Here is a 133,846-nt window from a genome sequence, read left to right on the forward strand (position 1 = left end):
GTGAGGAGTAGTCTTTTTTTCACTATAGATAGTTGAAATGACTTATTGAATTGAATCAAATACAGAAAAGTTCTTAATGATAGGCCAGATTCCACAAGTGAAAATTCCCTAGGGTCAAATAGTGAGAGAATACGCCCAGTTGTTACAAGTTTTCAGAGACATCTTCCATTCTATATTCCATCCCACCCTAAATCACTCACCAAAGAAGTACTTTGATGAACCATGAAGTAGTCACAGCTGTGGTTCTAAGAAAACATCAAGATATATATATGTATATGTATATGTATATGTATATGTATATGTATATGTATATGTATATGTATATGTATATGTATATGTATATGTATATGTATATGTATATGTATATGTATATATAATCACTCTGCTTTTGTTAACGTGTGTGTGTGAGTGTGTTTGTGTGTGTGTGAGTGTGTGTGTCTGTGAGTGTGTGTGAGTGAGTGTGTGTGTGTGTGTGTGTGTGTGTGTGAGTGTGTGAGTATGCGGTAAGAGTGAAAAAAAAAACAGGTGCTATTAAGATAATAAACATCATTAAAGTACTTGGAAGTTCTGCCAGTTTCCATGAACAAAAAATTTCCAAAGAGCCATGGTTATTTGCAAGGTCAATGAACTAAAATTTTCCCTGTATCAGTCTTAAGCAAAAAGGTCACTAATTCATTAGGGGACCGTAATGAGTCTGGAAGAGTCTGAGTTGCTCTTCCCTGGCCTTCTTCAGTTGTCCATCTGATCACCCTGTCATCTTCCTCAACTGGCAAGACTCCTGGATGGCTGAAGCAGAGCCAGTGTCTGACTCCCTGACCAGCCACGCAGAACCTGGAATTATCCTCCACCCAAATTGGCAATTTCCCATGGCTTTTGTAGACTTATCTTCATCAGAATCAGCTTCCAAGCTCCTCAAGAAACACAAAGCCCAAGGTCAGTCCTCTATACTAGCTGTGGTAGGAGGAGGCAAGACAATCTTTTAAGTCAATTGGTGTTGGAAAAACCCTAGCAGGTAGAGACAAGAAGAGCCTTCAGTTACAACAGAGTCTCAGTTCTGTCTCTAGAGAAAAGAGAAAGAATAGGTTTGCATCATCATAGGTTGTTGAACTCACATATTTCCCCAAAGTTGGGCTTTTCTTATAAGCCTAAAGGGGGAAACTTTGTTTACGCTTGTCAAAAATACCACCTCTCATGAATTTGCTAATAATATATAATATTTGAAACTTGTAATGTATTCCTTGTAAGCATGTGAATTTTTTCTTTTATTTTTACTTTCTTTTATTTATTTTTTTGCCACCACGGTTATCTTTGGGGCTTGGTGCCTGCACTACGAATCCACTGCTCCCAGTGGCCAATTTTTTCTTTTGCTTCCCTTAATGATTTTTATTAGATAGGACAGAGAGAAAAAGAAAAGTACTGGGAGATAGAGTGGGGGAGAGAAAGACAGACACCTGCATATTCGCTTCACCGCTTGTCAAGCGGACCCCTTGCAGGTGGGGAGCTGAGGCTCGAACCCTAGTCTTTGAGCTTGGTAATATGTGCTCTTAACTGGATGTGCCACCACCCAGGCCCCAAATTTTCTTATTTAACTGCTGCCCCCTGTAAGTATTGTTTTTATTGCACAGATACGATGAGATTTACTGTTTTCTTTTTTCCCCCTCAAGAAACATTATGTCTGCCTAGCATTATGTTTGACAAACAAGAGGTACAGACAGTGAAGATTCGGGTTCTTTAAGGAAAGCTCACTATCTTTAGGTCATCATCTTCCCAAACATCTTTATTAACTGTTCATCCAGTTACTGATAATTCTATTTTTGAGACTTTTCTCATGAAATTCTAAAAATCTGCTCTTAAACACATCCTGAACTTTTCATTTGCAATAACTGTGACTTTGACTTTCCTAATTCAGCTCATCTAATGTAAACTATAGACATTCCTTCAGGAAAATGTAGACCTCGCTGGCTGTACAGAATTTCAGTCATTTCGTTGGACATGTTGACGGCTTCATTTATATCATTCAGATTTCAGGGCTACACTTTTTCAAACTAGACCCAGTGATCGTACACTGAATATTCTTCTTCAATTTTATCTTTGTTTTCAGTAGTAATGTCTATCTATCCAGTAATAAATATTAAATGAACTGTTGTTAATTTTAGAACCTATATTGGCTAAATATAAATAATGGATATATATATATATTATTATCTTTGTTTATTGGATAGAAACAGCCAGAAATTGAGAGGGAAGGAGGAGACAGAGAGACACCTACAGCCCTGCTTCACCATTCACAGAGCTTTCCCCCTGCAGGTGGGGGTCAGTGGCTCGAACCCGGGTCCTTTTGCACTGTAACATGTCGCTTAACCAGGTGCACCACCACCCAGCCCCAATAATGGATATAATTATCAAAAATATTTATTATGCAGCACATTCATTGTAAAAGGTTTTAATGATGAAGTTCACCAGTGAGTCTGTGAGTGTCATGAAGGAAAAAGGACATAATTCAAATATATGTAACTGTTAAATATTTCCACTGCAAAAGAAATATCCAACCCCTCATTCCTACAAATGTCAAATTCTGGACTTGGCCTCCATAGTTGCCCTTGGCTTCTGAAACTTTCAATTCACCACCCTTAGAGTTCTAAACACACACTCCACCTCTTACCCCATGCAGTGATGGCCTCTGCGCCCACACAGCTGAGCTCCATGGGGTGCATTTTAAGTCATTGGATCTGATTTCCACATATTGTTCTGAGATCAAAGATTTATGATTCTAATAAAGATTTCAGTAGAAAAATGAGGGCAAATTACTCAGAGTAATTTAATTTAAAATATTTTCCTGAAATTCCCCACTCACCACCCCATCTATCATGGGTCAAAAGCACATATGACCTAATATTACAGAGACTAACAGGGTGAAAAATATTCTTAATTGCTAACAACCCCTTCATAACACTCTGTTATCACTATACTCTTTGGAGAGCAAAGATCTTGATTTGAAATTTTTCAAAACAAGCACAAATTATTAGTGAGATAAAGTGACTAAGGATACTGTGGAAGTGTTTACTTGCAAAAAACACAGGACCAGAACTATTTTGGGGAAAGAAACATTTACTTATTTACTTTTGACCATTTTTAACAACAATAACAAATCAAAATTAAACTGCAAATGACTATGTGTGAGAACCCCAGGTTCAAAGTCCTGATCCCCACTTGTAGGAGAGAAGCTACACAAGCAGTAGAACAGAGCTTCAGGTGTCTCTGCTTCTCTCTGTCTCTGTCTCCTTGTCACATCTCTATCAATACAACAACAAGCAAAAAAATAAAGGAGAGGAAAAAACCATTACCAGGAACAGTAGACTAATGCAGGTACTGAGCCTCAGTGATCTCCCTGTTGGTAAGACAAGCAAGCAAAAAAAAGAAATGCATTTCTGGTATACCAGCTGTCTGGCTAGTCACTGAGAGAGCGTCACCTCAGTTCCTCACTACAACTTGTGAAGACACAGGCATGCGCACATCAGCTCTGGGAAACCAAACAGGCAACTTGGTGCTTGATCATGGAAAGGCTTCCAACGTTAGGCATATCAAGCTCGTTAAAAGAGATAGTTTCCCCGCTGAACATGGGCGTTGACTGGTCGGTCCATACCCCCAGTCTGCCTCTCTCTTTCCCTAGTATGGTGTGTCTCTGGGGAAGCTGAGCTCCAGGACACATTGGTGGGGTCTTCAATCCAGGGAAGCCTAGCCAGCATCCTGGTGGCATCTGGAACCTGCAACCCTCAACGACCCTGGGTCCATGCTCCCAGAGGGCTAGAGAATGGGAAAGCTACCATGGGAGGGGGTGGGTTATGGGGATTGGGTGGTGGGAATTGTGTGGAGTTGTACCCCTCCTACCTTATGCTTTTGTTCACTAATCCTTTCTTAAATAAAAAATTTAAAAAAATTCAGACAGGCAAAAAAAAAAAAGAGAGAGATAGTTTGTGAAGCTGGTGAGATTCCATAGCACCGATGCACCAGATTTGTGAGTCTGAGTTCTTCCTCTTCTTTTTTAAAATATTTATTTAATTATTCCCTTTTGTTGTCCTTGTAGTTATCATTGTTGTTATTGATGTCATCCTTGTTGGATAGGACAGAGAGAAATGGAGAGAGGAGGGGAAGACAGAGAGGGGGAAAGAAAGATAGACACCTGCTGACCTGCTTCACCGCCTGTGAAGCGACTCCCCGACAGGTGAGGAGCCGGGGGCTTGAACCAGGATCCTTAGGCCAGTCCTTGTGCTTTGTGCCACCTGTGCTTAACCTGCTGCGCTACCACCCGACTCCCGTGAGTCAGAGTTCTTAGGTTCAATACCTGGACCACCATATGCCAGAACTGAACAGTTTGCTGTTTCATTTTTTTATTAGTCTTTTTTTAAATCTCACTTTCTTTTGCATGACAGTAAATAAATAAATCTATTTTAAAAAAGAAAAGTGAAAGAAATACAAGAAACAAGAGTAAATCTAATGATCTGAAATATAGTGAAAGATACTTTGTCTTGTTCCTCATTTCTGTAGAAAATTAAATTGCTTTTCACCTACTGTGTTGTCACTGATTTTAGAGAAGCCATAATATCTCTGCTCTTGCTGATTATTAGTTATGACCACCTCTAGGTCATAACTTCTGTTCTTATACAATGTATGTTCTGGTTTTCACCCTCCTTATACAGAATTTTAATAATTAAATATAAGGTAATTTTGGCCTGTTGGGGAATATTTAGAAAAATCATGACATTAAAAATAAACAATGGTCAAATCTGACTACATATTGATGTGTCTTTATATCAATATTTCAGCGTACTTTCCCATTTGTATGTATTCTCGTGTATCATTGGTAATCATCATCACACACACACACACACAAAAAAAAAAAGAAAGAGAGAAACAAAGAAAGAAAGAAAGAAAGAAAGAGGGAAAGAAAGGAAAGACGGAAGGGAGGAAGGAAAGGAAGGGAAAGAGAGGAAAGGATTACTGGCATCCTTCTCTGCATGAAATTATCTAGTAGGCACCGAGTGCAGTGAAGGATGAGACAGTTAATAACACCCAAGGAGTTTCCATTCTGGTGGTTGTGAGTGAACAGACAGCAGATGATTTAAAACCCAGGAAGTGATGGGAACTATACAGAGAATGCAAAGAGACTGTTCAGATATATTCAGATGAAAAGCAAAGCTGGAGTATATTGAATTACTAGTTTATACAGAAATTATCATGAAAGGCTTTTCTGAATAGGTGTCCTTTGACCACACATCCCAACATCAAGAAGAACTGGTTTGGATAAGTTTACATTGAGGTTCAGCAGAATGAGTGAGAGGATACACCTGGAAGGTGGAGAGGAAGGAGTCAAGAAATCTGGGTCAAGTTAGTCATGATTAAATTAGCTTCCTAGTCAGAGAAGTCAGTGATGGCACCAGGAGAAAATTCTCTGCTCATTTCAGTCCCTAGAAGAGGTGCATGCATGATTTTTGTGTTTGTATACTATCAGAACAATGGAAAATATTTTGTTATTTATGGATAGTATTTATATATAAATGGTCTTATCTGTTTGGGATGCTGACATCAAAATTTTACAATCCTGTACTGTTTAAAGATGCTTTTGTTACAATGGACCTTATATGTGACAGTGGTCCCAATAGAACATAACCAAATAGTCTAGATGTGTAGTTATCCCCTAGATATGCCACCTAGATTTGTATAACTATTTGCTCACATCATCACATCAAACTTTATCATAGGCATGAAAGTCTGGGAAAATACATAGAGCTGAGGACTAAATGCATTTTTCATGGCATCTATCAGTGTTCTTCTGACATATTCTCAGAGAATGAGGGGGTTGTTTTATTTATTAAGGTTACTGTTGGTTTTGCCCTTCAGACTCAAGGCTAGAGTTTATTCAGAGAAAACATAACCCACCACCAACTGGGTAATAAAAATTATTTGTATCAATGAGACGTTGACTTTCCTTTGAGTTACTGTTTCATCTACACTCCCATCCCACTCCTAAAAATTCTGTGATAATTATCATCAGTTTAACTTAATCCTCTGTTGCCTCTACTCTGGTCAAATAAAAGCAATATATATGTTGGGCTATTGTACAGATGTGGTTGAGTTAGGCAGGACCCACAAACCACCATATTTCCATGTGAGTATTATTATTTACATATTAATCTTCTGCCTTGTTTTAAAAATGACTCCTCCACCACCACATTACCCCCTTCGGGTATCGCCAGTTCCCACCAGCTAAAACCCTAGCAACTGTTGCTACCGAAACTTTCTACCTTCCCAGAGTGCCTTATTTTCTCCATCCCCTTTCCTAGCCAATTCCATCCCGACTTGCCACTTCTGGAATTCTCCTAGAAAAGTCACTTCTTTTTTTTTTCCTCCAGGGTTATTGCTGGGTGCCTGCACCATGAATCCACCGTTCCTGGAGGTCATTTTTTCTCCCTTTTGTTGCTCTTGTTGTTGTAGCCTTGTTGTGGTTATTATTATTGCCATTGTTGATGTTGTTCGTTGTTGGATAGGACAGAGAGAAATGGAGAGAGGAGTAAGACAGAGAGGGGGAGAGAAAGATAGACACCTGCAGACCAGCTTCACCACCTGTGAAGCGACTCCCCTGTAGGTGGGGAGCCGGGGGCTCGAACCGGGAACCTTACGCTGGTCCCTGCACTTTACACCACATGCACTTAACTCACTGCACCACCGCCCGACCCCCTAAAAGTCACTTCTGTTTCCACTCTCTCTTTCTTTTCCACATTCCGACCTGGAGAAGGGCTGGCGTGCATAGTGGGAGGTGGTTGTTTTGCTAGCTCCATGTAGCCTAAACCTGCTGTGCTCACACCCAACTCTGGGTCATCCGCATGAATAAAGATTTGTGTTCCTGCTCCACCACGAGTTCCTGGTCTCTTCTCTCTCCGGCGATGCTAGCCCTGCATATATATACCCAAAATTCTGAGCTCTGAAGTAGTTATAAAAATGTCAAACAATGAAATAAAAACAGAATAAGTTTTCTTTTTTATTTCCTTTAATGTTTTTGAAAGCTAGTCTCTTGTTTCCTTTGAAGCCACTGACACAAGCATAACCCTGGTCTCTCCATAACCTCACAGCCCCAGAAACCACACATCATGTGCTCTGGATTTCACATATTACTCATGCTCAGAGTCAGGGTGAGATGGGAAATCACTGGTTTCAGAGTAAAACAAACTTAGACCATATTCCCAGCACAGCCATTGTCAGAATGTGTGAATTTGTGTATGATGTAAGATCTCAAAGGATCTTCCTTTCATTCTCTCTGAAATGGAGGTGTTAACATTTATGTCATGTAGCCCTTAGGAGAATTCCACAATGTTCACAATTCAAATATGTGCTTGAGCAAGGGCCAAACATGTAGCAAACAGTCACTGCTCCAAATTTTTGTCTCTACCTCTTCTCTCTTTGTCTTTATCTCAAGAAATTCCCTGCCATTGGCCCTTGGAGCCTTTGTACTGGAGTGAATAAACAGAACTTGAGTGGCTTTTGTGTGAATATCCCACAATTACAAGCAAAGTTCTGTATGTTCAAAAGAAATTAAAAAATTAAATTATTTATTTATTGGATAGAGAAAGCTAGAAATCAAGAGAGAATGGGGTGACAGAGAGAGAGAGAGAGAGACCTGCAACACTCCTTCACCACTTGCAAAGCTTTCTGCCTGCAAGTGGAGACCAGGGGCTTGAACCTGAGCCCTTGTGCACTGTAATGTGTGTGCTCAATCAGGTGCACCACCACCTGGCCCTTTCCAAATGAGATTTTATTTTGAGAGAGAAGGCCTATATTACTTTTCTAGACTGCTTGAGCCAAAAACAGAATATATAAATATATTGATTTACCATTATATGGACCAGAAGACTGAAATAAAGGATTTGTCAGAGGTGGTCCTTCCTGAAATCTCACAAATAGGTTCTGTTACAAGTATCTTAGTTTGTGGTATCCTCAGGAAGTTTCTGGCTTATAGACAATGCCATCTTATATCTTCATATAGGTTCCTACTTTTCTTCTCTGTGTAGCTGATTCTTCATCCAGACCTCACTTTTCTATATGGATGTCAGTTACACTGGATTAGGGCCTATCCAGTAATTTCCACTAAGCTTGATTATCTGTGATTATTTATTTCTAAATAAGATCACATTCATAGGTGCTAGGGGTGAAGATGCCAGTATTGCCTCCTTTGTTGCGGAGGGGATATAATTCAACCTACATAGTAATCTTGGCATTCACTGAATTCTTAAAGGAGTCTGATTCTTCCCAATATTGAGAACTTGTGGTTACAAAATTGGTGTGATCTCTGGTTTTATTTCAGTGTCCTTGCATGGTAACGTGTGCTCACTGGATATAACGCTACCCAGCCCCTCAATGGAACTAGTAACTCCGAGCCCTCGTATGTGCCAGGGTTTATCTTGAGTGTCACATGAGAATCCCTGGGGTTAATTAATTCTGATGGGATTGTTTAGACATGTACAGAAAGTGTAGAACTTCTCTTTTCACTCCAGTCTTGATTCTGTGTGTCCACCACTGATGTTTGACTGAAATTCTGATGACTGTGTTATGCACTTCTTGAACTCCAGCCTCACAAAGTGTACAATCCAGTGGATAGGGCTGGGGACAGATAGCATAGTAGTTATGTAAAAAGCTTTTCATGCCTGAGGTTCTAAAGGTCTCAGATTCAATTCCCAGTACCATCATAAGTCATAGAGTTGCTGTGCAGCACTCTAGTATAAAGATGACAACAAAAGCCAAAGAAATCTAATGAATAAAACATTAACTTTAAAATAACACAGCTAAGAGGCCCAGTGGTGGTGTACCTAGTTGATTATACATATTACAGTGCATAAAGACCCAGGTTCAAGCCCTCAGCCCCCACCTGCAGGTTTCACAAAAGGTGAACCAGTGCGGCAGGTGTCTCTCTCTTTCCCACTTCCCTTTCAACTTCTCTGTCTCTATATAAAATGAATAAAACAACACAGATGAATGTGTAGTTATCAATTAGGATCAGTGCTATGATTCTCTAAAAACATATCATTAATTAAAATTTGATTTGTTCTAGATTAGCTTGGGAAAGGTCTACTTAAGAAGTGATGCTTCATTTGAGGTTGGAATGTCCAATTAGAGTGCACTTAGTAGGAATAATAATCCTAGAAGAAGAATAGTATGTGCAAAAATCCTGTGGTAGGAGAGAATATATCCATCTTCTTCTTCTTCTAGCGTTTGCCCGGCTAGGAAGGATCGTCAGTTTCCCCAATGAATGGGTACTCACGGGCTGCACCACGGGAAGGTCGATCCAATGCTTCCTAATATAGTCTATTAGAAAAGATAACACAAAAGGTGAAGGTAGATAGCATAATAGTTATACAAAGAGACTTTTGGCCTGAGGTTTCAAAGTTCCAGGTTCAATCCCATGCATTACCATAAGCCAGGGCCGAGCAGTACTCTGGTAAAAAAAAAAAAAAAAAAAAAAAAAAGACAGAGGACCTAATGGGGATTATATTGTTATGTGGAAATTTGAGAAATGTTATGCATGTACAAACTATTGTATTTACTGGTGACTGTGAAACATTAATCCCTTAATAAAGGGGAAAAAAGTTAAAACAAACAAACAACTAGAAAGCCAGTGAGTCTAGAGCAGATATTTGAAGGTGAAAGAAAGAGAATGACATGGAAAAAGGTTAAAGGATATTTGGATATCATGAAAAATTGGCAAGTTATCTTAAGAGGAATAGGACACCATCACATCCTTCTCCATCCTCTTCAGCAATATGTCCACCTCTACTCTTGAACTCTTGTCTTAGTAAAACCCTTAGTGCTGATTCTTCAGAGATAACTACAGCCCCGTCCATTCCTGCTACTCCAGTTCTGCCTTTTCAGTATGTATTGTTTCCTCTGTCTGCTCTCTGAATGCTGCTTCTCCTCTTTCCTTGAATGAGCTCATCCTATGGCATAATGTCAGTCATCACCTTTCTGCAAATATTTCCCCCCCTGGACTGCTATTGCCTTTTCCCATCTGTTTACGGAATAGATACTACACAATTTATTTTGCACGGGTATAAATATGGTTGACTTGAACCTTGTCCTGAAATTCTATGGGCAACTTCCCTTTCGTGGATGTCACCAAATCCGTATTGCTTAGACTATTAGTATGGGCGTGCTCCAGTGAGAAAGGGGATAAGCTGCTTTGAGGGAGGCTTGAACAGTGTGGGCTGGGCCTCGGGAGTCAGTAGTGGCAACAGTTGCCAGATGTTTTTCTCTTTAGCTCTCTCCTGATACAAAACACATGATTTAGATTTGCTGACGTCTCTGCTCATCTTCCCTGAGGGACCCTGACTCAGGTTCACTATTTTCCTCTTCTTACGTCCATGTGGGCATAGAGCATCGTCCTAGCTGAGATGATTGTGAGAGTAAGCTGTGCATAGGAAGGGTCACTGTGGCGAGGTTTCTGTGAGTTCTGAACATCAGACTTAACTAAGGTAGCTCTTGTGGAAGATAAACAAGGAGCTGGGAAAGAGATGAAAATGTGGAGAGGAAAGACATTATTCAAGTCTGCATTTACTTAACATAGAGCCCAGCACCATTTCATTTCAGAAGTGCACTTAAACTGAACTTAAATAGAAAACATTTCTTGTTACCAAGGCATAAGCATATATCTACCATGCAGAAACGCTCTTATTAACTAGTTTGCAAGTGTTTTTGCCTTTACTCCTAAAGGGATAAGCTAGCCTAGCCCAATGATGGTATCTTCAGAAAAAGCACTTTTTTTTTTTGTCTCCAGGGTTATTGCTGCGGATAGGTTCCAGGACTGGGAATCTGCTGCTTCTGGAGACCATTCCCTCCATTTTGTTAGATAGGACAGAGAGAAACTGAGAGAGAATGGGAGAAAGAGAGAAAAAGAGAGACACCTGCAGACGTGCTTCACCACTCTTGAAGCTTATTTTCTGCTGGTGGGGAGGGGGCTGGTGGCTCAAATCCAGATCCTTTTCGTGGGTTCTAGTGCAGTACTAGGTGTGCTTAACTGGGTGCACCACCACCTGACCCATATGGACAACATACTCTATGCTCCACCTGAGGAAGATGGGTCTTGATATTGGGGCAGCTTGGAACGTTCCTACTCAGGATCACACAATGTGAGCTCAGATCTACAGGGTTGTAGAGGTCACACAGGCTCCTAAGCTAATTATGGGCCCCAGATCACATCAAACTGATGGGGTTTACAGTCAACAATATTTATACCCCTTTCCCATATTTAGGGAGCTACTTTCTTCCCTGGTCTAGCTTTATGGTCCTTTTTACAGCCATGACATCGTCTCCCCAGATAATAACTTGGACCCACCTGCATATCAGATTTCAGGAGCAGAGGAAAGAAAAAAAAAAAAAAAACTAGTGTAACCACAGGTCCTTTGGAATATAACTAAAATATGCCTACTGGCTATCTACAAACGGAGACCCCCAACTCTTCATCTGCACTATTCCAGCCTTTAGGTTCATGATTGGGCAACAATTTGTTTGGCTTTGTATGCTAACTCTCTTTTCAGCCACCAAGCTCCAGATGCTAGCATGATGCCAACCAGACTTCCCTGGACAGACAACCCCACCATTGTATCCTGGAGCTCCGATTCCCCAGAACACTGCCTCACTAGGGAAATAGAGAGGCAGGCTGGGAGTATGGATTGACCTGTCAATGCCCATGTTCAGCGGGGAAGCAATTACAGAAGCCAGACCTTCCACCTTCTTCATCCCACAAAGACGTTGGGTCCATACTCCCAGAGGGATAAAGAATAGGAAGGCTATCGGGGGAGGGGATGGGAGTTCTGGTGATGGGAATTGTGGGAAGTTGTACTCCTTTTATCCTCTGGTTTTGTTATCCTCAGTGTTTCCTTTTTATAAATCAAAATAAAAATATAAAACTGAGAATACACAGGTTCAATTCCTTATTCTAAAAAAAAAAAAAAAAAAAAGAAGCATCTTTAAAGTCACTCTGTATCTGCTTCCAAGAAGAAGGACCATGGAGCAAATGTGTAGACAGAAGAACCTACCATTGACAAACTCTAAGGTTCATTCTGCAGGCACATCTTGTGTCTTTTGGAATCAGTAATGAATGTTGTTAATGCCAGCTGTAAAAACTTCAATGTCAACTTCGACCCTAATTCTCAGACAGGGAAATACATAAATTCCCTTGCCTGACAGGCAAAAAAAAGTCAACCAAAAACTAATATTCTATTTAATGCATCTTGCATATTTCCTTATATTCTTATAAATTATGTATTCATGTACATACTAACATTAAAATCTCTGGGAACTCAGAAAGATCCAGTCAGGAACTTGGAGAGTAGAAGCAGAAATGGATATGTTATTATGTTTGTTGTAAGTAATGAGGATACATGAGCTTTCCAGTACTTGTATGTCACTTTATCTATCCACTTGGTTTAAGTCTTTATTGCTAAAGTTTCTCAAATTTAAATTGTACTCCCTTGAGCATCTTGAGAAAATTGACCTTTAGGATTATTGAGGCTTGCTGGGTTGATTCTTTGCAACTCTGTACTTATTCTGTACTCTGAATTCCTTTAAGTGCCAATAAAGATTGAATAGCTGACTGGAACGAATTAAAATGAGTAAAGGAACATAAGAAAGGAGAAAAGAAAGAAAGAGGAGGAAAGAGAGACACATGAGGACACAGAAAAGACAGTTGATTATTTTATTTGAACTGCTGTCTAGAATAATTTGTATCACACAATATACTGTGTGATGTATTTTGCTATTTAAGGGGAACACTCCATTCTCCAACAAAACAGCTATTTATTCATATCCTAAATTAGATCAGTATATGATAATAATTTCATTAATAGCAGAATCAGTTTTTTTTTTCTCAACTAAGTCACTGAAAAATATAAGACTCAGAAGTAAATGTCAGTCATTTCTGTCCATTTAAAGAGCTGTGACCTTGTGCTCTATTTTGTTTGGGGAAGGAAAAAGGGACATCAGACCATACCATTTCCCATTTCTATAAGAGCACCCCTCAAAATTCTCACAGTATATTGACTTCATTTAATGATCCACTGATCAAATCCTATTTTATCTGAAACTATATTAGAAAATATTTAAGAAGAAAAATGCCAAATTGTGGTTTGGTCCCTATCATTTTCTTTTCCTGATTTTCTCCTCCTTTCTTCAAAACTACCAATCAACCTAAGTACAAAAGAACCACTACCTAACCACAGGGTTTAATTCAAGGGAGATAGAACTTTCACCTCATAAACCCAAGATAATGAAATTGGAGATTTTGAAGAGAAAGAAAGAAAGAAAGAAAGGGAGAAAGAAAGAAAGGGAGAAAGAAAGAAAGAAAGAAAGGCAGAAAGGAAAGAAAGAAAGAAAGAAAGAAAGGGAGAAAGAAAGAAAGAAAGAAAGAAAGAAAGAAAGAAAAAAGAAAGAAAGAAAGAGGAATAACATTATTCTGGAGAAAAAGTTCTCTTCTAATATGAAATCAATTTCAGCATCCTCAAGACTTAAGACTTGTGGCCAACAGGCATGACTACTAGGTAATGTCTAGACGAGAGTTGCTGGGTACTCTCTCCTTCCTTGCTATGAAATTGTTGCTAGTATTATCACACCCGATATGAGGCTTCAGGTTGGTTGCTGATTTTAAATGGTAGAAGGCATGACATGCCAGGGGGCCCCTTGCCTAAACCACACCAAGCACACCAGTTGTCTGTTGCCATGTGCAGGTTTTCCCCAGCCCCTTTTTGGCTCTGTTCTGTACAATTTAGGACAGGTATACAACATTTACAACCACAGAGGGCATTTAAGAGGTAAAGATGATCAAATATAAGGTCACTTTACTAAACACTGATTTCTTTTATTTATTTGCTTTTAATTTTAATATTTATTTATTTTTAATTTCTTTATTGGGGAATTAATGTTTTACATTCCACAGTAAATACAATAGTTTCTACATGCATAACATTTGCTAGGTTTCCATATAACAATAGAACCTTTATCATCCTTTTTGGACCTGTATTCTCCCCTCACCCCACCCCAGAGTGTTTTACTTGGGTGCAATACACCAATTCCAGTTCAGGTTCTACTTGTGTTTTCTCTTCTGATCTTGTTTTTTCTGCCTGAGAGTGAGATCAGCCCACATTCATCCTTCTGTTTCTGACTTATTTCACGTAACATGAATTTTTCAAGGTCCATCCAAGATCGGCTGAAAATGGTGAAGTCATCATTTTTTACAGCTGAGTGGTATTCCATTGTGTATATATACCACAACTTGCTCAGCCACTCATCTGTTGTTGGATACCTGGGTTGCTTCCAGGTTTTGGCTATTACGAATTGTGCTGCCAAGAACATTATGTGTACACAGATCTTTTTGGATGGGTGTGTTGAGTTTCTTAGGATATATCCCCAGGAGAGGAATTGCAGGATCATAGGGTAGGTCCATTTCTAACCTTCTGAGAGTTCTCCAGACTGTTCTCCACAGAGGCTGGACCAATTGACATTCCCACCAGCAGTGCAGGAGGGTTCCTTTGACCCCACACCCTCTCCAGCATTTGTTGCTGTTACCTTTTCTGATGTGTGACATTCTCACAGGAGTGAAGTGGTATCTCATTGTTGTCTTTATTTGCATTTCTCTGACAATCAGAGACTTGGAGTATTTTTTCATGTGTTTCTCGGCCTTTTGGATCTCTTCTGTGGTGAATATTCTGTCTAAGTCCTCTCCCCATTTTTGGATGGGGTTGTTTTCTTGTGGTTGAGTTTGGCAAGCTCTATTTATTTTGCTTATTAGCCTCTTGTCTGATGTATGGCATATAAAGATCTTCTCCCATTCTGTGAGGGGTCTCTTGGTTTGGGTAGTGGTTAAACACTGATTTCTAAATAGTGGAGTTCATAATTATTTTGGTAGAATGTATCATTTCTCGTGTTTTTATTTTGACTTACACAGTTTGCCAAGTGCCACAAATGCATCAATATACTGAATGATCATTATTGTATCATTCTTGTGGTCATCACCACCACCTGTTAGACAGGGGAGAACAATGAAGTCCCTCAAGTAACTTAATGTGCACAAGTTCAGTTGAACATGACCGTGTCAGGGCTGTCAAGACGTCAACTTGAAAAGCCTGGATTCTTCTGATGACTTATATCGTGCTATTGTTCTTCAGAGGTTTAACTTTTTATTATAAGCTATAAGCACAGAGTACACACAAGAATACCTCTGATAGTGTGGTTTTGGTGTTTGTAATGTCAGAGAATTTTAATTCCTAATACTGTGCCTCTCTGTGTATTGTTATGCACTATGAAGTTACTAGCAACGATAAGGAAGGTCAGGGAAAAGGAAAAGAATACTTAATCGGCTCTCTGTTCACTATTCTTGCATTGTATAAGAGTCAAAGAAAAAAAGTTCAAAGCAAGCTGAGAATTGTAAAGAATTTGCATTTATGGGGCCGGATGGTGGTGGTACACCTGATTGAGCGCACATGTTACAAGGACCCAGGTTTGAGCCCCCGTCCCCACCTGTAGGAGGAAAGCTTTGCAAGTGGCGAAGTAGGGATGCAGGTGTCTCTCTTTCCCTCTCCCTCTCTATCACCCCCTTCCCTCTCGATCTATAGTTGTTTCTATCCAATAAATAATGATAAATTTAAAAAATAAAAAAGCCTGCTTCCAGAACTACAGGGATGTAGAGGTCACATAGGCTCCTAAGTTGAATATGGGCCCCAGATCAGATCAAATCAGTGGGGTTTACAGTCAATAATATTTATACACTTTTCCAATATTTGGGAGCTACTCTCATCCCTGATCCAGCTTTCTGGTCCTTTTTCCAGCCATGACATCATCTTCCCAGACAATAACTTGGATCTACCTGCATATCAGATGTCAGGGTCAGGAAAAAAAAAACCAAACCAAAAACAACCACTAGTATAGTCATGGACCCTTTGGAATATAACTAAAATATGCCTACTAGCTATCTACAAAACGGAGACCCCAAATCTTCATCTGCACGATTCCAGCCTTTAGGTTTCTGATTAGTCAACAATTTGTTTGGTTCTATATGTTAACTCTTCTTTCAGTCACCGGGTTCTAGATGCTAGCATGACGCCAGCTGGTTTCCCTGGGCAGATGACCCCACCAATATGTCCTGGAATCCCGCTTCCCCAGGGAAAGAGAGAGACAGGCTGGGAGTATGGATCAAACTGTGAATGCCCATATTCAGTAGGGAAGCAATTACAGAAGCCAGACCTTCCACCTTCTGCATCCCACAATGACCTTGGGTCCATACTCCCAGAGGGATAAAGAATAGGAAAGCTATCAGGGGAGGGGATGGGATACGGAGTTCTGGTGGTGGGAATTGTGTGGAGTTGTACCCCTCTTATCCTATGATTTTGTTAGTGTTTCCTTTTTATAAAAATACAACCTACCTGTACTGCTTATAGATCCAGAACACAGTCTGTACCTTTGTTTAAACCACAACTTTGGGCTTTAAATGTTCTACTGGAAGCCCAAACCATGCTTATTTCTTAGAATCATACTCAGTAGTCACCTTCCCTCAGTAACTATGATACGGCAGGAAGTTTAAGTATGATTACTGAAGTGGACTCTTAACCTACCATGTATTTTGGTGAAATCTGATACTCATTTGAGTGGAGTTATATTGGTTTAGTGCTGGTGTTTGCCAAGTGAGGGCAGACAATTCTAATTTTCTTATTTTTTTCCAGAGCAATTCTAATTTTCTTCTTTTTTAATACTTTATTTATTTTATTTTTGAGAGAGAGGAGAAAGAGAGAAATACCAGAGCCCTGATCAGCTCTGGATTTATGGTGGTGTAAGGGATTGAGCCTGGGGATTTGGAGCCTCAGGCATGACAGTCTGTTTACATAATCATTAGGCTAGCCCCCCCCAACAATTCTAATTTTTTAATTAAGTTTCTTTTATTATCTTTATTTATTTATTGGATAGAGACAACCAGAAATTGAGAGGGAAGGGGATGATAGGGAGAGAGACAGAGACAGAGACACCTGCAGTACTGCGCCACTATTTGTGAAGCTTTCCTTCTGCAGGTGGGAACCAGGGGCTTGAACCTGGGTCCTTTCACACTGTAGTGTGTGTGCTCAACCAGGTGCACCACCACCCAGCCCCAATGCTTCTATTTTTTTTTAAATTTATATAATTTTATTTATAAAATGGAAATATTGATAAGACTATAGGATAAGAGGGATACATTTCCACACAATGCCCACCACCAGAACTCCACATCCCATCCCCTCCCCTGATAGCTTTCCTATTCTTTATCCCTCTAGGAGTATGGACCCAGGGTCATTGTGGGATACAGAAGGTGGAAGGTCTGGCTTCTGTAATTGCTTCCCCTATGAACGTGGACGTTGACAGGTGGATTCATACTGCCTCTCTCTTTCCCTAGTGGGGCAGGAATCTGGGTAGGCGGAGCTCCAGGACACATTGGTGGGGTCATCTGACCAGGGAAGGCCAGTTGGCATCATGGTAACATCTGGAACCTGGTGGCTGAAAAGAGAGTTAACATATAAAGCCAAACAAATTGTTGACTAATCATGAACCTAAAGATGAGAATACTGCAGATGAACTTTCGGCGTCTCTGACTTGGAAAAAGCTAATAGGTCTATTTTAGGTATATTCCAAGAGGTCCATGACTTTTCTAGTTTTTGCCTGAGCCTGACATTTGATATGCAGGTGGATTCAATTTTCTATCTCCATGGTGATTCTCCAAGAACAGAAGATGATTTCTCTCTTGAGCAGGGAGAGGCAGAATTACAAAAGCTGTAGCAATGCAATTCCTTTATATTTGTGGGAGACATTTTAATCATAAAAGCATATGGGAAACACTACTTGTCAAACAGGTCTTTAGAATTTCATTAATTACTTATACTCTTTCAATTTTTGCAATTTAAGTTTATTGGAATCACCTTATTAATGATACATTGAGTTTCTCTTTTTTCTTTTCTTTTTTTAATTGGGAAGTTACTGGTTTACAGTAGAATTGTTGGCACATGGATACAATTTCTCATCTCACCAAGATAGGCATATGATTTTTTTTTTGGTCAGGAAAGGGTATTTTATTGGTATTGACTATCATTGGTTCTTTCTGGACATTAATAAACAATCTATGAGATCTCAGTGACATGAGCACAAAGCATTTACTTGTCATTTGCATTTACACATGAGCAACTGCTAATGAAATGAGCAATTTTGTTCGTGTTTTGCACCAAAGTAAAAGACTCTGGGGTGGGGACGAGGATTCAGGTCCTGGAACATGATGGCAGAGGAGGACCTAGTGGGGGGTTGAATTGTTCTGTGGGAGGCTAAGAAATGTCACACATGTACAAACTATTGTATTTTACTGTCGACTGTAAACCATTAACCCCCAATAAAGAAATAAAAAAACCAGAAATTTTACTAGAGCCAATCAGCTCTGTTCTATTAGCCCACAAATTCTGGAATGTAAGTTGAAAGAGCTGTCCATATCTAATACACACTGTCCTTGTGGCAGAAACAGTGAAACAAGTAGATAGTCTCAACAATAATGACACTTATTAAAACTTCTGCTTGACAGCTGCATGCACCGTCTGTATGAACTGACTGCTGACTGTCACAAAGCCAAGTCCTATGCTAGTGGACTATGAATTCTGTCTGTACCACTGAAGGCCATGCCACTCAACTTGCAGAGGATGAGACTATTTAATCATCTTAAAAGAAGGACAACTGGGGGGCTGGGTGATGTTGCACCCAGTTAAGCACACATAGTACTATGCAGAAGGATCAGGGTTCTAGCCCCCGTTCCTCACCTGCAGTGGGGATGCTTCAAAAAAAAAAAAACACACAAACAAAAAAACCTACTATCGCTGCAGGCCCTTTGGAATATAACTAAAATATGCCTACTAGCTATCTACAAAATGGAGCCCCCCCCAACTCTTCATCTGCACTATTCCAGCCTTTAGGTTCATGATTAGTCAACAATTTGGCTTTATATGTTAACTCTCTTTTCAGCCACCAGGTTCCAGATGCTAGCATGATGCCGACCAGACTTCCCTGGACAGACAACCCCACCAATGTGTCCTGGAGCTCCACCTCCCCAGAGGCCTGCCCCACCAGGGAAAGAGAGAGAGAGGTAGGCTGGGAGTATGGATCGACCAGTCAACGTCCATGTTCATAGGGGAAGCAATTACAGAAGCCAGACCTTCTACCTTCTGTATCCCACAATGACCCTGGGTCCATGCTCCCAGAGGGATAAAGAATAGGAAAGCTCTCAGGGGAGAGGATGGGATACAGTGTTCTAGTAGTGGGAACTGTGTGGAGTTGTCCCCCTCTTATCCTATGGTTTTGTCAGTGTTTCCTTTTTATAAACAAAATAAAATAAATATTTAAAATAAACTAGTGAAGCAAGTCTGCAGGTGTCTATCTTTCTGTCTCCCTCTTGAACTCCACCTCCCCTCTCAATTTCTTACTCTTCTATTGAATAAAATAGAAAAAAGAAAAAGAAAGAAAGGAGAAAATGGCCACCGAGAGTGCTAGATTAATAATGCAGTACTGAGCCCTAGTGATAACCCTAGAGGGGGGGAAAAAAAAAAGGACATCACCCAGTCTTTCTCTTGGTTTCATGAGTTCTTCTGCAAGCAGGTTGTGTATACATGGCTGTCACTAACCTAGGTCTAGGGGAGGCAGCGTAAAAGTCCCAAGACAACTGTTTGTTCATGTGTCCTTTTCATCTGGTGCTCTGTGTTCCCTTTAGCTGAACTGGGAGTGATACTGGAGTAGAAATTTGTAGTCCAATGGGCAGATCTAGTAATTTAGCCCCCTCTGGCCTGTGGTTGTTTTAGCCTGTGCTTCCTCTACTTGCTTGCAGTCTAGTTACCTGGTTCTAAAGAGCTCTTGATGATCATATAGTAAGGATGATTGGCTTGGATTTGTATTTTGAGTTTATTCTTCTACAGCTCTTTGATAGGGAAAGGAAAATCAAATCTGGGTATTCCTGGACTTTGGCCCAAATCACAACACTTGGACTACATAACTGCCCCCCAGTATCCTTTATTTATCTTGCCAGATCCCATATTTTTTCTCTTTTGGATACAGTCAGATAAATACTGCCAAACCCTTGGTCTTATATTCTCTAAACTTCATGTTAAAAACAAAGCAAAAAACATCTGATGAAACAATTCATCATCAGACAGAATGATTCTATTTCATTGTGACTGCATCTTGATGAGGTTCCAAGGACACTTTTGCTTTTTTTAAAAAATCTTTATTTTTTGGATATAGGCAGCCAAAAATTGAAAGGGAAGGAGGAGATAGAGATGGAGGGAGACAGAGAGACACCTCCAGGTCTTCTTCACCACTCACAAAGCTTTTCCCTTGCAGGTGGGGACCAGAGGCTCAAACCCGGTTCCTTATGCATTGTAACATGTACACTCTACCAGGTGTACCACCACCCAGCCCTGAAAGCTCTTGCTTTTATAGAACTTCACAATTTATTTAATTTTTCAAATCTGAACATACAGACCCTCTCTTTCTATGGCTTAAATCACTAAACAACTTAATTCATTCATCTGCATTGTATTGCTTTTATTTTTCAGTCACACAGTTTAATCATTTCTCAGTTGGAAGGCATCTAAATTTAGTCCATTTGTGACTAACTTCACTCATTCAATGAATCTATTACTAACAAACTTATAGAAGCATATGGACTCATCTAAATGGAAGATTTATTAAATTAAGTAATTTTTCAAAGTCAAAATTTTACATTAAGTCTTTTGAGTGTAGTGCTATGTCCTTATACATGAATCATCCCATTGCTTCTGGGCAACTTCTTCCAAAAGTTTTGAGATAGAAAAGTAAGGAAAAATACACACTGATAAGAGAGGAGATACACCTCAGCAGTGCTCTACCATACGTGGGGTTCCCCTCGTGCTATTCAAGTACTCTCATGCTGTGCCATAGCTTGAACCCAGGGCCTTGTGTATGCTAACATAGACACTCTACCAAGTAAGCTATCTTCTCATCCTTACCTATAAGACTTGAAAATCCCGTAAGTGACCAAGTCTTTGAAGAAGCTCATTCTCTAAGTCATTTTAATCTACACACTTGGAGAAAAATTTAAATCTTCACATGACACAAGCCAATATATAGGCAAAGTAACTTTAAAGAATGGGGAAGTGCTGAGATAGTGAAAGCTAGCAAGGGAAATCTCGCAAAAGGTACACACTGTATTTTCAAAGACTGGATGGTGCCAATGTGAGGAGGAAGATAGAACATCTCATGTTTATTGCTCCAGTGTTAAAGACATGTGAGAGAGGATACCACAAGAGTGTCTACGACTGCACTTCATGGGTGTTATTTCTACAGTTAATTACATGAGTGCTTCCCAAAACTAGTTCAGGTACTTTGTCAAAACTATTTTGTCTATAGATAAGAGAGACTCTGGATATTTGTTCCTATTTCTTTCTTTAAATCTTTTTTTTAGTTTTTTTTTTTATCCTTATTTATTGGAATAGACACAGCCAGAAATCCAGCGGGAAGGGAAAGAGAAAGAGAAAGAGAGACAGAGAGACACCTGTAGCTCTGCTTCACCACTTGCAAAGCTTTTCCCCTGCAGGTGGGACTGGGGGTTCAAACCTCCTCCTTGCACACTGCAACATGTGCACTCAACCAGGTGTACCGCCACCCGGCCCCACACTGACCTTAGTTTACAGACCTCTTCAATATGAGATTCAATATGAGATCACTGGAGACTTTGTATACAAGTTAGGTGACTAAGGAAACCCCTCTGACACCAAGAAGTAAATCAGAGCCCATCTCTCAGGGGAAATGAAGTCAAGAGAATTAGACCTGGCTTTGAGATCAGTGTCCTCTCCTTTACTTTTAGGCAGTGAAAAACCACAGGAGCAAGGTACTGCCAGATGTGCTAAAGTAACACCAGATGCAAAATCCCTTGGGATCTTTGTAAAATGGCTTCAGTTCCTGAAATGGACCAACTGGAGGAAAAAAATGTATATAAAAGGGCACTTCTACATATACATGTATAAAATGAATTTCCTCCCTTTTCATTTGAGTGAAGATGTGTATTTGCATGGGTGGGAGGAAGCTACAGTAAGAGAGTAAAGGGAAAATATACAGTTCAGAGACGAATAGGATAGTCATGTGAAGAGAAAAGATAAGGAATGGTGCAAACACTGTCACAAAAACTTCCCTGGCTGTGAATGCCACTGACATCTGTGCCTTCCAGGCAGTGCAGTTAAGCTTCTGACCCGCTGACTGGCTCGCTGAGCTGAGGACGACTTCAGGAGAAAACGCAGGGCAAGGAGGGAATGAATGAGGATGCTGCAAAAGCAGTGACATATGTTAAGAATCTGCACCTGATTGGTGACTGAGGAAGACTCTGCTGATGGAGCTTGGGAACTGTTGGCCTAGGAAGACTGAAGGAAAAAAACTGTGTTAAGACTTACTGGGTTGACTGATCAAGGCAAGTAGATTTCAAGGAAGGTCAGTGGAAGTCCAGGCATTTGAGAGAAGTTAATTAATTTTTTAATACATATTTTAAGTTTTTTATTATCTTTATCTGTTTTGGGTAGAGGCAGCCAGGAATCAAGAGGAAGAAGGACAGAGGGGGAGAAAGACAGACACCTGCAACACTGCTTTATCACTTGTGAAGCTTTCCCTCTGCAGGTGGGGACCAGGGGCTGGAACCTGAGTCCTTGTGCATTGTAGCATTTACACTCAACCAAGCTTGCCACCAACTGGCCCTCTTAATTTTTTTTTTATCCCATGAAGAACTACTTTATTACTTTATTTATTTATTTCCAGAGTTGTCAGTGGGGCTCAGTGCCAGCACTATGCACCCACTGTTCCTGGCAGCCATCTTTTCTATTTTATTGGACAGGACAGAGAGAAATTGAAAGTGGAGGGGGTGATAGAGAGGGAGAGGCAGAGAGAAGGGTAGGTAGACACTTGTAGATCTGCTTCACTGAATGTGAAGCTTCCTCCTTGCAGGTGGGGAGTGGGGGCTAGAACTCGGATCCTTGCATAGGTTCTTTTGCTTAGTACTATGTTAAGGAACCGGATGTGCTGCTGCCTGGCCCCAAGAATTTCGTTTATTTACAACTGAGCAGATAACACCCTTAAACCAAGCTAATCTGTATTTGTTCTAGAAGAAAACATAACAAAGAACAATTTGACTTTCAATTAAATGTATTTATTGAGATAACAGTGATAAGCTGTGAGTAGTACAGACTGTTTTCAGCATAGCATAGGTGTTACAGATTTTTTTTTCTTGGTAGTAGATGATAGATAGTTGATCCGATGAAATGCGATAGCATATGAATTTACAACATTTTACTACTCAGTATCTCCCTAGAGATCACACACCCAATCTCATTTAATAAGCGAGGACTCAAAGGTTCATAGAGGCTGACATTCTCTACAAATGTTTAGGGCACTATGTGCCAGGCACTTACTTGGTGCTGGGCATATAAAAATAAACATGACACGGTACCCGCAGCTAAGGAGCTCAGAGCCAGGACTGTGTTGGCATTTAGTACACAGGAAATTAGTACACAGCCTAGGAAGTATTGTGAGAACAGCTCAAGCTGCAGGTTGGGCCCACTCCAGGCCTGGGAAGAGAAGGTCATGTGTGAGCAGATCTGGAGAGAAGAATGAACAGAAGTTAGTTGAAGAAGTTGTGAAATACTGCTCCCAAAGTTAGAGGTGAAGGCAAGCATGGTGCATTGAGTTTATCCAAGGGCTTCATGTTCAAGGGAAATCTTACCCTGGGTGTCAGAGACAGTAGTCTCCTGACTCCCAGCTCAGTGCTATTTCTAGAACACTACCTGTCATATCACAAGTAAGTATCACAAGTAAGGGAAGTGTCAGCACAGACAGCCATACTCTTACACAGAAAAAGGGAAGCATATACGGCTCAGGCTTACCCAGGTAGAGGCAGGATTTTTATTTTACTTTTTGTATTATCTTTATTTATTTACTTATTGGATAGAGAGACAGCCAGAAATCAAGAGAGGGCGGAGCGGGGGTGATAGAGAGACACCTGCAACAATGCTTCACCACTCTCAAAGCTTTCCCCTGCAGGTAGAGGAGACAGGATTTCTCTAGCCCTGTTGTAAGAGTCACTACTTTGTGCTATAGCTTTTATTTTCTTTCAATCATGTTTACACCCCCAGAAATCATGCCATAAAGTTCTGCAGCCCAGAAGGGGCCATATGTCTATTTTTAGTGGCGGGAGGTGGAGAGGAGAGTCACTAAAGAGATGTTTCAGGGAGCAAGTGGAGGCAGGGGGGTGGGAAGCAGTCAACACTGGCGCAGGCAAGAAAGTGATCACTGTCTGCCAAGAACCTAAACAATGATTATTGCAACCAAGTTTCCCTTTTTTTCCCCTGCCATGACGTGCCAGCAGTCTAGCTATTCTCAGCAATGTCAGAAACAACAGTCCGCTCAGTGGTGGACATTGCACACAAAGGCTACCCTAGAAACATCTGAGTTTCTGAGTGAGCCATCTCTTCAGCTCAGATGACCATTTCTACTTCTTTTTCTACTTCTTCAAGCCTGAGCAGCCAAAATGATGCGTACAAGAAAACTCACACCGCTGCTTATCTTCCTAAAACTGTGCTATTTATCTCCAGAGAAGCGTCTCCTCTCCTCAAGTCCCTGTGGAGCACGGACCTGACCCCCAAGGCATTGGAGCTCATGCTGGCATCTTACCAAGAGCAGTCATCACTCATCCTCTCTGACTGTGCTGTCTGGCACGTGCTCGGAGGGGTGAACACCGACGGATCCTTGATGCCCAGCTCTATGTCAAAAAACCGCGTGGAGAACAGCACACTGAAATTTTTCATGAAGATCTCCTGGACCGGATAACAATCCTGGATTGTATAAATGCCAATCCAGGTTTCATCTGGAATAGGAAAGGAAGCTGGCTTTTTTTAATTTGAAAGACAATCGATTATCTGTGTTTTTTATTTTGTCACCCAACATACGATTTTAACCTTTTTTTTTTTAAAGTATTGTTTGGTGGCATGTTGACTCATATTGTTAGGAACCCATCAACCCACTGTCAGAACTTTTTCAACTTCTTCAACTGAAACTAGGCCTATTAAACACTAACTTCCCCTTTTGCCCAACATTTCCTTGATAAATATCATTCTACATTTAGTGTCTATGTATCTGAAGACTCTGGCACTTAACTTTGTGGATTTGTTTTTTGCCTTCAGGGTTATTGCTGGGGCTTGGTGCCAGTACTATGAATCCACTGCTTCTGAAGGCCATTTTTTCCCTCCATTTTACTGGATAGGACAGAGAAACTGAGAGAGGAGGGGGAGATAGAGAGGGAGAGAGAAAGATAAACACCTGCAGACCTGCTTCATAGCTTGTGAAGTTTTCCCCTGCAGGTGGGTGGCAGGGGCTCAAACGGGATCCTCACGATTGGCATTAGGTGCATTTAACTGGGTGTGCTAACGCCTGGTCTGCTATTTTGTGTAATATCACAGCATTTGTCCCTTAGTGACAAAGAAAAATTCCCTTATGGTTCGTCCATGTTGTAACATGTACCAGAATTCCCTTTGTTTTTTAAGAAATAAGATTCTATTGTACTGTCTTTGGGGTATCTAATTACTTACTGATGGGCACTTGGATTGTTTCCACCTTCTGATGTTGTGAAGAAGTGCTGCTACCTATGTGGATGTATAAATATCCCTTTTAGCCTCTGTTCTCATCTCTTTGGGGTGTATGTCCAAAAAGTGAAATTGTCATATTCTCTGGCAATCCTACAACTTAATTATGGTGGGAATTTTCCCTTTATTTTCCACAGCATAAAATCTCCAACTTTTAGAAGTTGGGGCTGGAGAGACAGCATAATGGTTATGTAAAAAGAATCTCATGCCTGAGGTACCAAAGGTCCCAGGTTCAATTCAATCCCGTTCACCCCCCTCACCTTTTTTTTTTTTTTTTTTTTTTTTTTACCAGACCGCTGCTCAGCTCTGGCTTAAGGTGGTGAAGGGGATTGAACCTGCCTGGGACTTTGGAGCCTCTGGCATGAGAGTCTTTCATTATGCTATCTCCCCCCAACCCCCGTGTATGTATCTTCTTCTCTTTCACTAAAAACAAATACATTAAAAAAAAAAAACCTCTACTTCTGGAATTGACAGTATAATAGAAAAGAAGATCTATGTATAAAAGAAGATATAATGATGGGAGTAGATTTGGTCACTGTCACGTTCAGAAGTGACATGGGGGAAGGAAATGGAGACGCCCAGTATAATTGGTGTGCATTTAATAAACTAGAGCCAAGGCTAAGAAAAACTAGTTTGGTTCCCACATGCAGGAGGAAAGCTTCATGAGGGGTGGAGCAATGCTGCAGGTGCCTCTCCTCTCTCCCTTAGCCTCTATAAAAAAGGGGAGAAAAAGCCTGTTAGGAGAGGTGGAGTTTTTTTTTTAATAGGACAGAGAGAAATAGAGAGAAGACTGGAAGACAGAGAGGGGGAATGAAAGATAGATACCTTCAGACCTGCTGTGAAGCGACCACCCTGCAGGTGGGGAGCTGGGGGCTCAAACTGGAATCCTTAAGCCAGTCCTTGTGCTTTGCGACTACCACCTGACTCCCAAGAGAGTTGGAGTTGTGCAGGCATTGAACCCTAGTGGTAACCCCAGTGGCAAAAGAAGGCGAAGTAGGAGGAGTTGGAAGAAGAGGAGGAGGAAGAAGAGGAGGAAGAGGAGGAGGAGGAGGAGGAGGAGGAGGAGTTGGAGGAGGAGGAGTTGGAGGAGGAGGAGGAAAAAAAGACAGAACTAAGCACTACAGAATTTTTGGTAAAAATCTGAGTAGTTTCAGATCCAATACTTAGATCCTGGCACTGCACTAAGAGAACATACATGGAAACTTCAACTGGAGAAGGGGCTAAATAAGTCAGTTAAGCTTATTATACACATTCCCAGCAGATATGTTCCTTTACAATGTTTTAGATTTAGACTGATTTAGAATGTTTTCTTTTTTCTTTTGTCTTCATGCTTCCTGAGAAGTAGTATTTCATCTAGTTCTTCCTTTTAGTTTATTGAGATTAATTTTTACAAGAGACAGAGATCATCACTCTGGCATATGGTGGATTAATGGTGATTTTGGGACTTCTGGGGCCTCAGGCATGCAAGTCCTCTGCACTCCTGCTGAGTTAACCCCCAGTCTTTAAGTGGTGTTTACCACTTACATGATCTAGCTGACTTTCTGTTGGACCACTCCTGGACAGTGATCTGTTCCTGGGGACCCCCTATGGAGTACTGGTCCTCAAATGTGGAATTCTGTGGGATATCTAGCGGGTCCCAGGGTTCTGCCAGAGTGAACTTGGAGCACAGCTTGGTTGCTTGTTCAATCTGAAACATCACTCCATCTCTAAAGAGCAAAATATATTCAAATAATCTGAAAAATAAAAAGGAAATGGGGGTTTCATGTTACAATCATCATGACTTTTATTAGCATCAAGGCCAAAGCGCTTTTATAAAAGTTCTTTTTAATAGTATTTTGAATCATATTTAAATAGAAAAAATGTTTTGCATTCAAGGACATCATTTACATGTTTTAAAAGACGAAATACATGAATAACCTGACTATGAAATAAATAATAGGGGCTGGGTGGTGGCACACCTGGTTGAACACACACGTTACAGTGCCCAAGGACCCAAGTTCAAGTCCCCAGTCTCCACCAGCAGTGGGAAAGCTTTGCAAGTGGTGAAGCAGGGCTATAAGTGTCTGTCTATCTATCCCTCTCTATCTCCTTCTACCCTCTCAATTTCTGGCTGCCTGTATCCAGTAAATAAAGGTAAAAAAAAAAGTTCCCTTTCATCTTGAAAAAATAACATGAAATAAACATTTAACAGTGACTATGGAGTACTTATTATATCTGGCATTATGCTATTCCACTGCAGAATACTGTGCCCCAGTATGGTTCCGTAGCCCCCATGTCCACTTGGTCGATTCCAAATTATATTCCTCCATGAGGATCATTTCTGGAACCATCCGTTCCACCCCGGTTCCATGGCTGCCAGTTCTTAGCAACATCGCCCCGCCAGATATTCGTCGGGATGCGGCATCGTCTAAGTTCATTTCCCACGTCTACGCTCGACCGGACCTGCCAATCTACGCGGATATCTTCGCCCACCCTGTCCAACGCTTGACGTCTCGTCACCCAATCTGGTCCCCTAAGCCTACACTGAACTTCTCTGTTCCAGTCTCTTGGAAACAGAGTTGGCAGTCAGCTGAGGTCAAGAACAAACACCTCATCACAGACCCCTGCAAGCGTCAACCCGGCTTTGACCCAGCACGTTATGATTGGGCCCTCCTCAATCGCTATGGAACAGGCCATGGCCGGTGCGCTGCTATGTTCCATCGCTGGGGAGCCAGAGACGACCCGAACTGCCCCTGCGGCTCCAGACAGACTATGACCCACATAGTCAACGACTGCCACCTCTCCAGATTCAAAGGAGGTCTCAAAACTTTACATCAGGCTCAACCTGACGCTGTTGACTGGCTACGGAAGAAGGGCAAACGCTAGAAGAAGAAGACTTATTATATGACACACACTTCTTCTTCTAGCATTTGCCATGACACACTCTAAGCTTGGGATACAGATATAAGGAAGACAGGAGCCTGGGTTGACAGCTGACTTGTGGGCTATAAATATATATGGAGAGAGGGGAAGAGTCATGGAAGTTATGATCCATTTTTGCACAGAAAAACAGAGCTAATACATGCACAAACATACATATTAGTAACAAGAATCCTCTGAGAATTTAGCAGATATTTGTGCCCTGTTCAGTGTCAATCATGGGGAAAGAATTTTAGTCAAATTTTTTTTTTATGATTTTTAAAATTTACTTATTTTCCCTTTTGTTGCCCTTGTTTTTTATTGTTGTTGTAGTTATTGTTGTTGTTATTGATGTCGTTGTTAGGACAGACAGAAATGGAGAGAGGAGGGGAAAACAGAGAGGGGCAGAGAAAGAGAGAAACCTATAGACCTGCTTCAACACTTGTGAAGTGACTCCCCTGCAGGTGGGGAGCCAGGGGCTTGAACTGGGATCCTTATGTGGGTCCTTGCGCTTTGTGCCACATGTGTTTAACCCATTACCACCCGACACCCAGAATTTTAGTCAATTATCACTGCAGTGAGAATGGCTGGTTCCCACATACTGGGAAGAAGTTAAGATAAATAACAGCAAAAGTTGAGGTGCTTATGTGACTAACAGTGTCTGTGTACTCATATACACAACATGTGTGTGGAATGAGCTAGAAGTTTACCCAGACCAGACCAAATGTCAACTGACCATCTTATATACCATGTTGTTGTAATACCACATTGTTGGCAATCATGTGCCATTCTTTTTTTTTAATTAGCATTTTATGAGAGGGAGGGAAAGAGGAGAAGAGAGAAAGACTAGATTGAACCCAGAACCCAGTATATGCAAATCTTGCATTCCAATACTTTTTTCCTGGCCAACCCCATGTCTTTCTTAAAGCTAACTAACTTTGGTGTTAGACAGTCTGCTGAGTTCCCATGTATTTGTCAATCCAAAACTCAATTAACTTCCCGTCAAGTGTGGTGATGATGACAGTCAACAGGCTATCAACATGCTATTCCACAGGCCCATGGAGGATGCTTATTTTCCATCCTCCAATTTGAGTGTAAACTTTATTTTCTTCTGGAAAGTATTATGTCATAACTCTGTAGGTTAAGTCTAGTACCACGATTAGTATTATGCTTCAGTTTTACAAAAGCTCGTCTGGAAATATAAACACAATCTCATTTTATACCTATGTATGTACACATTTTATACATTTAAATAATGCCAAGTGTAGTGTGCTGTTTCGGGAAGTGTTTGAAAGGACTTGCAAGTGTAAGAGCCAAGCACAGACCTTCACAAATACAAGTGAATAAAGTCAAAAGAAGGAAGAGGTACTGCTAAGAAGAAAAATGGAGGTCTTATAGTATATATGCAAGGATCACATCAAATTACAAAGACTCTGAAGGAGTTCGGGGTTTGACTGTCACTGTTTTTTGCATGTTCAGGAGAGTATAACAGAGTCTCCATAGTTATGGGGGGGGAAGAAACATTAACATCATTTTCAGACTGTAGTTCATTCATAAATATGGTTTCCATTTACAAATCCTATTGAACCAGCCTTGTACTGAGACACCTGTTCTGATGTCCTCTTGGGTAGCTGTCTTCATTATTCTCCTCAGCATCACTATCGTCCTCTCATGATTTTCCAGTTAGTAGGTGTTTACTCTAGAGTCAGTCATAGTTTTTTTTTTTTTTTTTTTTTTTTTTTTTTGCTTCCAAGGTTGTCACTGGGGCTCAGTGCTGGCAATATGAACCCACTGCTCCTGGTGGCCATTTTCCCACTTTATTAGATAGGACAGAGAGAAATTGAGAGGGGAGGGGAGATAGGGAGAGAGAAAGATAGATACCTGCAGAGCTGCTCTGCCGCTTGTGATCCTCGAACCTGGATCCTTGCACTGAGTACTATGAGCGCTTAACCAGGTGCACCACCACCCAGCCCCCTTGTTCCCAGTTTCTGTGAAACTACAGTTGTGTGTCTCTCAAACTACGATCATTGTCCTCTGGAGACACATTTCCATGTGGAGGGAAGGGGCATCTTCTTCCTAAGAACAGCCCTCAGCCTTCAAATTTATAGAATTACAGAAGAGGGAATCAGAGGCCAAGCTTGCTTGCATGCCCAGGCTTCCTTCTATTGAACCTAAAGCAAGCACCCTGACCCAGAATAAGATCATCAGAGTCCCTCCCTTGGATTTATGGAATTGAGTTGAAATATCTGCTAGTCACTTTTTTTTCCACATGGCTGGATGGATATGTCATATGTTCAGAAATCTTGGGAGGTCATTTCCCTACATGTGAACCTAAGAAGACTAAACAATGAGGCAGAGAGAAGGACCAGTGATCGGAGAATCCAACAGCTGTTTGTTTCCTGGACAGATTTCTTTCCTGAGGTCGTGCCTGGAGAGCTCCCTGTAGGGATATGATATTTCCTTTGTTCTAATAAATATTCTTTTCCCTGCTTGGAACTTTCTGTGTGACTCATCACCAGAACTCTTTTCCAATAGAGTCAAGGCCTCCATTGTTCCACCTCACAGCCCAGGGAGCAGCTGTCAGCATAGCTGTTCTCTGAGAGGCAGAGAGGGCATGGCCCATTTGGGAATCAGAAGCACTGAAGTCTGGTGAGTTACCTGTGCAGCCAGGGAAGGAGTCATGCCCACTTTACCACTGGCCCAATATTAACTCTGCCTATATACAGAACTTAAGTGATACTTTAGAGCCTGGGTAGTGGCACATCTGGTAACGTGCACATGCTACCATATGCAAGGACCAAGGTTCAAGCCCCAGGTTCCCCCCTGCAAGGAGGAAGCTTCACGAACACTGAAGCAGTGCTGTGTGTATCTCTTTCTCTTTCTTTTTTATTCTCTTCATCTCCTTTCCCTATCAATTTCTGTCTCTAAATATAAAAAATATATAAGGAATAGAAAAAGGAAGAAGAGAAGAGAAAAGAAAAAAGTGGCCAGTGGGGTCAGTGGACTGCTGTTCAGCCACTGAGCTTCAGTGATGAACCCGGTGGCAATAAAAAAAATGCACTCAAAACAGAGTCTAGATTTGAAACAATCATCACAAAAGACTTACATTTTTAAAAATCTGGGTGGTCAGGACACAAGTGTTTATTTATTTATATTTATTTATTTATTTGCTTCCAGGGTTATCGCTGGGGCTCCGTGACTTCACCGTGAATCCACTACTCCTAGAAGCCATTTTTTTCCTTTTTGTTGCCCTTGTTGTTTATCGTTGCTGTCATCATTATTGTTGTTATTGTTGTTGGATAGGACAGAGAAAAATCGAGAGAGGAAGGGAAGACAGAGAGGGGGAGACAAAGACAGACAACTGCAGACCTGCTTCACCGCCTGTGAATAGACCCCCCCTGCAGGTGGGGAGCCCGGGGGTTTGAACCAGGATCCTTAGGGCGGTCCTTGCGCTTAATGCACTTTGCCACCTCCTGGTGCCTCAAGTGTTTATTTTTTATAGTAGGTGCACTCTATTTTTCTAAGCTTTGAAATTTTAAAAATCAATCCTCATACAGCATAGAGATTAGATTTACGGTGCTATAAGCACAATAGAAATTATTAGTTAAAGGGCGGAGGGTAGACAGTATAATGGTTCTGCAAAGGGACTCTCATGCTCAAGGCTCCAAAGCTCCCAGATTTAACCCCCCACACCACCATAACTCAGAGCTGAATGATGCTCTGGTAAAAAAAAAAAAAAAAAAAGAAAAAGAAAGAGAAAAAGGAAAAAGAAAAAAGAAAGAAAAGAAAATATTAGTCTAATAAAAAAGCATATATAGTCATATTCATTTCCCCCCAAATCTCATGTGGATATAGATGCCAGTACTATTTCACATGAAGTTTTAGAAAAGAATAATTTCATAAAACTGTAGCAGTGCTCACATTCAAGTTATTCATAGTTAAGATGTGGGTTTTCAGTCACAAGGAGGATTTATGGCTGAGAGTCCATTTTTTCTGAATTATTGTTATTTTTATTGCTGCAAGTTATGCAGAGCCAAGGCCTCACACCTGTGCAATTTCACTGCTCTAAGCAGCTTTTTCATTTGCTTAGAGACAGGACAGACTCCCCAGCGCTGGAACTTCCCCTGGTGCTAATGTACCTGCCGCTTGGTGCCAGGGTTTAGAACTGGTTTGCTAGAATGTCAGGGTATTCACCTTACCTGGTGAACTATCTCTCTGGCCTTTGCTGATTTTTTTATTTAATTTTTTATTTATAAAAAGGAAACACTGACTAAACCATAGGATAAAAGGGGTACAACTCCACTCACTTCCCACCACCAGAACTCCATATCCCATCCCCTCCCCTGATAGCTTTCCCATTCTCTATCCCTCTGGGAGCATGGACCCAAGGTCATTGTGGGTTGCAGAAGGTGGAAGGTCTGGCTTCTGTAATTGCTTCCCCGCTGAACATGGGCGTTCACAGGTCAATCCATACTCCCAGCCTGCCTCTGCTGAGAGTCCATTCTATATAATCAGAAGTTTAAAATGCAGACGTCAGAAGTTGGATGGTGGCACACCTGTACAGCACCCACAGTGTAATGCCCAGACACCTGGGTTCAAGCCCCCAGTCCCTGCCTGCATGCAGATGGAGCTTCATGAGTGGTAGAGCAGAGCTGCAAATCTTGCTCTCTCTTCCTCTTAATTTCTGTCTGATGCCTTCAGAAAAAGAGAGAGAGAGAGAGAGAAAGGAAAAAACAAAACACAACACTGAGAAAGTCCATGTAGGGACTAAGCCCAGCGATAACTGGTGAAAAATAAAATCGCAGACGTCAGCCAGGGTTGAAATGAATCATTCGCCTGGGATGCAGTTCTGCTAAGAACCTGCAGACCCAAGGGACTAAGAGACGTCAACAGAAACAGGATCCAGCAGAAAAGATCAAAGCCTGGCTCTGAAGTGAAGGCAAGAAGTTGTGAAGACAGGAGTCACACCAGGCACTTCTCTGGTGTAGTTCAGCAAGGTGAGGTGCTGAAGTGGATGTGACATACAAAGCAAGTCAGCCTTGGGTCAGCAAGAGGCTACAAGCCACTGTCTTACTTGCCAGACACCAAGCAAAGCAAAGCAAAGCAAAGCAAATCAAAGCAAAGCAAAGCAAAGCACAGCAAAGCACACTTCCTAGGAGGGTTCTATTGCTGGGCCTCAGCTGTACACCAGGCCAGGTTCCACAGGTTGTTGGTCAAGGGACAGAAACAGATGGAGATGATGCCCATGGTGCCTTTTTGCCTCTTCCATACTAGGACAAAGAATATTCGTTGCTTTTAGCAACATTTTATGTTGTATTGAATATTTTTGTAGTCTAAAAATTAATTCTCCTATAAACCAGCTCTACGATCCCTGTTCTGTTTTTTGTGTCTTTGCTTCCAGGATTATCGCTGGCTGCATTATGAATCCACTGCTCCTGGAGACCACTTTTCCCATTTTGTTGCCCTTGTTGTTATTGCTGTTGCTGTTGGATAGGACAGAGAGAAATGGAGAGAGGAGGGGAAGACAGAGACAGGGGAGAGAAAGACAGACCTGCTTTACTGCTTGTGACGTGATCCCCCTGCAGGTGGGGAGCTAGGGGCTCGAACCCGGATCCTTGCGCCAGTCCTTGCCCTTCCAACTGTGTGTGCTACTGCCCCGCCCCCAAGTGGGTTCCTTTGTAGAAGACCCAGTAGGCACCTTCTTCCTTGTTTGCCTCTCAGTTTAGAAAATAAAAATGTCACTTACTCATTTTTGAACTAGTCTTTGGTGCTCAGAGAAGAACTGCTTCTGGCTTTGGCAATCTAAATACAAGTCTTTCAGGGAGGCAGATTCAGTAGAGATTTCTCAACTTCTTAAATAACAATAAATCGGATGAGATTTCCTGTCTATTTACTGGCTAGAATATAGTTAGATAAGGGCATAATGCTTAGAGTGAGGGCAAACCAACACACTATCTTGCAACTGTAAGCTAACCTTATAATAGCAGAGAAGAAACTAGGACCTTGGTGGTATGGATGTGTCAGACCTCCAAACATGCCTAGCCAGAATTCTAAAATAAACAACAATCATTATTATAGCTTATGCTTATGTTAGTCAGATTTCCTGACATCTAATGTTGAAAGCAGCCTTCATGAAATAAGTCAAAACTTTCACTAGAATCTTTATGAAAACTAAAGTCTTCCCTTCTAGAAGATGCAGAGTTCAATGATTTGGATAACCCCCAAAGTATCAGAGTTTGGCATGGGCACTAATGAGTCTGAGTAGTCTTTATGGCCAAGAGGCAATTGTTCATCTGTCCTCAGTTGTGATAGTCGGGGAGAAAACAAAATTATCTAAGGCAGGAGGTACAGACCGGCAGATTCTGCTGGCTCATATTATTAACTGTTGTTCTGTTTTAATATGAGAAAGTATGAGACTCAGAGGATAACTTGGTAGTAAAGATTCCAATACTGAATTCAAGATCTTATTTCCTACCAGATTCATTCAAATGTACTAATAGCATATACTTCCCCTCCATCCACAGTGGGGGTACAGTGGGGGAGGAGTGATTCTTCTTATCCATGTAGAATTGCTTGGTCACCCAAAATATATTGAATTACAGAGAAGGGAGTGGACAAATATTGTATTGTGATTACAAAAGGGCCTTGGCTTTTATGGAAGAAACTGGATAATCTTTGGATTTGTTTGATATGCAATATAATAGATTAGTAATGCATGTTGGCTCCCCACTCTCTTTGCAGGGAGAACTGAGTTGAGGCCACTTGCCATTTTGGAATATGGCAAGATTGAGTTACACCCTACAGTAATTATGAGACACAAAAGTAAAAGAAAACCACTATTTCAAAATCGTGTTAGACACAAACTCATCGCGCAGGCCTATGCCAATCATAAATAATGAAAGGAAAATGAAATTACTTGAGAATGTAGCCCTAGGAAAAGTAAAATTAAAGAGTTATTATGTGTGCAATTTAAGAAACTGTAAGGTGATGGGTTTCTACTGCTTGGATTCTAGTTCAAAAGAGGGAAAGGGTGCTCAAGAAATTCAAGAGATTCCCTGACCAATGTATCTAGTTTAATATTGGCAATGTGTGTGCAAATATTCTTTCATCTGATGGAAGATAATTACAAATAAACTTCTTATGAAACTAGAGCATCCAATTTTTTTTACTACTACTAGAAAGAAAAGTCACATTAGTACTGAGATACATGTGTTGCCACAGTATATAATGATTTTTAGAACTATAGATCAAACTATCAATGGTATTGGGATGGTATAAGCATAGCCAGGTTTATACAGTTATCACCATTATTTTCAGTAAAAATATGTCAATTCTCACCATGATAAGCTGTAAATACCCTTCAACTAGCAATTAATAACTAAACAAAATAAAGCATAACCCATATATATATGAGTTTATATATACATTTACTAAGACTTAGGACAGTGCTTTTAAGGAAAAAAAGAATCATATATGACCACACAGGTAGCTTTTTTAATAAAAAATCATTATGAAAACATAAAATACAATGGAAGCAAGTATAAAACTGATTAATTTTGGGAGTTGGGCAGTAGCACAGTGGGTTAAGCGCAGGTGGCACAGAGCTCAAGGACCGGCATAAGGCTACTGGTTCGAGCCCCGGCTCCCCACCTGCAGGGGAGTCGCTTCACAGGCGGTGAAGCAGGTCTGCAGGTGTCTGTCTTTCTCTCCTCCTCTCTGTCTTCCCCTCCGCTCTCGATTTCTCTCTCTCTTATCCAACAATAACGACATCAATAACAACAATAATAACTACAACAATAGAACAACAAGGGCAACAAAAGGGAATAAATAAATAAATATTTTTTAAAAAACATGAAAAAAACTGATTAGTTTTAGAAACAAATTAATTAATAAAAACCCAGAAACAATGAATTAAAAGGTATTTTTCCAGATTTCATAGGGGTAACATGAAAACAGTCATGAAAAAACTAAAAAGGAAGAGAGGAAGCAAGCAAGTAAGCAAGAAAGAAAGAAAGAAAAAGAGAGAAAGAGTGGGGGGCCGGGCGGTGGCACACCTGGTTGAGCGCACATGTTACAGGGCGCAAGGACCCAGGTTCAAGCCCCTGGTCCCCACCTGCAGGGGGAAAGCTTCACGAGTGGTGAAGCAGGGCTGCAGGTGTCTCTCTGCTTCCCACCCTCTCTGTCACCCCCTTCCCTCTCAATTTCCGACTGTCTCTATCCAACAAATAAAGATAAAAAAACTAAAAAAAAAAAAAGGAAGGAAGGAAGGGAGGAAGAAGCACTAAAGAACCTCTGTGTTGCTTTCAGCTCTCTCCCTCCCACACCCCTATAAAATAGGAAATAAAAATCAGGCTAAGTAAGCTATCCTATGTGTATGAGTCTCTAGGTTGTTTAGCTTGATGTCAGACTTCTTCCAGAACCCTAAATATCAAATAAAATGTCAATAAAAATACTATAAGTCCCCAATGAGCTCCATCTACCTCAAACCCCAATTGTTATGTAAAACCACACTATGTAAATTAGCCCAGTAATCCAGAGTTTCTAAAAATACACTACGTGATCTAACTGCTGAAGAAGATTTAATTGAGGGGCCGGGTGGTGGCGCATCTGGTTGAGCGCACATGTTACAATATGCAAGGACCCAGGTTTGAGCCCCCGGTCCCCACCTGTAGGGGGAAAGCTTCACAAGTGGTGAAGCAGGGCTGCAGGTGTCTGTCTGTCTCTCACCCTCTCTATCCCTCTCTTCCCTCTCGATGTCTGGCGGTCTCTATCCAATAAATGAAGATAATAAAAAAGTAAAAAAAAAAAAAAAAAAGAAAATTAATTGAATATGTTTTCTAGTTGACTGAATTCAAATGTGAATTAATGTAAAGAATTAGGAGCCGAGTGGTGGTTGACCTGGTTAAGTGCACACATGACAGTGTGCAAGTACCCAGGTTCAAGCCCCTGGTCCCCAACTTCAGGGGAAAAGTTTCACAAGTGGTGAACAGGACTGCAGGTGTCTCTCTGTCTCTTTCTATAGCTCCCCCTCAATTTCTCTCTGTCTCTCTCTCTCTCTCTTTTTAAGATCTTATCTATTTATTAATGAGGAAGATAGGAGGACAGAGAGAAAGAACCAGATACCACTCTGGTATATTTGCTGCCAGGGATTGAACTCAGGACCTCATGCTTGAGAATTCAATGCTTTATCCACTGCACCACCTCCCAGACCACTTCTCTCTGTCTCTATGCAATAATAAATAAGTAAAAATATATATTAAAAAAGTATTTAGACAGTGAGAGTTGAGCGGTAGCACAGTGGGTTAAGTGCACATGGCGCGAAGCCAAAGACTGGTATAAGGACCCGGGTTTGAGCCCCTAGCTCCCCACCTGCAGAGGAGTCTCTTCACAGGTCTGCAAGTATCTATCTTTCTCTCCCCCCCCCTTTGTCTTCCCCTCCTCTCTCCATTTCTCTCTGTCCCTCTGTCCTATCTAACAACGATGACATTAACAACAACAACAATAATAACTCCAACAACAATAAAAATATATTTAAAAAATGTATCTAGACAGATAAGAATGTTAACATGAAAGCAATCACAGTAGATAGTAAAAGGGATAAAACAGTTAAATGCTTCCTTTGAATAGAAGACTTTCAGGCAGATGAGCTTGCAAGCTGGCACAAACACAAACACTATAAAAATCTCTGTGTGGTTTAACAAGTGAAGTATTTGACCTTTCAGAGACTTGAGTCAGATTGGTGAAATAAGGAAAGAGGAAAAACCATGCAAACACTTTGAATTCTTTTTAGTTCATCAAGTGGGACCTAAATAAGTATTTGTCCTTTACACAAGAAACTGATCTGGCATCAGAAAAGTGGATTTCAGGTTTCCTTCGCTACCTCTTAAGAGAACTGAACCTTCAAAAAGGTGACCCAAAGTTTAATCAAGACCTGGGTTGGGAGGACAATGACTGCCCAAGATCCAAAGTATGTGACAAGTGTTCCACTGGAGAGGGAGGAGGAAATATTTAAACCACATCCAGAAAAAAATACTTCAACCGCGTCAGAACATAGCACTCACACGGCATTTGGATGGAAGTTAAACGTGGGGTTGATGCTCTCCCCCTGGACATCTGCTCTCAAGCATTTGGGCTGGTGGTTTTGGCCTGTTTAACTGAACTAGGAGCTTTGGACTTCTTGTGCTTTCTCTGCATTTATAATCCCCACCTTCCCGCTTCTAAGAGGAGCCTTCTGCCAAGACTTGCCCTGGATATTCTAAAGCAGGTACAGCTCCCATATGAATGGAGCCAACTCAGACAGCCCCAGAGAGGCTCCCACATTTGTTCAGAAGGATGCCTACCTTTCTCAGCCTGAATGTTCTAAAACACCAGTTTTCTGAAAAAGACATTCTGGTCAGTAGACTATATAACTTCATGTATATTTATATAGTAGACTATATACCTTTTTTAAAACAAGGAACTAGGGCAGGAGAGGCCCAAGCGAGATGATTTAGACATTTTGGAGTTGATGAAAATGATCTAGTTTCTAGTTGAAGTTAATGATAAATACTTGTCTTCTGTCTCTCTCTCTTTCTCTTCATTCTTTATTTTTCACCTATTTCTTCCCCCCCCCCCTTTTTTTCCGGAGTTCTGTTCAGTTCTGGTTTATGGTGGTGTGGCGGTAGGGATGGGTATCAAACCTAGAACTCCAGAGCCTCAGGCATGAGGGTCTCTGCATAACCATTATTCTGTCTCCCCCACCCAATACTTATCTTCTTTCCAAGTATTTTCCTGTAACTTCAGAAGGTACTGTACTCATGATATCAACTCCTGGCATCCACACCTAGTCAGCTGGAGATTCATTATTTGCATATATCTCTCATCTCCTGTCTCTGACCTGGAGGGGACAATGGACCCAGGGGTTCACTTGACCTTTTGCCACCATCTTCCACCTGCTACTCGCTTCCTTGACAATGTCTGAGATGTTGCCAAACAGCGACTTTTGGGGTTCTGTGCTTTGAGTGGTGATGCCTCCATCTCCAATCAACATGTTGAAGAACTTCTGCTCAAGATGACTGTATTAAGAATAAGGTTTTTAGGGAGTCAGGCCATAGTGCAGCGGGTTAAGTGCACGTGGCGCAAAACGCAAGGACTGGCTTAAGGATCCCGGTTCGAGCCCTGGCTCCCCACCTGTAGGGGAGTCGTTTCACAGGCGGTGAAGCAGGTCTGCAGGTGTCTCTGTCTCCCTCTCTCTCTCCCTTCTCCTCTCAATTTCCTTCTGTCCTAATAAAATAGAAAGAAAAAAATAAATATAAAGAAAAAATGGCCACAGGGAGCAGTGGATTTGTAGTGCCAGCACTGAGCTCCAGCAGTAACCTTGTGGCAACAAATAACTAAATAGTCCCAGAGAGCTAGCTGTTGTCTATGCCATGTGAAAAGATAAAGAAAATTCTAAAACCTGGAAGTGGGACTTCCCTCAACTGTGCTGGGAATAGTCTCTAGTTTCTAGCTTCCAAATTTATAAGAAATGCACTGTTCTTTATAAGCCTCCCAGTCTTCGATACTTGTTGCAGAAGCCAAAATGGACTAAGGCAACTAGAAAGCTGTGGGGTTTACTTTGGTGCCTTTTCTAGGTCAGTCATTGCTCTCATTCAGGGGCAGAGCCTACACACTGAAATGTTTTCAACCTATGTAACTATAGGCACAACGAAAGCAGCTTTCTGTGTGAAGAAACAAGGGTCATCTGCCAACACTCATGTCCAGCAGAGAAGCAATTACAGAAGCCAGAACTCCTACCTTCTGTACCCCCAAAACGATTTTGATCCATACGCTCAATGGGAGAGAAGTGATAGGAGGAAGAAGATAAGAGGGCTCTGAACTCCAGCTCCATCAGGACCCAGAGAGAGAGGAGCAAAATGAGAGCGATATTTGGATATAGAAATAGCATCATGAGCGGCTTGGAGGGGAAGAGAGGACTGGTCCTGGAAGAAAAAGGTGGCAATTATGTACAGATGTAGACCGAAAGTCATAGAGATAATAGTTAACCCTTGTCTGCAACCTCAGGAGAACTGCTGTAGCTTACAACGGAAGAATTGGGGATTCCGAACTGGTGGTAGGAATGGTGCAGAATTATACCCCTGTTGACATGTAATTTTGTAAATCAGTATTAAATCACTAATAAAATTAGAAAAAGAAGCAAGAGTCATCTACAATATATTAGTTATACTAGTTTTACTGTTGTTGCTGTGTGTGTATTTGTGTGTGTGTGTGTGTGTGTGTGTGTGTGAAAGAGAGAGAGAGAGAAAGAGAGAGAGAGAAAGAGAAAGAGAGAGGAGATTGTCTAAGGACTTTTATTTGGAGACTGTTTGTACCTTTCCTCTAGACACTATGAGGGTGATATAAGCATTCTGATAGTGGTCTCATTCCTTTTTTTTTCTCTTTATTAAAGATTTATTTATTATTGTATAGAGATGGAGTGAATCTGAGAGAGGAGGGGTAGGCAGAGAGGGAAAGAGACAGGGTGAGGACCAGAGGCTTGAACCTGAGTTCTTACACACTGTGATGTGTGCACGTAACCAGGAGCGCCACCATCGGGTCCCCAGTATTCTCACTCTCTATACACCTTTTAGTTTAAAGAGGTACTATTTCTTGGGAAATCATTCATGCCTACTAAACTTCTAATGCCCATGTTGAGGAAATTTTCCAAAACTGAAACTAAGAAGCAAGAAAAACATTGAGGACAATATCTGATGAACAGAACATCTGGGTAGTGGTTCGTGAGTGAAAGGAAGTTGGGAGACCATTTATTGAGGCCTTGGTCTATCTTTCTAGGGAAAGCTACGTGTATTGGGGTGGTGTTCTCTTTCTCTTTATTTTTCTGTCATGTAACATACCCTCTTTTTTTTTTTTTTTTGCCTCCAGGGTTATTGCTGGGCTCGGTGCCTGCAGTAGGAATCCACTGCTCCTGGAGGCTATTTTCTCCTTTTTTGTTGCCTTTGTTGTTTATCGTTGTTGTTGTTACTATCATTGTTATTATTGCTGTCATTGTTGTTGGCTAGGACAGAGAGAAATAGAGAGAGGAGGGGAAGGCAGAGAGGAAGAGAGAAAGATAGACACCTGCAGACCTGCTTCATCGCTGGAATCGGGATCCTTACGCCAGTCCCTGTGCTTTGCACCACCTGTGTTTAACCCGTTGTGTTATCGCCTGGTTCCCATGTAACATACTCTCTATTGGTAAAAGGCCGTGGAAATAGTGCAATAAAAGTGTCCCAGACTGATATATATAGGGCCCCAGGGGTTCCAGGTTCAATCCCTGATACTACAATATGTCAGAGATGAGAAGTCTCTCTCATAAAAATAAATGAACACATTTTAAAATATATAAAATACATATTTTTGAAATGAGAAATAGGAAAAATATCCAGGAATATGTATACAAGATCATTAAATAGGGGCCAGGCCATGGCTCACCTGGCAGAGTACGCATGTTCCCATGTGAGAGGACCTAGGTTCAAGTCCTCTGTCTCTACCCACAGGTGAAAAGTTCACAAGTGGTGGAGATGTATGTGTCTCTCCTCTGTCTCCCTCTTTATCTCTCGACTCCAACCGTCTGTCAAAAAAAAAAAAATGACTCCCCTGGAATGGTGAAGTTGTGCAAGCACTGAGCCCCAGGGATAACCCTGCTGGAAACAGAAAAAGACTACTAACTGTGGGTAGCAGGATTATGAGTGACCTCTGCTTTGTTGTCTTTTTCTGTGTTGCCAAGATTTTTCCACCATGAATATGTATAATGATAACAATCCCTAGAAATAATATCTGTTCTTTCAACACACATTTATTGAGACTTACTATGTGCCAGGCACGTCTAGGTGCTAAGGATTTGGTGTTAAACCAGATCAAAATGGTCTCCTCTCACCTCAGGAAAGAAAGACAGTAAACAGTATACAGATCAGTCCCTGTGACACTATCACGGTGTCCTGAAGAACACATAGTGCGAAGAGCAAGGACCAGCGGAAGGATCCCAGTTCGAACCCCTGGCTCCCCACCTGCAGGTGGGTCACTTCACAAGTGGTGAAGCAAGTTTACAGGTGTCTATCTTTCTCTCTCCCTCTCTCTCTCTCCTCCTTTCTCAGTTTTTCTCTGTCCTATCTAACAACAACAACAACAGAAAAAAGATGGCTGCTATAAGCAGTGCAGGCACAGAGCCCCAGTGATAAACCTGGAGGCAAAATAAATAAATAAATAAATAAATAAATAAATAAATAAATAAATAAAGGAATGGGTATTTGAATGTATAAGAGAGACTTTCTGAAGAGGTGATAAGACCTGAATGAGGTGAACCCAGAAGTTCAAACTTGATAGAACTAAACTAGTCTTTATGGATGAAATTACTATGTACCTATATATCTGTATGCATAGATAGTCATTTGGTGGGATTAGCATCTTATGCATGTGCAATTGTATCACTCTTGATCTGTGGGCTGTGGCTTGATCAGAGGGTCCAGGGTTCATGTCCCTGTTCAGGTGCCAATCTACGGGCTGTCACTCTGGGTCCTCCACCTCCCTGGCCAGTGGAAGCCAGGGTCAGAGCTGCCCCCTGGGAGTCCTGGGGTGGCTGTGCGTGACAACTCGTTTATTGAGGGAGAAAGCAGGCAGATATACCCATTGCACAGGGAGAAGGTTAAGGTCATCATTAACCCAAACACAAAGCAACACAATGCATAGTCACATTTTGACCTACAAACTATATGACCACAAGTGAAGTGTTACCATACAAGGTTTGATCACAAGATCACAATGCAATTTTCCCCGGGGGTAAATTACAGGCATTTCAGGAGAGGGGGAGGAGTAACAGCATGTTTGTGGTGGTTTTCATGTTTGGCCAAACACTACATACACTATAAACACTATATATATTCATGACCTTTGTTTTAAGGGGAGGGGAAGGGCATATGCAGAAAGGTAGCCCCTAACCGGAGAAGTTCACAGGTCAGGAAAACCTGCCATTGTCTAGACCCAGAGGGGGAAGAGCCTGGGGTCAACCCACTTGGACCTCATAGAAACAGCGGCCTGGACTTCCTGGGCAGTGGGCCCACTTTCCAATAATGATCATTGTTTTTCATCCAGAGAGACTGCACAGCACTGCAACTTCCTCCATGGCTATAGAAACTCCCATGCTCAAGCCTTGGTTACCCACATGGCAGTGAGGCACCTTACCCAGTGAGATAGCTTTCCAGTTCCTGCAAAAATATATTACTAACTGCAAAAACACTGCTATGAAGCAGTGTGTGCTACCATCTTTTTTTAAATATAAGATTTAAAAAAATATATTTTTATTATATTTATCTTTAGTTATTGGATAGAGACAGCCAGAAATTGAGAGGAAGAAGGAGATATATAGACAGAGAGACAGAGAGAAACCTGCAGCTCTGCTTAACCACTCGTGAAACTTTCCCCCCCTGCAGGTGGAGACCAGGGGCTTGAACCTGGGTCCTTGCACACTATAGTGTGTGCACTTAATCATGTGCGCAGCTGCCTGGCCCCTGTGATATAATCTTTTAAAAACTATATTTTATTTATTTATTTATTTAGAGACCTCAAGACCAGAGCACTGCTCAGCTTTAGCTGACAGTTGTGCTGAGGACTGAACTTGGGATCAGAGCCTTGGGCAGGAAAATATTTTCCATAGCCATTATGCTCTATTCCCAGCCCTGATATAATCTTTATACTGGCATCTAAAGGTCTCCAAGGTATTCAGGAGATTTTAAGAAGTTGTTATGCTGGTTGGGCAGAGGTAGGTAATTTTGACTTTTTTTTCCTCTCATTTTTTTTTGTCTCTAGGGTTATTGCTCGGTGCCTGCACTACTAATCCACTACTCCTGGAGGCCACCTTTTCCCTTTTGTTGCCCTCGTTGTTCATCGGTGTTGTTGTTACTATTATTGTTGTTGGACAGGACAGAGAGAAACAGAGAGAGGAGGGAAGACATAGAGGGGGAGAGAGAGATACCGCCTATGAAGAGATTCCCTTGCAGGTGGGGAGCCGGGGGCTCAAACTGGGATCCTTCTGCAGGTCCTCTGCTTTGTGCCACGAGCGCCCAACCCGCTGTACTACCTCCTGGCGCCCGGTAATTTTGACTTTTTTACTTGCACACTGATTGAATGATATTTGGCATCAGGGTTATCATGGAGGCTCAGTTTGTACAGAACTTCATTAACTCTCAGTGGTCTTTTTTTTTTTTTCTTTTCTTTCTTTTTCTTTACTCTGGATAGAGGATGAGAAACAGAAAGACAGGGCCAGGCAGTGGCATACCTGGTTAAGTGCATAATGTACAAAGCACAAGGACCCGCACAAGGATCTAGGTTCGAGCCCTCAGCTCCCCACCCGCATCAGGGTCACTTAACGAGAAATGAAGCAGGTCTGTCTGCCTGCCTATCTATCTGTCTGTCTATCTATCTATCTATCTATCTATCTATCTATCTCCCCCTCCTCTCTCAATTTCTCTCTGTCCTATCCAATAACATGGAGAAAATGACTGGCAAGAGAAGTGGATTCATAGTGCCAGCACCCAGCCCCAGCAATAACTCTAAAGAAAAAGATATAGATAGATAGATAGATAGATAGATAGATAGATAGATAGATAGCCACATAGAAAGAAAAAGAGAGAAGGAGTAGGAGGCCAGGCAGTGGTGCACCCTGTTAAACACACATAATGCTAAGTGCAAGGACCCTCACAAGGATCCGGGTTTGAGCCCCAGCTCCCCCACCTGCGATAGGGACACTTCATGACATATACTCTGAGCTGCTGAAAGATGTTAAAGGGCTTGGGGGTTGGAAGGTAGTGCACTGGTTGTGTGGAGACCAGGGGTTTGAACCTGGGTCTTACTACAGGCCAATGTGTACATTTTAGCAGAGGCATCACTGTCTGATTTCCCACAGACAGAAAATTATAAACAAGGGAATTCCAAGTCCTGTGATGTTCTACTATGAGTATTCTGAGAGAAGAAGAGGAAAATTAAAAAAAAAAAAAAGCTAAGGAGAGAAAATGGGATATGAGAAGGGAAACGAGCATAACATGTCCTGAAAACCATGCGAACAAAATATGCAGAGATAGAGGAAATGGCCAGTGGTAGGACGGATGTTGATAGAGAGATGGCTTGATTAGTGCTGTGGTGCATGTTACACTTGCTAAGGGAGTTTTAGTACAATTATGCTGGTGAAAGTTTGACTGGAGAGGGTTCAGGAGAGCACAGGAGGACAGAAATTAGAGTTAGCACAAAGTTGGCTTTAAATCGGAGGGTAGACAGATTTTAGCTAGTAGGATCAAAAGAGGGATTTTTAAGATGGGTTTAATAAAAGGAATTATAAAGGGGAAGAACATCTTTTACTGGAATTGGGGAAATATAAGACTATCACGTTAATTCCAGTAAAAACAAACCACTAGTTGGTGGAATATTTTCAGGTCTTTGGGCACTTTGCCCCTGACCACCATCTTTGAGGTCGGAATTGGGAAGAAACTGCTCGAGGTCAATGGGGAGAAGTATAGATGGACTCAGAACGAGAGTGTCTCTGGATCTTATTAATCAGTTAGTCTTATATTCTTTCATTACATTTCCTTTCCTCTTCTTTTCTTTTCTTTTTTTTTTATTATCTTTATTCATTGGATAGAGACAGCCAAAAATCAAGAGGGAAGGGGAAGATAGTTATTGAGAGAGAGACCTGCAGCCCTGCTTCGTCACTTGCAAAGCTTTCCCCCTGCAGGTAGGGACCAGGGGCTAGGCCCTGGATCCTTGTACACTGTAACATGTACGCTCAACCAGGGGGGTCACCGGCCGGCCCCCTTCTTTCCTTCTCGTTACGGCCTGCTCTCTCTCCCTTCACATTGCAGGCCTCAGAAGTCCAGAATCAACAGAGCCACCACATTAAGACTTGTTAAATGAACATTATGTCCTTCCAAGAAAATCTCAATCTTGAAGAACAAAGTAGAATTGCAAAGCAGCATGGTTTATTTTTTCAGAGTCAAAAAGCTAGAAGCAGTTAGATTTTTTTCTGAACTGATAAAAAAGAAAATGCTGGCCCTAGTCATGAGAGATGAAGAGAAGTCCAGGCAAAATAAGTCATTCTCCTGAACGCTTAAAGCAAACCTTTCTTAAAATGAAAGCTCAGTGCATGATCTGAGTTCATGACTAAATAATTTGCTTGAACACTTCATACCAATTTACTTTACCCAACTGCACACATACGTTCTAAGGATTTACACTGATATTATCTGAGAAATCCAAAAGAACACACAGAGACATAGAAATAGATAGATAGACAGATAGACAGGCAGATAGATAGAAATATGATGCCACCTTTATCTTTCTCTCATCAAACAATTTAGTCTGAAATTATTCAGTAGGGCCAACCAAGAAAGACTTTGTCATTACCTCCTTTGGATTACTGTGTCCCTGTGGGGTAAGGAGCCACCCGCATAATATCTGAGTATAATACGTATATGCACCCAAGGTGTGGAGGCAGACTCAGCAAATGGAGCCACCAGGGCTCACAACACCACCAAGTATCTGCTATGGCAGACTGAGATTCACTGGACATCTTCTGGGAGCCTCTTATGAGTTATACACACATATATATGCCATACGAATATCATAGTATCATACGGAGTGGCTGTCTATCACAGCTGAATAGTGGGAGCCAGTTTTTCTTACTGTCTAAAAAAGAAGTGACTAAAATGAATGGAAGGATATTTCAACTAGCCTTGCGGATTACAAATGGAGGTGTAGGCTTGCATGCAGGTGTACATGTGTGTATTGAGTTCATTCATATATGTGTTCCGATCTTGCTCTGATCACTGAGACGGCCTAAAAGCAGTGCCACCCAGTAGCCATGAGCACAGCTAGAGCAAAGATCTTAGCTTCCCAAAATTGACAAACAACAATAATTAGGGTTTCTTCAGAAATGCTTTATCTTTAGACTATGGAAAGGAGAAATTATATTGGAAAATAGGGAAGACCCCTAGGAATAAATACAACATTTGTATATTAAATGAATATACAAATTAATTTTAATATACAATAATATAGTAAAATTTGTATATTAAATTCATTTGTATATTAAATGAATATACAAACCAACTTGAAGAGCTTCACTCTGGCCATATGTGAGACAATTTGAACAAGAACAAACACAGTAAAATAAAAATTCTCGGGTTCATGCTGTGCTGCTACATGCAAGTGAGTAAGTGGAAAGTCTAATTATGAATGAGATACATCCATTATGTTAATTGTATCCCCACACATATTTACTACTTGCATTGTTTAAATGTCACTTTAGGAGTGAGAGAAATGCTGAAGAGAGATGGTATGTGTTCCGCCACGTGTGTCGTCCAGATCTGAATGCTGGTACAGCATGGGAGTGCTGGGACAGCAGGGGGTGCTTTGGTAGTGTGGTGTTTCTCCCTCTCTGTGTGTCTCTCTGTGACTCTATGTGAGTGAAAGACCCAGCCTAACATGGAATGGTGAGACTGCACATCTGTAAGGTGCTGCTTCCCTCTCCTCCCCGAAGAAAACAAATGAATAAAAGTGGCTCTTTAGTGGCATAAGTATGCTGTCCCAAGTTTGATAACCTTCTTACCTTCATTTCATGTAATACAGTGATTCTTTGGTGTCCTCTCTCTCTCTCTCTCTCTCTCTTTTTCTCTCTCTCTCCCCTCTCCTTTTCATTCAATAGGGCAGACAGAAATTGAGAAGGGAGGGGAAGATAGAGAAAGGAGAAGAAAGACAGACACCTGCAGACCTGCTTCACCGCTTGTGAAGCTTCCCCCCTACAAGTAGGGAGCAGGGCCTCAACCCTGGGTCCTTGAGCAAATCTTAGCGCTTAGTACTATGCGCACTTAAGTGCCACCTGACCAGCAATCCCCTCTCTTTCTTCCTCTCTCTTTTCCTTTCTAATACTTAAAAATAAAATAAATCCTAAAAAGGTATCATTTTTGTTGGGAATACCTCGTGAGAGAGGCTCAGTCTAGTGGGTGTGGTTTTCTGACCTCATGAGCATAGCATAGGATGCAAAAACAGGGATTGTGTGTATGGGAGATTACTTAAACAAGAGTTCAGGGCAAGTATGCCCTTTCAACATTTTCTACACCCCTTTCTACTGTGGCTGTTCCTGTCTCCTCTTCTCCTGGGGCCATTTCTTTGGGGACCTGCATATGTTGTAACTAAAAGCTGGTGAACTAAGTTTAAGGACTCATAGCTCCTGCCACATGTCTAGTTAGACTTTCTTTCTTGAATATTTTCCGTAGTGGTTACGATGTACCTAATAAGCCTGCCACTTTCCTAAAGCCCACAAGAGCCTCCCCCCCAGTAGTTTCTATTTTTTTATTGTATCACTTTGTGAGGTTTCTAGTCTGATTTGCTGTGATCACAGGTGCTAGAGTATTGCTCTAGTTCTCTTTCTCTCTCTTTCATAAGTAACTCTAGAAAAAATAAAAATAAATGTGAACTTTAGTAGCAAGGATCAGTTCATCTTGATTTTCCCAAGAATACTACAAGCTCAGATCCCTCACCTTTAAGGTAACACTCTAAAAACTTTTTAAGATTTATTTTGTTTTTTTTTAGAAATAAAGAGGAAGTGAGAGAGAGAGAGCAAGCGAGAGAGAGAGAACCACCACCACCACAGGACTTCAATAGAGAAAAAGAAATTCTGTAGAACAGCTATTTTAAAAAATCATAAAAATTGGAAAACAATTATCCTGGTTAAGAAAAAGGAAAAGACATTTAAAAAAAACTAATATCAGAGGGAAAAGATAGGCATCACTATATATCTTATGAATATTAAAAGGAAAATATAGGAATACTATATAATTTTATGCCTACAGATCTGATAACCTAGATGAAAACGGATTGATTTCTTAAATAATTCATGGGAAGATCTTCCAAAATTCACACAAGAAGGAGTCAATTTTCTTTTTTTTTTTTTTTCTTCCTCCAGGGTTATTGCTGGGCTCGGTGCCTGCACCATGAATCCACCGCTCCTGGAGGCCATTTTTCCCCCTTTTTGTTGCCCTAGTTGTTGCAGCCTCTTTGCGGTTATTATTGCCATTGCTTTGTTGTTGGATAGGACAGAGAGAAATGGAGAGAGGAGGGGAAGACAGAGAGGGGGAGAGAAAGATAGACACCTGCAGACCTGCTTCACCACCCGTGAAGCGACTCCCCTGCAGGTGGGGAGCCGGGGGCTCGAACCGGGATCCTTACGCCGGTCCCTGCGCTTTGCGCCACGTGCGCTTAACCCACTGCGCCACCGCCCGACCCCCCAGGAGTCAATATTCTAAACTGACAGATTACTGTTTTAAAAATTGAAGAAAAGGGGAGTCAGGCGGTAGCAGAGTGGTTAAGCGCAAGTGGCTTGAAGCACAAGGACCGGCTTAAGGATCCTGATTTATGCTCCCGGCTCCCCACCTGCAGGGGAGTCCCTTCACAGGCTGTGAAGCAGGTCTACTCTCTGTCTTCCCCTCCTCTCTCCATTTCTCTCTGTCTTAGCTAACAACGATGACATCAATAACAACAATAATAATAACTACAATAAAAAACAAGGGCAACAAAAGGGAAAATAAATAAATAGATAAATAAATAAGTAAATAAATAAATAGGAGGGAGAAAAAATCTTCCCAGTCAGAAAGTCCTAGATGGGTTTACTAGAGCATTCATTCTACCAAACTTTAAGGAAGGAATTATAGAATCCTTTATAGTTCCTGTAAGGAAAAAGAAATAAAAGAACTACTTAATAAGTTATACTGTAAATTTATTGATTTCATATTGTTGTTGCAAAATTGACCAAGATGTGTGTGTGTTAGATATTCAATACAAACCTGATATCTTAGAGAGATTTTAGAAAATTTTCATACCAGAAAAAGAATGGTATTGCTTCCTACTGAAGATTCCTCATAGACTTCAGTTACACCAGTGAGGAAAGTTAACATCAGAATGCAATAATGGAGTACTGCTTCTATGATGTTCCTATCTCTGGATAATGCCTTGAATCTAATTATGAGGAAATACCAGAAAAATCTGAACTGACCAACACTCTACCAACTACCTCTACTGTGACCTCCTCCCAAAAATAAATGCCAGAAAGACTAAGGAACTGTTCTAGACAGAGACCAATGTGTAAATACAAAATATGGTATTTTCTCTAAGGGACATAAAGGATAAAGTAGGGAGCCAGGCAGCGGTATACCCAGTTAAGCTCATGTAGTATGAAGTGTAAGGACCTGCACAAAGATCCAGGTTCAAGACCCTGGTTCCCTACCTGCAGGGAGCAAGCTTCACAAGTGAAGCAGGTCTGCAGGTGTTTATCTTTCTCTCTCCCTCTCTCTATCTCCTTCCTCTCTCAATTCCTCTCTGTCCTATTCAATAAAATGGAAAAAATGTTCACCAGGAGCTATAGATTTTTAGTGCTGGCACCAACCCCCAGTGATAACCCTAGAGGCAAGATAAAATGACATAAAATAAAGGATATAAAGGAGAGCTGGGGGGAAAAGCATAATGGTTATACAAAAAGACTTTTGTGCCTGAGTTACAAAAGGTTCAAGGTTCAACCCCCAGCACCACCATATACCAAAGCTAAATAGTGCTCTGGTGAAACACATGCACAGACACACAAGCACACACACCTGGCAAAACTTGACTAAAACTGGAATTTCAGATGACAGAAAGGAATCAATGTCAATTTATCCTTATTTCTACGGGGTGATGCTGCAGAAATGCAGGAGAATGTCTTTGTTGTAAAAATACAATGAAGTATTTGGAAGTTATGGGGATATCAGTTTGGCAACTCATTTCCAAATAGTTTGGGGAGACATTCTATGTTAACTTAATTGCAAAGCATGCGGTTTTTTTAAAAAATAAAATACAACTATATATTTGGAGGGACACAAACCTCTTATCTTGACTCTTAAACACATATGGTCATTGACATTACTAACTGTGATAACATTCTTTGGAATTAATCCTTCATGCAGATACTTGAAGGACATGCCTAAATAAGCAGTTCCATTCAGCACTTCAGTATAAAAGGAGGTTATACAACATAGAAGGAGGTAGGATCTCCTCATGATAAAAGTATGTAATGCTAGCCTCTTCTTTTTTATTATCTTTATTTTTAACTTTCTTTTTAAAAATTTGTTTATTCCCTTTTGTTGCCCTTGTTTTATTGTTGTAGTTATTGATGTTGTTGTATAGGGCAGAGAGAAATGGAGAGAGAAGGGGAAGACAAAGAGGGGGAGAGAAAGACAGAGAGGGGGGAGAGAAAGACACCTGCAGACCTGCTTCACCGCTTGTGAAGTGACTCCCCTGCAGGTAGGCAGCCGGGGGCTCGAACCGGGATCCTTCCTCCAGTCCTTGCACTTTGCGCCAAGTGCACTTAACCGCTGTGTTACCTCTCAACTCCCTGCTAGCCTCTACTAACCACTGCCCTTCAATACAGGGAAAATGAGAAGGAAGAAAAGTTCTTTACCTTTGAATTTCACTACACAAAAACACAATTTGAAATATATTTTTAACTCTATTTCATTGCATCATGGTGCAAGAGTAATCTTCCTGATACAGTAAGCAGCACAATGAATGTCTTCTTACTCCAATTCTAAGGAAGGATACATATATATTACTTAGTATCAGCATTACATTGGGTTGTTAGAAAGGTCATGACATATTTTTCTAAGCAAAAAAATATCTCCTGACTTCCCACAACCCAATAGATATCATTAAAATTAAAATGGAAGTTGGAAAACACTGACATTCTTATAAATTAAGACCCTCGTGCCGAAGTCAGGATCATAAGTTATATTTGCCCTCTGAATTTAGCAGTGCTTTCTCCCCTATGCTAAGTACTTTTCTGTAACAAAAAGAGAAGACTGGAGCAGTAGAGTAGCTATCAGCTCCCCAATAAGAAGGGCAGGAAGCCCATACCTTTTTGGTGAATTGTCACTATTTCACCCCGTCAGGAGTAAAAAAAAAAAAAAAAAAGTCTGTCTTTCTTTTCTCTTTTCTCTCTTTTTTGACTCTTCTCTCTCTTTTCCCTCCTCCCACATGCCACCCAGTTGATAAGCCTCTCCAAAACTTTCCTCATTTATCTGTGAGTCCTTCTCACAACTGTCGCTACTTATCTTTCACCTCCACCTCAAGAAGTCTTCAGTGACATTTTTGCTTTCATTTCTGATCTCCTCATTCTCAGTGAGGAGGCATTTTGTGATATCTGTGTCATTCAGTCTTGGTTCTCTGTTTAAAAACCCTTCAGTAGATCATTAGACTGACCATCATACCCAGGGCTTTAGTATTAAATGTGCTTGGCTTATAGTTCTTGAAAAACACTGTTTGCTTCAGCCAGACACACACACACACACACACACACACACACACACACACCCTTGAATATATTAACCCCCCCCCATCATTTTATACTTTGGGACTTGTTTATATTTCACCCCCTCCCAGAACCCCTGGATGAAGTGCCCATCTGAAGTGTTCTCATTATATTTAGTTCACCCTTCGCCACATCCTCTTCTAGCCAAGCTGCATGACAAGGTCTCAGCTGAAAGAGGATTACTTCAAGGATGAACTCCTTCTGGGAAAGGATGTGGCAAAATAGGGGGGAATGTTATTCTTACTAGGAATGACTGGAACATTGAGATGTACCTATACTGAAGCAACTGCAGAAACTATCCTGTGAAAATTGTAAGCAATCCCTCTTGTCAGAAATTGCCAGACAATATCCCCCAAACAAACCCAATGGAGATTTTTATGATAACATTAAAAGGGCTGAGCTGTTAGCTTCTTGGCCTACTCAAGCACCTAGACCCCAACCTTATAAGAATAAGAAAACTAGTAACAGAAAGATAGTTCCCACAGCACAGGGGACACCCCCCCACACACAGATAGCTTACTAGTTTAATGGCAAACTCTGGTATCCACCTAGGTCTAAAGGGTTACAGAGAGTTCCCAACCTCCATTGCTCCTACAGGAGCACTTGAGGACAAAGGCATTCGTTGGGTAAACATTGATGAAGTAAGAACAATGCTTTCTCAGCTAGGGTTCATGGAGAGATTGGCTAGACAAGGTCCACCTTGGTGCATAGGCACTAAGGACCAAAAATAAGCTATAATTAAGCAGTTAAACCAGTATTACAAAAAATGTCGCCCACAATGGGTCCACAGTAAGGATATAGAAAACATGCTCGGTCCCAATATAATCTGTGTTTCACCTTTTCAAAGGAAATTATAGGAACCTTTTAAAATGTTACTTTCATTTTACTCTAACTCTTGCCACAAACAGCTGGACTGCAAAGTATAAAAAAGACTTGCTTGCCTGAATAAATCAGATGGACATCAGACCTCGGTGTCCTGTCTACTTCCTCTCTCCGCTCCGCAGCTACTCTGACACTGACACACCTTCAGGGACTCCTGAGCCACCGCAGCTGGACTGCGGCAATCCTTTATCTCATTCCATGAGAATTTTTACATGTTATTTTGTTTACGTGGTTCATTACGACTTCTTTGAAAACTATAACCAAATCTGTATAGACACAACACTCAACAGTGAAAAAGCATGCACGCCAAGTTAATGAGCAAGAGACTGGCATGTTAGAGGCTCAGCACCTACTTGTTTTCCTCAGGTGCCATCTGTGTACCCTTGAGGAAATGGTTTCATCTCCCTAGACTGCAGATTCTCTGTACAGAACGTTTCACCCTGTAGAGCATACTCCTTATCACATGCAAACACTTGGGCTTAACACCTGGTTAACCACACCCAGTACAGGACTGCATATGGCAACAGGGGAGTGTCTAAGGTCTGAGAACAATGCTGTGGTGTCTCTTCTTTGTCTCTTTCTATTTGTAATAAAAAGAATAAAATGAATCCGCATGGGACTGGTGGGAATGTGTATAAGGGAGGCCCCATCATCACACAACACACACACACACACACACACACACACACACACACACACACACACACACACACACACACCAAAAAACTTCCAACCTATCATGAAATGTATACTTGCCAAGTTGTGAGATTTGTGAACTAAAAATAATTATATGTTAACTGGAAAGTCCTTTGGTCCATGCACTTAAATATTGTTATTATTGTTGTTGCTACAGCCTTTAAGGTGTGTGTGTGGGGGGGAATCCATGTTTTTGAAAGGTCTCAGGTATTCCCAATCCCGTGATGACTTGGTTGCTCGAGGCCTTCATAACAATCACATTTCTATCTCATAAAGAGTCATTTTGTACTCTTCAAAATACTACTCTGATAGATTTTCTCTTTCATGCTTCCTTCAAGATGCCTAACACTTCAATGAATTTATTTTCAGATGAAATGACAGCAATATTTGCACAGCTCTTACTGCCCACTGGAGCCTGACATCCACATGGCACCTGTTAACAAGGCAAATATTCTATAAGGCATCAGCAGGAGTCTGAAAGGAACACACACAGAAACAAGAAGGCAGTGAAAGAGACAGGTGCATATCCCAAAAGAAATCAGGATCAGAAGCAAAAGGAATTTTTAGAAAGAGGACATCCTTTGTTACAAAAGACATGGAAATGTGAATTACTAGACCAGCAGTTTAAAAAACATATAAATTCTCTAGAGATTATTGTGCAGTTACTAAAGTAGGCAGATAGTCATGAATGGCAAAGAGAAACTCCTAATGAGTTATGAGGCCAGCATAGTGATTATACAAAAGACTCCCATGACTCCCATGACTGAGACACTGAAGTTCCATGTTCAGTCCCCAGCACTACCATAAACTGGAGCTCAGTACGCTCTGATAAAAAAACCTGAGGATACAGAAAAAAAAAAGAAAAAAAGAAAAAAGAAAGAAAAGAAAAAGAAAAGAGAGAAAAAGAAAAAAAAACACCACAAAACCAGATGACATATATCCTTTTTTTTTTTTTAACAAAGAACATAAAACTTAAAATTCAATTTTTTTTAAGTTGAGGGACTAGGTGGTTAAGTGCACACAGTACAGTGCACAAGAACCCAGGTTCAAACCCCTGGTCCCCACCTGCAGGGGAAGCTTCATAAGTGGTGAAGCAGCGCTGCAGATGTTTTTCTATCTCTCCCCCTTTCTATTTCCCCCTCTCCTCTCAATTTCTCTCTATTAAATAAAAAATAAATAAAATCATTTAAAAATTTTAAGTCGTAACAGGGTAAGTGGGTGGAGATACATATCACACACACACACACACACACATATATGTCACACTTTTTGCAGTGTTTTCATATTCTTTTAAAATGGGAAGAAAAAAAATCTATCCTCTGTGTGCCTCTCTCACAAATGGCTTGAGAAAGAGAAAAGATAGAACAGGGACAGAAGGCTTGGGCAGAAGAGGGGGTGGCTCCAAGGGCCTGACTCAGCAGCCTGCTGAGCTGACAATGGGGGCGCTATACAAGGCAGACCCACCTTTGCCTGGCTGTTTCTTCACCTCTTCACCGGACACTGCAAGTCACCGAGTGACCTCAGTGGGCCCAGTCTGACCTTGCTGTTCCCAAGAGAAGTTCTTTGCTGATTTCTTATTGGCAGAAAGAAAGGAAGTTCCCAAAGCGTCTGGGAACCTATAGCCCCTATGGAGCGCCCCTCCCCACCCCCCGTGGCCCCTGCCACCCACCCTTGGCGCCCACCTACCTCTTGCAGGGGATCAGAGCCTTCCTCTCCTCCAGCACCCGCACCCGCTGGTTGAGCCCGTCATAGGAGAGGAGGGCGCGGCTGTTGAGCCCGGTGGTCTGCCGGTACAGAACCTGGCGCCCCTCCCATTGCTGGGGCGCCTGGCAGGGGCTTGGCGGCCCCAGGAATTTAGAGGCCCAGCTCTGCGGGGCTGCTACCCCTAGGCTGCAGAAACCGCCTAGCGCCCAGACCCCCAGGCCAACCAGCAGCCAAGTGCCCAAGCCCCTCCGGGCCGCGCAGGGCAGACCGCGCCCTGGCATTGCTGTCCCGGGCTCCCGCCTTCCCCTAGGGGCTGCCAGAGCTCAAGGGGCGCTGAGCAGCCTGGTCCAGGTGCCTCCCCCGCGCTGTGCAGAAGAGCCCTGTGAGCAGCCAGGCTCAGGCTGTGGAGATAAGGACCAGGGAGACCCGGGAGCGGGCCCCAGAGGCTGGGAAAGCTAGGGTGAACTGCGCGAGAGCTATTTCTGTCTGGGCCTTTGCCCGCCTCAGCTCCAGTTTTCAGTTGCTCTCTGCTGCCAACAGGAAATGCAGTGGCAGAGGTGCCACTTGCATCCTGAAGGGCATCCTTGCTTCAAAGAGCTAGGGAGAGAGAAGCTAGGGGAGAGGAGAGGAGGATGGAGAGAGAAGCTAGAGGAGAGGAGAGGAGGGTGGAGAGAGAAACTAGGGGAGAGGATGCTGCGGACCACTCAGTGGGTGAGCAGCAGGAGGGTCAGGGGTCTTGAAGGCAACCTCCCAGGTGGGCCAGGAGTCGGTGAGGGAGAACAGATAGACACCACACTCCATTGGAGGGTGAATCTGGACTCGTTTTAATAGTGAAACTGCATTAGCTTTTATACTTCTTTCAGGTTACATACAGGTTGCCTAAGCAACCAGCTCATAAAGAAGTAACAATAGTCTTGTGGCTTTGGCAGGCTACATGTTATTCCCCATAACTGTAAAGAATGGGTACAATATTTTGTATCGTTCTGTTCCCAGGGGAGGTCATACCCAGAATTGTTTTAGACTTTTGTTGAGGGCTATCTCTACCATTAATCTTTTATGGGGGCATACAGATCTTTGACTAGTCGTGGACCACTGCTCATCTAGGTCTGGTACAGTTTAACTATTAATCTTTCTTTGTTTCAATAAGTCAACTTGTACCTGGGAGGCCTCAATCTCTGTATTGTTTCTATGAGGGGCAAGTCATAACATGACTTGTTTTGTCCTTCTATGCTGACCCACCTTCTCCACTTTCATAATGTAACTTTCAAATATGCTCCTGTGTAAGGGAGAGGGGGTGCTTTTGACTCTCCATTCCCACCAGGCACTGCCAAAGCATTATTAATCAATTGTGACAGTATAATTGTTTGTAGCAATAACGGGGGAAGAATGCGTCGACCCATTCCTGTCCTTCTGCCCAGCTTCTTTGAAGTCTGAATGCAGGTCCAGAGGAGATGACTTTGTGGTTGTGACGGGGCGGCGCAAGAGGAGGATGGAGAGAGAAGCTAGGGGAGAGGAGAGGAGGGTGGAGAGAGAAGGGACATACAGAGGGGACAAAGCCAAGATGAGGGACTGGAAAGTGGGATTTCTATACTTTGTGTAACTCACAACCCTGGCTTTTGCCAAAATTTCTACCCTTGTCCAAATTAAAAAATAAAAGAAAAAGAAGGTAGGGGTCTGGATTGACCTATCAACACCCATGTCCAGCAGAGATGCAATTACAGAAGCCAGACCTTCCACCTTCTGCACCCCATAAAGAATTTTGGTCCATACTCCCAGAATGAGAGTTATTACATGGAAAACACTGTCAATTAAAGGGTAATACATCAAAGCTAAAGTGGGGGCAAAGAAGGACAATGGTTGAGAGAATCTCCTGAGAAATTGTTGCCATCCTCCCAACCTGGTAGAAACTAAGGAAGATTGCCAAGGAATTCAAGGGACAAAGCAAAAAGCATTATGAAAAAGAAAAAGAAAAGAAGAAGAAAAGAAAGAAAAAGAAAGGCTCTTAACTTCTCACCTTTTCTTAAAGGACTTGTCATTGGAAAACAGATCTGAAATGCTGTGACTTGGACAAGAACTGTTAAAAAAATGCAATCTATTCAAGATGATGGCCTATGTTTAAGTTCACTTTATGCATGCCTTCCTCACCCAGCTCATATGAAAAGAAAGAACTCAATTCTTTCTCAAAATTGTATGTATCTCTATTGTAGGATATTTCCTACAGCTGAAAACATTTTTCATATATCCAATTTTATTGCTAGAAATGGCATTTTGTGACTTTTATTGCTAGATCTGGCTAGATATCATCAAAGCTATCTTCTGCGTAACAGTGCACTAGCCCTGTTTAGTATCTTGGAGCTTGAACTCTATTTTACAGCAAACTGGGATACCTCTCTACATTGCCCTGGCTGTATTTGTAAACTTGTGCTAAATGTAACTAGATTTCTTAGGTGAATCCTGAAATGTAATTATTTGACTTATCCTTTTAACCCACTATATTTAGTTCTTGTTAAGAACAAAACAAAACAAACAAACAAGCAAACAAACAAAAACCACCGCTAATGCATTTAAGCTACTTAGTATAATGCTTAACCCACTACAAATGTTTAACCAATAGCAGTCGGACTTTTGTTTCTCAGGACATTTTGTTTTATAACCCCCCCAGTTTGTGAGTTATATTTCCCTGGTATGCTGGGCTACTCTGGTAACATTTTGTTACTCTTGTTCTCTGTCTTGTTGTTTTAGATTTTTTTTTTCCAACTCCAAAATCACTTTACTTTTGAATCATTGATTTTCAGAGTTTTTGTCATACATTTCCACATTTCCCCCCAAACAGACACATAATACACTTCATTCAACTAAACTACTCTCTTGTTTTACTATATGCACCTAGGTCGTCAACCTCCTAGTGACTGTTCTTCCCTTTAGGAGTCCCAGAATCTGTTAAGATCAGATTATGGTCCTTGGGGTAGTTTGATCTTCAGTACAGATCAAGATAAAATCTAACTGGGGATTTAAGCTTTGAAGAGACAAAGCCTTTATACTTTAATTAGGATTTACAATAAAACTATGTTTTGATTACTAACATTAAGAAAACATGTTCTCATATTTTAATACCTTAAGAAAAAAATATCATATGCTAGATTTACATACACCACAATAAAGTCTTGTTTTGGCTATGGAGTAAGCAGTTTTTTTTTAATTTCTTTATTGGGGAATTAATGTTTTACATTCTACAGTAAATACAATAGCTTGTACATGCAAAACATTTCCCAGCTTTCCATATAACAATACAACCCACACTAGGTCCTCTGTCATCTTTTTGGACCTGTATTCTCCCCACCTACCCACCCCAGAGTCTTTTACTTTGGTGCAATACGCCAATTCCATTTCAGGTTCTACTTGTGTTTTGTTTTCTGTTCTTGTTTTTCAACTTCTGCCTGAGACTAAGATCATCCCATAGTCATCCTTCTGTTTCTGACTTATTTCACTTAACATGAATTTTTCTGAGTAAGCAGTTTTATTACCTCTTTCTAATACAAATATATAAGAAATGTATAAAGTGCACACATGAGAAAAAATAAGATACAAAATAAGATAACAAGACAGCAAAACCCATCATGCTTGCATTCCACAGTACACAGCTTCTTATTCATGAGTAACTTTCTTTTTTATTGTTGTAGTTATTGATGATGTGGTTGTTGTATAGGACAGAGAGAAATGGAGAGAGGAGGGGAAGACAGAGAGGAAGAGAGAAAGACAGACACCTGCAGACCTGCTTCACCGCCTGTGAAGGGACTCCCCTGCAGGTGGGGAGCTGGGGCTAGAATCGGGATCCTTACTCTGGTCCTTGCTCTTTGCGTCATGTGCACTTATTCCGCTGTGCTACCGCCGGACTCCCTCAAGAGTAACTTTCTCACCACATCACTGAAACATGATTTTTAGGCTGTACTCTAGAAGTAACTTGACATGGAATAGGAAAGAAAAAAAAAAAGTATTCAGGTTGTGGTGTCCAGAGTTCTTTGTTTGCTTTTTTTTTTTTTCTTTCCTCTTGGTTTTATTTATGTTGGAGAAAGAAACAAGAAGTTAGAAGGGATGTCTGTGTTTGGGGGGGGAGGGGGAGCTGGGTTGGGGGTTGATATGTAGAATATCTTCTGAGAGTTAGAAGATGCTACAGTACTTTCAATCAGCTTCGTTCCTTACAAGCAGTTCAAATGCCGTTCTAGAAAAAATTGATCCCAAACTGATGTCATTTTTTAAGACTTTTTTTAAAAAATATTTTTATTATTTATTTATTTATTCCCTTTTGTTGCCCTTGTTGTTTTATTGTTGTAGTTATTATTGTTGTTGGATAGGACAGAGAGAAATGGAGAGAGGAGGGGAAGACAGAGATGGGGAGAGAAAGACAGACACCTGCAGACCTGCTTCACTGCCTGTGAAGTGACTCCCCTGCAGGTGGGGAGCGGGGTTCGAACCAGGATCCTTATGCCGGTCCTTGTGCTTTGCGCCACCTGCGCTTAACCCGCTGCGCTACAGCCCAACTTCCACTGATGTCATCTTGCCACAGCAGTAACAACCAAAATAAATTCCAAGCGACAAGGGCGAAGTGCTCAACCTGTTTCAGCCTTCACTACATTTCCTTCCTCTCCCACACAACCATGGCACTTCGTGCCCCCTGCTGGAAAAAGCAAGTGCGTTTCAGAATGAAAGGGCTGCAGAAGTGTCCATCCTTCACCGCCCACCCCAACACACACACGCACACGCACACGCACACGCACACGCACACACACACACAGAGACTCTAAACTTGGGCAACCTATAACGCAAAGGTCAATCTTGATTCAAAAAGGTATTTTTCTTTCTCTTGATCCAATCTTCAAAACGATTGCTAGTCTTTTTTTTTTTTTTTTTTTTTTTTTTTTTTTTTTTTCCTTAGTGCAAAGTAAAAAGACGAGCCAGACGTTTAAGAAGGGACTTTAGGAATGCAGGAATTCAGCCCTGGGCTTCTGCCCGGAGGAGATGATGTCACTGCTTCTGCAAAGACTGAGCTGGGGGTGGGTCAGCCGAGGGGGAGTCCGCCGCGCCTGCAGTTGCCACGGGAGCGCTGAGAGCCCACGTCAGGAGGGTGTCGGGAGGGATAAATAGGGTCCCGCAAGGACCATGGCTGGCTGCCCCCGGAGTTGGCGGGTCCTGCGCTGCAGCTGCCCTCGCGGGCTTGCAACTCTGAGGCTGTCGCTTTTACTCCTTGGGCAACGAGGCGGTGGAGTTGGAGCAGAGACCCTCTCCGGGGGCCCCCAAAGGACGTCAGCCTGGGAGAAAGGGAAGCAAGAGAGAGAGGCGATTTCGCTGGGAGACTGACGGCGAGAGCGGGAGAGGACGAGCACCCCGTCCCGTCTGCCTGCGAGGTCTCTGCCAGGGCAGCGCCATGCTGCTCTCCAGGCTGGTGGCGCTGTGTCTGGGGCTGCGCCTGGCGCTGGGCGTGCGCGGGGCGCCCTGCGAGGCGGTGCGCATCCCCATGTGTCGCCACATGCCCTGGAACATCACGCGGATGCCCAACCACCTGCACCACAGCACGCAGGAAAATGCCATCCTGGCCATCGAGCAGTACGAGGAGCTGGTGGACGCCAACTGCAGCGCGGTGCTGCGCTTTTTCCTCTGCGCCATGTACGCGCCCATCTGCGCCCTGGAGTTCCTGCACGACCCCATCAAGCCCTGCAAGTCCGTGTGCCAGCGTGCGCGCGACGACTGCGAGCCCCTCGTGCAGATGTACAACCACAGCTGGCCCGAGAGCCTGGCCTGCGACGAGCTGCCCGTCTATGACCGCGGGGTGTGCATCTCACCCGAGGCCATCGTTACCGAGCTCCCAGAGGGTGAGGTCAAAGCAAAGACCCCAAGTGGGAGTGGGGCCAGGAAACACACTCATTTTTCTAGGGGCCGGGTGGTGGCGCACCCGTTTGAGAGGACACATTGCACTGTGTAAGGACCCAGGTTCAAAACCTGTGGGGAGGGGAAGCTTCATACGCAGTGTTGCAGGTGTATAACTCTGTCTCCCCCTTCCCTCTCTTTAACTTTTTAAAATTATCTTTATTTACTTGATAGAGACAACCGTGAATCAAGAAGGTAGGGGGGAGATGGAGAGGGAGAGGGAGACAGAGAGACACCAGCAACACTGCTTCACAACTCTCAAAACTTTCCGCCTGCAGGTGGGGACTAGGGGCTCAAACTCAGATCCCTGAGTAGTGTAACGTGCGCTCAACCAGGTGTGCTATCACCTGGCCCCTTTCTCCTTCCCTCTCAATTTCTCTCTGTCTCTATCCAAAATAATAATAAAATAAACAAAAAAATGAACCTTAAGTAAAAAAAAAAAAAGAAAGAAAGAGGAAAGGAAAGGAAAGGAAAGGGAAAGATAGACTAGATGTTCTTGTTCTTGGCCTCTTGGCCACTCCTATAGCTGCCAGCAGTGATCTGTCCCCATCCCACTTGCAGTGATCTGTCCCCATCCCACTTCGAGGGCTGGAGGATGTGGGAAGGGGTGGGGAAAGTCTTTACTTCTGGAAATGTCTGTGCTTCTTACAGGAATTTGGAGCTGTAAGGAAGAACACCGTGTTTAATTTAGAGACAATTATCTGAACGGAGTGGGGAGATTTGCTTACAAAGGATTTTATTGGGGTGGGGCACTTGGTTATATGTGGTCATAATAATAGCAGCAACAGCACCAGCACCAGCAAACAAACAGGTATTTAGCAATTCCGGTACATTGAAGCCAGTATTAAGCCCTTTACATGAGACATTTTATCCTTTAAACAATCCCAACAAAATTCTCCCTTTTCATGATACCTCTTTATGAAAATGCAGTATCTGTCATCATGTCCCACCCAGACCACAGTTTGCAAATGTATTTGCCCTAAGGAATTGTAGTGTTTGTTTTATGGTCAATGACCAGGAGCCAACATCTGGGGCATCTAAGTTAACTGAACCTCAACTTCTACCTCCTTATTTTCACTAGGGTTGTTTTGTTGCTTTTCTAGGAAGAAGGAGCAGATTTAAATCTACTTCTTTGAATGAAATCTAGGAGGTTTTTTTGTCCTTCTGTTTCTGACCCAGATCACTGTGCATTTGAGAAGTGTTGTCTTAATGAGATCTCCGAAGTAACATCTTCAGACTTTTGAGCAAAGCATGAAGGAAGACTAGAAAAGTGAAAGAAAAAAAAAAACTTATCTCTAATGAACAGTTGTAGAAAAAAAAGTGTATTGCTTATCTCATATACATTACTAGAAGGTTATACTTTTGAAGCTACCTAACATTTGTAGCTCGGTGACTGGAATATTTCTGCAAAATGTGAATTGGGAATTTAGGGATATTCTGACTGTTTTCAGTGTAAACTGTCAGTTTGTTTTTAGAAATCCATGTTTTTTTGTTTTGTTTTTTTTTGCCTCCAGGGTTATTGCTGGGGCTTAGTGCCTACACTATCGCCCATCATCTAGGACAAGCTTTCTAGTTTTGTTTTTGTTTTTGTTTTTTTGCCTCCAGGGTTATTGCTGGGGTTCAGTGCCTGCCCTATGAATCCACTGCTCCTGGAGGCTATTTTTCCCCCCACTTTGTTGCCCTTGTTGTTGCGCTTGTTGTAGTTGTTATTGTTGTCATAGCTGTCCTTATTGGATAGGACAGAGAGAAATAGAGAGAGGAGGGGAAGATAGAGAGGAGAAGAGAAAGACAGACACCTGATGATCTGCTTTACCACTTGTGAAATGACCCCCTGAAGGTAGGGAGCTGGGGACTCAAACTGGGATCCTTACGGGGGTCCCTGCGCTTTGCACCATATGCACATAACCTGCTGCGCTACTGCCCAGCCCCCAGAAATCCATATTTTTAAGTGGATCTGGCAGGGAGTGATGAAATTTACCCAGTCTGACTTTCATCTATCAGCCATGTTAAATGGATGTGTATTTAAGTCAATTTGTACTGGGCAGACAAAGTCTTATTTCAAAGTCTTTCTGTCTTCCTCCCTCCCTCCCTCCCTCCCTTCCTTCCTTCCTTCCTTCCTTCCTTCCTTCCTTTATTTTTGGATATACACAGAGAAACTGAAAAGGGAGGGAGAGGGAGTCGAGCAGTAGCACAGAGAGTTCAGCGCACATGGCGTGAAGCGCAAGGACCAGCATAAGGGAAAGGGAGGGAGAGAGGGAGAGAGACACCTGCAGTCCTGCTTCACTATTCATGAAGCCCCCCTCGCAGGTGGGAGCTGGGGGGCTTGAACCTGGGTCCTTGCACACTGTAATGTGAGCACTTTACCAGGTGCATCACCCCCTGGCCCTGTAAGTCTTTTCTCTTAAAGCCTATGGATTTCTACAGAAAAGAAGTTGTCTGCTATGGCTACTGAATACTACTGTAAAAGCCCTGTTAGTTTATGTATCAGATTATTTTATTCTGACTGTATGAATAGAAGTGATTCTGTGTTTGTTTCAGACGTGAAGTGGATAGATATCACACCAGACATGATGGTGCACGAAAGGCCTCTTGATGTCGACTGCAAACGCCTAAACCCTGGTGAGTTGTATCTCCTCAAGTCTCTCTCTCACTCTCTCTCTCAGTCTCTCCAGAGTAATTTCTGAGACCTTTCCTACGTTCTGTCTTCTTTAGATCGGTGCAAGTGCAGAAAAGTGAAGCCAACTCTGGCAACATATCTAAGTAAAAACTACAGCTATGGTAAGTTACCGAATGAATATTCATTTTGGGACTTGATATGTTTCAAAGTCAGGCCTGAGAATCACTAAAGTAAAAAGGAAATAAAAGAGGGGGGAGTTTGATAATTCTTCTAGCTGATTATTTGAATTCTGGCTGACACTTGAACAAGTGCCAAACAGAAATGAGTCCGATCACAAGTCTGATGTCATCATTGTATGTCTTGGTGAGGGTGCTTTCTTGTCCAGGGGAGAACACCCCACTGAATCTTCCTGAGGTTTCATTGTTGCGCCAAAGATAGGACAGTGATGCATGGATTTGATCCCAGAGTCCAGGAAGTAAAATCTGCTTATGTATCTTTTTACTTACAAATAACTACGAGCATGTAACATCTAAGGAAAGTGTGAGAATGTGTCAGTCACCAAGACTCTCTCACTGCGTGAGTACTGACGGAGTTTCAGATGCCTTCCTTTCCTTAATTTTAAATGACCAGTCAATATAGCTCTTTGCATAAGTCATCAATGCTATCTGGAATGCTTTTAAGAAAATGTATTGCTGAAAGTAAATTTAATCGAAGATATGCTGCTTTAAATTTGGACTATTTTATATTTCTTTGCACTTCTCTCTCTCTCTCTCTCTCTCTTGTTTCTAGAGTTATTGATGAGCCTTGGTACCAGCACTGTGAATCCACTGCACCTGTTGGCCCTTCTTTCCTTTTTTTCCCCTTTCTATTATACTTGATAGGACAGAGGTAAATTGAGAGAGGACGGGAGATAGAGAGGGAAAGAGAAAGACAGAAGACAGACATCTGCAGACCTGCTTTACTGCTTGTGAAGCGTCCCCCCCGCAGGTGGGGGCTGGATGATATTTGCATTTAACTGATTATGCCACCATTTGGTGCCCCTATTTTTTGCATTTCTTAAGCTATTTCTGATGAAACAATCCAATGCTGTAATATTCATTTTATTTCTAACTTGCACTTCTATAACAAGAATTTTATGTAATATATGCTAATAAACTTTATATTGTACACATCTAACACCAAAGTAGGAAAGTCATAGTAAAATGTAAGTGGGAAAGTTCACCTCTTCCTTACCTTGTTAGATTGAGAATTATGCTTAGCTTATGTGGGCTATTCAGCCACAAAAGTACACCATCTTTGGTGGCAGCACTTTTCTGTGTGTTTGTTTTAAAGTTATTTTTCATAGTTAGTGGTCACACACACTATTTAGTTGCTCCTCTGACACTCTTCAGCTGTAGTTACTAAACAAAATTTTGCTGCCCTGCTGCTCTCTGGGGTGTCATTGCCTCATAACTACTTTAATGATGAAATTATTTTCTGTTTTCATTCGTTGGCTCTTCATAAACAACTTTCCAAAAAGGGCATCTGAGGCATATCCTTAATAGGTTGAAAATAAATTTATGGGAGGCAGTAATAACAAGGGATTACAAATCCTGAATCTGAAGAAAGGTCAAACCCAATAGCTAGCTGGAATACCAATCCTACCCCTCTTTCCATGGACTTGACAAATACAGTCTGTGAAAAATGAGTTTAACTTCAGTGATCTTCCTCTGAAATAAAGCAACGGATGATTGGGTGAACTTTAAAAGATTTAAGATGACCTCCAAATTGAAGAATATATGATTCTCACTTCAAATAATCATGATGCAAAGTATAACAAATATTTGTTTCTGCATTTTTATTGAAAGTCCATGTAACCAAATGTTCTGATATGCTTTTGCCAAAAAAAGAAAGAAGAAAATCAGAATTATTATTTTTATAGGATTTTAGAGATGAAAAGAATCTACTGAACTTCTTTGCTCAGATTCCATCTATGACCAGATAAGAATCATTTAGTAACCCAAAGGCAGAACCTACAGCAAGTCTGCTTGTCAATTCTTTTTTTTTTTTAAATTATCTTTATTTAGTTATTGGGTAGAGACAGTCAGAAATTTTGAGGAAGAGGGATATAGAGAGGAGGAGAGACATCCACAGCCCTGCTTTACCGCTTGTGAAGCTTTGTCCCTGTCGGTGGGGACTGGGGACTCGAACCTGGGTCCTTGTGCATTGTAACATGTGTGCTTAACCAGGTGCACCACAACCTGGCCCCCATCCTTGTCAGTTCTTTTACATTTTGCAACATGAATCAGGACTTTTAAGACAACACTGACAATATGGGAGGCCTTACATTTAGCATATGATTGTGTGGGCTTCCTGCCTTCATTTGGGCAGCGTGGACATAACCATAATTACAGGAGGGATCCCTTAAGAGAGACGCAGGAGTTGGCATGAATACATCATCTCTGTTTTTTGTTTTTTTTTTTCCCCCCCGAAGACCTCAACAGCACTTCTATCCATTTTTAAATTGTAGTTATTCATGCCAAAATAAAAGCTGTGCAGAGGAGCGGCTGTCATGAAGTAACAACCGTTGTGGATGTCAAAGAGATCTTCAAATCTTCATCACCGATCCCTCAAACTCAAGTCCCACTCATCACGAATTCATCCTGCCAGTGCCCTCACATCCTGCCCCATCAAGATGTCCTCATCATGTGTTACGAGTGGCGCTCACGGTAGGCCTATGGAAGTAAAAGACACTGTACGCTGCCTGTGAGAACAGTAGTAATCATGGTGTAAACACACACACACACACACACACAGGCACAAGTAGGACTTCCTTGAGAAGGTTCTGTTAAGGAGTGGGAGTTCATTTCTTTGTCAGAAGGTATGCCTTCTCTGTATGAGGCCCCGGGTTCAAAGTGTGGCACCTCACAAGAGCACGAGGGTTAGCACTGGGCGAGCAAGGGGCCTGCTCAGTGTTATCTCATGCACACAGTCCCGAGTTCATGCCCATCTATCACGTTGGTTGTTTTTTTTTTTTTTTTTTTGAATGCCGCTTCAGGAGGGCAGGTGACCGTGCACCCACTAGAGCGCACACATTACTCTAGGAAGGATCAGGTTCAAGCCATGAGTCTCCACTTGCAAAGGCAAGTTTCATGAACAGTAAAACAGTGCTGTAGTTGTCCCTCTTTCTTCCTTTCTTTTCCAGTTTCTCTCTGTCACTACAAAAACTGAGAATAAGGGGGCCGGACGGTGGTGCACCGGGTTAAGCACACAGAGTACGAAGTGCAAGGACCCATGCAAGGATGCCGGTTCGAGCCCCTGCTCGAGCCTCTACCAGCAGGGGCAGGGGTCACTTCACAGGCAGTGAAGCAGGTCTGCAGGTGTCTATCTTTCCTTTCCTCTCTATCTTCCCCTCCTCCCTGAATTTCTCTCTGTCCTATCCAATTAAAAAACAAAACACAGAATACAAAAGGAAAGGGGGGAAATGATCACCGGTAGCGGTTAATTCTTCATACAGGCACCAAACCACAGTGAGAACCCTGGTAGCAGTTTATTTTTTTTAAGATTTTATTTATTGATTCAAGAGAAATGATTGAGAGAAAGAACCAGATATCACTCTGGTAAATGTGCTGCCATTAGATAGATAAGATAGATAGATAGATAGAACTTAGGACCTCATGCTTGAGAGTCCAATGCCTTATCCATTGCACCACCTCCCGGACCACTGCACTTTTTTAAAAAGTGGTTTTAATAGATGCCCTGCTTGGATTTTACAGCTTATATATATCAACTAATTCCTTGCAGACTTAAGAAAATAAATGTGATTAATTGAAATTAATCCATAAAACTCCATTTCATTGCTCTTTAAATTATCAGTCTCTCTCTCTCTCTTTTTTTTTTTTTTGCAACCAGGATCACTACTGGGGCTAAGGTGCCTGCATGATGATGCCACTGCTCCCCACAGCCAAGTTTTTCTTTCTTTTGTCTGACAGAGACAGAGATAAATAGAGAGGGAAGCAGGTTAAGCACACACAGTATGAAGCACAAGCATCCTGGTTCCAGACCCTGGCTCCCCACCTGAGGGGGGGGGTGTCGTTTCACAAGCAGTGAAGCAGTTCTGCAGGTCTCTCTCTCTCTCTCCCTCTTCTTTTCTAAAAAATATTTTTATTATTTTTATTTATTGGATAGAGGCCGTTAGAAATTGAAAGTGAAGGGGAGAGAGAGAGAGACACCTGCAACACTACTTCATCCCTTGCAAAGCTTTCCCCCTGCAAGTGGGGACCAGGGGCTTGAACCTGGGTTCTTGAACATTATGACGTGTGCACTCAACCTGGTGCGCCACCACCTCTCCCCTCTTCCCCTTCCCTCGCAAGTTCTCTCTGTCCTATCAAAAAAAAAAAAAAAAAAGAAGTTGCCTGGAGCCATAGATTTGTAGTGCAAGCCCCAAGCCCCAACGATAACTCTGGAGGCAAAGAGAGGCATAGAGATAGATAGATGGATAGAGAAATAGAAAGGGAGGGGAGAGAGAAATAGAGAGGGAGGGGAGAGAGAAATAGAGAGGGAGGGGAGAGAGAAATAGAGAGGCAGAGGGTGAGAAAAAGGGACACCTGCAGCATTGTTCCACCACTGATGAAACATTCCGCCTGCAAGTAAGAACTCAGGCTTGAACCTGGGTCCTCATGCATGACGGTGCACAAGGTCTGCAGGGTTTGCTACCACCAGGCCTTGTTTCCTTTTTTTTTTTCTCATGTGTATGAAGCCGGGACCTCACGCATGAGACATTTCACTCCTTTTTCATTTATACGGGCAGAAAGAGAATATGAGAGATCACAGAACCAGAGATATTTCTTTTTTTATATAATTTTTTATTATCTTTATTTTTGATAGAGACAGTTAGAAATGGAGAAGGAGAGATAGTGAGGGAGAGAGACAGAGAGACACCTGCAACCCTGCTTCACCACTTGCAAAGCTTTCCCCTTGCAGGTGGGGACCAGGGGCTCGAACCTAGATCCTTGCGCACTGTAGCATGTGCGCTCAACCTGGTGCACCGCTAACTGGCCCCCAGAAGCAGAGGTATTTCTAGTACTGTGGCATTCTTCATGCAATGCCAGGACCAAACTTGGGCCACAGCAAGCGTCCTACCTGGCGAGAGGGACTCTCTCTCTTTACATTTTTTCGTCTTTATTTATTTATTGGAGACATCCAGAAATTGAGAAGGAAGGGGAGATAGAGAAGGAGAGAGACAGAGAGAAACCTGTAAACTAAACCTGTAAAGCTTTCCCCCGGCAGTGGGGACTGGGGGCTTGAATCTGGATCCTTGTACACTGTAGCATTTGTACTCAGCCAGGTGCAGCACCACGTGATTAGACTATCTCTCTAGTCCCTCACATACTGAATTATTTATATATATATAATACCTCTAAAATGGCCATTAGAGACTTGAGGCTACGGATCTACGTGTTTTCCCATGCACTTTGGCTTACGCTATTTGTTGGCCAGTGTAACACACAAAAGCACACAGAAACTCACATACATACATACACATATTTCTAATTAATAGCGCCTTTTTTTTCCACATCTGTTTCTTTGGTATCATTTTATATACCAATCATGTCCTACATGGTATAAAAAAAAAATCAAATACTTCTGCACAAGCATACTCCATAGCTTGCTAAAATACAGTTCACGTGCAAAATACCTATTTTTTTGCCTCCAGGGTTATTGCTGGGGTTCAGTGCCTGCATCATGAATCCACTGCTCCTGAAGGCCACTTTTTTTTCTCCTTTTGTTGCCCTTGTTGTTGTAGCCTTGTTGCGGTTCTTATTGTTGTTAATGTCGTTCGTTGTTGGATAGGACAGAGAGAAATGGAGAGAGGAGGGTAAGACAGAAAGGGGGAAAGAAAGACACCTGTAGACCCGCTTCACCGCCTGTGAAGCGACTCTCCTGCAGGTGAGGAGCTGGGGGCTCGAACCGGGGTACTTATGCCGGTCACGTGCCACGTGCGCCTGACCCGCTGCACTACCGCCCGACCCCCACAAAATACCTATTTTTATGTAATGGACCAACCTTGGGTTCTCTACCTAGTGTTTATCTGGTTTTTTTCTGGATACAGGCCAACACCACTTCTCTAAACTATAAAACAAAAACCAAAAACCATTTTTGAAACCACCTCATTTCAAAATGATATATATTATTTGATGTATTTGTATGATATATTATTCAAAATATATTAAATAGATTTCCATGTTCAAAAATTATTATTACTTAGGGCCATACCCATACTATGCCTCCAGATTTGTGCTCTTAGCTTTTAAGTTGTTCTACTAATGTCTTGTTTCTCTTGGAAAACTGAATGAATGAAGACTGTATCATTTTTGCCTAGATCTTAATGTGAATAAATTAAATAAACCATTCAATCATTTCCAAGATAATTTGACACTATGCATTGGAAACCCTTTAAAATTATCTCTTAAATTCATTAGTGCTGCTTTCAGAAGTGTGAAAGGGACATTCAGTGCAGCACTGGGGGGTAATAGCTAACCGAAAAATGGGTGGCTAATCAGTAGAGAAATGGTTAAACTTATCATACATATCCAAAGATATCCATAGTATTAGATAGCTGCTGTATTTTTTTTAAATTTTTTTATATTTATTTTATTTATTCCCTTTTGTTGCCCCTGTTGTTTTATTGTTGTAGTTATTATTGTTGTTGTCTTTGTTGGATAGGACAGAGATAAATGGAGAGAGGAGGGGAAGACAGAGAGGGGGAAAGAAAGACAGACACCTGCAGACCTGCTTCACCGCCTGGGAAGCGACTCCCCTGCAGGTGGGGAGCCGGGGTTTGAACCGGGATCCTTATGCCGGTCCTTGTGCTTTGCGCCACCTGCACTTAGCCCGCTGCACTACAGCCCGACTCCCAGCTGCTGTATTTTAATTGTTCTAGTTATAGACACATAGTACAATGAGAAAATATATAGCATCACTTAATATACGTAAGTACTACCTATATAATAAAATGGTGGGGTACATAGGTTATGTCCTATGGTTAAGTGTAACTGGATATGTTTATGTATTTTTTTTTGTATTTTTAAACCTTTTGCATAAGTAATCAGAGATGGCTTATTAAGATATACTCCCTTTTTAGGATGATGCTTCTTGAAAATTGTGTAGTTGAAAAGTGGAGAGAACAACTCAGCAAAAGATCTATTGTAAGTATAATTACTACACAGTGACTATACATTTCAGTGTGTGAGAAATTCTATAGAGAAATTCTGCCCATCTACCAACAACTGTGTTGTAAGCCATTAGCCCCCCTGATAAGGAGAGAGCATAATTAAGAAGATAGATACTATTACTTGAATTTTTTAAATCAGAAACTTAAATTTAATACTAAAGATAACTTGGTTACCTTCAAGACTGATGTGCTAGTTATGTCCATACTAACTTAGATTTGGTGTTCTTGTTTGTTTGTTTTTGACCTTTGTTATATTACACCATTTACTTGTGTTTGCTGCAGATATTTTGACACCAAAACTAAGGAAATCTGGCCAGTGGTTTTAAATTTCTAAAATATCATCTTTCCTTTTAAAAAAAAAAGTTTAAATGAGGAGGGGGTGGCTGGGGTGCTGGCACAACCAGTAAAACACACAAGTTGCCATGTGCAAGGACCCAGTTTCAAGCCCCTGGCCCTCCACCTGCAGGGGGGAAGCTCTATGAAGTGCTGATGCAAGCTTCAGACAGCTTTCTCTCTCCCAACGCTTGCCTCATTTCTCTGTCTCTGTTAGAATACGAATAATTAAGTCAAATAGTTAAAACATAAACAATTTTTTAAGTTTAGATATTTTCAGGAGATGGTGTGCTTTCAAGTTCAGAAAAGTATTGCTACTTCTTATGGTCTGATAGCTTATGTGAACAAAATCTCTTATTCCAAGGGAATGTATATATTGTTACTTATTATTTGGAGACAGTAATCTCTTTCCTTCTCTCCCTCTTCCCCCCTTTCTATTTTATTTATTTATTTATTTATTTATTTATTTATTTATTTATTGGATAGAGACAGCCAGAAATTGAAAGGGAAGGGGTGATAGCGAGGGAGAGAGACAGAGAAAGAGAGAAACCTGCCGGCCAGCTTAACCACCTATAAAACTTTCCCCCTGCAGGTGGGGACTGGGGCTTCCAACCTGGGTCCTTGTGTACTCAGAGAGAGAGAGAGAGAGAGAGAGAGAGAGAGACCCCACAGCTCTGAAGTCTTTTTCAGTACAATGGGTACTAGGCTTAGGCCTTGGGCACTCACATAGCAAAGCAGCACACTATCTGAGTCATTTCACAGGCCCTGGAGAGGATGATTTCAACACAGTCTTCTCAGTGCACTTTTGAGTAAAAAGAACCAAATACTGCCTTTACATCAGAGCTATAATATCATGAGCCACACAGCAGCGCTCTTATTTATTTATTTTTTTCAGTAGGGGGTTTCATGGCTTACAGTACAGTCTTTGGGACACAAGAACATCCTTCATCCTCCTTTATAAGTGTCTGGGAGACAGTTGCTACACCAAGCTAGAGTCCCTTTCCCCATCATATACCAGGACCCCATTTTCCCTTCATCCGATCCCATTCTCTCCTTCCCTAGAGTCTTTTGCAACAGGAACTACCTGGTTTTCATGCGACTGTAATGAGTTGGGTATATAGAAAAGTCCACTAAAACACCCAAGGGTGTTAGGAGAAAGAAAGCTTTCAAGAGTGATGATTTGTATAACCTCTTCACTTTAGCAGAAAATACTCCAAATATATTCCAGTAAGAATTTGCAAATGTCATCATGTAATAGCAATTACAATGCTCTGTTTATTATTTTAAAGCAGACTAAATTTGGACCCTAGGAATGTGAGGATAGTGCTATTCATTGCACTGCATTTACTGTTCCTGGAATATTGCCTGGTCAACAATTGTGCTCAAACTTTTAGTTGAGTAAAATATACTTTTACAAAGTTGGGGCATTGGTTTAATGAAAAGCATTATCTACTCAAGTGGATTCATCTTTTTTTTTTTAATTACATGTAAATATTGAAGAATGGCATTTTAGTCGGAATAGTTAAGCCTTTTCCACCAAGGAAAGCACTATCTTGGATGACATACATCAGTTAATCAGTTAATGGCTGCTAATGTGTAGATTATTAGATGTGGGAAGGGCTTCTGCCTTCCTTTGAGTATAACTTGAATGAATCTGGTAGGAGACCCTCTGAGTTCTCAATGAGATTGGATACATTTCTGCTTTTAGATTGTTTTAAAAGACTTTGTTGTGTGGAATGCTATGTTGTTGGGCTGAAGGAGAAAACTGTCAGACTGATGAAACTGAATGTCAGCTCTGGCATTTATCAGTAGTGTACAACCAGTAGTGTATAGACTGAGAGTGATCTACGAATAGTGTACAACCTTCTTCAAATAAACTGTGATCTTCTACAGATGACCTCATTTCCTGGCCATGACAAGGGTGTTCAGCTAGGAAGCCTCGAGTGAGATTCAATGAAACTGAATATATGTCAAGACCTCACCATATATCAAACATTTTCCAAATTTCTTAGCATATAACTCCCCAACAACACATAACAGCACTTCTGATTGTAGTCGTGATTAATAAACTACAACAGAAAGTGTATTCGTTACAATACCGGCTTCAGGGTCCAAAGGTATAAACACCGTTTCACAGTCAAATTTACTTATTGCCTCCTAGCAGTGGGAAGGGCGGCTTCAAGAACAAAGGACGTCACAGGATAAGAAGCGCACAGCCGGACGTACCAGTCGAAGTAATCCTCCCAAACCAAAGGGAAAGTCAGCTGCTCCCAAACCAGCCACCCCCAAGCAGAACATTAAAGCTAGAAGTGCTCAGAAGAGAGCAAGTCCCAAAAGAGTGTGAGCAAAATGCTTTCTGGAATGGAGACTTCTTCCTGAGGATGAAGACGGGAATTGCCCAGCCTGCCTGAGGAACCCTGCACACCACTTGCCTTAATAAGTCCAGTAGTTTTTATGGACACATCTTGCAGCACTGTTCTTGAGAATTTGCTTCATTTTTCTCTTCATTTTAAGCCACCACAAGCCATAGTCATAGGTGTGCCTTCTGGTATGGTAGATACTAGTAGAGCTGCTGTTTAAGTACATTCAGAGTGGCCTGTGGCCATACATTACAAAATTTCTATTTGAGGAAAAGACACTTTTGTTCTTGCAATTTAACCTAATGTGTACATTGTCAAATAAATGCCCTAACCCGAAAAAGCTACTTAAGAATTCTAGGAGTTCAGTTTGACTTGTGTTGTGAGACTGCTAGTGATATCTATATATATATTAGATTTTATTTTTATATTTTCCCCTTTTGTTGCCCTTGTTGTTTATCATTGTTGTTGTTATTATTGCTGTTGTTGTTGTTGGATAGGACAGAGAGAAATCCACAGAGGTGGGAAGACAGAGAGGGGGAGAGAAAGACAGACATCTGCAGAGCCGCCTTACCACCCGTGAAGCAAACCCCCTGCAGGTGGGGAGCACGGGGAACCGGGATCCTTAAGCGGGTCCCTGCACTTCACGCCATGTGTGCTCAACCCACTGAGCCACCGCCCGGTTTCCACTGCTAGTGATATTTTTAAATGTGACTGAAATCATAGAGTGCTTCTGTAGTGGAAAGCAAAAGAAATGAATGTGGTTTTTTTTTTAAAAAAAATTTTTTTTGTAGTTAGCAAGATAGCTAGCTCCCCCAGAGAAGGTGCTTGCTATATGTCACGCTAATGTGCGTCCCAGGTTGAGCTCAGTCCCCACCACGCTGGAGGAAATTTTGGTGCTGTGGTATCTTTCCTTCTCTCCCTCTGTTTCTGTCTTTATATCTGAAAGAGTTAGCCCTGAGCAATGAAGCCCAGATGAACAATAACAAAATCTTTTGTGTTTACTATATTAACAGAAGCATTTCTCTGATGAAAGGGGATTTATGAACATTATAGAAAAGTGGGAAATGGAGAGTCGGGCGGTAGTGCAGTGGGTTCAGCGCAAGTGGCCCAAAGCGCAAGGACCAGCGTAAGGATCCCAGTTTGAGACCCCGGCTCCCCAGCTGCAAGGGAGTCTCTTCATAGGTGGTGAAGCAGGTCTGCAGGTGTCTTTCTCGCCCTCTCTCTGTCTTGTCCTTCTCTCTCCATTTCTCTCTTTCCTATCTGGCAACAAATGACATCAACAACAATAATAACTACAACAACAACAACAACAAAAAGGGCAACAAAAGGGGAAATAAATAAATGTTTTAAAAATTTTTGAAAAAAGAAAAGCGAGAAGTGGGATTTTTTTTTTTTTTAACCAAGATGTCTTTCTACTCTTTTTAGCTAGAAAATGGTCACAGTCAAAATAATAATGATGACAAAACGGATAGGCAGACAATGTGTGGTCTTTCACTTTCTGGTTAGCCTGCCTTGGGAGGCTCTGCTTTTACATTCATGATGCTTCACAATATTCCCTTTAAGAACCAGCAACAGAGTTTACTTCTCCTATTATTTAAGCAGCAATTGGTTAACCCTCAAGTATTATTATTATTATTAGTAGTAGTAGTAGTACTATTACTACCTGTGGGTGTTGTGCTCACTCAGTTCCCAGGACATCTTAGGTATCTGAATACCAACTTTCACTGCAGTATTTTTTTTGCCCCTTCTCATATTTCTGTACATATTTTTATTCTGTACATATTTTTTTCTGTACATATATTTAGCTGTATAATTCACACTGGGCAACACTCATTCCTTCATCTGTAGGCCAACAATAACAACATTTTCAACACTCCCAGTATCCTAGGCAGATGGAGAATGAATGATTAAGCCCCTGAAAGGTGAGAGAGTCAAGCAAACCTATTAACAGATGGGTATATGACAGATGGATAGAGATATACAGATAAATAACTGATAGATGAAAAAGACAGACCAACAAAAAAGTCAGACAAATAAATAGTTTCTTGATTTCTGGGAAAAGCCCAAGCTTCTTAGAGGAGGAGAGAGACAAAGAAACACTGTCAACACTGCTTCACCATTCACAAAGTCCCTGCAAGTGTGGACAGGGGCTCCAACCAGAGTCCTTGTGCATTGCGACATGTGTGCTCAACCAGGTGGGCCACCAGGCAGGCCCCCAAATTCCCTGCTCTATTTCCTCTCTGTTACATCCTTCCCTCTTGACTTCTGGCTGTCTCTATTCAATAAATAAAGACAGGTAATAAAAAATTAAAAAGAGAAGTTTGGAGAAGGTATTTCAAATTTCTTTTATGTCTAAAGTTGATTTACCAAGAACATAGCAGGCAGACTGGACTGATAAACTAGCCAGCATGGGGTACCTCAGCTTTCAGGAACAACTATGTCTTGGTAACTTGCAACATTTGTTCACTGACCATCAGATGGGTGGCCTGGTCTTGGTTTAACAATTACAGTAATGAATTAATATCAGATCGCGGTGTCAGGACACCTGGTCAATTTAAGGTTCTTGCCATTGGAGTCTGCTTCTTACATCCTCATATTTATCACAGTTTGGCTAACACAAAAATACATTTTTAAAAATAAATTTACCACTATACTTTCAGCATAATCTATAAAATGGTAGTGCCAAGCAACAAAATGTCTGTCACTTTTTCTGTTTTCAATACACTCTTTGAATCCCTAAGCCTCCTCAACTTTTTTGTTTTAATCATCTTTTTAGTATCTTCTCTGCTTTACTTCAAATTTATTGGAGAACAGTGTTGATCACAACTACAAATTTTCTGATTTTTAGTGTTCTATATGAGAGGTCATCTTGTAGTAGAATATTAGAAAAAAAAATTAATGAGGCAATGAATACCAGAAGCAAAGTCCTTAATGGGCCATTTTATCTCTACAGGTTTGAACTGTGCAAAATGTATATAACTATATATATGAATATAGTTAGCTGCAGTATTTTTAAGAGAATAGTTTACAATTGAACAAACCTAAAATATATTATTTTTATTTATTTTTTTACTTTTGCCTCCAAACCTAAAATATATTATTTTTATTTATTTTTTTATTTTTGCCTCCAGGGTTATTGCTGGGGCTCGGTGCCTGCACCACGAATCCACTGCTCCTGGAGGCTATTTTTTTACCTTTTGTTACCTTTTTACCTTTTGTTGTGCTTGTTTTTTTTTTTATCATTGTTGTGGTTATTATTGTTGTTGTTATTGATCTCACTGTTGTTGGATAGGACAGAGAGAAATTGAGAAAGGAGGGGAAGACAGAAAGGGGGAGAGAAAGACACCTGCAGACCTGCTTCACCACTTGTGAAGTGACCCCTGCAGGTGGGGAGTCAGGGGGCTCAAACTGGGATCCTCATGCAAATAATAATAATACTTATAGTAGTAATAATAATACAACCCATTGGGTGGTAGTGCAGTGGGTTTTATTATTATTATTTTATAATAGTAAAATATAACACACACACACACATATATATATATATATATGAAAAATATTATAAAGACAAACCTGGGTCACATCAGTTGATACTTTATAAAAGAAAAAAGATCAGGATCAGTGCTGGTGAAATATTTCCCTTTGACAGTGTGCTATTGTGTTATATGGACAACTCAGGGTTGAACCCAGCCCCCACTCCACTGAAGGAAACTTCAGAGCTAGGGTAGGCTTTACTCTGTCTCTCTCTAAAAAAAAAAAAAAAAAAAAAAAAGCAGGGGGGATATCAGACTACATTAGCAATTAAATTTGACATAAAAGTCACATGAAGTCTGGGGGCTCGTCCCTAATCTCACAGTTTAGAATGTTAGAATAATATAACGAGACTAAGCAAAAACTCAGTCCTATGACTAAAAGTTCATTATGATATCGAGAGATATCTAAACTGCTCTGGATAAACTGATAGGTTTAAAACAAATCATTCTCAGTCTTCTCTTGATTTCAAAGACAGATCATGTCATGGAAAACTTTCAGTTGCTAAAAAATCATGTGGACAGTTGCTTAGTCAATTTTTTTTAAGAGCATGCAAAAAAACTGGTTCTGAAGGTCATCCAATATAGCTTCCAAAGGGTGAGCAAGTTCAGAGACAGTTTAGACAAGCAAAGAGCATCCAGGGATTCATTCCAGTGAGCACCGATGACATCCAGAGGCAAGAAGATTTCAGGGAATTTGTTTTCTACTCTGCTTTGGAGTGCAGGGAATACAATCCAAGAAGAGAGTGATATAACATAGTAGCTTCCACCTTCTACCCCAAAATATTTTGGTTCTCCTGTTTTGGAATAAGATTAAAAACGAGGGGCAGTCAAAAAGCCTTGTTTCGGGGCCAAGAAAGATGACTCAGTCAGTAGTGAGAGCTGAGAACTGTTCTGCACGGTGGGCATTAAGGATGACACATGCAACCCCAGCATCTTTTCACTCTTCAGATAGATACACTGCTGCCTATCTTTTGAGCTAGTCCTATATTTCCACACTGTGAATTTCCTTTTTTTAATAAAAGTATTATTTAAGTGCTCGATATTTATTTACTTATTTATTTATTGGATAGATACAGGCAGAAATTGAGAGGGAAGGGTGTGACAGAGAGGGAGAGAGACAAGAGATATACCTGCAGCACTGCTTCACCACTCGCAAAGCTTTCCCCCTGCAGGTTAGAAGCTGGGGCTCGAACCTGGGCCCTTGTGCATTCTAACATGTGCACTCAACCAGGTGCTCCGCCACCTGGCCCGACCACACTGTGAATTTCATTACACTCCTAAATCTCAGGTTAGAACTTCAAATGTCCCCCAGCTGACTCTGTAACCTTTGACAGTCACAGTGAGCCAGAACATGTATTCTCTAGTTGAAGTCCAGCTAAGGTTCAAGATCAGCTCACTTAACAGGCACCTGAACAATTTCCTAGCCTTGTCTAACCTTTCTTCCATGGAGGAAAAATGCTATTTCCAAGCATGGCCAATTCAGTCCTATAAGCATATTCTGTGTTGCTATGTCCCACCCACTGAATTCAGCCCCCTCATACTAACACCAACTAAAGAGGTTATTTGTTTATATTTTAATTTCTTTTTTTTTTTTTATTGCCACCAAGATTACCACTGAGGCTCAGTGCCTGCTAAATGAATCCACCACTCCTGGTAGCCATTTTTCCTTTTTTTTTTTTCTTTTTTATTAGCTGGGAGAGAGAGAAGTTGAGAGGGGAGGGAGAGACAGAGCGGGAGCAAGAATAAGAAGTACCTGCAGCTCTGCTTCAAAGCTCTTGAAACTTTCTCCCTGCAAGTGGGGAGCAGGGGTTCAAACCCTGGTCTTTGAACATGGTAATGTGTGTCCTCAGTCAGGTATGCCACTGCCAGGCCCCCAAACTAATGTTGAGTTATACTTATCTCTTTGGACATTGGCTATAAGATTTATGACGACCTAGTTCAGATCTAATTCTATTACCCTCATGTCACTGATGGGCAGAACTTAAGAAAGAAGAACAGGGGAGTCGGGCTGTAGCGCATCCGGTTAAGCACAGGTGGCGCAAAGCACAAGGACCAGCATAAGGATCCCGGTTTGAACCCCGGCTCCCCACCTGCAGGGGAGTCGCTTCACAGGCGGTGAAGCAGGTCTGCAGGTCCTCCTCTCTGTCTTCCCCTCCTCTCTCCATTTCTCTCTGTCCTATCCAACAACGACAACAACAATAATAACTACAACAATAAAACAACAAAGGCAACAAAAGGGAATAAATAAATAAATAAATAAAATATAAAAAAAAAAAAAGAAAGAAGAACAGAAAGGGGAAGCACAAAGTAAAACTTGGACTGCTTTTCTGTATTGCACCAAAACAAAGGACTTTGGGAGGGAGGACAAAGAGAGGGGTTTCGAGAGGGGGTTTTGAGGTCCTGGTACATGATGGTGACAGATGACCCAGAGTGAGGGTGGGTATTTATACCTATCATGGCAAAGTAAAAACGACACCCGTGTGTCAACAACTGTACAGTAAACCATTGAATTTCCAATTAGAAAAAGAAAAATAGCCCTTTCCTGCCTTGCTTTAAAAAAAAAAAAAAAGGTCTTTGAGTAAAAAAAGCACGTGTATAGACAACTGAGCAAGCCCTGCCATCTACTGGTAAAATATATTAACATAAAAAAATTTTGTGTAGCTTTTAATGTTCTGGACTATTCTTGAAGCCCCTTAACATGATTATGTAATGAAACACAAATATTCTCAAGCACGTAAAATTAACTGATAGGATTCAATTTGAAGGGGTAGGAATTATGAAGGAAGAAACATGAAGATTTTAATTTGCCTCATCCTAGGTTTTTTTCCTAATTCATTCTGAGAGAGAGAGACAGAGACACTTACAATTCACTGGTAGGCCATAAAATTCAGTAAGTCAGGGAATTGCTCACATGTACAATTCTCAAACATCGTTTTAAACACTGGACTTCTGAGGTGAGTAACCTGCTATTGAACACTGGAGATTTTTGTTTGTTTTCTTTGTTGACTATGTTTACTAAGTGACAAGAGGTAAGATCAGCAAGATGGAAGAGTAGAATGCCCTGGACCACTCTTCTCTACAGACCTAACACTTCAGCAACAATTCATAGGTTAATTTCCTTTAGAGAAATTCAAAAGCTAAATGAAAAGTTTCTGCACTGCTCACAGAAAATGGGATCCAAGAAGGGGATGATAGAATACAGTGGCTCCAGTTTGCAGATGCTACCATGATTTCATTGGCCTCACTGATGTGTCCTGGAACCTCACCTCCCCACAACACTATCCCACTAGAGAAGGATAGAAACAGGGGGGGGGGGTATGGATCAACTTGTCAACATCCATGTTCCACAGAGAAGCAATTAGAGAAGCCAGACCTTCATTCTGCACCCCATAATGATCCTGGGTCCATACTCCCAGAGGGATAAAGAATAGGGAAACTTCTGATGGAGGGGATGGGATACAGAACTCTGATAGTGGGAACTGTATGAAATTGTACCCCGTTATCTTACAATCTTGTTAATCATTATTAAATCACTGATAAATTTTCTTTAAAAAAATGTATGTTGCTATGAAACTAGATTCACTGGGTAGGGCACCCTCTGACTAGAGTCCTGACCTCAATCTAACACCTTTTTTTTTTTTTAGTGGAGCACTGTTCAGCTCTGGCTTATAATGAATGGCGCAGAGAGATTGAACCTGGGACGATGAAGCCTTGGGTATGGGAGCTTCTTTAAATAACCATTATGTTCTCTAAGCTCACCCACCACATATAATTTAAAAGAGGTCCCCTAAATATCAGCTCCTGTGAGGAGAGGGGAACATCTTGATTTGTGTGTCTAGTGTTGCAATTTCCTAGAGAAGGATCTCAAAGGACTAATCTCTAACTCTTTGGAGTTTGAATGGGTTTACCAGAGCCTAGAAGCCAGGGAAAAGATGAAATGATAACTCAGGGTGGCAGGTACCAGATCCTCTCCTTTTGCATTCTGCAGAGAGAAACAAAAGACAGAGACCTGGAGAGACCCTAGATGTTGTGTGTACAGCCGGACTGGTTCCAACAACTTGTCCAAACTTTGCATGGCAACCTAAGGATTTTAATGTTTATATGAAAATTCTAAGGGCATGAGGGGCTCTTCTCTCCTTAAGGGGCTTTGTTTAGGTGTGTGCATGTTTCTCCCTTTCACATTGCTTTCTCATTATTGCTCTGGACACTGATTTTCCATTCCCCACGGGTGAAGAAACCGTTTCCTCTTTTTCTAGTTGGCGGCTAGAGTCAAGCTAACTGTGCATTTGGGAACCTGCTCTTCAAAAATAAAGATGAAAAGTAGGTTGATAGGAAAATGCCACTATTTTACACTCTGTTTCCCACACTGTCCCAAATAAAGAAGGTTTCAAGTTTTCTATGAAGGGGGCCCGGAGGTGGTGCACTCGGTTAATTACATAGTACGAAGCACAAGGACCCATGCAAGGAACCAGGTTTGAGCCCCCAGCTCCCCACCTGCAGTGTGTGGGGCGGGAGCGGGGGCGGGGGCGGGGGCGGGGGAGTGATTCACAAGCAGTGAAGCAGGATGGCGTGTGTCTATCTTTCTCCTTCTTTCCTTCTCCTCCTCTGCCAATTTCTCTCCTTCCTGTCTAATAAAAAGGAAAAAATGGCCACCAGGAGTAGTAGATTCATAGTGCTGGCACCCAGCCCCAGATATAACCCTGGAGACTAAACAAAGTTTTCTATTAACAACTAAGCAGTATGGATCCAATATGTTGCCCCAATAAATGTCTCCATATTAAAAAGTGTGAAGGAATGTCTTTATTCACTGCTTTGTAACGTTTTGTTACATTGAGTTATCATAGAACATAGACAGGTAATTAGCAGGCTCTCAACTTCCAGTGACTTAAGAGAGCAGAGTTAGTGTTGGTGGGAGTAAGACTTTGTGGAGAGGAGGAAGGAGAGGAATGCAGGACACTGTCAAAGCAATGACATAAATAACTTGAGATCGTAGCTTGCGAACCCAAAACTGTCTCACTCACCTCACTCTCTCCCAGAACCCTGGGAGATTTGCTACAAGATTTGGCTTCAAAACCTCAAAGCTGTTAAGGAACAGCACAGTGTGTCTGGCAAGAAATAAATTTTGATTCAGGATTGTGAGGGAAGTTGTGGTGTTTTCTGCGCAATCTTGTCTTATGCTCAGTCACTGTAGTAAGCAGAAAAAAAATAAAGCAAAAAGAAAAGAGTGAGGAGAGAGGTACAGTACTTTAGTTTTCCTCAGGATGCTCAGTAACAAACTCATTAAAAATTTTACTAATAGTATCCTGTGCTTCCATGAGACTAGATGATCCATGCACAATATTTTTCAAAATACTTCTTCCGTATACGGCTCGGATAGAGTCTGGCGACAGGAGTTTTGCTTCAATAGGATCTACAGGACCCATCAGTCGTCTCCAGTCTAAAATAGCATTCCACTTCCTCAGCATCATGACTAGAGATGGACCCCTGAAAACAACAGTCCTTTCAGTAGTCTTTGGGCTACTTACAGTCATAAAGATCTCTAGAAGGCTAAAAAAAAACAAAAAACCAAGCTTCCAGAGATTCACCCATTCTTACCAGTGTCATTTTGTGTTTACCTTTTTAAATGAGAAGATTTCCGTCTTCCAAAATTATTGTTAGGGACTGGGTGGTGGCGCACCTGGTTGAGCACATGTGTTACAATGCACAAGGACCCAGGTTCAAGCCCCTGATCCCCACCTGCAGGCAGAAAGCTTTGCGAGTGGTGAAGCAGGGTTACAGGTGTCTCTTTCTCTCTCTCTCTCTCTCCCTCTATCTCTCCCTACTCTCTTGATTTCTGGTTGTCTCTATCCAATAAAGATAATAAAAAATATTAAAATCATTTTTGTATTATAGCAATGTTGGAGTTTAATTCTATTATTTAATTGATTATTATTATTACCACCAGAGTTAGCAGGGAACTTGATAATGGAATAATGAATCTGCCACTTCTAGTGGTTTTTTTATTTTTAATCATCTTTATTTATTTATTGGATAACTAATCCTGGCCCCTCTAGTGTATGTTTCTCTTTTCCATAGAGGCAGAGAGAAATTGAGAGGGAGGGAGAAGAACACCTGAAGCATTGCCTCAACACTGAAGAAACTTTCCCCCTGCAGGTGGAGATTTGAGACTTGAATCTGGGTCCTTGTGCATAGTAACAAGTGCACTTCGTCAGGTACATCACCATTCAGCCTCTAGTTCAATCCTAAAGTATACACGTCAGGCAATATTCCAAGGACATTTAATCTATTGATCATTTAGCATTCACAGCACAATTCTGAGGTAGGTACTCTCATTGTTATCATTTTATAGAAAAGGAAACTGAGGCACTGGGAAAGAAGCTGACAGAGCTGAGATTGAAAGAAAGATTCCAACTTCTGTTTCTTTTAGTTTATTTCTTTTATTCTTTTTTAATTAATGTATTAACTTAAAGGAATAAAGGGGGAAAGAAGGAAGGAAGGAAAAAAGAAGAGAAAAACAGAGAAAAATAGAAAAGATAGGGAGGAAAAGGCAAAAGAAATAAAACTAATAATGGACATCTTTGAATAAATGAGATTAGATGTGGTCTCTTAATTAATATTTACATTTTCAATGTTTCTATAATGAACAATTACAGCTGTTATAATACAAACAGCTAAGAATCAAAAACTTACTCAGCCAACATGTCCAACAAACTTTTGTAAAAGTCTCTTCCTTTTATTTTTGAATAAATTTTTTCTGCTGATTCTTCATTCATAATCATGTATTTTGCTTGTATCATTTCAAATCCATTCTCCTTAATAAGCTTCAAGATCTCCTCTAGGGAAAACAAATATCAGGTAATCATACAGATTACCTCCATTTTTTTTTTTTACTTCATATTCAGGTAGGTTATGACAAACAAGGAATGGAATGGTTTCATTTACAAAACTATGCTGAACTAGGTAAGATTGTCAAAGTATGGGGTTCAAGAACCAGCATGAGTGTTCATTTGGGTTGTGAGTGTCTCTCCTTTGCCCTGTGCCCAACCAGGTATCAGCCTGTTCCTCATTGCACCACACAGAGCATTGTTGCCACGATGACTTCTGTTTTCTCCCTCTGTTTCTGTTTGTAAAAAGTTGATCTGGAAGGTAAAACTCTAGCAATGATAGCAACAAAAGCACAGGTGGTAGACAAGCAGGTACTTTTTTTTTTTTCACTCCCACAACAGCAACGAAAACTACAAAACACATAGACAACCCCACACAGAAATGGGCTTAAATTCAGATAAATTACCAGAGTGACAAATGACAGAAGACAGAGTCCAGCATCCAGATAGTGCAAACACAGAGAAAGTCACCAAAGTTAAAAAAAAAAAAATAGTGATGGGGCCAGGCAATAGCTTACCTGGTTAAGTGAACACATTACAATGCACAAGGACCCAGGTTCAAACCCTTGGTCCTCACACAAAGGGCAAAGCCGCATGAATGGTGAAGCAGGGTTGCAGGTGTCTCTCTGTCTTTCTTCCTCTATATCTTCCCCTCCCCTCTCAATTTCTCTGTCTGTATCCAATAACAATTAAAAAAAACTTTTAAAAATTAGGTGTGGTAGTGGTGACAGGCATGGGTACACCCAGTAAAGTCTACATATTACAGTGTGTAAGGACTTGGATTCAAACTCCCCGTCTCCACCTTCAAGGAACAGTGAAGCAATGCTGCTGGCGTCTTTCTTTCTCTCTCCCTGTCTTCTACTTTCCTCTCATTTTCTCTGTCTTTATGCTGCAAGCCCATACCCAAGTTCTGCTCATATCTGCTGTATGCCACCACCCATGCATGTTTCAAAATGATGACCATAGGCCAGGAAGAAAGTCATAATACCCATAATTCCCCCCCCAATAAAGAAAAAACACATAATATTCCAAACTTGGGGCAGGCAGGGGACAGGCTGAAGTAACTTCTTGGGGAAGTGAAACAACGACAATCTTTTGGCAACAATGGATTCAGTTTACAGAGTAGTGGACTCCTGGGTAGAAACATGAAGAAGCATTCCATCTACTGCACAGTTTACCACCAGTCTGTGGGACATCTATAATCTCAAATTTTGGGGGCCACATAATAGCGCACCTGGCTAAGGGCACTTGTTACAGTGTGCAAGGTCCCAGGTTCAAGGCCCTGTTCCCTAGCAGCAGGCGGGAAGCTTCACAAGTGGTGAAGCAGGTCTGCAAGTGTCTTTCTGCCTCTCTCCTTCTCTACCTCCCCCTGTTAATTTCTCTTTATCTCTATCCAATAATAAAATTTAAAAAAGAAAACAATAGCAAACATATCGGCATCATCCTTTTTTTTAAATACTTATTTTATTTATTTATTCCCTTTTATTGCCCTTGTTGTTTTATTGTTATAGTTATTATTGTTGTTGTCATTGTTGGATAGGACAGAGAGAAATGGAGAGAGGAGGGGAAGACAGAGAGGTGGAGAGAAAGATAAGACACCTGCAGACCTGCTTCACCGCCTGTGAAGCGACTCCGCTGCAGGTGGGGAACCGGAGTTCGAACCCGGATCCTTATGCCGGTCCTTGTGCTTTGCGCCACCTGCGCTTAACCCGCTGTGCTACAGCCCGACTCCTGGCATCATCCTTAATGTACCTTATGTAGCTCGAAAGTATTCACAAAACTTGAAGAAACATTTGTGTTTTTGATTTTCACAAACAAGTAGAAATGTACCTCTTTCTTTAGGTGTTACATGAGGCTTGATCATTGCCAACGTGTTCTGAGGAGGAAAGAGTAGTTGTATTTCTCTCTCTGCTGCTTCTAAAGAATCACTCCCATGTAACTGGCAGATAGGCAAACTGTCCATTGCAAATTTTGCACACAACCTTAAAGACATCGACTTAACAGTTTGTCACAGCATAACATAGCACAATGTTATATTTTATACAATGTGTATAAAAGTCTCAAAATTAATCAAGCAACAGCAGTTCATTTCCGACATAGGCACTGCGTAAAATGAAGTTGACCAGTGAAAATAGTTCACGTGGGGAGTATGCTGCTTTGCTGTGTGTGGGACCCAGGATCGAGCCTTACTCTACCCCACTGAAGGAAGCTTCGGTGCTATGGTGTCTGCCTGTGTAAAAATAAATACATACAATGAAGTTTTTTGAAACCTGCTACTCCCTACAAGGAGGGTAGTCATCATAAACTGTGAAGCTACTGGCATGTGAATATAGTAGTGACTATGGACAGAAAACCATGAAAGGAGGGTTGTATGTCTTGGTGAAGTGAAAAAGCATAGACTGTATCCACTTGATTGCATTATTTGTCAGTTATGTGTTACTAGGCCATTGATATCTCTGGAATTTGGTTGTCTAAGACATAAATATCATCATAAAACCTGATTTTGAGCATGTTGGCAGATGATACATTTGAAACATACAGAGCTCCCAGTAAACATTTCATTTACTTCTTTCACCACTAAATAGTGATCAAACACTAGAAATGTAACTCTTTATAAAAAAAAGTATCAGTGGAAATCAATTTCAGATTCCCAGTCAGGATCATTTTAGTCTAGTGAACAAATATATCTGTATTGGTATATATCCAGAAACAAAATAGTTCCCATGAAAGGAGTTTGGCGTCTGTAACAGGACTCCTACCAGTCTGAGAACCCTTCTTGGGCTTCTTCCACAGAGATTGGTCCCACTAACTCTTTCCAGTGTTTCAGACCTTGGCTTCTTAATAAAACAAGGGCAAGTGATGGGCCTCTATTAAAAAAAGAGAAAAAATCATTAATGAGTGTGTGGCATGGTAGCTAATTATACTGACTGCAAACAACACAACTTTACTGGTGAAGTAGACAGAAATGCGTCAAAACATTTTATTGTTGGGGGTTGGGCAGTAGCGCCGCTGGTTAAGCGCACCTAGCGTGAAGCACGAGGACCAGCATAAGGATCCTGGTTTGAACCCCTGTCTTCCCACCTGCGGGGGGGGGGGGGGGGGGGGGAGGGGATACGCTTCACAGGCAGCGAAGCAGGTCTGCAGGTGTCTATCTTTCTCTCCCCTTTTCTGTCTTCCCCTCCTCTCTTCCTTTCTCTCTGTCCTGTCCAACAACAAAGACATCAATAACAACAACAATAATAACCACAACAACGATAAAACAACAAGGGTAAGAAAAGGGAAAAAATAGCCTCCAGGAGCAGTGGATTCGTGATGCCGGCACCAAGCTCCAGCAATAACCCTGGAGGCAAAAATAATTATTATCAAGGGTCTGAAATTGATTTCCACTGTCCTACTTTCGAAAGCTTTCAAAAGGCAGAGATAGGGAGAAAAGAGGAGAGTCTTGGTCCTGACTTGGTTGGGCCATATACATTTCCCACACTTCTATGGATTCATATATGCCCTTGTAGTGTTTCAGTCATAGGTGATACTTCATTAACTCCTCTAGAAACTTCACATATTCCTATTTAATTCTTCTCCTAGGACTAGTAATCTCTATGAATGTCAAAGCCCTCGTTGATAACTAATACGTTCTCTGCTTGGATTGAAGAAATACACATCTTGGACGTCAGTCATTGGATTTAACTTGATTTTTTTTTTTATTTAAGAAAGGATTAATTAACAAAACCATAGGGTAGGAGGGCTACAACTCCACACAATTCCCACCACCCAATCTCCATATCCCACCCCCTCCCCTGATAGCTTTCCCATTCTCTAGACCTCTGGGAGCATGGACCCAGGGTCATTGTGGGTTGCAGAAGGTAGAAGGTCTGGCTTCTGTAATTGTTTCCCCGCTGAACATGGGCATTGACCGGTCGGTCCATACTCCCAGTCTGCCTCTCTCTTTCCCTAGTAGGGTGTGTCTCTGGGGAAGCTGATTTAACTTGATTTTAACAACTTCACCTGTGATCTTCCCACCGCTCCTGGAATATTCCAGGAGGAGGGGAGTAAACTGATGTTTGGGCAGATAACTGAGAGGAAAGGGAGATTGTATTAATGTGGGGAGATTTGGAGTCTTAGAAGGAGGTGTCGAGTGGTGGTGCCCCTGGTTGAGTGCACATGTTACAGTGCGCAGGGATCCAGGTTCAAGTCCCTGGTCCTCACCTGCGGGGGCTTGGGGAGTGTGTGTGGGAGCTCTGCAAGTGGTGAAGCAGGCTGCAGGCGTCTCTCTCCCCTCTCTCCTCCTTCCTCTCTTGATTTCTGGCTGTCTCTAGCCAATAAATAAAGGTAATAAAAAATTAAAATAAACAAAAAAGAAACTTAGAAAGAGCGCATAGTTAAGAGAAGACTGAAATGTTTTAAGAATAATCGGTCTGTGCTTTCAAAACCTGAGGTCTAGTTTACCTGGTCATATTTCCTATAAGAGTTCCATAATAATCTTCATCTTCAAATCTCTTGCACAGTGTTCGTGCTTCTACTTCCGATAATACTAATTGCCTTTCCATTAGTATTTTGAAGCCTTCATTTTGAATAACTTTCAAAACATCCTCTAAATAAGGTCACATAACAAGTTTTAAATGGATAAGCTATTAGAGATATACAGAGGTTAAACACAGTTTACTGTCGTGAATGTATTTATTCTCCTGAAGTTTACAAGTTTGAAGATATAGTTTACTGAGTATAAATTTAAGGTAAACAATATTCTCCGCATATCAAATCATGACACGATTTCCAAATTTTCATCTCATAGAAGTCATGGACACTCTTAGCATTATCTCATTACTAAACATATTAACATTTAACATTGTTAAATATTTTTGTTTTATTTAATAAACATATTCTTCTGGTACATACACATGCATGTGATTTGTAGACAGTCACTAAAATAACCAACAGAATTATCCACGTACCTGTCTACAAAAGAACAAGATCAGCCTGGCAGAAGGCTTTTCCTTGCAACACAAAAGGTCAAGAACCAGGTTTGAGTCCCTGAATACTACATAAAGCACTAAGCAGGGGGAAACTATAAGCAGAGGAGTGGTGCTGTGATGTCTCTCCTTCACTCGCTGTTTCTCTCCCTCTCTGATTTTCACCCTCTAGTTAAAAGGTAAAAAAATAATAATAAGGGCAGAGGTAGATAGCATAATGGTTATACAAAGAGACTGTCTTGCCTGAAGCTCTGAAGTCCAAGGTTCAATCCCTATACCACCATAAGCCAGAGCTGAGCATTACTCTGGTAAATAAATATATATATATGTAAATAAAATAAAATAATAATAAAATGTAAAAAAGGTGACGGGCCTCCGTGAGAATTCTGGTGACAAAATACAAATTCATAACTTTTTTTCAAATTTTGTTTAACAATATGATTCAAGGCAGGGCAAACAGCATAATGGTTATGCCAGAGTCTTCTCTCTCCATATCTCTCTCTCATTCGAAAATTTTTTTACAGCGGGGGGAGATAGCATAATGGTTATGCAAAGAAACTCTCATGCCTGAGGCTCCAAAGTCCTAGGTTCAATCCCCTGCAGCACCATAAGCCAGAGCTGAGCAGTGCTCTGGTTAAAAAATAAAAATTTAAAAAAAAAGAAAAAAGAAAATTTTTTCATTACCAAGAAGAAGGAAGTATAATAAATGGATAACAATTTAAACCCAAATGTTAGAAAAAGAACAGAGAGATAAAATCCAAGATATCAGAATTTATTTTAGTTTAAAATGAAAGTTAAGAAATTATAGAAGGAAAATAGCTGAGCTGATTTTGAAGAGATCCCACACCTACTTCTTTTAAATAAAGTAAGTTCCTAATAAGTCTAAGCAAGCAGAAATGCACAACACATAAATAAGATACACTACAAAGGAGCACTAGGTATAGGACTGCCTGCCGTCATATTAAAGCAGTTTTTGATGCACCTAGGTCCTATGCTGGTGCGTTTGAAATCAAGAAATGAATAAATATTGAGAAAATGTAAGTTGTAAAAAAAAGGCTGTAATGAGTTATAAAGTTAGAATATATATTGCAGGGAGATATAAAATTGTACCTCTGATACCATCATAGTCTTTAAATTTTTCTCAAAAAAGATTAAAAAATAACATACATTAAGTTGTCTAAAATCATTTTTCACTTCAAAATGAGATATCATCTTGAGAAGGTTTATTAAGAAAATTTAAGTTAGATATAACATATTCGACATATAAAATTCTTCCAGTGTATTTAACATAATGGAAAGTAAGAAGAAACTTGACCCAATACCAGGAAGGGCTGGATAACAACATTCTACCTGCAATAAATATTACCAAAAACAACTCCAATGGCATGGTGTATTATTATTGCATGACCTGTTGCTGCAATTGTAAAAATTGTATTATCCAAGGAACCCTAGGAATGTTGACCATGAAGGAAATTCTTTTACAATTGTAACAGGAGGTCATAAGGTTAAAGGAAAAAGAATATCTGGAATTAATCACTCAAGGATGATCACTGGAATCTGAAACTTAAAAAAACATTATTTGAGCTAGAAAAATTGTTCAGTTGGTTCATGCTCTGCCTTGATCTGTGGACAGCACAGCTTCTAGCCTAGTCACTGTCACATGGAAGTTTTTTAATACAGAAGATTTATATATAATCTGTGTGAAAAGTTCGCTATATAGAACTCAGAGGAGAGCTCCGACAGCTAGAGATGTGAAGAAGCCACCATCTAAAAATAGATGAGGGGATCCTTGGAAACGCTAAGTCGTGTGCTATGAGCTAAATCGTGTCCTACCAGCTTGACAAAATCATGGTAAGTGAAATAAGTCAGAAACAGAAGGATGACTATGGGATGATCTCACGCTCAGGCAGAAGTTGAAAAACAAGATGAGAAGAGAAAACACAAGTAGAACCTGAACTGAAGTTGGCGTATTGCACCAAAGTCAAAGACTCTGGGGTGGGTGGGGGGGGGGGGTAGAGTACAGGTCCAAAAAGGATGACAGAGGACCTAGTGGGGGTTGTATTGTTATGTGGAAAACTGAGAAACATTATGCATGTACAATTTATTTATTGTATTTACTGTCTAATGTAAAACATTAATCCCCCAATAAAGAAATTTTAAAGAAAGATATCTCTTATCCCCCATTAATAGGCACATCAGCAGCAACACAGTATTAGTAAGGAATTTTAACATTCTGCTCTCAAAAACGGACACCAACCAAACAAAATTAATGATGACAAAAGGGCCTTAAGTGAGGAAATAGATTGGTTAGCTCTCCTAGACATCTTTAGAGCTCTCCACCCGTAGAAAGTCAACTCAAGTCCAAACAGAACATTCTCAACAATACAGGCATGCTGAGTCACAGAGAGAGTATCAGTAATTCCAGAAGCATCAAAATCATTCCAAGTATATTCTTTTTTTTTTTTTTTTTTTGCCTCCAGGGTTATTGCTGGGGCTCTATTTTATTAGATAGGACAGAGACAGAGAAAGTGAGAGAGGAGGGGAAGATAGGGAGAGAGACAGACAGACATGTGCAGACCTGTTTCACTGCTTGTGTAGCAACCCCCCTGCAGGTGGGAGGGTGGGGGCTCAAACAGGGATCCTTGTGGGTTCTAGTGCTTTGTACTATGTGGGCTTACTCCAGTTCACAACCGCTGCCCCCTTATTTTTTTTTTAATGGAGAGAGAGAGAGAGAGAGAGAGAGAGACTGAGACGAGAGCACTGCTCATCTCTTAAGGTGGTGCTGGAGATTGGAGCCTGAGGCATGAGAGTCTTTTGCATAACCATTATGCTGTCTCCCCAGATCCTACTCTTTTAATGGTAAATATTAAAATGACACTTTCAATGGAATCATATGGAGGCTTCTTCATGTTCTATGCACCAAATACTTAAAAACAGTTTGTGCTTCATTTCTTACCTTTCCTGTGCTGAAGAATATCTGGCCGAAGTAATACTAATATCTTTTCTAATTTCAATTCTTTCTTATTTCTAAAATCAGGGAAGAAGATATCAATAAGCCTATTCACTTTTTCCACGTTTCCTTCAACATCACAAAACTGGGAAATATGTTGTCTTTCTAGATATTCTTGTAGACTGTTAGAACCAAAAGCACAGTTTAAGATTGTGACAAAAGGAAGTTCAGTAAGCTGGCATAAAATAAGATAAAAGCTGATATAGTCACAGATAATTGCCCTTTGGTAAAACAAAGACTGAATTTCACGTAAAGGGACTATTTCCATCTATCATCTATTCATCTATCGAAGAATATGTATTTAATTCAACTTTTTAGTGATAAAGAGAAGGGAGAAAGCCAGAGCATGAATTTCATCAGAGATTTTACTTTTTTCTTTTTAATTTGAGCTTATTTTTATTTGATAGGACAGAGAGACACTGAGAGGATACAGGGAGCGAGGCAGGAAGAGAGACACTTAGAGCATTCCTTTGCCAGTGGTGAAGCTTCTCCTCTGTACGTGGAAACTCGGGGGACTTGAAACCATGTCCTTGTGCCTTGTAGCATGTGTGCTCAACCAGCTGCGCCACTGCCCAGTCAGTCCTATTTGTTTTTGTCTTTCTTGCTTTTAGGTGATGCCCGCATAGAACCATGGCCTCACACAGGGTTTGTGCTCCACTTGTGAGACACCACCCTCACCGTTAATTCAACATTTCATACAAAACATTACAGAACCAAATTACATTTAGTCATGTGTGGTTGGTTTCAATAAAAGGAAAAAGATAAACAAGATGAAGTTTGTCAGCTTTTTTCTTTCTGCCACGTAGAACCTTCTGGTGAGCTTCCATTTTTACCTTTTAATTTTGCTTTGTAAGCAGGGGTTATTGATGAGTATATTTCAAGTTTTCAAATATGGAAAAATTGTTGTTCATCTTATTATTGTTTATCTCCAAATTTTATTGGCTTATAAGGAGGAAAAATACATGAGGAAACCTTAATTAAAAAATTTCATTAGGTTTTTCCTTGCAAGTCAAAAATAGGTATTTGTGAAATTTAGCTCTTTCCGTCTGTGTGTGTGTGTCTACATATTGGTAAACACAGATCTATACTTTTTGTCTACTAGCTACTGATCATTGAGAACTCCAAGCACAGAAGTATTTTGATCTGATTTTTGAATTTTTCAAATACTTTAAAATATATTTAACTTTTATACATTTTCAGGTATTTTGACAGCTCCATCCTAATATGTATTGCCTTCTGCACTATATACTTCTTAGTCGAGTTTAGTACATTTCTATTTTTTTCTTTATAGTGAAAGAGAAATAGCAAGGAGAGAGAGAGCTGCCACACTGCTCCACTGTTCTAGACACCCCCTCCCCCTCACTGCCGCCAAGTGGGGACCAGGGGCTTGGCCCAGATTGCTTGCATATGTGTGTGCTCAACCAGGTGTATCACTACCAAGCTCTGTATTATTAATGTCTAATTTGAAGACTTTACCCAGGCTTTCCTCTCCCCATGGTCAGAGAAAAAGACCTAGTGAAAAACTGTGTAGATGTATATTTCACAGCCAAACATGAAACAATGGGTTAGTAAAGTTTAATTCTATTAAGTAAAACAAATGTATGCCTAAGTACATACAGGTGTATAAAAGAAGCAGTACAGTTTTTGTTTGTAAAACAAAAAATCTAAAATGGGCACAAAGACACATCCTAGTGAAAACTATCCAAAGCCAAGGATAAGGAAAAAAAACACCGCAGGCTGCTAAGGAAAGAACTCAAAGAAACTCAAAGAAGCAAAAGGGTCTTGGTGATAGACTCAGATGTTGGTGAACCAAAGCCACTTTAAAGAAACTATATAAAAATAAATAAAACAATATATAAAAAATAAACATAATTATTTAGAAAAAATATTTGACTTCCACATAAAAAAATAAAATGATTTTCTGTAGATTTTTGAACATTATGTTTATTACACTTTATTACCTATTAATACATTGTAACGAATACATTTTTTTACAGTGAGCTACCTGTCCCGCTTGGCCTTGCTTTCTATTGACGCGCGCTTAACTTCCACCTCAGATTCATTTTCAAAGATTTCTCCGTACTCATCAAGATTAGGATTCTCTGCCTCCTCTTCATCTCCTTGAGATATAACTACAATATAACTTAGGCCACTCGTCATAAAGGAGACAAAATCTTCAAAGTCAGGCTAAAACATAAGTAAAAGAATAAAATTCTCTTGAAGTTGCTAAAATGGGTGGTCTCAAGTCACTAGCCTGATTCAAGCGACATCTTGCCTTTCTTGGCAAGGTAATGCCATCCTTTGATATCTCCTGTCAAACTCAGCCTTGAATCATAGTTCAGCAGGAACTTACCTTAATGATGGCCTAGTAACTATTATCAGATTTTAGGATGCTTTTAGTTCATATGGTGGGGTGGTAAAAACATAGATTCCTGAATTCTGTTAAGGGACTCAGGGAAAGCCCCAGGGATTCAAATTTCTCAGTAGTTTCTCAGGTAATATTGATGTAACTATTGTAGTTCTATACTTTCACAGGTGTAGAAACTAGGGTCAAGGAAGATGATTTGAGTAGTGTAGCTTTTTTGGTTGGTCAACTCATTTGTTTGATTTTGTATAATGAGTATTTAAAGCTTATAGAAATTCATAATATTTGAAAACACAGTGGCTTAAAAAAAATTTTTTTTTCTTACCTGGTCTGCTATATCACTATAGACATCCCTTACTTCTTCCTCAGTGAATATTGTTCCAGTCTCTGCTTCGATGACAAATCCTGCACTGATAATCTTCAATTTGAGAATGGTGTTAGATCCAAGCATGTTGTAGGACCACATGAAAAACACAGCAAAGACATTTATTTAATGAACTTACCAGCTCATTCAGACCTGCATGCTTTTCATGTCATGACCTCAGCACAATCCCCAGAGCACTCGCATATAAGTTTTCAAAGCCAGATCAAAACACTGTACAATAGTTCTACTACCTAACTGAATTGCCTCAGAATATAAAAAAATTATGTGAAGAAAAGCTGTCCTAGTTTCCTGAATAACTGGCAAAAAAAAAAAAAGAAATTTACAAGCACTTCTTTGTTATCCTTTTTCAAGATTGTTTTAAATTTAAGATTGTGTTATAACTCACAATCTAGTCTAACTTTATCCTTTTGAAAAAAAAAGATGTATTTGTTTACTTATGAAAAGAAGAGTGATTCAGAGCACCACTCTGGCATAAGCATTGCCAGGGATCAAACTCAGGACTTCATGCTTGAGGGTCCAGCACTGTGTCACCTCATAGGCCACTAGTATAACTTACTCTTGTGCAAACAAACAAAGAAAAAATATTCAGTTTAAGGGGAAGGACTAAATTTAATAAGTTACCATGCTTTACTATCTCAAAGAAAATTTTGGGGGAAATAGCATATTGGATATGCAAAAATATTTTCATGCCTGAGGCACATTGAGAGCCCTAGTGCAGTCCTAATACCACCAGAAACCAGAGTTGAGCAGTCCTCTGATAAAATCAATCAGTCAATCTAGTTTAATGAAATATTTAATGTGAATATCACGCAAACATAGTAAAATGTCAAGGAGACATTTTAAGGCAAAAATATATCAGTCCAAAGAGATTTTATACAATTAAAAGCATAATTTGGGTTTAGATAAACTCAGCAGTTATACATAAAGATAATTCAAGCTCAATTTGATCAAGAGTGTCTAATTTCAGGTACAATCTGCTTCCATTATGGAGAAGACATTTAACTGGTCCCATTGGCTTTGCTAATATTGTAAAATATTCCTTGCATGTTCCCTACATCCTTACTCTTCTAACTGACATTTCAATGTGAATAATTTTCAAATGTTCAAGTCATATATACTTAAGGTTACTTAGTGGCTGACAACAGAAAATAAAATCAAACTCATAGTGAAAACCTGATAACTTCTCCACTCTACTAAAAAAAATGCAGGGAGATTATTTTCTTTTTATTTAAAACTCTGTTTTATAGGCTGGGAGTATGAATTGACCTGCAAATGCCCCTGTTCAGTGGAGAAGCAATTACCGGTGGAATTATTATCAGAAACAGGAATGTTACACATGAGAAAGTACAGCAACAACAAATGCTGGGGAGGTTGTGGGTGCAAAGGAACCCTTTTGCACTGCTGGTAGGAATATAAATTGGTCCAACTCCTGTGGAGAGCAATCTGGAGAATTCTCAGAAAGCTAGAAATGGAGCTAGCTACTTTATGAATATGCAATTCCTAAGGAACTAATAATGCCCATCCAAAAAAAAAAAATCTGTTCATAGCAGCACAATATGTAATAGCCAAAATCTGGAATGAAGCCACCCAGGTGTCTAACAATAGATGAGTGGCTGAGTAAGCTAATATATATATGGGGGGGGGGAGATACACAGTGGACTATTAGTCAACTATTAAGAATAATGAATTCACCTTTTCCCCCTCATCTTATTGGAGCTTGAAGGAATCATGTGAAGTAAGATAATGCAGAAAGAGAATAATAAATATGAGATGGTCTCACTTATGAACAGAAGTTGAGAAACAAGAAAGCAAAAACACAAAGTCTATCGTGGAACTTGACTTGGTGTATTGCACCAAAATTAAAAAGTCAGCGGTTTGGAGGTGATTTTAGATCCTAGTGCATGATGGTAGAAGAAGATCTAGATTGGTGGTGAAGGTGTTTCCCAGAAAACAGAGACATTTATACATGCATCAACAACTGTATATACTCTAAACAAATAATCCCCCAATAAAAAATTAATAGAATCCAGTCACATTCATTAGTTGACACACTATCTCTGTGATTCTGTCAATATCATAGGGCCGATAAAACTGAAAATAGATACTACTTGACCCTATAAATGGAAAAATTTTACTAAAATTTTATTTTTGCACTAAAGCAAAAAACTAAGTACTCCCTTTAGTTGTCCTATATCTAAAATATATTATGTATTTCTGAAAACCTACAGGAAATAAAACTAGCTGATGACGAGTTTGCATTTCTAGTAGCCAGCACAATTAATGTGTATTACAATCCAATATAAGAAATATATATATATATATTACCATTTATGTTGATGTTGGAAGAACACAGCTATTTTTAAAATATTTAAGACAAAACTTGCAGATTTTCATAAAATAAAAAGTTTATTATATTATACTTTATTTTATTTTACAAATTTGTCTCTAAACTAACTGTTAGGAATTACTATTTTGAAAATAATTTAGATCATTGTTGGGAAATCTTACCTTTTCTTTAAGCTCTATAACTTTTCCAGTAATTACAACATCAGGTTTGATAATAGCAATACTGTACTGTTCTTCTCAAAAAAAAAAAGATATCAGTTTCTTGGCATAAAGAATATTTGATGAAGGATTTGGCAATTACATATAGAAACTACTAGTGTCTAGAAATTATTGTCCACTGGTAGAATTTATTATGGCATTTTAGCTACCAAAATGTTTCTACTTAGAATCAAAGTATGATTCCTATATTTGTATGCAAAAGAAACATTCACAACACTCAGTTTACACACACACACACACACACACACACACACACACACACCAGTTGATTATCACTTATACTTGAAATTCCAATGCAGGCAAACATTTTAAATTGCGGAATTTACCATCTTAGATTTATCAAAATTTATTTACACATTCATTTTTGCGACCTCAAGGCTTCATGTATGTATAATCTCACAGAGCTCAAGTCCATAGATAATGGAGATGAGGTGGAGATGGAGATGTAGGTGGAGGTGGAAATGGAGATGGATGGAGGTGGAGGTGGAGATAGATAGTGGTAGAGTCACCATAGCAACAGATGAGCTTCTCTTGGTGCTGTAGTGCTTGCACATGGTACTGGGGCTTGCACTTAGACAAATGTCCATGGCAAAGCATGTGCAATACCCCATGAGCTATATGTCTAACCCCTTTATTTCTATAGTCTTAGGATAAACTTTCAATGAAGCACGTTGCTGGTCTCTACTTCCTCTGGAGTATAAATGCATACCCACATGCCCGTTCAGTCCAGCTAAAGCAAAATAAATGTCAACTCTAAGAAAACAACTGTGTGGGTTATCCAGGTAGAAATTATTTTCACAAGTTTTTGGAAGATGGGATGAACTATGAGTATGCTGCTGTTCATATTACATGCTGGATACAAGAGCTTTTGGTGCTGGGAAGCTTCTGAAAGATTGTCTACACAGAGACCAAAGGGAAGTCAGAAGGTAGCTGAGTCTAATATTATATGGACTATCATTAATCCAATCTGTTCTTTCCCAACTGACAGTGAAGTCATCAATATGCATAGAAAAGCCATACTTTCACATTCAAGTAAATGTGCTTACCCACGCTATCATATATTAGTTCTCCAGCATCTTCTGAATCTGAGTCTGCGAGCAGAACTTCCTGATACTATAGTGGAGGAAGAAATTCAAAGAAAATATGATTCTATTTTAATACGATGGTGAAAGAGGTTTTCAAAATGTTGTTCTGAAAATATTTAGCATCTAAAGGATAGACCACAACATAAGGATGTACCTACGTATATCTATCATGATTCCCACTAACATTCGACTCCAATTAAACAAGAATACTTAATATGAAATGTGTGTGTGTGGGGGGGGACAATTGCTGGGGTCTTTCATAAAACAATAACCAATTTATTATTTACAAATAAACATATTTGTATTTTTATTATTTATTTATTTTCTATCTTGTTGCCCTTTTTTATTGTTGTTATAGTTATTGTTGTTATCTATGTCATCATTGTTATATAGGACAGAGAGAAATGGAGAGAGGAGGGGAAGACAGAGAGGGGGAGAGAAAGAGAGACACCTGCAGACCTGCTTCACTGCCTGTGAAGCGACTCCCCTGTAGGTGGGGAGCCAGGGGTTTGAACCGCGATCCTTATGCCGGTCCTTGTGCTTTGCGACACGTGCGCTTAACCAGCTACATTACCGCAGGACTCCCATATTTGTATCCTTTAAATTACTATTACTATAACTGTTTCTTCTTCTTCTTCTTCTTCTTCTTCTTCTTCTTCTTCTTCTTCTTCTTCTTCTTCTTCTTCTTCTTCTTCTTCTTCTTCTTCTTCTTCTTCTTCTTCTTCTTCTTCTTCTTCTTCTTTCTTCTTCTTTCTTCTTCTTCTTCTTCTTCTTCTTCTTCTTCTTCTTCTTCTTCTTCTTCTTCTTCTTCTTCTTCTTCTTCTTCTTCTTCTTCTTCTTCTCCTTCTCCTTCTCCTTCTCCTTCTCCTTCTCCTTCTCCTTCTCCTTCTCCTTCTTCCCCTTCCCCTTCCCCTTCCCCTTCTTCTTCTTCTTCTTCCTCCTCCTCCTCCTCCTCCTCCTCCTCCTCCTCCTCCTCCTCCTCCTTCTCCTTCTCATTCTTATTCTTATTCTTATTTTTTTTATTTACTAGAGCACTGCTCAGCTCTGGCTTATAGTGGGGCATGGAACTGTTCCTGGAACCTGGGAGCCTCAGGTATGAGAATCTGCTTTTTTAAAACCTTTTTATTTATTTATTTATTATTGGATAGAGACAAAGAAAATTGAGAGGGAAGGAAGAGGCAGAGAGGGGAAAAAGACAGAGACACCTGCAGACCTGCTTCAGCACTTGTGAAGTTTTCCCTCTGCAGGTGGGCACCAAGGTCTTGAATCTGAGCCTTTGCACACTTAAATGTGTGGTCTTAACCAGGTGCAGTACTGCCTGGTCCCTTTAAATTTATTTTTATTTATTTATTTTGGATAGAAACAGAAGTTGAGAAAGAAGAGGGTATAGGAGAGACAGAGAAACACCTGAAACACTGATTTACCACTCATGAAGCTTTCCCCCTACACGTGGGGACTGGGGGCTTAAACCCAGGTCCTTGTTTGCGCGTTGTAGCGTGTGTACTCAACCAGCTGTGCTACCACCCAACTCCCTGTATATATTTATATTTTCATATATCTTGGGGTCTTACTCTAAATATTCTACTATTCAGAATATGGTACTTTTCTTTTTCTGTCATTTATCAATCTATTGTATTCCTCTATCCATATCAATAAATGTAGAGCTAAGTCATACTATGGCTGTTCTACTGTAAGAATTCTCATAATTTATAAGGTAAAATACAGATGTTCTGTGTAATCTATTCACTGTTGTTAGGCATTTACGTTGATTTCAAAATTGGAATGACATACATAAAATTATCATAAATATCATTTTATATATTTGTCTCAATGGCTCTTTAGGGGATAATTGCTAGAGTGTAATTTCTCAGTGAAAGGATATAAAAGTTGTTTTTTCAAGGTTTTGAATCACATTGCCAAAATACTTTCCAAAGGGCTTATCAATTAAAAATAAATTCCTAGAAAGTTTGAACAATTAATAATCATATAGTTAAAAAATCATAGAGTTATAAATTAGAGGAAATGCTTAAGGAGAAATCATGAAAATATATCACACTTAAAAAGAAAATAAGGGGGGCTTTGCAGGCAGTAGCACAGTGGGTTAAGAGCACATGGCAAAGTACAAAGACAGGTACAGAGGTCCCAGTTTGAGCCCCGGCTCCCCACCTGCAGGAGGGTTGCTTCACAGGCAGTGAGGCAGGTCTGTCTGCAGGTGTCTTTCTCTCTGCCTCTCTGTCTTCCCGTCCTCTCTTGATTTCTCTCTGTCCTATCCAACAACAACAACACCAATGACAACAACAACAACAATGAGGGCAACAAAAGGGAAAAATGGCTTCCAGGCCACCCCACTATCTGGGGCCTTAGTCAGGGAGTACTGGGATTCCCACACAGACATGATAGGCCTAGATCTCAAATATATCCCTCTTTCCATTGTCACTGGTCATCTCCATCAGGAACAACATAATGGACCCCTTTGTGCGGCCCCCATAGGACCTTGTCCTCAGTGTGGATCAACAATAGAGAATATTCCATCCTCCGAAGGGAGGCTGGATAACATACTCTATCTATCACCTGAAGAAGATGGGTCCTGAAACTGGGGCAGCTTGGAAAGTTCCTGCTCATGACCACAGAATGTGAGCTCATACCTACAGGGATGCAGAGGTTACATAGGCTCCTATGCTGAATATGGGCCCCAGATCAAATCAGATCAGTGGGGTTTACAATCAACAATATTTATACACCTTTCCCATATTAGGGAGCTACTCTCTTCCCTGATCCAGCTTTCTGGTCCTTCTGTCAGCCATGACATCACCTCCCCAGATAATAATTAGGATCCACCTGCATATCAGAGTTCAGGCTCAGGCAAACAAACAAGCACACTAGTATAGCCACAGGCCCTTTGGAATATAACTAAAATATGCCTAGTAGCTATCTATAAAATGGAGGACACCCTGACTATTCATCTGCACTATTCCAGCCTTTAGGTCCATGATTGGTCAACAATTTGTTTGGCTTTGTATGTTAACTCTCTTGTCAGCTAGATGCTAGCATGATGCCAAACAAACTTCCCTGGACAGACAACCCCATCAATGTGTCCTGGAGCTCTGCTTCCTCAGAGCCCTTTCCCACTAGGGAAAGAGAGAGACAGGCTGGGAGTATGGATCGACCTGTCGACGGCCATGTTCAGCTGGGAAGCAATTACAGAAGCCAGACCTTCCACCTTCTGCATCCCACAATGACCTTGGGTCCATACTCCCAGAGGGATAAAGAACAGGAAAGCTATCAGGGGAGGGGATGGGATACAGAGTTCTGGTGGTGGGAATTGTGTGAAGTTGTACCCCTCTTATCCTATGGTTTAGTCAATGTTTCCTTTTTATAAATAAAAAATTAAATAGAAAAAGAAAAAATGGGCAAATATATCTAAATATAGACAGACAGCCATAGAAATAAGTCAACCCACATCTGTGAACTTGGGAGAACTACTGTAGTTTCCAGGGGAGGAAACGGAGATGAAAAACTGTGGTGGTGGGAGTAGTGCAGATTATACCCGTTATCTTAGAATTTTGTAAATTATTATTGTCACTAATAAAATGTATTTTTTAAAAAATCACAGGATAAGAGGGGCACAACTCCACACAATTCCCACCACCAGATCTCCGTATCCGATCCCCTCCCCTGATAGCTTTCCTATCCTTTAACCCTCTGGGAATAAATAAGTATTTTTTAAAATGAGCAATCCAACGTACCTGAGGGCGAATCATTTCACCAGCTATAATTTTCCTTTCATCACTGATCAAGGTGATAATGTTTTTATTGACAAGTGGTGCATTTGCACCTGTAACCTTTGCAACAATTTTGCCATTCTGTAAGAGAAAAGATAACAAGAAGGAAACTTTCATTGTTAGGATATATCAAAGAACCTAAATCACCCCAACATTGCCTCCCATTCCCCCATCACCAATAATTCTTTGTCATTTAAAGATAAAGTATTTAACTTGCAAAGTAGTAGTTACCAAACTATCTCTTGGACTACGTGAATATAATGGTGGTTATGATGTGGATATGATGGTGCAAAGAAACGCACATGGGTGTGGAACTATACTCCTTAAGTCTTGCAATTTTGCAAATCCATGCTAAATAACTAATAAGGTGTTGATGTAGAAAATAGATGCATATTCCTTTGCTATAACCTATGTTCATATTTCCCTCGTGTCTGATGGACCTCATGGCAATTAGAGGTAGCTACTGTTGTACCTTCCCCCGTTTTCCTAAGCAGAACAGACTGAGTGTGAAATAAAAGCCTTTAGAGCAGAATCCAGGCTGGCACCAGGGAGGAATTCATGCCCACACAGCAGAGATAAATTCTATCACCTCCCAGCTCCAGAGTTGAATTGCATTGTGTCAGTTTAAAACCTTTAACCTGACTGGCTTTCTGTGAAAACTAATTAACCTTATCCTGCTTGTTTGTTCTGAAATGTAACCAGGCTTTAAAACTCTATTTAAGCCTGTGCTGTTCCTCTGTCCAGCACAGAGATTCCTGGAAATGATCCAGTTCTCTAGTCCACCCATGTTAAACACTCCTCTCTTTTTCACCACACCCTCTAGTGTTTGGGAATAATTTCTGCAACAGTGTTAGTCATATGAATACACATCTCAATTTGTTAAATCAGTTCTTGGAGCTTTACCTCCAATGTTTCCTTCAGCAAAAGAGAAGACATCCTCTATGACAATCTACCAGTTCTCTATAAACATCCCCAGTATTTCTTTCTTTCTTTTTTTAAATCTTTATTTATTTATTGGGTGGAGACAGCCAGAAATTGAGAGGGAAGAGGGAAATGGAAAGGGAGAGACAGAGAGACACCTGCAAGCCTGCTTCACCTCTTGCAAAGCTTTCCCCCTGCAAGTGGGGGTTGGGGGCTCGAACCTGGGTCCTTGTGCACCGTAACATGTGTGCTCAACCAAGTGCACCACCACCCAGCCCTCCAACATTTCTTGCAATATATATTTATAAAATACCTATTTATTCATACCAATCCAGATACAACAGATGGTCTAGAGAAAAATAAATCTGGTAACTGACCTAATTGAATCATAAAAACAAACACCTCACTACAACATTTGCAAACACATGTGAAATAATTTCTTTCTGATATCACCAAGGAAGGCACAAACAATTAAGAACATCCATAAGGATTTATCTCAGTCAAGAAAATCAGCAAGTTTTTATCAGTAACAGGAAGGAATTCTTGTTTTTAAAGCAAAAAGGCAGGGGAGATAGCATAATGTTTATGCAAAGAAGCTTTCATGTCTGAGGCTCCAAAGTCCCAGGTTCAAGCCCCTGTACAATCAAAAGCTGAATTGAGCAGTGCTCTGGAAAGCTGAATTGAGCAGTGCTCTGGTAAACAGCAAACTAACAAAGAAGAAACAAAGTTTTGGTAAGAGATAGTTGTGGAAAATAGAAAACCTAGGTAAGGAATCTAGAATAAAAATTTTGTAGGCAAAATGATCTAGAGATGCAAGGGTTTTAAGGCTGAAAGAAAATGTGACAAGAAGCTAAGCTGAAAAAAATTAGGGGATGCTTGGTGGGAACTGAAGTCCCAGAACAGGGGGAGACCAAAACATACAGATCTTTGTGCATTAGCAATAAAGATGTTATCATTTTTTATTATTGCATGTAATTATTTTTACTTATTTTTAATGAGAGAGTGATACAGAGAGTGAGCAAGAGCAAAGCATTGCTAAACTCTGACTCTTGGTGGGGCTGGGGACCTCAGAGCATCTGAAACCTCATAGCCACAGACTTGAAGGTCTTTTTGCAAAACCATTTTGCTGTTTCTGTTTCTGCAGCCATGAAGATTTTATCTTAGTAGGAAACCTTCCTGTGGAATATTTAAATGAAGATGGTAATGTTCACAAGCAGGGCTGCTTGTAAAGATCCTCTCTACCTACTGTGTAGAGAAAGGGTGGAGAGAAAAGAGAAGTTGCATATAATTTTGAGGTTTTTCTAGAGGTAAAATTGAGAGAGGTGATTGGTCAGTCAATAGCAGCGGCCATAGAGATTGAAACAAGTAAATAAGTTTGGGAAAGATCTGAATCCTGACATTGAAGCTGCCAAGGTCTGATAAGGACTGGGTGTGGCATAAAGAGAAGGCCTTAGGAAGACTTTTTTTTTTTTTTTTTTTTCAGTCTGGCTTTAGAAACTAGATACGTGGAGAGGTTAGTCATCAAGTAGTAACACTAGGTCAAATTTCCCAGGAGGAAGGAACGTCTATGTGTGGGTCAGTTTATAGTAAGATATCAAAACATCAGCTGACAACACAAACCCTGCAGCTCAAATTACGGTACTTAGCTTGAGTTCTTGATATGTAAGTGGTAACAACTGAAACTGTGCGGAGGCAGTTTTTTAAAAAAATATTTATTATTATTTATTTAATATTTATTCTGTTGCCTTTGTTGTTTTATTGTTGTAGATATTATTGTTGTCGTTGTGTTGGATAGGACAGAGAGAAATGAAGAAAGGTGGGGAAGACAGAGAGGGAGAGAGAAAGACAGACACCTGCAGACCTGCTTCACCACCTTTGAAGTGACTCCCCTGCAGTTGGGGAGCCGGGGGGCTCGAACCGGGATCCTTACGCGGGTCCTTGCGCTTTGTGCCACCTGCACTTAACCCGCTGCACTACCTACCACCCGACTCCCTGGAGGAAGTTTTCTAAGGAGTGCATACAGCATGCTAAAGTCAGTGATCAGTGACTGAAGAAAGAAAGGCCAGCTTGTAAAGGAGATGGTGGGGTAGGGAGGAAAACCCTGTTTCACAAATCAAAAGAAACAAAGTTTCAGTAAAGAGTATATGGCCACCATCTACTATGCACTTGACAAGTATAAAGTGAAGAAAACCTGGGTGGGGTCGGTGGCACGTCAGGTTGAGCACACACATTTATGATGCTCAAGGACCCAGGTTCAAGCCCCCAATCACCACTTGTAGGAGGAAAGCTTTAAGAATGGTGAAGCAGGGCCACAGGTATCTCTGTTCCTCTCCCTCTCTATACCCCCATTCTTCTCAATTTCTGGCTATCTCTATCCAATAGATAAAGTTTTAAAATGTAAAAAAAAAAAAAAAAAAAAAAAAACAAAGTGAAGAAAACTGAAAATTGTCCATTATATTTAGCAACAGAAAAACAACAAAGATGGTAGAACCATCATACAAAAGTCAAGGGGCTGAGTGACGTGAAGAAATGGACTAAAAATAAGTACGGAAACTCTTCTAAGTCATCATCTCCTAACTAGCTCATCATAATCACCTCAGAGCTAGCTTTCTCAGAAGAGATTTATCTCTATTGCTATCTAATAAGCAAATCAATAAAATTAAAAAAAAGAAAAATGGGCAAATAAATATAAATATAGACAGATAATTATAGAAATAATAGTCAATCTACACCTGTAACCTTGGGAGAACTAACTGCAGTTTCCAATAGAGGCAATGGGGACACAGAGCTCTGGTGGTGACAGGAAGGGTGTGAGATTATACTATAGCCCTATTACAAAATTTTGTAAATCAATATTGTCACATATAAAAAAGAAAAAAATTATAGAGAAACCTAAAAAAAATACACTATTGTAAACAAATGTCATGTAAAAAAAAAGCCAAATATAAGAGAAAATAAATAAAAGACAAAAAAACAACTATTAATGTATTTTTACATATACTATTTGTATTCTTTTACAAGTTTGTCAATGCAGAGCATGTGTGTGTGTGTGTGTGTGTGTGTGTGTGTGTGTGTGTGTATCTTACATAGAGGAAGACACAATTGTTATACATACATATTTATAACCAATTCTCTCCTACTGGGTACCTAGGGCATTTCATATTTTCTACTTCTATAGATAATTCAGTATATCAATAGATAATAATTCAGCATAATTCTACTGTATTATCAGAAAATAAATATGTGATAATTTTTAAATGCCACTTGCTTCTTAACTGTAAGTTAATATATGGTAAAGCGCTTGAGATTATAGATATTGTACTTACAAGACTAAAGAGAAAAACAGGTTCACATTTATCTTTAAATGCCTGCAAAGCCACAATGTTGTCAACCTCTGCCTGAAAAATATTAAGATGTAAGAATTAAAAGAAACTATCTGTCATATGTCATGCACTATATCAAAAGACACAGAGATGCAATTTAACTTTTATGTTTATGTCCATATTTTCTGAAATTGTTGCATCTGCTTTAAGGACTAAAATGTATACACTAGCAATTCAAGCACGGACTCCTTTGGCTTCAACTTTAGCACTGTTTTTACTTCCTGGTCTCCAATCATCTGCTAAATTTACCTGTTTGACAATTACTTGATGTTACACTCAGAGGTTCTGGTCCTGATCACACACAAGGAAGTCCAGATGCAAGTCACATGCAAGTGCAAGAGTCTTTGTTAGCGAGCTTAAGCTGCAGTCCCAAGAGCCTCCACACAGGGGAAGCCTTGCGACCCTGAACATTTTTCATCTCAGCTGGTTATAGTTAGCACAGGGTGGGTACAGGTGGGGATGTTTACTCGGAACAAGGAACAGTTGGTTTCGGATCAACAGCTGTTCGCCTTTCTCAATATTTGGGGACTTTCCTGCTCGTCTCTGGTTGGGTTCAGGGTGGAACTTTTTGCGGTTTTTCCAATAACTCAGGGTGCAGCTGAGGTCATACCTAACATGGTGGAAGGTGTCGAAATGGAGTCGCTTTTTGGTGCCCTAGATCTTTTTCTCTGACCTCCTCACTTGATATCACTTGTTTCCTTCGAGGAAAATCTTCCCTCCTTCTGTAAATAATATCCATGCTCCACACAGCACATGTCTGCCCTTATCTCAGGTCACAATTACACTTTAAATATTCAAGATTTTTATTTATGCATTTGTTATAGAGACAGACAAGAGAAAAAGAGGAGAGAGAATGCCAGAGTGAAACTGGGGATCAAACTCAGGCTGGAGAGTTCAGAGTTTTATTCACTGTGTTACATCCTAGGCTGCCCCATTCAAAATTCTACCAGAGCTATGTGTGTCTGCCTCTTTACCTCTCTTAGAGGAACTCTGTTAACAGATACTTTTTAAAAATTTATTTATTTATTTTTATTTATTTATAAAAAGGAAACAGTGACAAAACCATAGGATAGGAGGAGTACAACTCCACACAATTCCCACCACCAGAACTCTGTATCCCATCCCCTCCCCTGATAACTTTCCTATTCTTTATCCCTCTGGGAGCATGGACCCAGGGTCATTGTGGGATGCAGAAGGTGGAAGGTCTGGCTTCTGTAAATGCTTCCCCACTGAACATGGGAATTGACAGGTCGATCCATACTCCCAGTCTACCTCTCTCTTTCCTTAGTGAGGTGGGGTTCTGGGGAATACAACCCATATTTATTTATTTTTAACTTCTTTATTGGGGAATTGTTTTACATTCAACAGTAAATACAATAGTTTGTACATGCAAAACATTTTCCAGTTTTCCATATAATAATACAACCCCCACTAGGTCCTCTGGCATCCTTTTTGGACCTGTATTCGCCCCACCCACCCCAGAGTTTTTTTCTTTGGTGCGATATGCCAATTCCAGTTCAGGTTCTACTTGTGTTTTCCCTTCTGATAACAGATACTTTATATCCATCTCTAAGCACTGCCCTTCCTTTCCATCCCTCACAGGAGTGAGCATGCATTAAGAGGAGCTTACTGAAGGTTTCTAAACCAACTGGCAGTCACATTTCAAAGTGTTAAGACTTTTAAAACTTAAAAAAAAAAACATTTGGGGTGTGGCTAGGTAGCATATGGTTATGCAGAGAGACTCTCACGCCTGAGGCTCCAAAGTTCCAGGTTGATTCCAGGACACTACCAGAAACCATAGTTGGGCAGTGCTCTGGTAAACAAACAAACAAACAAAAAAGCCCTGCTCATATGCTGTCAATTTTCAGAAAAAACAGCTTAGCTATTTGTAATTTTCTTTCTTTTCATTTTTGGTGGCTAGGGTTTTATCTTCTTAAAATTTCTTTTAAAATATCAAGCTTTTTCTTTTCCCCTCTTTTTTTTCCCTCCAGGGTTATGGCTGGGCTCGGTGCCTGCACCATGAATCCACCGCTCCTGGAGACCATTTCACCCCCTTTTTGTTGCCCTAGTTGTTGCAGCCTCATTGCGGTTATTATTGCCATTGTTGACGTTGCTTTGTTGTTGGATAGGACAGAGAGAAATGGAGAGAGGAGGGGAAGACAGAGAGAGAGGGGAGAGAAAGACAGACACCTGCAGACCTGCTTCACCGCCCGTGAAGCGACTCCCCTGCAGGTGGGGAGCCGGGGGCTCGAACCGGGATCCTTACACCGGTCCCTGCGCTTTGCGCCACGTGTGCTTAACCCACTGCGCCACCGCCCGACTCCCCCCTCCCACCCCGTGGCTTTTTTATTAATACAGCGAGAGACAGAGAGAGAGAGATACCTGCAGCAGTGCTCCAGGACACCCAAAGCTTCACTTCTGTAAGTAAACCTGGGTGAGTACATATGGTAGGTAACTTGTGTGCTCAGCTGAGTAAGCCACCACTCTCCCTCAAATTCCTCTTTAAATAAAGCAACTGTACATTAAGTCATAGTATATACTTCTATGGGAATGTTTGGCAAGGCCTTCTGTGAAACTTGGTCTTTTGCTATCTATGGTAATTGTTCTCAAACTAAAATTTCTGAAGGTTCTTGAAGTGCTGCTGACATCACTGAAGGGGAGGCCACTGGAGGGTTTGACAGTTTATTATCAGCCATAGAGGCTGTTTTTTTTTTGTTTTGTTTTTTCCCTCCAGCGTTATTGTTGGGGCTCATGCCTGCACCATGAATCCACTGCTCCTGGAGGCTATTTTTAAACTTTTGTCCTTGTTGTTTATCATTGTTATTATTATTGGTGTTATTGCTGTCATTGGATAGGACAGAGAAATCCAGAGAGGAGAGGAGAAAGAGAGAAACCCGCAGACCTGCTTCACCGCTTGTGAAGTGCCCCCCCCCCCCCCCCCGCAGGTGGGGAGCCTGGGGCTCGAACTGGGATCCTTAAGCCCATCCTTGCGCTTTGTCCCATGTGCACTCAACCCGCTGCGCTACCGCGCGACCCCCATGTTATAATCTTTATTTACTTATTTATTTTTTAGAATAGTGAATCCCTCAAGGTTTTTTTTTTTTTTTTTTACACAGAGACAGTTAAAGACACCACAGCACTGTCAATGCAGTGGGAGTTGGACTTGAACTTAACACGTGAAAAAGCAGCACATTGCCCACGTGAGCTATGTATCACCAATCCTCTTCATGGCGATTTAAAAGAGAAGATTCTGCTACTTAAAAAAAAAAAAAAAAAAAGGTTTGGGAGTCAGGCGGAGCGGGTTAAGCGCATGTGGAGCAAAGCGCAACGACCTGCACAAGGATCCCGGTTCTAGTCCTGGCTCCCCACCTGCAGGGGAGTCGCTTCACAGGAGGTGAAACAGGTCTGCAGGTGTCTATCTTTCTCTCCCCCTCTGTGTCTTCCCCTCCTCTCTCCATTTCTCTCTGTCCTATCCAACAACAATGACAACAATAATAGTAACGACAACACTGATGGGCAACAAAAGGGAAAAAATGGCCTCCAGGAGCAGTGGATTCCTAGCGCAGGCACCGAGCCCCAGCAATAACCCTGGAGGCAAAAAAAAAAAAAAAGAGAGAGAAAATAAATAAATATTAAAAAACTTTTTAAAAAAATGGGTTAAGAATGACTGTAACATTAGATTATACTTAAAAGTAGTTTAGATTACTCACATCACAGTATTTATTATAATAAAGAATATTTGATCTTTAAAAGTAATATAAAAACTATCACAAATAGTAGTCACTGAGTTTCTGACTTTTAAAAATATATATTTTATTTATTATTGGATAAAGACAGAGAAATTTAGATGGGTGAAGAAGATAGAGAGGGAAAGAAACAGAGAGACACCTGCAGCCCTGTTTCACCACTCTCAAAGCTTTCCTCCTACAGGTGGGGACCAGGGGCTTGAACCTAGGTCCCTGTGCACTGTAGTGTCTGCATTTAACTAGGTGTGCCGCCACCTAACCCCCTACTCTTGAAGACTTTTAAAAATTCCATTTCATTTATTATTGGATAGAGATAGAAATTGAGAGGAGGGGGAGATAGATAGGGAGAGAGAGAGACAGTGAGAGGCCTCACTGAGTTCTGTAAGTACAGATGCAGTGATAACACAAGTCACTTCCAAGGTAACACAAAAACAAACATTTGAGTGAGTGGCATAGCTCAGGATGATAGTATCACTGCTTTGCCAGCTGCCTGGCCCAGGTTTGAGCCGGGCCCTCACTGCATTGCAGGCAACTTCAGCGCTATGGTCTCTTTCTTTGTCTTCTCTGTCTCTAGCTAAGGAAATTTAAGAAATAGTCATACTGACACTCTGCCTAGAGGGATTTCAATAGTAAGTCAGCTCCACAGCATGCAATTGTGGACTCACATTTACAAGAGCAGAAAGAATTCTTTTCATAGTTAGCTGAAGGCTGTAAAACATCCAGCAGAGGGTGCTCATCCATTGCTCATGGGAGAGGTTTGGTGCTTAATACTTTTTCACCCTTTATGAGACGTTCTTGGCAGACATGTATGTGAATGTACCATTGTAGAGTGTTACCAATTACTATAGAAGAGAATCAGTTTGTGGACAATGCATAAATACCACGACCTTCATTTGAACAGATGCTTGTGTTATGAATAGAACATGTCCTGGGAAGATTTTTACTATCCCCATGGGTCAGGTATGGGAATGGATTCTTGTGGGAATCTATTAAGAAATTCTGTCTGACTTTCTGTGTCTGTCGTTGGAGGAGGAAACACTGTAAAGACTTATATCCTTTCCCAGACCTAACTGAACTGAAGTGGGAGTCCAGCGAGTAGCTGTATCTTATTCTCCTTTGACACCCATTCTCCATCCTCTATGGACTCACTCATTTGCCCACATACAAATACCAAATTTCTTCATAACTAGACTCTACAAACAAGGAGGGTTTCAATGAGTCCAGAGTCCTGGGGATATTGGGTTACACTTCTTCAATGCCTAAAGATTTCTATCTTACTTGTCAAGCTCCCTTCCATGTAGTCTGGCAGGTGAGCAGGGTACCTACTTGGTTATTATTTTCTCACATTGACCCCAAATTCCATTTAGAAATTATTTCCATGGTTCTTGTCCCATGAACTTGCATCCTCATCACTTCCAGACAAAGTTCCCCAATGGCCACTTCCATGGTATAAGTGTCTTATGAACCTTAGTTCTCTGTGGTTCATTTGCCAGCTGTTACAACCTCCAAAGAATCTCTTTTAGCTTCTTATGCCAGTACCTCATCTAGTGCATAGGTCAATCTTCTTTAAATTTCATTCTCTAGCTTTTGAAATTAGCTTTTACTCTCTGCCAAAGATCAACTATATAATCATACCAACTCTACCTAGGTAGTTATATTTCTGCAAAGTGAAGCAGGAAGTTATGGAATATTTACCTAAAAAATACTAGTGGTCTGGGAGGTGGCACAGTGGATTAAGCATTGGCCTCTCAAGCTTAAGGTTCCAAGTTTGATTCCCAGCAGCACATGTACCAGAGTGATGTCTGGTTCTCTCTCTCTCTCTTTTGTCTCTCTCTTTCTTCCTGTCTTTCCTATTAATAAATAAAATCTTAAAAAAAAAAAAACTAGATGGGGAACTAGTGATGGGACACCCACTAGACTGTATACATTACCATCCGGGAGATCCCAGGTTCAAGACCTTGGTCCTCACTTGCAGGGGAAACTTCATGAACCATGGAGAAATGCTACAGGTATCTCTGTCTCAGCCTCTCTTTGTCTACTTCTCTCTGTCTTCAATTAGAAAAATAAAATAGAGTTATAGCAAAAGAAAATAACCAAGCAAACCAAAAATAACATGACCTTCACTTCAGAATATAATACCAATAAGTAGGCAAAAATAATTCAATGTACAAAATCATTTCCTCACTCCTTTAATTTTCTCTCTTTTATTTGCTGATCTAATAGCTTTTTAAATCTACTTTCTTTTTTAAAAATTATTTGTTTATTTATTCAATTTTGTTGCCCTTGTTGTTTTATTATTGCAGTTATTGATGTCGTCATTGTTGGATAGGACAGAGAGTAATGGAGAGAGGAAGGGAAGACAGAGAGGGGGAGAGAAAGATAAGACACCTGCAGACCTGCATAAGACACCTGAATCCCCTGCAGATGGGGAGCCGGGGGCTCGAACAGGGATCCTTAGGCCAGTCCTTGTGCTTTGCACCACCTGCGCTTAACTCGCTGTGCTACCTCCTCACTCCCATCTACTTTCTTTTTAAAATTTTATTTATTATTTATTTTGTATAGAGAGATTAAAATTGGGAGGGAGTAGGGAGATAGGGAGGGAAAGACAGAAAGACGCTGGCAGCACTATTTCACTACTTGTGAAGCTCCCCTATTGCATGTGGGGACTGTGGCCTTGTAGCTGGATACTTATACGCTGTAATGTACATGCTTAACCAGGTATGCCATCCGCTGGCTTCAGTCATGTATCTTGAAGAGATAAAAAAAAAAAAGAGGTGAGTTTCTTTTAAAGACTTAAAAAAAAATTTATTCTCCGTTTTGTTGCCCTTGTTTTTCATTTTTGTTGTAGTTATTATTGTTGTTGTTGATGTAGTGGTTGTTAGATAGGACAGAGAGAAGTGGAGAGAGGAGGGGAAGACAGAGAGGGGGAGAGAAAGACAGACACCTGCAGACCTGCTTCACTGCCTGTGAAGCGATGCCCCTGCAGGTGGGGAGCCTGGGGCTCGAACCGGGATCCTTATGCTAGTCCTTGCGCTTTGCGCCACGTGCACTTAACCCACTGCACTACTGACCGACTCCCAAGAGGTGAGTTTCTAAACTGCAGACTACACTTAAAGACAATTTATTTCTAACTTTGAACTAAGAGAAACATCCTACAAAGAATGTGCTAGAGTGTTCCGGGAGGTGGCACAGTGATAAAGCTTAGGACTCTCAAGCATGAGGGAGGTCCCAAGTTCAATCCCTGGCAGCACATGTGCCAGAGTGATGTCTGGTTCTTTCTCTCTCTTCCTATCTTTCTCATAAATAAATAAATAAAATCTTTAAAAAAAAACAACACCAGAGAATGTGCTGGAAGAATAAGATGGAAAAACACATGATTACTGAGCAAACTCACCCTAAAGTAAGACACAAGAGAGGCCTGTGTACATGACACTATTAAGCGGATTGAAGTTGTATGTCTTTTTCAGAGGGTAAGCATTATGGAGACAATGAGTAAAGATAAACTATCTGGTCTACATCTTAAATTCCCATCTCAGAAACATCTGCATGTTTCTGTGCAATGAAGAATGTATATAAGTCAAAACGTACTTTCGATTTTTCTAGTTGCCACATTTGAAACCTACTAAGAAAATATTATAAAATCTTTAAATGTCTTTCTTATATATAAGCTATATGTTTATTATGATGCACACATTACTTTACATAAAATAATTTACTTTATCTAACATAACCCAAATAAAATCATTTCAACATATAATCAAAGTAGAAAATTACTCATGTGATAATGTTTTGGTCTTTTCCAATGCTATTGATGGGCAGTATTCATGTTCTTTAGTCTATAAGTGCTGCACACTGAACAAATGGCCAGGTGAAAAGGAACAGGCCACTAGTAATAACTTTCACATCTTTCTTTTTCTTTTCCTCCTCTTCCCCCACCCCACAGGGTTATCGCTGGGGCTCAGCGCCAGCACTACAAATCCACTGCTCCTGGCAGCCACTTATTCCATTTTATTGGATAGGACAGAGAGAAATTGAGAGAGGAGGGGGGGACAGAGAGGGGGAGAGGAAGGCAGACACCTGCAGACCTCCTTTGCAGCTTGTAAAGTGATTCCCCCCCTGCAGGTGGGGAGTGGATCCTTGCATGGGTCCTTGCACTTAGTACTAAGTGCAATTAACTGAGTATGCCACTGCCCACCCCCCCCCCATAATTTTTATACTTTTTTAACATTCACAACCACGGTGAATAATTTTCATCTTACAGGAATATGACAACAATAATGCTAATTGTTGGATCTGGTAAAACTAAATATATAACAAATCTGCCAAGCAAGGATTTTCTGTTTTGAACACTTGACAGGTTAAAATTAAGACAGTTCTTCAAGAGAATACATTAAAACACTTAAAAGTTAATAATACAAGAGTAACATTTAAATGGAAAGGAAATCCTTACTACAACAAAATGCAGAATTTCATCTTCATTAAGTTCATTTTTCAGTTTTCTGAAGAGAGTCTGCATTGCTTTGCAAGGTCCACACCAGGCCTGGTAAACATCAATCACTAGATGATGATGACAAGTGTAAGAGACTCTAAGTATCTGCAATAGCAGTTTGTCCCAAAGCGAGAGTATGGACAAAGAAGTAGCAGGATATTAACTTTGGAAGGAGAAGCTATGTTGTACACTGGGGTGCCCTAGGCTGAATCTCAGATGGGGGGGGGGATGGGAAGCCTTGGTACCTGTTAGGCCTTTGTTCTGTAACATTTCTTCCCATAGGGTTTGACTATTGATGACTGTCTGGAAAAGAAAAAAAAAAAAGGCATTTGAATAGTCCTTAAGTGCCAGTGCCTCAAATAATTGTTAAGTCATGCTCACCTGTAATTGAATTTCCCTCTTTTTGCCTGCCATTTAGCCTCTGTGACATAAAAGAGAGAAAAAAAAAACAGCAGATATTTAGGAGGTAATTTTATGTTCTCTTTATTCATTCAAGCAACATCTTAATGCACAGGAGCAACATGGAATGTGTTCTTCCCCTTTTTGAATGAGAGAGAGCCTAAAGTCGCTGAAGAAAGCTTCACGTCACATTCTAATTCTAAATGTTTGCAGAAGTCACACTATCTAACTCTCCCAATAACCCTGCAGCAAGGCTGGTATGTTATGACCTAATAGTTTGGTCACTTTTCCTGAAGTATTATTCACTGTTCCTTTTATTTTCATTTGCGCACATGCTGAATTGCCTAGGTGCTAATGGATCTCCTCTATTCTTCTCCAGTAAGATTTAATTTTGGAGGCAGGGTGGTGGCAGTACAGCTTGTATAGTACAGCTGTTATAATGTGGTCGGACCAGGGTTCAAGTCCCTGTTCTCCATATGGGGGGGGGTCTTTTTCTCTCTCCCCCTTCCCTGTCAATTTCTATCTCTAAAATAAATAAATAATATACGAGAGTTGGGCGGTAGCACAGCGGTTAAGCGCACGTGGCACAAAGCGCAAGGACCCGCGTAAGAATCCAGGTACCAGCCCCCGGCTTCCCACCTGCAGGGGAGTCGCTTCACAGGTGGTGAAGCAGGTCTGCAGGTGTCTGTCTTTCTCTCCCTCTGTCTTCCCCTCCTCTCTCCATTTCAATCTGTCCTATCCAACAACAACAACATCAATAACAACAGCAACGATAAAAACAAGGGCAACAAAAGGGAAAATAAATAAATATAATTAAAAAATAAATAATATACATATACATATTTATAAGATTTACTGTGTAGGATACAGGTAGTAATGTGTCCTGTAGAACAGCATACAGCTGTCAGATCAGTGAGGCCCAAACACCCTATTCAAATCTTGTCACAGAGGAGCCGGTCGTGGTGCACCTGGTTAAGCGCACATACTACAGTGCCCAAGCACGCAGGTTCAAGCCCCTGATCCCCACCTGTGGGGAGAAAGCTTTATGAGTGTAGGTGTCTGTTTCTTTCCCTCTCTTCCTCCCCCTCCCCTCTCAATTTCTTTGTTTATCCAATAATAAAATATTTTTTTAAATGTTGTTAAAACAATCAGAGAATGGATCAAAGGTTTGCATACTAAAGGACTCTTTACTCTTGGCAACAGGCAAGATTACATCCCAGCAAAGGGCGTTAGAGTCCACAAGGTTTATTCAAAATAGATCTACCACCGGGGATAGGCGGTGGCACACCAGGTTAAATGCACACGCTACAGTGCACAAGGTCCTGGGTTCAAGCCCTTGGACCCTGTTTGCAGGGGAAAAGCTTCAGGAGTGGTGAAGCAGGGCTGCAGATGTCTCTCTATCTCTCCCTCCTCCTCTCAATTTCTCTCTGTCTCTATCCAATAATAAATAAATAAAATAAAATAAAATAAATAGATCTACCTGTAAGTTATCTTGTGGCCAGGAATGAGTGGTCCTGGATAGTTTAATTCTACTCACTTGCCTGTGGTCTTTGATTGGTGAGGCCAGAGAAATCTCTCTATAACGGGGCACAGGGCAACGGGGGTGGGGGTGGGGGTGGTGGGGCGTAGGGTGTGTTTTCCACCAAATTCTTGATTAGTAAAAAAAAGAAACAAATAAACAGGGAGAGGATGTCAAGGCTGTCCTGGGAAGAGGAATGACCCCAACGTTTCCTGTCACCCTCTGGACTGGCCAGGAGCTTTCAACCCCTTCCAAACGGACTGCAGTGTCTCGAGGCTCCCCTCCCCCAACCCCGCGAAAGTGTGTTGTATCAGCTGGAGTTAGAACCAGCATCCTCTGTGCTCCAGTGGTGACTGAAGGCCTGTTTCTCCTCTGGTACATTTCTGTAGTGCATGAATTGCCTTCTTCTCATGACAACAGCTACTTGCGCCATCTAATTATTTGCTGCGTGTATCCCAGCCATATGTCGTTGTTTGAAATAGTTGTTAATGGATTTTGTTTTCTTGTGAACCCAACAGTGATATTGTGGAGGCACCTATGGAAGGATTTTTAGTAATTGCAGCAAATGCTCAGGCACCTATTTCAGGCAAGTCCTTTACTAATGCTTTTGCCACTTAAGATACAATACCATTGGCATAAGAAAGAAGTTTCAATTTAAATCTTAAAATGAGTGCAAAGTTCTACGAAGGACCAAGACATGAGGGGCCAAAAGTGAAGCCCTCGTCCCTGCTAGTTTCAGCAAGTTGAATAGTGAGGGTTTGAAATATAAGCTTGGCGGGCTTTCGCTTTCGGTCTTCCTCTAACTGAATGCAATGCAGGTACTCTGAAAGAATGTGGGATGGCGAAGATCGAATAGCTATGAGAGATGTTACTCATGAAAGATTCTCGTGGTCTGTCTTGCTCCTTGCACATCTTTTACGATGCCCTAAGAGTGTTCTCTTAGTTTAAGTCTAACTGCACTGTGCTGGGAGAATTTTTGTCTTTGCTTCTCATCCTCTTGTCTGTCTTTTTCTATATGAAAAGTCAGCTTGCAGCAGTGAAGCCCCAGGACAAAAACAAACCAATGCTGTCAATACAGTGGACTTCCTTTATCCCCTCCCCCCAGTCTTACATAGAAAAATCATGGCGCACACATACCTTTTTCTTGAGTCATACATAGATATATGGGGTTTATTAGATTAATACCTAGTTCATGCCTATGTTTTCTGGGTCACTCAATAAATATACAAAGAAAAAGAGGAACAGGGCTGCAAAATTATTTTTACCTTATGCATTTCCTCTTGGATTTCTTGCTACCAATTGGCATCACCACTTATACATAAACACTCAAAAAAACAGTTAACAAGTAATTGCATTTGATAATAGAAGGTATTTTTGGCACATTTATGAACTCCTTAAAGAGGATACATAAAACTTCTCAAAGAAACTTGATTCATGTAGTTGAGTAGACTATAGAGAAAATAAATTGGAGATTTACTTTAAATTTATTACTTTTACTGAAAACAGAAACAAACTACTGCTATAGCTACTCAAACTCTATGCAACTTTTGGTAACTTCTCTCTTCTCTTTTAGGTAAAATAGTTCAATTTCTGAATTGCCATCTTAAATGTTATCTGAAGAGTAATAATACTGAAGCAGAACTTATTAAATTAAAAAACGTTTTATTATCTTATTTTTGATAGAGACAGCCAGGTATTAAGAGGGAAGTGGAAGATAGAGTGGAAGAGAAACAGAGACACCTACAGCCCTGTTTCACCATTCATGAAACCTTCCCCCTGCAGGTGAGGACTGGGGCTTGAACCCGAGTCCTTGCACATTATAACGTGCACTCAACCAGATGCACCACATTCAGCCCCATGAAGCAGATATTCACTTATCCTATTGCATACAAATAAAGGCACTGAGAATGATGATAACTCACAATATTAAAAACTGAAACTGAAAGAACCTATTACTTTTATCACCTACTGAGAACTGCAGGACTGATTAGTCTGGAATCAGAGCAAATCTTCTTGCCTGGAATTAATCAGGAGGACACAGTGAATATGTCCTGTCTACTTTTTGGCTTAGAGATTAAAGAAATTAAAATAAACTACAATGGTGACCATCCCTCTGCAGTGCAAGCACCGATTTTCAAGACAATTGGTGTATTATTTTCTACTCATCATAACATTTCTTTCTGTAGTCATTGAAGACGATAATTCCTAATAAATAAGACAATAAAAAAGAAAATCAGGTGTGGAAAGTAGAAGAATTTGCTTGTGACATTTGAGAGACATAGCGATATGATGATAAATATTAACAATTAATTCTCTTTTGGAAAAATATATATATTCAGAATTTTTGTTAACATAAATAATATGCAGCAACAAGTAGCAAATAATAATACAATAAACACTGTTTTAATTGCAAATCCCATGAGGTTAACTGAGTTTCACAGAATGCTTTCACTGATGTTTTGCCCAGCTCTTGTATTCTTTGAAAATTTATGGTTATTAACCATTCACAACTTTAATAATGCATGATTACTCTCTGATTGTGTAACTTATCAATACTTGCACCATTAATGGGGATTTTGGTTAATACTTTAATTTACACTAATAAGTTCAATACAAGTGGAAGAATGAAAACGTCATATTTTTCCTACGTCATTATCACAGACCAGACCTTGCTGAATTAGATAATTGTGTTTTTTAAATATTGGAAGAACATTTTCTCAAGTTTTGAAGTTATTTACTGCTGGGGCTCATGTGGAGTGGCTCCAACCAGGAAGTAAGCCTCTGACCTTCCCTCGCCAGTTCTAGGAACCGTGCAACTCAGAAAGAGGCATCAGGGAATATTCTGGTACGAACATTCATTTATTGGGAGAAGAGTACAGGTTTTTATTGAGAGTTAAACAAAGAACATTTTTCACATATGTCAGAAATTACAAGTTTCTTAAAGGTCAGCTTGCCCCTATGGTAAGGGGGCTGGTATGACAAGAATTGATTAGATACATAAAGATCAAAATGATTAGTCTCCATGATGCAGGCGAGTTAATTATCCAAAGGTATTTGAGAGAAGCACAGGGGTTAAACCAGTAAGGTGAGGGAGAGAAGAAGAAAAACAAAATTTGATGTAAATCACAGATATCAAAGGACACAAGGAAATAGAATTTGGGGTCTCACTGGCAGGGTGTATAATAGAGTGTGTTCTCCTTTATGATCAAAAGGTGAAGTGGATGTGTGAACTTTGAGTGAACCCTAAAGCAGACAGCCATTTGGCCTGCTGCTAGCAGGGGAACTAAGTGTGAGAGGCCTGTAGGCTTTCTGTGAGCTTGAGAGACTAACAAGGAGAAACTGAGTCTGGGAGATTTTCCCCTCTTGGCTCATCTCTATAAGGAGAGAGGCTAACAAGTGGGGTATCTTTCCAGACCTCCATCCAAGGATGGGAGAGCTCCCCTAAGCTCTACCAAGCTTTCACATAGTCCCACAACTTACAGTATTGTTACAATATTTGGCTTATAGTTCTAATTCTAATTTACATTAACATCAAATGGAAAAATAGTGTTTCAGTTTGCAGATTCCCTTGCTGAAAGTAAACCCACTATCATCAAGCATTAAATTATAAACATGATATCACTAAACAAAAAACTGGGCTCCAGAACACCATCATTTAGCATGGCTACCTAGAGATACAATGTATATAAATAAGAGCAAAGAAAAAGAATAAACCAGTGGAGTGATAACTTGGGAGTATTTAATACCACTGATTAAAATGAAGGTATTTGAATGTTAGCTAATATAATTTAATGCTTATGATTCATTATTAGTGACTGGCATAAATCCTAAGAAATTAATCATTGAATCTCATGAGTTGGCACAAGCTGATCCCAAGACATCACTAGATAATAATTTTAAATGAAGTCCTTCATGAGGCCATAGATAAGAAGAATGATTGTACAGCTTAAAAGCTCAAAACATTAAGGAGGAAAAAGTGGGAGAAATGAAAAAAAATCTTATCTAGCAAACAAAGAAAAGTCATATATCTGCTGTTTCACCAGATACTTTTTTAATTAGTGATTTAATATTGATTTACAAAACTGTAAGATAATAGAGATATAATTCCATACAGTTTCTACCATACAGATTTCTGTGTCCCATTCCCTCTACTGAAATGAAATATGCATTAATTCTCCTAAGGTCACCAATATGGGCTGATTCTGTAACTATATCTTATCTATCTTATCTATCTATCTATCTATCTATCTATCTATCTATCTATCTATCTTTCTATCTATGTCTGTCTGTCTGTCTCTCTCTCTCTCTCTATCTATCTATCTATATATATATTCATATATATATATATATATATATGGGGAAAATCTCTCTCTCTCTCTAGAGAGAGAGACAGAGAGATTTTTCCCCATTTTTTTTCAGTTGTCCTGCCTTCATGTCCTTTCTAGATCACCCCTACACCTATTACTACTTCCAAGAGTCTGTCCTTTTTTGCTCTTCTCTCACACAAGTGACAGTGCTTGGCTTCAGATTTGCTTCCCTTTCATAGATGCTATAAAAACAAGATTCCTCGTGATAAGTGTTTCAGGTCTTGATGGAGTAGGGGTACAGAACGCTCTGGTTTACTTCCCTTATTGTTTACTCTTCTGTAAGTATGGACCAAAATTCTTTTATTCAGGTGCAGAAGGTGGGAGATCTGACTTCTGTAATTGCTTCCCCATCAGACATAGATTGGCAGTTCAACACATACCCCAAGCCTGTTTTTATCTTTCCCTAATGAGGAAGAGCTCTGGAGAGGTGAGGTTCCAGGATATATTGGTGTGGTCAACCAGATATAGTTTTCAAAGGACAACCACAAGTAAGCCAGTACATCAAGTAATCTACCATCCTGATATTTAGAAGACATTTATATGAAGGAAGAAAGTGAACAGCGATGGCAACAAAAAATGAATTGTATTTTACAAAATAATCAATACAACTGCACAAAATAGTTATAATCCAAGAGTTTTGTTTACTAATATACAAGAGTTTTTGGTCACTTCCTCAGTCTCCTCAGAATCCAATTTCATATACGTGAAATTGCTTGATGTCTTAGCACAGCTGCCTACCTCCCTGTCTATTTTTATTCTGTGGAGATTTTTTTTTTTTTGAATTTCATGAGTTGATCTATTTGCAAAGCTGCTGAATTTTTCTTTTGTCACTTCTTATGAATTGAGCTCATGTACTGAGCATTCTGGTATTAGTTTTCACCTTTAGAATATCTGTCTTTGGATACTTTATCTTTGTTAAGATTTATTTGCTGTCTCCATTGACTCACTTTTATTAATACTGAACATTTTTATTTCTTTAAATGTGTTTTCTATAACTGCTTTTAATATATATTTCTTCTCTTTCTTTCTTTCTTTCTTTCTTTCTTTCTTTCTTTCTCTCTTTACTTTTTTTGCCTCCAGGGTTATTGCTGGGTCTCAGGGCCTGCACTACAAATCCATTGCTCTTGGAGGCCATTTCCCCACCTTCCACAACAACCCCCCATTTTGTTGCCCTTGTTGTTGGATAGGACAGAGAAAAATCAGGAAAGGAGGGGAAGGCAGAGAGAGGAAGAGAAAGACACCTGTAGACCTGCTTGTGAAGCGTCCCCCCTGCAGGTGGGGAGCCAGGGGTTCAAACTGAGATTCTTATGTCCATCCTTTTGCTTTGTTCCATGTGTGTTTAACCCGCTGCACTACCTCCCAGCCCCCTTAAATAATTTTTAATCATTTTGACTCACTCAAAGTTCAACTCTGCTTACTGTCTTTTTTAAGGTATAGATTTAAAATCTAACACATTCTAACAACTATAAGTTTTGTTATTTTGAACATTTCCATCTAGAAACTGACTTCTCTGAAATCAAAATGCAGTTACTCCATGATATACAGGTAGATAAAAGAAACATTGTACAAACTTGTTGAAGTCAAAAGATGGAAAAATGTAGTTTAAGCAGACATCACCATATTAACATCAAAATATACTTCTGTACAAGGAGTATTTTCAGATAAACATTTATGGATAACATAAAGTATTTTATATTAGGAACATATAATCATTCTAAATGTGTCTGTGCTTGAATACAGCTTTAAAATGCATCAAACAAGGGAGTCGGGCAGTAGTACAGCAGGTTAAGCGCTCATGGCGCAAAGCACAAGGATCCTGGTTCGAGCCCTTGGCTCCCCACCTGGGGGGGAGTCGCTTCACAAGTGGTGAAGCAGGTCTGCAAGGGTCTTTTTCTCCCCTTCTCTGTCTTCCCCTCCTTTCTCTATTTCTCTCTGTCCTATCCAACAACAACGACATCCATCATAACTACAACAATAAAACAACAAGGGCAACAAAAGGGAATAAATAACACATAAATATAAAAAATGCATGAAGTTAAGTTTTCCTGAACTAAATGAATAGATAAATCCGCAATCATAATTAAATATATCATCCATTTCTTAATGAATTTAATATATAAGGATCAATGAGTTTATTCAGATGTAAGCAACTCTTATCAATAATCTTGACCTAAGTGACATATGCTGACAACTGCAGATATACTTCCTCTTCAAGATCACATGGGAAATTTATTGAAAATAACCAATTACTAAAGTGTATTTAAAAAATCAAAATTAACTAAAAGGATGGAATCCTGTTTTCTTTAATCATAGCAGAAATAAATTACAAATCAGTCACAGTGCTGCACTTGGTAAGGATCTGTACTAAATAAGAAATCACAAGGAATATTAGAAGGCATATTCCTTTAGATAACAGTTAAAACACAAGTCATAGTTTGTTGAATGTTGCTAGTCAAATACCCAGAATTTCTAGCTATATACTTGTATTAGAGTATAATACAGCTTTTAAATATTGATCTATGATACAACTTGAGCTGATATAACTTAAGTTAAAATGACTTTATTATATATACATTATCATGTATTTTATCTCTAATACAAACAATAATATATATCATGTTATGGACTTTATTATTGTGGTATAGTACACGTTAACTAAAATTATTAAAGTAAAACAAAGAAACTAATAAAGATTAGAATGAAAATAAATACGTAAAGCAAGTATGAAAATAAATACGTAAAGCATCCTCCTGGATGTTTTACATATTTATTTTCATTCTAATCCTTATGACTCTCCCTCTGCTCCTCAGGGAAAAACAGCTCAGCTTGAGAATGGTAGAATTGCAAAAATAAACAAAATGGATATAAGTGTTGAGCCCACGTAAATTAAAATGACAACAGTGGAGCATTTTGTGAGGCAATAATAAAAAAAAATTGAAAAACATAACCTTCCATATGGTAGGCATTTAAAAAATACAATATATAAAATTATAAATTTTATGTAGACAGATACATAGTTCTTAAATTGTAGACTTATCAGTTAACAGCAATTCTTCTCTGTAGTGATTACAATGAGAAGAGACAATAGGCAATTAGTTATAATTGTCAAGTATTGTTATTGAAAGTATTCATATTTTATAATTTGGGTGTGTATTTGAGTACAAGAGTAAGATGTAGTGGGAGAGAGAGATAAGAGAGACAGAGATCCCAGGACACTTGATATTCTATTTTTCTTTCATTTTCTTTTTAATATGTGATGTAGGAGGTCAAAGTAGAGTCTCTTGTATGCAAGGCACGCAACCCACTTATGAGCAACCTCCCAAGTTCAAATGTTTGAATCCTGACAGAATGATCATTGTTATTTGAGCAACATTTATTCAAACAAAATCTGGACTCAACACAAATGACACAGATGATTTTATTTGAGTTTATTGATATTGAAGTGTAGGTTCTTTATGCATTGAACCCTGTGCTTCCATTTATGTGAGAGTAGGAAAATTATTTGTTTTTGTTGTTTTAATCTTTATTTATTTATTGGATAGATACAGCCAGAAATCAAGCGAGAAGGGTGTCATAGAGAGGCAGAGAGACAGACACCTGCAGCATAGTTTCACCACTCATGAAGCTTTCCCCCTGCAGGTATGACTGGGGACTCGAATCTAGGTCCTTGTGCGTTGTAACACGTGCACTCAACCAGGTGTGCCACCACCTGGCCCCGGGAAATTATTTGTGATTGTTACTTCCTTTCTATGATTTTTCTACATATGGTAACAATAGTCTTGTAACCCATTTCCCCAAAAAGTGAATTAAAAACACTCTTTTCTAGAGTTTCTAAATTTCATGCAATTGTGTTTATTTTAGACTGACAGAGCAGAACATTTATAGCATGTATTTTCACACTATCTTACTAATTTACGTAAGGAGGTAAAACTGTTTTAGTTGCAAAAAATCTGTTGTTTTCTAAATGTGCTTCCTGCATCATTCCCATCACCTCACTCCCCGACAGGCCATTGATCACCCTTCCCTGTCATCTTGCTTCACCTTCCTTTTAGTTAACTTGAGTTCTGCAGCAAAAAATAAACTTGGGAGTTGTTCTTGTCTTTTACTAGTTCCTTCCAGCTTCATCTATATTGTAGCAAGAGACCATAGTAACACACACACACACACACACACACACACACACACACACACACACATACACACACAGTTTCCCTTATTCATTTATCATTAAGCAACTGGGTTCATTCAATATCCTGGCTACAGTAAAAAGAGCTGCACTGGTGATGATCCTGGAGGTGGCACAACAGATAAAGCACTGGATTTTCAAGCATGAGGTCCTGAGTTCAACTCCTGGTAGCACATGTACCAGAGTGATGTATGATTCTTTCTCCCTCTTTCTTCTCCTACCTTTCTCATTAATAAAATCTTTTTAAAAAGGGGGGGGGGGAACTGCAATGCACATCTTTTGTTCTTTACCAGAGCTCTGGCTTATGGTGGTGCAGGGAATTCAACCAGGGTCTTCAGAATCTGAGGTATGAGAGTCCTTTTGCATAAACATAATGCTCTTTTCCCCACCCATAGGTCTTTTCAGATGACCATTTCCCCACCTTTCAGATAGATCCTTACTTAGCAAGGGGACAACTGGAACATGTGCTATGTCCATTTTTAATATTCTAAAAAAAAAAGTCCACATCATTTTCCATAGGGACTGCTCTGGTTGACATTCTCACCAATAGGTGTGTAAAGGCTCCTTGTTCTCTGCACTCTTCCCAACCAACACTTGTTTTTGGCTTTTTAAATGTAAGCCATTCCCACAGGTGTGAAATGGTATCTGTTTTTTTGTACTGACTTGCATGACACTGATAATACGTAATAATAAACTTTTTTTTTCATTTGTCTGTTGACCACCTGCGTATCTTTGATGAAATGTCTGCTCAGTGCTTCTCCCCAGTTTTGATGGGATCCTCTTTTTGTTTTGTTCTGGCCTTATACGTTTTTAGATGGCATACAATGTCTTTTCCCATCCAGTGGGGAATATTTTTTTTCATGAGTTTCTTTTACATTACAGAAATTTTTCAACTTGACACAATATAACTTATTTTTACTTATTTCCCTTATTGCTGAAACCAAGTCCCACAAGACATTTCCTAAAACCGTCATGTTGTAGTATATTGCCATTTTTTTCTGTTTTCAGTTTTCTTCCAGTTTGCCATCTAACATCAGAACTTTTATCTTTTGACTATGTTTTGATCTAACTATATTTTCTTCACGCTTCTAGTCTAGCATCCTTAATTTACTATTACCATTATCAACTCAGTGCCCTTGGAAAGTTACTTTCTCCTGATGTTTTGATGAAATGTCATCAAATGAAAGTACATACATTTTGGAATCTAAAAAAAAATGTTCAAACTCTAGTATTGACTTTACATTTAGTCTGATCTATCATAAGTTCTATGACCTTCTCAGACTTTTTTTCCCCAGGTATACTGTTTGTGATTTATATAAACAGGAAGTGCTTGCTGAAGAATATGCCATGTTGTTAATTCGCATTTAATTTTATCCTCCTGCTTTCTTTGAAGTTTTTTTTCCTTTTGAAACAGTTTTATGATAGCCACAGATTTTTAAAAGATACAAACTGTCTCAAAGACATGATAATTATAATTTGTCTAACAAGAAATTGACAATAGGGCTTTGATCTAATTTCTAAATGTTAAAATTTCACAGCTGAGAATTCTATCCTTGCTACTTTCCAGTTTCTTCAGTCAATGCTAAATAAAAACTCTTCACTTTACTTTTATTTATTACTTTGGGATTTTGATTCTGTTGGTCAACTTTTTCAGACAGAGAAAGAGGCAAAAGGAGTGGAAGATATCACAGCAATGAAACTTCTCCCAGTGCATGATGGGCTGGAACCTTGATGGTGCGTATGGAACTCTCCCAAGTGAGCTATCTTGTTGACCCCAAACTCTTCACTTTAATATATTCTACCTAAAACTCTTGTGTCATTTTTTTCTTTTGCACATGTTTGTAAAATCGATTCACGCCACGTAATTATCTTTTCTCTAGGAATGAAAGTGTTTCTACTTTAGTCATCCACGTTGTGGCCGTGTGCACGTCTATGGTGGTGGTTGAGAAGCTGCACACACATCTCATCCGCACGCCACTGCAAGGCTCCCTCTGGATCCCTTCTGCCTTTGCCCACTTAGAGGACTAATGCATACCTCGTAAACTGAGGATGTGAACAACTCTGACCTCTCCTTGTATAGCTCAGTTCTAACATGACATTATCAGGTGTTTTGAGACTCCCGAGTTTCATCTGGGGAGTTTGTAAAATGTCGGTTGTAGCTCACATTCTGTGGTCATGAGTAGGAATGTTCCAAGCTGCCCCAATATCAGGACCCATCTTCCTCAGGTGGAGCATAGAGTATGTTGTCCTCCCTTAGGAAGATGGAACATTCTCTACCTTTGTTGATCCAAGTTGAAGGCAAAGTCCTATGGGAGCCCACAGAGGGGTCTGTTGTGTTGTTCCTGATAGAAATGTCTGGTAACAATGGAGAGAGGGATTTATTCGAGGTCTAGGCCCATCATGTCTGTCTGGGAATCTCAGGACTTGCGGAATAGGGCCCCAGCTGATGGGTTGGCCTGATAGTGACTAAAGAGTCATTGTTAAAGTACGCCAGTCTCTTGCCCTTATTCAGCTTTTGCAGTCCTTGCTTTGCTAAGGTTAGCTTGGGAGTGAGTGAGAGAACTGTAATAGGAAGTATGTGAGGAGGGTATTTAAGTCTAAGTAGACACTATTTCATTAGGAACTTTATACTGACTCCCTACAGAGGTTACATAGGCTCCTAAGCTGATTATGGGCCCAAGATCACATGAAATCAATGGGGTTTACAGTCAACAATATTTATACCCCTTTCCCACATTAGGGAGCTACTCTCTTCCCTGATCCAGCTTTTTGGTCCTTTTTCTAACCATGACATCATCTCCCCAGACAATAACTTGGATCCACCAGCATATCAGATTTCAGGCTCAGGGGAAAAAAAAACTAGTACAGCCACAAGCTCTTTGGAATATAACTAAAATATGCCTAGTAGCTATCTACAAAATGGAGGATCCTCCAACTCTTCGTCTGCACTATTCCAGCCTTTAGGTCCATGATTGTTCAACAATTTGTTTAGCTTTGAATGTTAACTCTCTTTTAAGCCACCAGGTTCCAGATGCTAGCATGATGTCGACCAGACTTCCCTGGACAGACAAACCCACCAATGTGTCCTGGAGCTCTGCTTCCTCAGAGCCCTTTCCCACTTGAAAGAGAGAGGCAGGCTGGGAGCATGGATTGACCTGTCAATGCCCATATTCAGCGGGGAAGCAATTACAAAAGCCAGACCTTCCACCTTCTGCATCCCACAATGAGCTTGGGCCCATACTCCCAGAGGGATAAAGAATAGGAAAGCTGTCAGGGGAGGGAATGGAATACGGAGTTCTGGTGGTGGGAATTGTGTGGAGTTGTACTCCTCTTATCCTATGGTTTAGTCAAAGTTTCCTTTTTATAAATAAATTTTTTTTAAATGTCAGTTATAAACTTGTTTGTAAGATGCATGAAGCTCTGGCTTTCCAAGTGATGCTTCATCCAAGCCTTTCTCAGTTTTAAGGGGTTTCTTCTGAGTGGAAGATCTTCTTGGCAGACTGACACTACACTGAAAATACCACGATATAGGGAAAAGCTGATAAATATGTGGCAGACAAAGCTGCCCTCACCTCCCATGTCCACAGAGATGTCTGGCGGCCGGGCGGTGGCACACCTGCTTAAGTGAACACATTACCATGTGCATGGTCCCAAATTTGAGCCCCTACTCCCTCCTGCAGGAGGGACTCTTCACCAGTGGTGAAGCAGGTCTGCAGGTGTCTTTCTTTCTCCCCCAATCCTTAATTTATTTTTAATTCTCTTTACTTATTGATGGAGACAGTCAGAAATCAAGAAGGAAGGGGGTGATACTGAGAGAGACAGAGGCACCTGTGGTACTGCTTCATCACTTGTGAAGCTTTCCCCCTGTAGGTGGGGTCTGAAGCCTAGAACCTGGGTGCTTGTGCATGGCTAACGTGTGTGCTCCACCAGATGCACCACCACCACCCCTGACCCCATCCAATTTCTATCTGCCATATCTAACAGAAATAGAGAGAAAAAGAAAAACTAATCACAAGGAAAGGGAAAAACGGCCACCAGGAGCAGTGGATTTGTAGTGTAGGCAGAGCCCCAGTGATAATCCTGGTGGCAAGAAAGAGAGAGACCATTAATTAATTCTATTTTTCCTGCTCTCGAGCCCCAAAGGCTCAAATATAGAAGTTCCCCTGACTTGAGCTGGCCTGTTATTAGAAGCTTCTAGGAGTCTAGCCTGAGTCCTGAAATGTGGGCACATATTAACTAAACACGAAGGGTGCATAGAAAACTTAGACGCATCACAGAGCAGGCTCCTCTCCACTGCTAACAATAACCATACTCTTTGATCCCCACGGATCTCAGCTTGATGTCATTACCCTTAATATCTTTCTAATTCTCATACTATAACATTTTCTGCCTCCTACAATTAATTTCCAATACTTTTCTTATATATGAAACACAGTGGCCATTTTTTTTTTTTTTTTTACTTAAGCTGACAAAATTTAGCATTTTTTCACAAGTGAATTTTGGATTTGATTTGAATCAGGATCCCAATATGGAATTCTCAAAGAACTCGATGATTGTTCCAGCCTAGAAACTATTTCTAAGATCAGGATATGCCATCTGGAATGGAAAGAGACATACAATAGTCCTAAAACGTGTATGGAGAAAAACAAAAGGAAGAAATTTAGTGGCTCATGGAAATCCGTTCTGTGCCCTATTAGAGACTTTGCATCATGCATTTCTTTATTTTGTTCGGGGTAGGGGGGGATCTCTAACCCAAGAACACACTCATATTACTGGGCAGAGGGTCATGTTGTTGAGTGATGGCAGACACAGGAACCTGAACAGGCACCAGAAGTGGCAAATAAAAGCATCCAGCTGCACAGAGACCAGGAGAGGAGCAATTACACTTTACTGCAGATTGTGAAAGTGTGCTCTGTCACTACATAGCTGATCGTTCACAAGGACAGTACTTCATCACAGAACAAATTATGAAGTGTCTACATACATGTGTCTCCACGCCTCTCCTCCTCTACTCTTCTCTCCTTGTCTACTCTTCTCTCTTCTCTTCTCTTCTCTTCCTTTTTCTATCACACCAGTTAACATATAAAATGTATTACCAAGTAGTACTTGCATTAGAAATATTTTAATTTTATTTTTTGGTAAACACCACCCATGTCACTGTCCTCACTTCCTCTTGGTCACACTGGAGAGTCTAAGTAACGGTCCCTTCATAGTCATCCATGGCTGTATGACTTGATTTAGCCTGTGAAGTATTCTGTGCTAAATTACCACCTCACATTCCCTCTTCCTCATTCACAGTATTGATGAGGAAGAAGGGCCCTAGGTCCTTATATCACTTGTTGGAAGACAGACTTGCAGTATCCATTCTGATCTTTGTGTAAGGGAGAGGTGAATAAATCACTGTTGTACACTGCAAAAGAAATACAGTATTTTATTTGTTACCTCGTCATATAATAGGAAATATTCAATTCTAAGCTTTCTCTAGGTGAGTAAGTTTGATGAGGTTTACATGGAGAATAGCCTTTTCACCATAAAAGCCATATTAAATATGGAAACATTTCTAAATACTAATTTTTATACAGCTCTAAATTCTTTTTTTAAATATTTTTATTTATGATTTATTCCCTTTTGTTGCCCTTGTTGTTTTATTGTTGTAGTTATGAATGATGTCGTTGTTGTTGGATAGGACAGAGAGGAGAGAAGACAGAGGGGGAGAGAAAGATAGACACCTGCAGGCCTGCTTCACCGCTTGTAAAGCGACTCCCCTGCAGGTGGGGAGCCGAGGGGCTCCAACGTGGGGAGGCAGGGCTCGAATGGGGATCCTTATGTGGGTCCTTGCGCTTTGCGCCACCTCCGCTTAACCCGCTGCGCCGCCCGACTCCCACAGCTCTAAGTTCTTACTGTGAGTTTATGCGAAAGGTGTAGTGATTTTCTCAGTTTTAAAATTGCACTTGATTTTGGATGGGCTGATTAAATTATTTTTCCTTTTTTTTCTAAGCTATTTTACTGGAGGAAATAATGGCTTACAGGACAGTTGTCAACATATGGGGACAGTTTCTACAGTTTCGTATGTCCCCATGGTGTGTTTTGCACACCACTCCCACCAGCAGCCCTAGTTCCTGCTCATCACCACGTAGTGAGTATCCAGTGCTCGCTCCCCAGCCCCTCTCTCCAGCCTGGAGTTCAATACACTCCACCCAGTCCAAGTTTGCTTTTTTTAAAAATAATTTTATGTATGTATGTATGTATGTATGTATGTATGTATGTATGTATGTATGTATAATAAGAGCTACAGGGAGAGGAGAGGAGAGGAAAAGAGAGGGAAGGGGAGGAGAGGGGAGGGGAAGGGAGAGGAAAGGGACTAGAGCAATGCAGTCGGGCTCTTGTTTATGGTAGTGCTGAAAATTGTATCTGGGAGTTCAGAAGCCTAGGCATGAAAGACTCTCACAGACCATTATGCTATCTCCTCAGCTCACCAAGATTGTTTTTTCTTTCTCTTTCTCTTTCTCTTTCTTTCTTTCTTTTTTTTTTTTTGCCTCCAGGGTTATCACTGGGGCTTGGTGCCTGCACTATGAATATACTGGTCCCGGAGGCCATTTTTCCCTTTTTTTTTTTTTTTGCCCTTGTTGTTATTGTTGTTGTTGTTGGATAGGACAGAAAGAAACAAAGAGAGGCGGGGAAGACAGAGAGCAGGAGAGAAAGAGACACTTTCAGAGTTGCTTCACTGCCTAGGAAGCCAACCCCTGCAGGTGAGGAGCCAGGGCATTCTGATGCGGGTCCTCACTTCGCACCATGTACACTTAGTCTGCAGAGCTCCCACCCGGTACCCCCCCCCCCAAGATTGCTTTTTAATGACCACTGACATATGAGACCAGCTGGTACTTTTGTTTTTTTCTGGCTTGTACCATTTGACAGGATTCCTTAAAATTCTACCCAAGATATATACAAAGAGACTATTGTATCATTTCTTTTTTTAAATAAACTTACTTTTTTAAAATACTTATTTATTTATTGGATAGAGACAGCCAGAAATTGAGAGGAAAGGGGGAGACAGGGAGAGAGAAAGAGAGACACCTGCAGCATTGCTTCACCATTTGCAAAACTTTCCCCCTGCAGGTGGGAACTGGGGCTCGAACCTGGGTCCATGAGCTTTGTAACATGTACTCTTAACTAGGCGCATCACCACCCAGCCCCAATTGCATCATTTCTCCCAGCTGAGTAGTATCCTATTGTCATCTGCTATTAGACATCTGGGTTAGGTTGAGGTTGAGGTTCCTATAAACTGTGCTTCTAGAAACATAGATGTGCAGAGAGCCCTTTTGATGGGAATTTCTGTGTTTATTTTGGATAGATTGGAAATTAAATGCTACATGGATTAAAGGGTATGTCCGTTTTTAGTGTACTGAGTATCCTATAATTATTTTCTTCAAACATATATCTCCTCTATAGATAGAAAAATACAGAAAAACACACATTCTCAAGTTGAAAACATTTCCCTT

At 40.5% G+C, this 133,846-nt stretch overlaps 3 protein-coding genes across 6 annotated transcripts; 1 reads left to right on the top strand and 2 right to left on the bottom strand.

Annotated features, from left to right (window-relative positions):
- Positions 1-23,232: 23,232 nt before the first annotated feature.
- EPDR1 (ependymin related 1) lies at positions 23,233-56,810 on the bottom strand. 2 transcript variants are annotated; one of them, XM_060195848.1, is made up of 4 exons: positions 56,299-56,809; positions 27,267-27,475; positions 24,775-24,967; positions 23,233-23,702 (listed from the first exon to the last, which is right to left on the bottom strand). In XM_060195848.1, coding segments are annotated over exons 1-4 (702 nt in total). In that variant the 5' UTR covers positions 56,598-56,809; the 3' UTR covers positions 23,233-23,701. The 2 variants fall into 2 exon arrangements, with proteins under 2 accessions (XP_060051831.1, XP_016048972.1); XM_016193486.2 differs by lacking the exon at positions 23,233-23,702 and having other exon boundaries at positions 24,771-24,967; positions 56,299-56,810.
- A 4,882-nt stretch (positions 56,811-61,692) lies between these two features.
- Positions 61,693-83,427, top strand: SFRP4 (secreted frizzled related protein 4). Of its 2 annotated transcripts, none has more exons than XM_007535233.3 (6): positions 61,693-62,183; positions 64,777-64,857; positions 64,951-65,016; positions 67,365-67,563; positions 71,979-72,042; positions 74,563-75,113. In XM_007535233.3, exons 1-6 carry the CDS (start codon positions 61,739-61,741, stop codon positions 74,743-74,745), a joined length of 1,038 nt encoding a protein of 345 aa, XP_007535295.1. In that variant the 5' UTR covers positions 61,693-61,738; the 3' UTR covers positions 74,746-75,113. The 2 variants fall into 2 exon arrangements, with proteins under 2 accessions (XP_007535295.1, XP_060051834.1); XM_060195851.1 differs by lacking the exon at positions 74,563-75,113 and adding an exon at positions 81,939-83,427 and having other exon boundaries at positions 61,721-62,183.
- Positions 83,080-117,985, bottom strand: NME8 (NME/NM23 family member 8). Of its 2 annotated transcripts, XM_060195849.1 has the most exons (16): positions 117,756-117,985; positions 116,258-116,297; positions 116,122-116,179; positions 115,838-115,944; positions 107,585-107,656; positions 103,302-103,418; positions 99,517-99,583; positions 98,414-98,484; positions 95,846-95,938; positions 95,161-95,342; positions 93,102-93,277; positions 89,622-89,766; positions 87,938-88,045; positions 87,009-87,160; positions 84,985-85,129; positions 83,080-83,778 (listed from the first exon to the last, which is right to left on the bottom strand). In XM_060195849.1, exons 2-16 carry the CDS (start codon positions 116,288-116,290, stop codon positions 83,541-83,543), a joined length of 1,764 nt encoding a protein of 587 aa, XP_060051832.1. In that variant the 5' UTR covers positions 116,291-116,297; positions 117,756-117,985; the 3' UTR covers positions 83,080-83,540. The 2 variants fall into 2 exon arrangements, with proteins under 2 accessions (XP_060051832.1, XP_060051833.1); XM_060195850.1 differs by lacking the exon at positions 87,938-88,045.
- Between the last annotated feature and the right edge of the window lie 15,861 nt (positions 117,986-133,846).

Source organism: Erinaceus europaeus, chromosome 8 (genome assembly GCF_950295315.1).
Source record: "Erinaceus europaeus chromosome 8, mEriEur2.1, whole genome shotgun sequence".
Taxonomy (NCBI): domain Eukaryota; kingdom Metazoa; phylum Chordata; class Mammalia; order Eulipotyphla; family Erinaceidae; genus Erinaceus; species Erinaceus europaeus.

Excerpts from the sequence above, each read along its gene's own strand:
- EPDR1 (XM_016193486.2), bottom strand. The coding sequence starts at position 56,597 with ATGCCAGGGCGCGGTCTGCCCTGCGCGGCCCGGAGGGGCTTGGGCACT. Across the intron at positions 27,476-56,298 it reads GCTCTGATCCCCTGCAAGAG|ATTATTTGAATATATTTTGC; the intron begins GTAGGTGGGCGC and ends TTTATTTTTCAG. Across the intron at positions 24,968-27,266 it reads CAGAAAGTCAGCTAGATCAT|ATGAAACCTGGATTGGCATT; the intron begins GTAAGTGGTAAA and ends TTCCTATTCCAG.
- SFRP4 (XM_007535233.3), top strand. The coding sequence starts at position 61,739 with ATGCTGCTCTCCAGGCTGGTGGCGCTGTGTCTGGGGCTGCGCCTGGCG. Across the intron at positions 67,564-71,978 it reads TGTTACGAGTGGCGCTCACG|GATGATGCTTCTTGAAAATT; the intron begins GTAGGCCTATGG and ends CTCCCTTTTTAG. Across the intron at positions 72,043-74,562 it reads AACTCAGCAAAAGATCTATT|CAGTGGGAAGGGCGGCTTCA; the intron begins GTAAGTATAATT and ends ATTGCCTCCTAG.
- NME8 (XM_060195849.1), bottom strand. The coding sequence starts at position 116,290 with ATGGCAGGCAAAAAGAGGGAAATTCAATTACAG. Across the intron at positions 103,419-107,584 it reads CTGTTTTTCTCTTTAGTCTT|AATGGCAAAATTGTTGCAAA; the intron begins GTAAGTACAATA and ends TTTCTCTTACAG. Across the intron at positions 83,779-84,984 it reads TTGTTGGACATGTTGGCTGA|GGGTCCATCTCTAGTCATGA; the intron begins GTAAGTTTTTGA and ends TGTTGTTTTCAG.